Raw genomic sequence first — 110,614 nt, 5'->3', positions numbered from 1 at the left:
AATAAAAATACAACATAGGTAATGTTAATTTGTAGTTTTCTAAGACAATATGTGGCCCACAAGGATTTATTTCTATTTATCACTAGTCCACAGCATGACTTTTCCTATGTGGTTGAAGCAGACTAAGAGCACGAGATTTGGAAGTTGAGCAGACTGAAAAAGTGGGAGATCAGGGTGCTCGCCAGGGAAGATGTTGAGGTAGAAAAGACTATGAACCAGTTATGAACTCATCGAGGAAGGAAGGGTGAAAGAGGCCCACGGGCAACAGCAACAAGGATCTGTACAGAATGGAGGGAATTTTAAAAGAGGTGATATGGTTGGTGAGTGAGAACGAGAGGGAGAGTCTAATAAGAAGGAGTGAGGATTACGACCATTCCTCTTCCTTCTCCGCCTCGAGGCAGCTACGTGGTATGATGGGTAGAATACTGCACATGGAGTCAAGTCCAATTCAAATCCTCAGGCACTTACTGTGTGATTCTTGGACAAGTCACTTAGCCTCTGTCTGTTCCAGTTTCCTCAGCTCTAAAATGGGGATAATAAAGGCACCTACCTTACATGGTGGTTGTAAGGATCAGATGAGATAATATTTGTAAAGCACTTATCTCAGTACCTGGCACTCAATAAATATGTGTCCACCTTCCCTTTCCTCATGGCCCCATGATTCAAGGGGCATGAGAGAAAGAACAACCAGTCTTGGGGTACCAAGAGATGTGGTGTCCTCAGGACAAATCCAGATTTCAGTGAGTACCAGAAAACAAAAGAAATGTGAGGTAATAAGATCATAGTTTTAGAAACAGAAGGGACCTGAGAGGACATTACATCCGGCCATTTTTGCAGATTAGAGGAATGAGGTCCGTAAAGATGAAATCACTGGCCTGAATTAATCCAGATAGAAAGTGGCAGAGCTTAGATTTGAACTCAGATCTTCTGACTTTAACTTTGGGGATATTGACACTGTACCACAGTGGAGCAGGGTTTTAGATGGTACGTGGAAAGGGAAGACAGAGAAAGATGATGACTGGGAACTGTTGGGCATTAGGAGAGGAGGAGCAATGATAGCCACTTAACGCCCCTTTGGATGTTGATTCCCGAGATCAGGAATTCTTAATCTTGGTTAAGATAAATTTCAGGGAGGCCTGAGAACTTGACCAGAAACAAATGACATCTTTTCACTGAAGTTTGGCATCTTCCATAATCCTGTGTATTTTCTGCATTTAAAAAGCATTATTGTGAGCAGGAATCCTTGCCATGATGCAGAATGATTCCTTATGAAGACAAAGTAGTCATTTGGGGTCTGGATCTCTTTGGTGGTTATTGATCATGACATCAGAAACACACAAGCTGTTTGGTCCCTTGGCCTCAGGAAGAGGAAGCCTGGAGTATTTGGTAGCAGTGTGATAAGAGGAAGTGTACCTACCTGACAGTCAGAAGACTTGAATCCTAGTCTCAATTATGTCCTTAATTCTCTGCGTGCACCAGGCATTTTGGCTTTGGTTTCCTTATCTTTAAAGTTCAGACAGAGAACAGACTAGAGTACCTATAAGATTTGTGCCTGAAACATAGTAAGTGCTTAGTAAATGTTAGTTATTGTTGTTATTATTATAAAATTCTGGTCTATTGTATAGGATTGGCAAAATGGTTTGAGACTTTGTTTTTAATACTGAAGTCTAGCAAGTAATAAGAACAGAAATAAAGAGGATAAACAGCTAGGGCAGGTCAGTGGTGCAGTGGATAGAGTGCTGGGCGTGGAACTTGGAAGACCCATCTTGGTGAGTTCAAATCTAGCTTCTGACACTTACTGTGTGACCCTGGGCAAGTCACTTAATTCTATTTGCCTCAGTTTACTTTTCTGCAAAATGAGCTGGAGAAGGAAATGGCAAACTGCTTTAGTATCTTTGCTGAGAAAATCCCAAATGGTGGTCACAAAGAATTGGACACGATTGGAAAAGAATGAATAACAAATAACATAAAGAGTCCCTTACCCAAGTTTCAAAGAGAAGCATATGTAAGCCATCTGATACTTTGAGGAAAAAGCAAATACACAAGCAACATGAGGTTTAGAGAATAAGAATGATTTTTTTATTGCATGCATTTTGCTGATATATTTTGTTACTCGTTCAATTGAATACTTCCTTATTTAATTTCTAATGATTTGTCTGGTCTGTGAGCAGGCGAGATATTGGATGAGGGCTCTAGCTAAGAGTCTATTTCTCTCTCACCCACATACTGCCACCACCCTTGTGAAGGCCCTCCCACCTGGGCTCTTGCAGTAGTCTGATGTTTAATCTGTCTACCACAAGCACCTCCAGTCCATCCTCCACTCAGCCAACAAACTGATTTTCCAAAAATGCAGGTGTGATCAACTCTGTTACCTCCTACTCAATAAATACCAATGGTTCCTTATCACTTCATGGATCAAATATAAAACTATCAATTTATCTTTCTAAACCCTTCACAATCTGGCTCCCCCACCCCCACCTCCAGGCTTTCCAGTTTCTTATACCTTACATCCCTCCACTCCTACCTACTTTTCCACCTAATGGAACTGGCCTTGCTATTCCTGAAACAAAATACTTCCTCTCAGCTCCACAAATTTTCATTGGCTGCCCCTCATTCCTTGAATGATCTCTCTCTCTCTCCCTCCCCCTCCCCACCTCTCTCTCTCTCTCTCTCCCCGTCCCGCTCTTCTCATCTCTGCCTCTTGGCTTCTCCAGATTGCTCCTAGTCCCAGCTAAAATCTCCCCTTCTATAGGAAGCCTTTCCCAACTCCTCTTATTTCTAGGGCCTCCCCTCTGTTGATTATTTCCTATTTATCCTGCCTCTGTCTTGTTTGTGCATAGCTGTTTGCATTTTGTCTTCATTGGGTGTGAGTTCCCTGAGGCGCAAGACCTGTTTTTTGCATTTCTTTATATCCCAGCACTTGGAATAGTGCCTGGTACATACTAGGTAGTTAACATACGCTTATTGACTGACATTGATCTCAAGGGTAATGGATACCAGAATTACATAAATAACATCTGCCATACTTGTAAATGTAGTTCCATTTTGATTAGGTACCTTAACTCATCAAAAGTAGCTGGGTGCTTCCTCACTATTCCTCTATTTATTTTGGATATCGCCTCCCTATTGATCATTATTATTCTGTTATTTCCAGTCCAATGCTCATTCCCTTGGGAGCAAAAACAGAAACAGTTGAGCAATTTTCTTTGTTACTCATTATTCCCTCCAGTTTGAACTGCAGTTCTCTTTGGTTTTTTTTAATTCAATTTTATTTTCAGGTCTGCATTCTCTCTCTCCCATGTTCCCTCCCCATCCCCACTTAGAAAGCAAGAAAAATGAACAGCAGACCTCTTAATGCTTCAAGAGTTTGCACATTCCCTTTGCTTCCCTTTTTTTGAAAATTGGGACATTTGCCCTTCTCTAGTCCTGTGACTGGGCTGGAGAAAAAAAAATGCACCTCTTTTCCCCAATGTAGCTGAAAACCTAATAAACAAAAAACTCACCCCATCTTTTCATTGCCTTTCACATTCTTTTAAAAACTCAAAGCATTTTGAGCTCTTGTTCATTTTTGCAGCATCTTGCCACCATTTGTCCTCCAATACTTGCTTTTGTTTCCATCTTTGGCATATCTTTTTTTTTTTTAAGTTGATGAGCTCCTTCTGTATTGATATCAGCCTCTTTAGAAAACTCTCACTTTTTCTCCTGGTTGGAATTGTTTCTCTTTGTATCATCAGAATTTCATTCTTGAAAACTTCCCATCTCCCCCCTCCCACCCTCCCTGGGCTTAGTTTTATTAAGGATTGTTAAGGGGTCCCCTGCACTTGTCTTTTTGAGCTACCATATTTTCCAGAAACACTGGACTCAGAGTATGTAGGAGACCCGGAATGTGCCAAGGACAAAGCCTCACCATTAATCTGACATAATTTGCTGTTTGCACCCGAAGCTGGGTTCCCTATGTGTCCTTGGGAGGCAAAATATGGGCCAGCTAGTCTGCGCTAGGCTGAGAAAATTCTTCTGCATCTGGGTCCCTTGCAGATAAATGGACTCTTCCATCTTCATAGTCTAGTAAGTTTCATGAAGTCATGATTGCCTGTTGACAGTTTTCTATTTTTTTAGTTCTTGGGGTCTTACCTAGACTCTCTCTAAACCTTATGAAATCTGCTCTCTCAAAACCTAGCATCCACAATGAACTATATCTGACTTTTACTCTCTATCACAAACTGTAAGCTGGAATGGTCATTTTCCTTCTGGATTCTGGTTATTTCCATTACAACAATCATTGTTAATGAGAAACCAATCTAGAATAGTAGTTCCCCTCATTGACTTTTTAGAGTCCTACATAACCTGACTACCTTTCCAGTCTTCTTACACTTATTCCCTTCCATCTTCTTCTTGTTGTTCAGTCATTCAGTAATGTCCAACTCTTCGTGACCCCATAGACCAAAACACGCCAGGCCCTTCTATCCACCACTATCTCTCAAGGTCTATCCAAGTTCATGTTTCCCTGACACTATTCAGCTCATCCTCTGCCATTCCCTTTTCCTTTAGACCCTTCAGGGTCTTTTCCAACAAATTCTGTATTCTCATTATGTGGCCAAAGTCTTTAAGTTTCATCTTCTGTATTTGACCTTACAATGAATAACCTGAATTAATATCTTTAAGTATTGACTGATTTGATCTCCTTGCTGTCCAAGGGACTCTGAAGAGTCTTTTCCAGCACCACAATTCAAAAGCTTTCATTCTGTAGCTCTCAGCTCTTCTTATAGTCCAACTCTCACAGCCACATATTACTACTGGAAAAACCATAGCTTTGACTATATGGATGCTGTTCAGATTTGCCATAGCTTTCTTTCCAAGGAACAAGCATCTTTTAATGGCTGCAGTCACCATCTAGAGTGATCTTTGAGCCTAAGAATATAAAATCTGGTACTGCTTCCATTTCTTCTCCATTTGACAGGAACTGATGGGACCAATGACCAAGATCTTAATTTTTTTTTTTATGTTAAACTTCAAGCTTCTATATTCTCCTCTTTCACCCTCATCACCCTCATCAAGAGGCTTCTTAATTCTTTTTCACTTTCTGCCATCAGAGAGGTATTGTCTGCATTTCTAAAATTGTTGATATTTCTCCCAGCAAACTTAATTCTGGCTTCAGATTCATTTAGCCTGGCATTGCACATGATGCACTCTGCATGTAAATTAAAGTGACACTATACAGCCTTGATGTACTTCTTTTCCAATCTTAAACCAATCCGTTGTTCCATGTTTGGTTCTAACTGTTGCTACTTGACCTATGTACAGGTTCCTCAAGAGACAAATAAGATGATCTGGTACTCCTTGGGAACTTGCCATGTTTTGTTGTGATCCACACAGTCAAAAACTTTAGTGTGGTCAGTGAAGCAGAAGTTGATGTTTTGCAGTATTTATTCATATATACCTGGACTTCTTTACTAGATGTGGAGGCCACACTTTCTGCTGTTAATGTTTCCTCTATTGATTTCTCTGCTTACTGAATTCAACATCTTTTGAGTTTTCTTCTCAAGATCTTTGGTAATCTCAGCTTCGCACCCCCTCCCCCTTTATTTTCCCCTGTTGCTCACTGTCTGACTGCCTCCACTCTCATGGTGGTTTCTGTAAAGGCTGGAATTCAAATGTCTCAGCTTCCTTCCATGGTGGGCAGTTCACTATTCATCAGTCTGGGTCTGCCTCAAATGACTTTTAGGGGAACAGAAGAGGCTGGAGCTCAGGCTTGGTGGAGAGCATGAACTCTCCCTTCCCCCCTTCCAACACACACACACACACACACACACACACACACAATGACTTATTCCAGCATTCTGTTCCACTTCTTCTGTACCTCGGTTCCTTAGCTTGGCATCAGTGATATTACGGTTTTGATTTCTGAAGTTTGGCTCTCTGAAGCTCTGGGAGGAGGGTGGGATATGGTATGCTGTTGATTTCCAGCTCAGACATTGTCTTGCCCCTTTACCTCTGTTCCTGGCTATCCTGCAGAAATCTTTTGCAGCACAGGCTGATGCCTCTTTCCTCACCCCCCTGCCACCCCTCCTCCCTCAGCAAGCTTCTGCCCCAGGGCACTGCTTCAGTTGTGATGCTGGCTGCCTGTTCGGGGCCCATAAGGCTTCTGCCCCTGCAGTGCTGCCATACCGCTGGCAGGCTGTCACACCCTGGGCAAACCCCCACAGCCAGGACCTGGGACCACCAGGGCACTGCAGAGACGGAGAGGGTACTGGACCAGCGATTGGATTTTGTTGTGACCCTGTGGTGGGATCCTTGGGGTGGCTAACTGCAGTTTTGGGGCCAGTGGCTCAGAAAGTGGGGGAGGATGTTGAATGGAGGAGTTCAGTGTAGAAGCCAGCCCATGCATGACCAATGAGAGGCACCTGTGTGGCACAACTGATAAGAGTACCAGGTCTGGAGTCAGAAGACCTGAGTTCAAATCTGCCCTCAAACACTTACTAGCTCTGTGAGCCTGGGCAAGTCATTTAACCTCTATTTACCTTAATTTCCTCATCTGTAAAATGGAGATAATAGCAGGACCTGCCTTTCAGGGTTGCTGGGAGGACTAAATAAGATAATAATTGTAAAGGGCCTAGCAAATGTTTAGCTATTATCATCTCTAGCACATAATTTCTGTTTTGGAGACATCTGAGATGTCAAGGGAATCAGAGAAAAGGTCTAGTCTATCATCTTTGAGCAACAAAGCTGCCAGCTGGCACTTGTGTCTGTAGCCTGCTCAACACGGTGCCCTGGTGTGGGTCTGGGACTTTTTATGGTTTGTTTCAGTCCTGGAGCCCTGGAACAGGAGGGGGACACTCTTAGACCCAGTCCCCAGTATCCACAGGCCTCTGTCTCTCTGTGCTGATTTGGGCTAGAAAAATGAATCACAATGACTTTTTCTTGTATTTAATGTGGTGCATTTTCTACATCAGTTTGGAATTTTTGTTTTTGGTTTTGGGGAAGGGAATTGCTGTATTTCATGCTACATTCTATCTTGGCTCTGCCTCCTCGCACACAATTTTCTATAAGTTTAGTGGATTCTCTTGGGCCCAGAATCACTTGAACTCCTTTTCAACCACAAACTGTTGAATACTGAAAAAATAAAAAAATAAAAGATTATTAAAAATTTTATTGAAAAATTCCATTCCAAAAGATACATGAATTTTTCTTTTAAATCAGATAATACAATATACTTTTCAATAATGAATTAAGTGCAAAATTATTACAATTCTATACATTTGAAAGTCAACTCTCTCTCCTATGCTCAGATTCTCTTTAAGTGGTTTAATTTTTTTCATTAGAACTATAAATCAAAATGCTGATACAAACATGAAGCCTTTCTCTCTTTTAATATCACAAACCTTGAGTCAATATATTTAGCACGTGACATTCAATTGCACAGCATTAAAACAAGTTTGTATTTCTGAATGAAAGTCAACCTTGGCTCATGCTCCCTTTAATGCTACAGAGGGAATCTATTAGATTGCTCAATCATTTTCTATTTTTATTCTAAAATCACAGAGTTGGAAAAGTTTCCAGAGTTAGAAAAGACCTTATAGGTTACCAAGGTCAAGGATGCATAAGCCCTTTTTCCAATGTCCCTCACAAGCTGGTCATCCACATATTTGCTTTGAACACACAGGGACAAAAAATTCCCCAGCTAACACAGTGTATTTTATTTGTTCTCTTTCTACTCTAATTGTCCTTGGTTTGCCTTTCCCCTATTACTTAGTTTCCTCCTAAGAACAAGAAAAAATAACTTCTTGTTACCAGTGCTTAGTAATAAATGCTTACACTATTTTGGTTCAGCAGGGGCAATAAAGAAGGCAGTAAAATCCCAGAGAGAGGGAAAGGGAAGAAACTGCTACATGTAAAATGAAGAGCTACAAGATTTTCCCATATAAGAAATGAATAAATTTCTCAAAATGTATTCCTTTAAATTAGTAACACTGAGATGATTGTTAAAGAATCCCCAAACTACAATTTTATAAGGATCAAGAACATTAGAAAGCTGATTTAGATAATTATCCTTAAAGAATTTACTGATAATTCAACATTTATTAAGCTTCAACTTGTATCATATGCAAGCCACTGTGCTAGGAAATGGGAATACCAAGACAAAAAAAGGACAAAAAATTGGAAGTAGTTCCTACACTGAAGGAGCTTCCATCCAACTGGGGGATACAACATGTGTACAAAAAATACAAAATAATTTGAAGGAAAGAGGAACACCAACAACTGGGGAGAAGAGAGAAAGTCTTTACACAGGAAATGGTGGCACCAGAGCTCAGCTTTGATGGAAGCTATGGTGAGGAAGGAAGGCATTCCAGGCACAGAGGATAGCCTAAAAAAAGACTTGAGGACAAGTGATGGAATGTGGAGCTTAGATCAGCTGGTAGGCCTGTTTTTTCTAGAATCCCAAGTGTGTGAAAGGGATTCTAGAAAATCCTTAAGAGGAAGCTTATGGCAGATATCTCTATTTTCCTAGTAAGGCAAGAGACAAGGAGAGCAGAAAGGGTAATAAGAAGAGATTTAGGAGAGAAAGTTAGGTTTGGAAAAACTACTCTAGAGAGCATGATAATTAATTAGGGAAGAATAAAAAGGTTGCTGTGCAATGGCGATTGCTCAGCTGAGATTAGGTTAACAAATTTGCAGTGGACCCAGTTAGCATAGTTGTATGACTTTCTCCAGTATCATATATAGAGAAATAGAGAAGGTAGATAGTGGGGAATTAGTTCTAAAATATAATTTCAGGATTTCTTTAAGATCATTTCAGTTTTCCCACTTTTAAGGTTTAAGGTAGTGTTTATAAGGGATGAGACATTTATAGGAATGAAAATAACATTACTGAATAATAGAAGTCTACTGAACATCTTTAAAGATAAACATAAGTGCACTTTATTTAAGAATTTGTACAATTAATACTAGGCAGAGAAATATTATTGTATATAAATTCATTTTCCCAACCCTTAAGAGACAGTTAAAATACCATACTGAGATAGCATATATAAATATTAGTTTTCAGTAATGTCAGTCTTGTTGTTACCAGCATCCCTTACATTTAAGATCTCAGCACTACATTAAGATGTTACACATCACACTGTTTTATAAAATTTGGCAACCTTAGGAGAGCTACAATAAAGCCACCCATTTAAGTTTAAAAGCTGCAACATGGTAAGAGAGATTGGCACTTTACTGTGGGATCTTGGTCATGTAATATAATCATTCACATAATATGAACTTCAATAGAGAATGTGTTCTAGCATAGCTAGGTTTTATACATTCTTCTGATGCCCAGAAAGTTCAAGAATGTTTCAAATCGATGTTTATTTCAGTTCTAGCAACATAGAAGCTGGATTTTCCAAGTAGGATTTCCATAAATTAGAGAATCGAGCCACTGTAGCACCATCAATAATTCTATGATCAGCGGACCAGCTCACATTCATTATCTGTGTTTTGATTACTTCATCTTTCTCATTAAACCGAGGCACAGTCTAGAAATAAAAAGGAAAATTTTCGCTCAGATTCCAAACTATGCAATGCAGTTGTGGCTGCAATGGGTTACCTGTATCTCTTCTCTAATAGTGTCAGTGAAGTCTAACAGATGTGATGTGAGCTATATAAACTTATGATGGAAAACAAACTGTTCATATTTACATATATCATTCAAGGAATTTCTATTGTATATAATTCTAACAAGTAAGGTATTTTAGTTAAGAGGGCACCAATATTTCCTGTACTCAGTGGAGCTTTTCTAATTATACCATTTTTCTGGGGATATATGCAATTCTCTAAGAAGGAGTTCTCAGCATTTTTAGTGTTGTGGACCTCTCTGGAAGTTGAGTGAAACCTATAGATCTCTTTTAAAATACTATTTTTAGTTGCATAAAATAAAATACACAGAACTACAAAGGAAACCAATTATACTGAAATATAGTTATAGTCAATCAATCATCAATAAACATTTATTAAGCACCTACTACATGCCATGCCCTGTACCAAATACTGGGAATACAAATATAAAAAAAGGAAAGACAAAGTTATCAAAATGGTAAAGAAACAAGTTTACAAATCCCAGGTTAAGAATCTCTGCTCTAGGGGGATTTGGCATGGATTTCACCTCTGTTTGAAAATTTATTATATGATTATAAACAAAAAAATGAGACAGGAGAATTAGGAAATGTGAAAAGAAAGCTTTTGTTGCCCCCCCCAACCCCTGAGACTCCCCCAAACTGCCCCCCTTCGCTCTCGCTGTTTATTCGTGGCTACTAAATGATAATGATTATGATAATACAGATATTTGTAAAGTGCTTATAAGGCACAATCACTAGCACATAGTAGGTAGTTAATAAATGCTTGCTTCCTTCCTTCCCTATATACAGTAATGAGATGACTTATGCTTGGTGTTTTAAAATAAATATAATATTTATAAGAAAGACATAGCTGATGTTACTCTATGCTAATCTATACTGTCTCAGTTATCCACAAAGTGAGCACCATAACTGCTCCTTATTGCACTGAAATTATAGTCTTCAAAGTTACTAACAGTCTCTTACTTGCCAAATCCAGTGGTCTTTTCTCAATCCTCATTCTCCTTGAGTTCTCTACAGCCTTTGACACTGTTATCATTCTCTCTTCCTTGGTACTCACTCTTTTCTCTTCCAGTTTTGAAACGCCACTCTCTCCTGGTTTTTCTTCTTCCTATCTGACCACTTCTCTGTCTCCTTGGCTAGATCTTCTTCTAGTTCATGCTCTTTAACCAAAGTGTCCCTTAGGGTTCTGTCCTAGGCTCTCTTCTCTTCTCCCTCTATTCTACTTCACTTGGTGATCTCATCAACTTCTATGGATTAAATTACTATTTCTATGGTGATGATTCTCAAATCTACCTATCCTGCCCCAAATTTTTTGCTGATGTGCAATCTTGAATCTCCAACCATCTTTTGGACATCTCGAACTATATGTGCAGTCGTCATCTAAAACTCAACACATGCAAAATGGAAGCTCATTATATTTCCCCTTAAATCCCTCCCCCCCCTTTTTTGTGAGGCAAACAGGGTTAAGTGACTTGCCCAGGGTCACACAGCTGGTAAGTGTCAGAGGTCAGATTTGAACTCAGATCCTCCTGACTCCAAGGCCAGCTCTATCCACTGCACCACCTAGCTGCCCCTATTCTTCCCCCTCTCTTATCTTCCCTATTACTGTAGACAGCAATACCATCTTCCCAGGCCCTCAAGCTCACAACCTTGGAGTCATTCTGGATTCTTCACTACCTCTTAACCCCAACTCCCTTCCATATCCAAGCTGTTGCCAAGGCCAGTTGATTTCACCTTTGCAACATCTCTTGAATACTCCTTCTCTCCTCTGACATTGCTACCACTCTAATACAGGCCCAGGCCTTCATCAACCTCATGACTGGACTATTGTAATAGCCTGCTGGTAGGTCTGCCTGCCTCAAGTCTTTTCCTTGCTCCAATTCATCCTTCACTAAAGCCACCAAGTGATTTTCCTAAAATAAAGGTCTGATCCTAGACCCCCTACTCAATAAATTCCAAGGGCTTCCTATTGCCTCCAAGGGCAGATACAAAATACTCTGTTTGACATCCAAAGTCCTTTATAACCTAGCCTCTCCCTCCCTCTCCAGTCCTCTTATACCATATCTTCGAACCAGTGACACTGGCCTCCTGACAGTTCCACGAACAAGACACTCCATCTCTCAGTTCCAGGCATTTTCTCTGGCTGGCCCTCATATACCTGGAATGCTCTCCCTCTTCTGTTCTGACTACTAACCTCTCTGGCTTCCTCTAAGTCCCAACTAAAATCTCACCTTCTATAGGAAGCCTTCCTCAACTCCTTTTAATTCCTGTACCTTTCCTCTGTTAATTATCTCCTCTTTATCCTATATATAGCTTGTCTTATGTGTATTTGTTTGCATGCTGTCTTCTCCATTAGATTCTAAGCTCCTTGATGGCAGGCATTGTTTTTTGCCTCTTTTTGTATTTCAGCACTTAGCGAAGTACATGGAACACTGTAGGCACTTAATAAATGTTTATTGATTGACTGATAACCTAGAATACCATGTCTATGGCAGGAAGCTAAACTGCTGGCCTAGCATCTAGGCAGATATAAGTAGCTCCTACGGGACTACTTTCAGAAACTCAAATCTACAAAGTGATGACAAACGTCACAAAGGGTCACTTTGCTTCTACCACTGCAAAAGGATTAAATTCAATTAGGGCTGATATTCCTCAATTACTTATCCATCTATACCTTTATGGCTCCAAGAGCTCCAATTGCTACTTCCAGTGGCAATATCAATGGTTTGGCATAGGTACCACCAATCTAAAAAAGAGAAAAATACAAAAATCGGGATTTTAGAAAAAATACTCATGAATTTTAGAGGTTATTTTATACTTATAACTTCATATTTTTAGATATATAGATATGATTCAAAATCTCCATATTAACAAAGGGACTTGAGTTTGAGAGAAGTGATTATTTTTCTATTTTATTAATAATCAATTATTAGTACTGGGTTCCAGGTTTTTTTCTCTTTTTATTTCCTGATTCAGGGACCAGCCCTTGTAGGTCAGTCAATCTCTGAAGAACAGGGCCAATGATGAGATTGGCCTAACCTGCCAGAACATTCACCCCATTCAACTGGGACAGCTTTTTTCTGATTAAAATGTAAAGAGAATTTAATAAATTCTGCCTCTAAAAAACATCAGGCTCATGCCCCACAAGGTTCAGCTTAAGTGGTCTAGGAGGAGATGTATCCCTTTGTCTAGATAATCGGAGGCAGCTGAATCTCAAGCAGTAGGAGGAGCTGAAGGCTTTCAACCCAACTCCCCATTTGAGAGTCTGCCTACCCTACTTCATTGATTGTTCACCAATCTGGACTGATATCCCCCTGTCAGGGGCACCCATTTTTCTAAAGGTATTTAAGCATTTGATGATCTCTATGGTTTGTCTTTTGGTCACCAAGAGGGACAGACCACTGATTATGAATTTATTATTTGCAAACCTAATTAATAAATTGATTATTAATTACCCAGAAACTCTGTCTCTCAGGCTTTTCATTTGTTTCAAGTTCAAGCCATATGAGGACTAGCTGAAGAAATTGGGGATGTTTAGTGTGGAGAAGACTTGGGCAGAAATCACAGCTGAATTCAAGTATTTGAAAAGGTTGTTCATCTTACAGAAGAATGAGAGACATTCTACTTGGCCCAGAGGAGATTACTAGGAGCAACAGATTAAAGTTGGCAAGAAGCAAATTTAGTATTGCTACAAAGAAAAACTTTTCAGGATTTATTCCTGATTCTGTTCAATTCTGAAATTTTGTGACTCAGTTTATAAATATGAATATTTTAATTACTACAGTACTCACTGATCCAATGTTGGACAACGTAAATGTTCCCCCTGTGACATCAGCAGTTCCCAGATGATTTGTAGAACCCAGTTTCTGTAGACGATTTAACTCAATGGCAATCTCAAACACACTACGGAATTGAACATCTTTCACATTGGGGACAATAAGCCCTTGTTCAGTATCCATAGCAATTCCAATATTATGAGAAGCCTATAAATTAAAAATGGCAACAGTAGTTCTTTAACCAAGTTAACAACTGAATAACAAATTAGGGAAAGACTATGTTCTTGCTGTGTTCCCCTAAAAGAAGGCTGCTTTTCCCTCTGTAATCCCTACAATTGTTTATTAAAAAAACTCATTATTTTTCTATCCCCACTCCAAATAATTCAATTTTACAATAAAGTTTTAAATCTATTCTAATTCACAGAGCACTGAAACAAAATCACTTACCCTAGAGATAATTCCAAAATCCAAACCACATACTAGATCTCAAACTATTATAAAGCAGTAATTATCAAAACAATATGCTACTGGCTAAGAAACAGAGAGGTAGATCAGTGGAATAGATTTGGTACACAATATACTATAGTAAATGACTACAGTAATTTAGTGTTTGATAAACCCAAAGATCCAAGCTTTTGGGACAAAAACTCATTATCTGACAAAAAACTGCTGGGAAAATTGGAAAGGAATACGACAAAAACTAGGGGTAGATCAGCATCTCACATTGTACACCAAAATAAGGTTAAACTAGGAACGTGATTTAGATATAAAGGGTGATACCATAAGCAAATTAGGAAAGCATGGAATAGTTTACCTGCCAAATCTATGGATAAGGACCAAACAGGATATGGAGAGCATTACAAAATATAAAATTTTGATTATATAAAATCAAAACATTTTTGCATACATAAAACCAATGCAACCAAAATCAGAAGGAAAGCAGAAAATTTAACAGCAAGTATCTCTGATGAAGTCCTCATTTCTCACACTAGAGAGAGATGAGTCAAATTTATAAGAATGCAAGTCATTCCCCAAATGACAAATGGTCAAAGGACATGAATAGGTAGTTTTCAGATGAAATAATCAAGCGATCTATAGTCACATAAAAATGCTCTAAATCAGTATTGATTAGAGAAATGCAAATTAAAACAACTCTGAGGTACCATTTCACACCAATTGGATTGACTAATATGACAGAAAAGGAAAATGATAAATGTTGGAGGGGATGTGGGAAAACTGGGACACTAATTCATTGTTGTTGGAATGGTGAGCTGATCCAGCCATTCTGGAGAACAATCTGAAACTATGCCCAAAGGGCTATAAAACCATGCACATCCTTGTATCTCAAAGAGATTTTTTAAAAAAGGAAAATGACCTATTTGTACAAAAATACTTATAGCAACTCTTTTTGTGGTGGCAAAAAAACTGGAAATTGAGGGCATGTCCATCAATTGGGGAATGTCTAGACAAGTTCTGATTTATGTTTGTAATGATTTTATTGTGTTATAAGAAATGATGAGCAGGCTGATTTCAGAAAAACCTGAAAAGACTTATATGAACTGATAACAGAGTGAAGAGAGCAGAACCAGGAGAACATGGTACATAGTAACAAGAATGCTGTACCATGAACGGTTGTGAATGACTTTGCTATTTTCAGCAACACAATAATCCAAGACAATCCCAAAAGACTCATGATGAAAAATGCTATTTCCAGAGAAAGAACTGATGGTATCTGAACACAGACCAAAGCATACTATTTTTCACTTTTTTTTTTTGGTCAGTTTTCTTCTACAAAATGACTAACATGGAAATGTCTTGCATGATTGCGAACGTATAACCTATATCTGGTTGCTTACTGTCTCAGGAAGGGGGAAGGAGAGGGAGGAAAAGATAGAATTTGGAACTCAAAAAAACCCCGAACTAACAAATGTTAAAATTGTTTTTACATGTAACTGGGAAAAAATAAAATATTATTTTTAAAAAATAAAAGGGGAGATTTCCTGTGCATTGAGTGTTTTAGAGATGACCCACCCCCTAGCAGAGCAAGTTTAACAGTTCTAGAATTGATCTTTCCTCTTATAGGAAGTGGAGGATTAAATATATGACACTGAAGCTAGAGGAGCAACAAGGGAATAAAGTCACAATACAGAGGAGTATAAGGTCTAGATTGTGCCTTTCACTATTACTATGAGTATTTTAGATGGGACAGTCCAATGGGAAGGGTTTGTCCCTCTAACCTTCTAGGATGGGGGGAGACTGGGCCCTCAGAGGAATATATGAGTCTAGATAAAAGACAGACTCAACACAATATTTGGGGTTTGCCTCCCTACTACACCCAAAATAATTTTCCTTCCAAGGGAGTATAAAACAAAGATGAGTGGTATAAGTCTGGAAGACTGGATTGTCCCCAGAGGTAGAGGAAGGGGAGCAGTTAAAACACACTAGAGAGAAATGGAACCATTCTGACTGTGAGCTAGTGGGATTCCTTTATGCTGTTTTTCTCCCCTTCATTTTCTACAGGGTGAAATAAAAGTTGTCTTATATTTTAAAAAAATCCAAGCCAGATATTTTAACAGCTAGTTTTTTCACAAAAGTAAAAGTTGGTTTTGCCTACAAATTTCTTTGTACAAATCAATGCTTTGGGAATGTTTTAATGAAATATACATACATATACACACACACACATATATATATATATACACACACACATATATATATACACACACATACATATATATATACACACACACACACACATACACACTCTATACATATGTCTGTGTGTGTATAAATTTGATACTGATTTTTTGCACTAGAAGATAATTTTTTCCTTTTTTTTGCTTTTAGGCAATTGGGGTTAAATGACTTGCCCAGGGTCACACAGCTAGTAAGTGTCAAGTGTTTGGTCTGAGGCCAGATTTGAACTCAGATCCTCCTGACTTTAGGGCCGGTGCTCTATCCACTGCACCACCTAGCTGCCCTGAAGGTAATTTTTCTTTTAAAAAGTACTTTCATCACAAATCTAACAAAGCACTACAGTCTACATACAGGAGATGAAATAAAATCAAGTTATTCAATAGAACACAACCTGTATCTTGCCTCTTTAAAGTGGATCTTTTTTGTTTGTTTTTTTGCAAATTCCTGGAAATTGATTTCTGGAGGCTTCTTTTACAAATTAAATCATTTCCCTTCAGTGTCCCTCTCTTTTCCTCAAAGTCTTTATCTGTCTCATGCACTGATAAAAACAAAAGTTCCTTAAAGTAGTAAACCCCTATTTCCAAACAACATGATCAATTTTTTTTCCCATATTCTTTGTTCCCTTTCTTAAAAACATTTATCAAAGGTATGCTGCCAGCATCTTTCAAATACAAACCCATTTAAGCCAGTTGCTATTGCAGGACTTTTAAAAATAGTTCTGAACAAACCTTATATGTTATATTCTGGCAGTTTTCATCCACTGAAGCATTGAGGATAGGAAATTGCAATAATCCCAAAGATGCAGCCTAGTAAACAGAAGAAAAATGCTAACTTTAGTTATTTAAATTGGCCATGAAGAAGGGGAGGGGAAAAAAAACCACAAACCTTTTTTTTTATCTTGGGTCTAATTTCAAGCCAATAACACCAATAGGTGACACTGATCTTAAAAGTAAACTTCTGATCTGAGAGAATGAGATAGCTCTAACCATTCAAGAAACAAAGACAAGGTAGTCAGCTTTTGAATGTCAAAGGGACTTTGAGGATGAGAGATGGAAAAGGACAGACCTCTATAGAACCAAAATTAATTTCTAAAATCTAAGACATGCCTTCATATAAATAAAACATTACAAATTCTATGGACCTAACACTTCTTTGAAAGGAGAGATTCAGGCTATGTGATATTTGAGGCCCCTACTCAGTTTCATGGATTGCAATGACCAAGGAATTGATCTTCCAGTGGCCACCCTCCCAGTGGTAAGCCTCTGTATACTTAGGAAACTTCACAAGAATGCTAATGATAAAAAATGGTAAAAAAAAAAAAACACTTGTGTAAAATGTAATGAAACAGCATCAACAACAGCATCAAAAAAGAGAAGGAATACCTTGGTACAATAAAATAGATAACAAAGAAAAGAATGAAAAGAAATGGAATGTGCAAAGAAACACAAGAGGAAATAAGTGAAGAGCTAGAAATACCTGAGGAAAATAAGGGCATAATATTGAACTTCAACCTGATTTAGAAATTAGCATAGAAAATATGACATTAATGGAAGACATTAAACACAAAATTAGTCAATTGAAGGACAGAAGAATGGAAGAAAATTGTGAAAAATAAACCTATAAATTAATATTATTAGAAAAATACTAGGAATTAATACAGAGGAAAGTGATGAATCTGGAGAAGAGACAAAGATGGGGAGATCTTCAAGACAACTGCAATTCTAGACAATTTTGAAAAAGGTAATGATCTGGTCATTATATTCCAGGAAACTACACAAGAAAACTTCCTAACGTATAGAAGATGTCATCATAATTAAAAAAGAGAATCCACAGAACACTAATAAGGACTCCACATTCAGCTCATCTAAATGCAGCAAATATCAAGCTATGAAGACAAAGGAAAAAATCCTTCTGTCCAAAAATCAAATTATTTACCAAAAAACCTATACATTCAAATCTAGTAAGATTCTTCTACAAGAACAAGAATTGACAGAAGAAAATGAATTATAATACAGGAGAATATAAGGTTCAACCCCAGAATCTATCTTCTTGCAAAACTAAATACTTACTGAAAACAAAAGATCACAGGGCTTATTTAATTCAAGAATAATTTGAGTAATTTCTGGAGAAAAGATTTAGCTTCAGACTAGATAGTTAGGGTAAACAAAAGGTTCCTAAAAAACATTCGTGAAAAAATAGCTTGAAAATAGAAAGGAGAAGAAAAGGGAGGGGAGAATAGAAATGCAATCAAAAACTTTTTGAGAAGACCTAGAGAAAATACCCAGAAGAGTTAGAATACTTTTTAACTCTGCTTACCTAACTGTTAGCTCAGTGCATTCAACAAAGGACTAAAAAACTTAGGTACCGTTTTATTTAAGTGGAATGGGAAGGCAAAAAGAGGAAGGGATAATGGCAAAAAAACATCACAAGGAGCAATACAGATAATATGAAAGCCATTATGATATAGCTTTTTAGACAGCTGGCTTTGGAGCCTCAAGTTCAAGTACTGCTTTTGTCACATATTGGCTGAGTAGCCCTAGGCCAAGTCACAGAACTACTCAGTATTCTCAGAGAACTCTCTAAGCCTATAAGTTGCAGATAACGCACCAATTTGCACTGACAGAAGATGCTCTTCACTGAAAGCCCTTGCCTCAGTGAAACTACAGTTTAAAAAAAATTTAAGAAGAAAGTAAAGGCTAATAATTATAAAATAGGAGGAGACACGGAGATTTTGCAACAAAACTATCTTTAACAAAGGATATTGGGATTTGGTACAGATTAAAGAGTAACATAAAACAAATGAATTTAGTTTTTTGGTTAAGTTCAGCAAGAACTGAAATTATTAAAATAATGAAAAATGAATTCCTTTCTGACAAAAGGAACACAACAAATAATTTAAGAGGTAAGTCAAATTTAACAATTACAATTTTGAAAATAAATGGACTGAATTCTCCTACAAAAAGATACAGTTATAGAGTGCACTGAAAACACAATTCAATAATGTCACCCATAGAAAATATTTCTAATGTCAAAAAGTCAAAAAGCATAAAGAGATGTAAGAAAAAGTAAATTTTGTCATGCTATAGCCAGTTCAAGAAAATTTTGTGCTGCAGCAATGATACTAAGATTAAATTAGAAATCATTAAGATAAACAAGGATACTTAGTGCTTAAAGGTACCACTGAGGAGACTTTAAGAATCTTGAAAAGTACCAAATAATATAGTACTTAAATTGATAAAGAAAAAATTAAGTATTTCCTAAGAATAAATAAATAGAAAGTTAATAGGATGTTTCCATACTCTGCTAATACAATGCAAACAAAAAGATAAAACAAGGTTACAGCTTGAATAGAGTGTTGAAATTGATTTTGACAGAGATGGGAAAAGCTGAATGGAATAAACAGGTGATATATACATTCTTCAAAAACAAATGAAACATTCACAAAGCTAATCAAGACCTAGCTTATGGAAAAGTTACAGTTAAATTCACAGATAGATTTTGTAGATTTAAGTATCATAATAAAATAAAACTGAAAAAAAAATGACAAACACATGATCAAAAGGTACAAGCCTAAATGGAAATTTTTTAAGCATGTATTAAAATGCAGCCTGTATTAAAGAACTATTGAAATAAAAACAGATTACTTCAAAGATAATGACATCATAAACACAAGACACAATTCAGAGATTTTATAGCCCAGAATACCTATATTAACAAGAAAAACAACAAAACTCAAATGAGTTGTTTGCATTTACTGAAATTAGGAAATAAAGTAACATACCAAAAGAAATTATCAATGTTACTTAAATTAATTTAGAAATTTAACATACCTCAAACCACTGGAATATACAAAATAACAAAATTTACATTGAAAAACAAAGACACAAAAACATCAAGGAGAACTATGGAGGAAAAGTGAGGAGTAAGGAGAAGCTGCACAAGTGGTAATTATTTGGTACTAGATGAAAAAGTAAATTAATGAATCAAATAGAAAATTCAGCATTAAAATCAAAGGCATACAATTTATTAGTGGTTAATAAGCTTAAGATTACAAAATCTTGGGTAAGGGATCATTTTCTAACAATTTTCATTTTATAAACCGCATAGAAATATGATGAAAAAAATGGAGATTAGACCCACAATTTCATGTCTTACATTTCAACTACCCATGATGATGTCAGAAAAGGTAATTCTCTTCTCAACTTGCTATAAAGTCTTCAAGAGTTGCTATGGTGAAATAATTCATCACCCTGCAAACCAACCTGGTAATGAGTCTCTTTTAATTTAGCTAACCTCATCATCATATAACAGACATATAGTCAATCTCTGGGTCCCTACTTGAGGCCTGTTCAACTTGTTATGACTTACAAAAGCTTGTGTTCCTCTGGCATAGCCCTGGAAAACCCAAGGTTGCCTCCATCTTATGATAAATCATTGATGCAGGCTCACATCATATAATTTAGTAAAAAGTCTATCAATGATGTAAAAATAGTTATTACATGAACACAAAACATTAATTTTCCTTCTTTTTTATCTCAATTGCAGAGAAAAGGAAAATGCTTACCTACCAAACAAATAGACATTTACTTCAATGACCTATGATTTCACCAAGGACACTACTTTTTTATCAATACAGATCTCCACTGAACAACTCTATACTCATTAGAATGACAAAGATAGTTAAATACTATAAAATTCAACTTAGCTGTCAGTATGGGAAACTGGCATTCTGTTATACTTCTGATGGTGTACCATTTTGGAAAACAATTATCTGGCAATGCATAATATGAGTTATAAACTAATTGTGCCTTTTTGGCCTACTGTTCTTACTTACTAGGATTATACTCTAAGAAAGTTAGTTAAAAGGGGAAAAGAAGACCTTTCTGTTAAAAAAATATTCCTAGTAGCTTTTTTTTCCAATAGTGTAAGACTAGAAACACTCTATGTGTCCAACGACTATGGAATGCCTGAATAAACTGTGATGTATTAATGTCATATAAGAAATGTACAATATGGGGACAGCTAGGTGGTGCAGTGGATAGAGCACCAGCCCTGAAGTCAGGAGGACCTGAGCTCAAACAGACCAAACACCTGACATTTACTAGCTGTGTGACCCTGGGCAAGTCACTTAACCCCAACTGCCAAAAACAAAAAATAAAACAAAACAAGAAATGTACAATATGATGCACCACAATAAATGACAAATATGAAGAATATAAAGAAATATGGAAAGCCTTAGGAAATGATAGAGTAAAGAAGGTAGAACCAGAACATACACACTGCTAACTACATAAAATTATCATGATAATGACAACCAAATAAGTACACAGAATAAAATAATTTGGAAGAGAAGACAAGTAAATAAGATGTTAGTTTTTAAATATTTTATTCACGTTAACATACATATTTTTTCCTTTTAACCATATGTAAATTGTTTGAATTCACATACTGCTACCACCCTCATTTATGTCCTTGTCAAGTCTCAGCTGAACTATTAACAGTTCCGACTGCCTGGGTCTGGTCTCCCCCCTATCTAGTGTAACTTTCACACAATTACTAAAACAATCTTACCTAACGCTGGTTTAAACACATCCTCTCCACCCCCACCTCACCCACTGTCTGGAATGCTCTCCTTTATCCTCTTCCCCTCAAAACGTCCTTAGTTTGTCCCCAGGCAATGCCTTCCACCTAAGCCTTTTCTTGACATCCTTCCATTATTAGTATGCTCTCCCCTCTTGACATGACTTTATATTGCTTTGCTTATACTTTGTCTTTACAAGTGCACATGGTATATCCCCCTAGGAGTATATGAGCTCCTAAAGATAAAACCATTGCAACTATTGGAAATAAAATCCGTTAAGAACATTTTTGTTTGTATTTTATATTCTCTGCAAAATACCTTATATATAGTAGGTGCTTAATTACTGTTTAATGAATTGAATAAATCTAAGATTATATGACCCTGTCAATATAGACTAAATGTCTCACAACAGACAACACTATACTTAGAAAGGATGGTTAGATAAAAGATAGTAAGGAGATACTTAGGTTAAGAACTCTGGGGGAACAAGGGAAAAAGGGTAATTCATGAGAAATTTTAAATAGTATATTTGAATAAAAAGTAATATTTGATTGGAAAATCCACATTCAGTTGATAAACTGAATTTCAATTGCTCTATATTTGATGCCTCTAATATGAATGAATTCTCACCTTTAAGAAAAAAGGCATAAAGGAGAGTTTAATTCCACGGGCTAAAGCTATGGGCTTTAATTCTTTTTGTAGCTTAACCAACTGAGTAAGGTCAACTTCATCACAATAACCCAAATGAGGAATCTTCATGGCCATAGACATGGTCTTGACCATAGTTTTCGCAAAGCCTGGAAAAAATTAAGTAACCATTTATTATTAGAAACTTACTTTAACAAAACATTACATTTTTATAATCTTTAATTTCAAAAATTAAATCCTTTTTTTCTTATGACAACTATATCTGGAAGCTGCTGATTTTGGACGACTAAGGGAAATTTATCCAATGGTATATGGCATTGTTTTAAGTGGTCTTTTTTTTAAGGGTGAAATATTCAATAGCTCAAGATGAGAATTTAAGCAGATAAGTCTCTTTTGACTTAATTGTCAGGTGATGACTGTCATTTACAATATTGCAGATAGTCCCCAGATGTTTTGTATGAGTCTGTAAGTAAACCAGAATATGCTATCTTCTGAACACTTGAATTCAAAAGGAAAAGCTGAAATTTTGCATGTCTTCAAATAAAACCATAAATAATAGAGCTTATATTTTAAGTAAACTTGCTCCAGTATTACTCATTAGACATTATCAAAAATTTACCCGTTTAACTAATACTTAGATGAAACTTGGAGAAAAACAGGAATCAAAATTACTTTGCAGCCTCCTGATGAACTAATCCCCTAACTACCTGGCGGTCTAATAACAGAATAGAAAGTCCTAAAACCTTGTCGAAGAAGAAACAAAATATAACAAACTAGGAAAGGACAGAGAAAAGCGGATAGCCTCATCTACTGTTGTAACAACTACTTGCTTTCCTTATTTAAGAGACTCTGCAGTCTTCTGCAGAGACACTTCTACAGAAAGGACTTCTTTCACAATTGTAAAAGCATTTGGTTACTTCCCCCAGTCTACTGCCCTTGAACGAGGATTGTTTTCTTATAATAAATCCTGCCAGTTGCACACCAAATACTCCCCTCTTCTGATTCAGCTGAGCACCTCTCTTTCTCTATGCCTCCCCTCCCTCCTGTGTAATGCTTTATTTATCTATTCTAAGCTTCTGCAGAATGCTAAACCAGCCTGAAAGGTTATAAAAACCATATCTGTACCCTAGAAAGTTGAAGCTAACTCAGTGAAAGCCATCTTCCTTAGCATACTAATAAATTTCTTACCTTAAGTTTGACCTCCTATCCACGACCCACAGTTATAAGATTTCCACTGGTGGATACACATCTCCCCAAAAGGTTCCATTCCTCTTGGTTGAGAGAATTCCTCAACAAATTCAATTCATCATAAATTTGCCAATGTCATACTTGACCAGACCTTTCGAAGAAACTTCCCCAAAAGTTATTTTACTGATACATTATATTAATGACTTTACCTGTTATGGGCTCTGTTCTATCTTTGCCTGTAAATACTTTAGGTTTTAATACTGGTACAGGAATAGACTGAATTGTTTCAGATTTTAGTAAAGGTGGGATGATTTCAGACTTTGGTGATGGAGGTAAAATAGCTCCTGTCTGCTTTGCCAAATAATTGAGAATATCTTCTTTAAGGATTCTACTGTCTTTTCCTGTTCCAACAACTTCACTCAGTTTTATCTGAAAAGTAATGTATAACAAAAACAAGATTGTCTTCAGTTAATAAATTAATCCATTCTCAACAGGACAAAGCTAAACATTAACATCTTCAATATATCGGAAAAGCTCTAGGATTAAAATTATAGTTCATACTTCAGTATTTCTCACTCAGAAGATAATTGCTTTTTCACTGTTTTAGTTTGTTTATGTGCTAACTAAACTATAATTCAAAATTGCTGAAGGTGAACTCAAATGATTTAAGCTTTCAGCCACTCTTAGAGGCGCATAAAACATTACCGAACTTCTGTTATGGAAAAAAAAGGTTAACAAAAATAAATGAAAACTGACCACTTAAAATTTGAAAATGACATTTGTTTGTTAAATACCAACAAATTTTAACCAATTTGTTGGTTAAATAAAAGTAGAACAATGAAAAGAACGACCATAACAAAGCTCTCAAATACCTTCATTTATTTTTTTGCTAGAAAAGTATATAAATTGGGGCAGCTAGGTGGCACAGTGTATAGAACTCCAGCCTTGGAGCCAGTTCAAATCTGGCCTCAGACACTTGACACTTAACTAGCTAGGTGGCCCTGGGCAAGTCACTTAACCCCGACTGCCTCACCAAAAAGCAAAAAGAGAAAGAGAGAGAGAGAGAGAGAAGAGAGAGAGAGAGAGAGAGAGAGAGAGAGAGAGAGAGAGAGAGAGAGAGAGAGAGAGAGAGAGAGAGAGAGAGAGAGAGAAGTGTATAAATTATCAAAAATAATCATATTAGAGGCACATTTGGCATCTGAATATCTTAAATTCTGGGTTAAGGATTGGTTCATTCAATTGGGGATGTTTAGTCTGGGGAAAGAGAGACAGGTAATGATAATTTCAAAGTTTTCAAGAGCTGTCTTATGGAAGAAGGCTAAGACTTATTCTGCTTGGCTCCAGAAGGAAACTAGGACTAATGAGTAGAAGTCACAGATGCTCTTGCCTTGTTCAGACCACATCATGAATACTGTCGTTAGTTCTGCATACCATATTTTTAGGAAGGAAACTGATGAGTTTCCTTTCCAAGGAACTCCTCAAGAGGAGAGCAACCCACATAGTGAAAACCCTAGGGACTATGACCTAGAAGGACTGGTTGAAGGAAGTAAGGATATTTAGCCTGGAGGAGATAATGCTTAGCGGAACAAGTCATGCAAAACCTATTTCCATATTAGCCATGCTGCAAAAAAGCAAGAAAAATAAAGAAAGAAAAAATGCTTCAATTGGTACTCAGAGGTCATCAGTTCTCTCTCTGGAGGCAAACAGCATTTTTCATCATGAGTCTTTTGGAACTGTCATGGATCATTGTATTGATCAGGGTGGCTAAATCTTTCACAGATTACTGTTATAGTATTTCTGTTACTGTGTACAATGTTCTCTTGATTCTGTGTTCTTTTCATTTGACATGATATAAGTTTTCCTTCTTAAAAATTAAAAATGTCCCAAGGTAGAATGGGTTGCCTCAGGAAGGATCAGGTTCACTGGAGGTCTTTAAGCAGAGATTAGATGATGACTTGTTGAGGATGTTAAAGAAGGGACGCTCAGAGTCAGGTTGGACTTCCAACACTGAGATTCAGTAATATTAAATTACAAGGAGAGAAGTTTTGGCTCAACATAAGAAACTTTCTAACAAGAGCTGTTTGAAAATGTAATGGACAGTAGTCACATGCAGTTTGTAGTTTCATGCAGTATCGAGTTCCTTTTTACTGGATATATTTAAACAGAAGCTGAATGTTAGGATGTTGTACAGGAAACTAATTTATTGGGGGATCACAGGATCATAAATTTAGATCTGAAAAGGGCCTTAAACATCAAGTAGTCCAAGCCCCTGATTTTATAGATCACGCATGAAAAGCCCTGAGAGGTTAAATAACATACCCAAGGTCACATAAGACTCAAACCTAGGTCCTCTGAATTAAAATCCAATGCTCTTGTCGTTATCAAACTGCTTAAAATCTCATCAATGTATATTACTGTAGGCCTAAAGGACCAGGTCTAAGTGAAGTTACTGCTACCAGCCCTGGTGCCAAACCTTAAGAACCCCTGGACTTTTCTATCTTCCATCATTGTATCCTGATGGCCTGGACCACTAGGCCTTTCTTACTCTTCTATAATTGAATTTTTTCATTTGTGCTACCTCATCCAGTTAGAATGTAAACTTGCTGAGAACAGGACAGTCTGGATTTTCTATTTGTAGCCTCAAAGCTTAGCACAAAAAGAATGCTTAATAAACGCTTTTATTCCATCATTTAAGAGGAATGATAGATAACAGTAACACAAATACACTTTTAACTATACTTTAATGCCTTTCAACTCCAGAATTTTACTCAACAGAAGTATATTTTTACAATGTTTACATTTATATTGTTTACTCTTGAGTAAATAAGATATTATAGCTTAATTTGAAAAAAAGATCATTTTAGACTACTTTACTCCCTGCTTCTTTTTGCCTCTTTTTAATTTTTGATGTAGCTGCATGGTATTTCTATTAAACTATAATTCTATTCTGTCTACATTAATGCGGGTAGAGAAATAACTGATTACATTCTTGCAAATATTATGCATCAATTCCTCATTCTTAAGCTCTATTCCATTTATATGTTTTTCTTTCTTTGAATTAAATTTAATATTTTTCTCAATTACATGTAAAAACAATATTAACATTCTTTTCTAAAATTCTGAATTCTAAATTCTCTCCCTCCCCTCCCCTCACATTGAGAAGGCAAGCAATATGACACAGGTTATACATGTGTAGTCATGCAAAACATATTTCAACATTAGTCATGCTGTGAAAGAAAACAGATCAAAAAGAAAGGGAAAAAGTATGTTTTGATCTGCATTCAGATTCCATCAGTTCTTTCTCTACAGATGGATAGAATTTTTTATCATAAGTTCTTAGGAATTGTCTTGGATCATTGTACTGCTGAGAATAAGTCATTATTCACAGCTGATCATCGTACAACATTGCTATAACTGTGTACAACATCCTCCTCATTCAGCTCATTTCACTTTGAGTCAGTTTATAGAAGTCTTTCCAGGTTTTTCTGAGAGCATCTTGCTCATCATTTCTTATAGTACTATAGTATTCCATCACAATCACATACTATAATGTTCAGCCAGCCATTCCCCAATTGATGGGCATCCCCTCAATTTCCAATTCTTTGCTACCACAAAAGAGTTGTTATATTTTTGTACATATAGGTCTTTTTCTTTTTCTTTGATCTCTTTGCAATACAGACTTAGTAGTGGTATTGCTCAGTCAAAATGTATGCACGGTTTTATAACCTTCCAAATTACTCTCCAGATTGGTTGAATCAGTTCATAACTCCACCAACAACGCATTAGTATCTCAATTTTCCCATATCCCCTCCAACATTTGTCATTTTCCTTTTCTGTCATATTAGCCAATCTGATGGGTATAGGATGGTACTTCAGAGTTGTTTTAATCTGTATTTCTCTAATCAAAGTGATTTAGACCATTTTTATATGACTATAGATAGTTTTGGTTACTTTGTCTGAAAACTGCCTGTTCATATCCTTTGACCATTTATCAACTGGGGAACGGCTCTTATTTTTTATTAATTTGATTCAATTTCCTATATATTTGAGAAATAAGGCCTTTATCAGAGAAACTTGCTGTAAATTTTTTTCAAATTACTGTGTATTTTCCTCCATCCTGTTTTCCCCCATTTATCCTACTCTTTCTCCTTTCATCCTTTCCACCCTCAAAAGTGTTTTGCTTCTGATTACTGACTCCACCAATCTGCCCTCCCTTTTATTAGTCCCTCCCCCTCTTGTATTATTTCCTTCCTTTCATACCTTCCTGTAAGGTAAGATATATTTCTATACCTAATTGAGTGTGTATGTTATTCCCTCTTTGAGCCAATACTTGTATGAGAAAGGTTGAAGCAGTTCCCCCACACCACACACACACACACACACACACACACACACACTTTCCCCATCTTTCCTTCCACTTTAAAAGCTCTTTCATACCTCTTTCATGTGAGACAATTTATCCCATTCTACCTCTCCCTTCTCCCAGTGCGTTCCTTTTTCTCACCCCTTAATATTATTTTTTTAGATATCATCCCACTATATTCAACTCATACCTGGTGCCTTCTGTCTGTGTATACTCCTTTTAATTGCCTAATAATGAGAAAGTTCTTAGGAGTTACAAGTATCATCTTCTCATGCAGGAAAGCAAACAATTTAACCTTACTGAATCTTTTATGGTTTCTCTTTCTTGTTTACCTTTTTGTGCTTCCTTTGAGTCTTGTATTGAAAGTCAAATTTTCTATTCAGCTCTGATCATTTCATCAGGAATGCTTGAAAGTCCTCTATTTCACAAATATCCATTTTTCTCCCCTGAAGGATTATACTCAATTTTGATGGGTAAGTGATTTTTGGTTGATACCTTAGCTCCTTTGCCCTCAAGAATATCATATTCCTACCTCCCCGATTCTTTAATGCAGAAGCTGCTAAATCTTTTGTTATTCTTATTGTGGCTCCATGATATCTGAATTATTTCTTCCTGGATGCCTACAAAATTTTTTCCTTGACCTAGGAGCTCTGGAATTCAGCTATTATATTGCTGGGAGTTTCATGCTGGGATGTCTTTCAGGAGGTGATAAGCTTGGTCTTTCCATTTCTATTTTACCCTCTGGTTCTAGAATATCAGGCCAGTTTTCCTTGATAATTTCTTGAAAGTTGATGTTTAGGCCCTTTTTTCTTTTATCATGGCTTTCAGGAAGTCCAGTAATTCTTAAATTATGTCTCTTCAATCTATTCTCTAGATCAGTTGTTTTTCCAATGATATTTCATATTTTCTTCTACCTTTTCATTCTTTTAGTTTTCTTTTATTATTTCTTGGTATCTCATGGATTCACTATCTTCCTTTTGTACAATTTTAATTTTTAAGGAATTATTTTCTTCAGTGAGCTTTGTACCTCCTTTCACATTCTGCCAATTCTACTTTTTAAGTAGTTCTTTTCTTCAGTGGATTTTTGTGCCTCTTTTACCATTTGGCCTATTTTGTTTTTTAAAGTGTTGTTTTCTTCACTATTTTTTGTGTCTCCTTTACCAAGCTGTTGACTCTTTTTTCATGATATTCTTGCAACACCCTCATTTCTTTTCCTAATTCTTCTTCTACCTCTCTTATCTGATTTTTCAAATCCTTTGTGAGCTCTTCTAGGAATTCTTTTTGGGCTTGAGACCAATTCACATTTTTCACTGAGGCTTTAGATGCAGCTGTCTTGACTTTGTTGTCTTTTCAGTTTGTGTTTTGATCTTCTGTGGTAACTTTCTATGGCCCTATTCTTTTTTTTGTTGTTTGCTCATTTTCCCAGCCTATTTCTTGACTTTTAACTTTATGCTGAAGTTGGGCTCTGCTCCTGGAGTGGAGGGGATTCTGTCCCAAGCTTCAGGTTTTTTGTGTAATTGTTTTCAGAACTAGTTCTGGGGTGTCAGTACATTTTAAGCTCTTCCAAGGGGGTATGATCTAAGGAGAGGCATGTTTACTATTCTCCTGGCCTGTGTTCTGATCTGTGAGACACCACAAGCACTCTTTTCCACCCTGGAACTGTAACCAAAGTCCCTGCTCCCCTGCAGCTTCAAACTCTGGTGTGCTATTGCTCCTCCTCATCCTGGGACTACAACCTAGGACTGGGACCTAGATTTGCATATGGGTCACACAAAAGAATCTATACTCACTGCCAGCAAAGGGACCCTTGGAATCTCCTTCTGACCTGTTATCTGACCTTCTTACCATCTGTAGGCTGAAAGCCCTGGAATTCTCTGCTTCTCTGCTGCTGATTCAGTTGCCTCCACAGCCTGCTACTGGTTTGCTGGGGTGTGGCTTGCACTACACTGTGCTCCATTTCATCCTGGTGCAAGAGACCTTTCCTGCTGACCTTCTAAGTTGTCTTGGCCTGGAAAATTGTTTCACCCTGTCCTTTTGTGGTTCTACTGCTCTAGAATTTGTTTTGAGGGATTATTTAAAGTTGTTTGGAAGGAAATTTGGGATAACTCAGGAGAGTCCCTGCCTTTTCTCTGCCATCTTGGCTCTGGCTCCCCTCCCCACCCCATCCCCATACGAAATGTTTTTCAAAGGACTAAGTTATCCTTGAAAGATAAAAACTGTATTCATCCTGTCACAAACTGGATGAATCTATGATTCCATCAATGTGAGTACTACCTCCAACACTGCAGATCACAATCACCCTTTCACCTTATGCAACTTTCATCTATGTTCTCCCATAAATTTTCTACAAAGTGTCCATTTAATATGCTTGGGGCATTTCTTTAAATCTGCTAACACTGCATCAACACTAATGAAGCAAAGAGAGTATCCTTCCATTACACCTCTCATGGCATGGACACCCTACTTCTTCTAGTAACATATCTCTTGGGCCTCACTGCTGGTGATGCACTAAAGCTCACACATAGGCTTCAATAATACTAATAACTGACATTTACATAGCATTTTAAAGTCTGCAAAGCATTTTTACATTTGTTCTTTTGTTTGAGTCTTTGGGTTACCTGCAACTTTAACACTTCAGAAACTATGGTTATTTCATGACTCACAGTCATACAGGATATTTGGATTTATGTAAATTATTTTCTGTGAACTTAAATAATTTTAAAAGCTATGTTTAAATGTTCATGATTTAGCTTTACTTAAAAAAAATCAAATGTCAAGATTTGGAACTATGAGATTACTACTAAGTAGATAATTCCTAATCATTTACTACTTTAACAAACAGTAGATTAGCTGCAGTACTGTCCTACAAGCAATAATTTCTAAATTAAAAAACCCTACTAACTAAATAAACATAAATCAGAAATAATAAGACAACTCTTGTTCATTTGAAGTAAGCAATGAATTCACTGTCTCTAAACCATAATGAATTATATTCATGTGAATAGTTACCATTCCTTATTTCCCACTATTCCTCTCGTAATTTTTTCAGGAAAAAAAATTTATTCTTTTGTTATATCCTTGCCTTCTCCTCACCTATCATTCTATTATGCTGATCTATAGATCTTAATAAATACTATTTCAATATGCCTTATAAGAATATTTTGGTACTTCAATGATCAGTGATCGATACTTTACTTCAGCGATCTTATCCATGTAGGTAGTACCACAATAGTAAGAGACCACAAGCCATTTGTGCTTTCTTATTCTATGCAACTCTTGTACATGTCCTCTCATAAATCCTCTAGAGGTGTTCCACCTTTCATACTCCTGGCCTTCCTTGGACATCAGCAGAGCACATGAGTTATCTCTCCCTCTAACTTCATAAATGCTCAGTACATTTTCTGGTCATATAGCTTTTTGATGATATCTTACATGACTTCTGGAGTTCTAGTCTTTGCTGGCAATATATTTCAGCTTACATATGATTACTGTGCATTCTTCCACTGGCTTTTGGATCACCTGAAATTTTGCTTCTCTGGAGAGTGTGATATTCCATGACACTAAGTGTGCAATATGCTTTATCAATTTATGGACAGGAGATGATATAAGAAAAGAATATAAATTTCTATTACCAAAAACTAGATATTGAAAAGCACTAGAGGAACTAATGAGGAATGGGGAATACCTATTCACATACAGCAGTGCAAAAAGATAATGAAACTGGAGGGGTTCTTGTGCAACTTTCAAGATTTAATGAAATATAAAAGAGAAGTCATTTTGTCCAATGATCCTAATCATTAATATCAAGCTAGGCACAAAATAGGGAGACTTTTGCTCACCAAAGGTATTTACCACTATCATGGAGGATGTCCAGTAAAGTGCTCAAGTGGCAGAAGTATTCCCGATACTTCATGAAATCCCCTATAGGCTCCTCTTTGCAGATGACATTGTGTGGTTTACAACAAGTCCCTGAATATTGTAAAGCCTCCTAAAGAAGCTCATACACTGAATAACAAATTAGAGATCAAAAAAGATCTCAACAGATCAGTACAGGATCTGAATCCGTTAAAAAAAAATTCAACTTCACAAGTACAAGATGAAAGAGATATGGCTAGGCAACAGTTCATCTGAAAAAGATGAAAAAGGGGTTTTAATGGGCTACAAACTCCATGAGTCAACAGTATATAATAGCCAAAACTATTATTATTATCATATAATAAAAATATTGTTATTATTGTTATTACAGGCTGCATTAAGAGGTATAATGGACTACTGTCTAAGAAAGTGAATGGCTTATATTTTACAATGGTCAGACCATATTTGAAGTATTTTGTTCAGTACCACATTTTAGTAAGGATATTAATAAGCTTGGAGGGACCATGAAAGTAGTATTCAAATAGCTGAAGCTGTCATGTAGAAGAGTGAGTAGGAATGCTCCATCTGACCACAGAGGGCAGCAAAGAAGCAATCTCAGAATGGAATAGACTATTTGAGAAAATAAGGGGGGATCCCCTCATTAGAAGTCTTCAAATAAGCCAAGGGCCTTGGAGGCAGCTGTGTCAGTGATGGCGAAAGCTGAAATACCAGAACTCTCAGCCCAGAAACAGTACGGGGATTGGATAGAGATTACAGGAGACTCTTTGTTGGACTGGGTGCAGCTAGTACTGATTGGCAACTCTATTGCCCATACAGAGTTATTGGTTGCAGTTCTAAAGGAAAAAGGAGCACTGCATCCCCACACTGGCTGGATGACCAGACAGTCAGTCCACAAATATTTATTAAACACTTACTGTGTACTAGACACTGTGCTAAGGGCTGAAGATACAAAGAAAAGAAAAAAAAAAACAAAGTTTGCCTTCAAGGAGCTCACATTCTAATGGGAGCAACAACACGCGAACAACTATAGCCACCTATTACATTATAAAGGGGATTCTTTTTCAGTTACAGATTGGATATTAAATGGAGTCTTTTAGGTTCCTTCCAACATTGAAAAAAATTTGACCCAAGAATCCACATAGGAAAAATCGAGTGGATGAAGGATTCCTATTGTCTAAACTATCATATACAGTTGAATCAAAAGCCCAATGACACATTGACAAATAGGTCCATTAACATATAGACCTTAGAGAGATACTACAGATGAACAATTAAATGGGCCCCAAACTGAAGAAGTAGTAAGAATGGTCTGGACTGCTCTTGGAAAATTGCTCAGTGCCTTGTAGGACCTCAAACTTCTCCCTGAAATAAGGAATATAAATACATCATCTTTTTCAAAGAGTGGGAATACATACAGAAAAATTAGTGGGAGAACCTACATTGTTTTCCATGGCAAGGCGACGAACTGCAGGAGTTGCTAGTGTTTTGTGGCCCTTTATCTCCTGATGGGTATGTTCATCATGAAACACTGCAGGTGTTTCAACAACATCTTCTTCTGAATCTGGAAATAAGGCAGAAGATCGTACCAATTAAAAATATTAAATGAACACCAATTTTAGTTTCTGTAAGATCTTAAATACAAATTCATAATTTTTCTATAAAAATAAAAATACATGAATATAAGATTGGGTATGTGACAACAGCAAAACATATTACTACCTATCAGAAATTAAGCATACAGTACCAACAACATTCTAAAAGGAAGTACTTCATAGTACTGGTAGGGGATTCTAATAGTGCCTATTACCAGATAAAGGAAAATTATGTATTTGTGTAAAATTAAAGTAGCAGTTACAAGTCAAAGGAGAAAAATAATTTATCTTCCATAAACTGATAGTGTATGTTGCACATAAAGCATTTTCCAATTTATTTTCTAACTCTAAAACTGAACATAATATGAAATGAGGACAAGGAATGATGTGGCTAAAAAAACAGAGGCAAGACTCTGAAAATGCCCTCTACAACATATCCAGCAAGTGGTCATCCAGGCTCAGTTTGGAGACCTCTAGTGAGGAACATACCTATTATCTACTGAGTAACCCATTCTACTTGTGGTTATTTCTAATTGTTAGAAGTTTTTCCTTACCTCACACCTAAATCTAACTCCAAGCAACTCCAATTTATTGCCCCTAGTTCTGTCTTCTGAGGCCAAGCAGAACAAGTCTGTTACCTGTTACATCCGACAGCCCTTGAAATACTTGAAGGGGGTGTCATATCACCTTGAGAATTCTCTCCTCCAAGCTAACTATCCCCAGCACTCCCAACTAATTTTCATACTGCATGAATTCAAGGTTCCTCATCATTCTGGTTGCCCTCACCTGAATACATTTCAGTTTTTCAATATCCATCCTAAAATACACAAAATAGAACAGATTGTTGTAGATATAGTCTTACCAAGGCAAACACTGCAGAATTATTACCTCTATAGTTTTATGACTCTCAGAAACTGAATTGTTTTTTTGGTCTGCAATAATGGCACATTGATGATTCTTATTGAGCTTGCAGTCTATTAAATGCCCCCAGATCTTCAAGTGTCTTTAACTGATTACAGGCAATTAGGTGCTCACTGACTATCTACTTACTGATCTTAAGTACTAACCTTTATTAACCAGTTTTGTTCTGTCTCTTGTTCTGTCTACTCCTGAGCAGAAAAAAAAGGAAAATGAGAGTTGAGAAGTTCTCCCTTTTTCTGTTTTTACCCAATCTGAGCAGTGGTCCAACCCTTTCTTTTCCTCAATATAATTTAAAAATCCCTTTTTGTCATACTCAATTTTTTTTTTTGCCAACCTCAGTCATTCTGAGTTTTCATAACAGATGCCACATTTTCATAAGGGCTCTTCATTGTCTTCTTGGTGACCTGAAACTTTAACTCGTCAAAGGATATGGTATTCCATAATTTGCAATCATTTGACATCAATGAATGCCACAGGACAGACTTCTATTTCAGAGAAATGGCTACTTATTATCAGTGTGATCTTCAGCAATAACAATAGCTGTTTTATGTAGAGCCTTCAAGGTTTACCAAGGACTTTTAACTGGATACTTAAAACAATCTAGTGAAGTAGGCACTATTCTCCATCTACAGATTAGGAAACTAATGCTGAGAGAAGTGTCTTGGCCACAGTCACACCTCAGCAGTGTTAGACCTGATTCACTTGACATTTTAGGCTAAACCTGGGGTGGGAACCTGCAGCCTCATGGCAAGATGTGGCCCTCTAGGTCCTCAAGTAAGGCCCTCTGACCAAACCCAAACTTCACAGAACAAATCCTAGAATGACAGTATTTGTTCCATAAAACTTGGACTCAGTCAAAAGGCCGCACCCAAGGACCTAGAAGGCCATATGTGAACTCAAAGTTGCAGGTTCCCCACCCCTGGGCTAAACTAACCTGAGTTTCTTCTGATTCCAAACTCAGCACTTTTCCTCCTATACTACATCTTTTCTCTAGTCATTATGCACCTCTATAGTTCAAAGTACTTTGTTGCTACTTATTTTTCAAGACTATCACTTTGACATATTTATTTTCCTACTGTCTTTTGAAACAGCTGAGGATGAAATTAAGAGGTATACTTAGTTGAGTTATAGCAATCAACCAACAAGCATCTTTAAAATGCTTCATATGTGCCAGACACTGGCGAAACAAAGACAAAAGTTATATTTTATTGGGAAAAATAACATGTGTGCATGTAAGTACACAGTATATATATAGATATATATATCTATATATAGATATATATATCTATATATAGATATATATAGATATATATATATAGATATATATAAACAAAGTAATCTGGAAGGACATTACTAGCTGAGGGAAAAGTCTACTCATGTTATATATGCATTTGTAGTTATCAGATATATCACATCTGATATTGGTATAAAGCCTTATGAATTAAGAATTTACACGACATGGAATTTTCTTTCTTATAGGTTGATTTTAAATGTAGAATTCAATATTTTAGAAAGGCTTAAATATTTTTCATAAAGAATGAAAAACTATCAAAGCAGTACTCATACTTCCTGCTAAAGATTTTTTTTAAATTTTTGATATTTTATTTGTTTTAATCAGCTAAGATTCCCCTTCTTACCTTCCTAACCCTCCCCAACCTCAACTGAAAACATAAGAACCAATTACCAATATGTATAGGCAATCAAAATAAATTTTCTCATTGCCCACGTCAAAAAAAATTTTCTCTTTCTGTATTCTTAGTCCTTTATCTCTCCATGAGGAAGGGAGCAGCATATTTCATAATCAGTATTCTGGAATCCTGGTTGTTCATGACCCTGATGTTAACCAAAATAGTATTTATCAAATTTATATACCATTACTTATTCATCCATTTCTCCAATTTATGGGTACCTCTTCAGATTTCCATTCTGACACCTCAAAAGGAGTTGTAAATATTTTTGTACATCTTTAGAGCTTGTTTTGCTTAGGACTAATCCCTCCATTAATTTGTTCTCCTACTAATTCTCCCTCCCTCCCTTTCCTCTTATTTCCCTATTAAATGAAATGTGTTTCTAGATACAACTGTGTGTGTGTGTGTATGTTTATTCTTCCTTCTTTTAACCAGTTCAGATAAGAGTGAGGTTCAAGTGTCAGCTGTTCATGCACCCAGTCCTCCTTTGTATAGATATCTCCTTGTGCACCCTAATTATGTGAGATAATTTTCCCTAACCTTCCTTTCCCTTCTTCCCGAGTATTTCCTATTGCCCTTCCTTTCCATTCCTTTCTTACAATCATTAAGACATGATAACCATTCCTAGGCCTTGTCTAATTGGACTCCTATGAACCCCCATGATAGGGTTGAGGAGGGAAACATGTTGTCTCCCCATATTTGAATGTTTTTCTTTGAGGCATTGCTTGTAGATGTTTTGGAGTATTTCTATTCTTCTATTTGTATCTTGAGCTTCTGTCAGCATAATAAATCATTAATGGTAGGATTATGATAGGGTTCTTTTTTTTGTTTATCTAACCTTCCAGCCTACTTCCTGACTTCAGAATTGGTGTTAGGGCTGGGCTCTGCCACACTTCTAGAGGGAAGATACGGTTCTTTTTGCTGTCTTCTTGGGTTACTAAGTGTTGTGTTATTCCAGGATCTCCAGGACAGGCTGGGGATTTGCAAGTTTTCCCAAAAGTGGTCCCAAAGTGATCCAAGGCAAAGTCTGATTGCTGCCCCAAGTCTGAACTCTGCAAGTTTCTGACCTGGGTTTGGGTCTGTGAAAGAGCAGACTACTACTGGATTGTGTACCTATTAGCCACCTGGAAAGCTCTGGTGGTTAGGAGTGGAAGAATAGGCTCCCCTTTGGTCTACAGGAGGTCTACAGAGTTGCTGTGTTGTATGCCTGTGTAATCTAGTCAGTATACCAGCGCCATGCCAGGAAACTAAGTTGCTTCCATCTGAATTGTCTAAGGAAGATTCTGAAGATCATCTGGCAGAATAAGGTACCAAATGCTGAGGTCCTTTCTCGAGCTAAGGGGCCAAAAGCATTCAAACTCCACTGCAGAGTGCACAACTGCAATGAAATGGCCATGTTGTCTGAATGTAAAACGTATCCTTGCCTAAAAGGCTATTTTATGAAGAACTCACAGAAGACAAGTGCTCACAGGGTGGTCAGAAGAAGCAATACAAGGACCCTCTCTTCAGGTCTCTCTGAAGAACTCTGGAACTGATTGTGTAAGATGGGAGACACTGGCAAAGGACTGCCCAGCATGGTGTACCCCCATTAAAGAAGGTGTTGTGCTCTATGAGCAAAGCAGAATTGAAGTACCTCAAAGAAACTCGAGATGCATACATTTAGAAAATCCACTCCAAATGTTCACATGGACTATTTATGCCCCACCTGTGGTAGAGCATTCCAAGCTCATATTGGTCTGATCAGCCACAGTTGGATACTATAACTTGACTCTAACAAAGTGGTGTCATTTTTTCTATCAAACTTATTTATCTTGATCCAGATTAAAAGCAACAAATTAGAAGAGAAAGGATAAAGCAATTACAGTTGTACATAAGACACCAGTTTAATAAAATGACAGAAGAGAAAGAAAAACTTACCAACTTAAAATAGAACAACACTGTATATACAATGCAATAATTAATGTTCATAATGATAAACATTTATCATCAGGAAGTTAAATTATGTTCCATACCATTTGTTAGTAAGTTACAAAAATATAAAGACATCTATCCAAGAAAGTAAAAATAAATAAGAATTTCACAATAAAAAGGGCATATGCTTCAGTTATTTATTCCCCATCCATGCCAGATAAATGAGATGACACGAAGTTTACAAATTATATAAAGGAGGCTAGGGAAAAAAGTGCTTTATAATATCATTACTGTAGAGAACTAAATAATTTAATGAAAGTTTCTATGAGCCACACTTTGGAACCTGACACCATCACAACTCATTTATACAGCACTATAACGTTTATACAATGTTTTCCTTACAACCCTGTAATGTGGTGATTTGCAAATGAGAAAACTGAAGCTCAGAAAAGTTAAATGAGCAGCTAGATATCAGATCCAAGGCAAGCATTGAGGCAGAATCCAAGTCTCCTGACTCCAAGATCAATACTATACCATTTTGAAAGAGATTTATTATATCTTCCTTATAATTAACATAATATATAATATTATAATTAGATTTCAACTTGTAAAGGTCTGAGAGTTCTTTAAGGCTTGTGCTTGTAGCTTTTAATTACCACAATTACAACTGAATATGTGTATGTCAAATAATTATAAGCCTTTCCACAGCCAGAACACTTCAGACAGGTGGAAAACTTCAGTAATATTTACTAATATTTCCATCAAATTTACAGACTATTTAAAAATTATGACAGGAATGCAATCTGTAATATGGAAAAAAAAGTCAAATCTTTATCTCAAAGGAAGAAAACATGGCAAATTGTTTAAACTAATGTACTGGAAATTAAGATTCTATATATTCTATATGTTTCTATGACTGACATAATGTAAATTTAGATTTTATACCTTAAATGATTCTTTGCCTCAGTGTTTTCCCAGTTGAAAAATGAGAATAATACTCTATCAATAAATTATATACCACAAAGGGGAAAAACATTGTCAGCAATATCCAAATAATCATAGAATTTTAGTGCTTATATGTACAACTCCCTTATCTTACACAAGAAAACTTCAAATTATAATCTTAGTACAACATATTTTTTTTAAAAATCAAACATTTATTAAGCTCCTACTCTGTGCCAGGTACTGTGCTAAGTACTGGGGATATAAAAAGAGACAAAAGACAGTCCTTGCTTTTAAGGAATTATTTTAATGAGTAATAGTAATATCTCTGAGAACTAAAGTAAGACCATATAACTGGCTGAACAAGACCCACAAACCTTACCACGTTTGACCACGTCACTCCCTTACTCAAGAAGTTACAGTGGCTCTCTCTTGCCTGTGACACAAAATACAACCTCTTCTGTTTGGCTTTTAAAGCTATTCACAGTTTAGATCCATTTACCTTTCTAGGATTACCACATATTATTCTTCTTCATACATTCTATGGTCCATCTAAAGGTCCTATTGATGTTGCCCATACAAGACATCCCATTTTCCATCTCTGTGTCTTTCCACAGGCTGCCCAAATACCAGGTAAAAACTCCCTTTTCACATTTACCTAGTAGAAATCCCTACCTTCCTTTAAAGCTTAGCTCAAATGCTATATAGCAGGGATTCTTAACCTGAAATCTGCGAAATTTTAAAAATATTTTCATAATCAATATAACTTATTTCCTTTATAATCATATGTATTTTATTTTATATATTTAAAATATTATTCTGTGAAGTGTTTCATAGACTTTACCAGACTGCCAAAGGTGTCTATGTCACAAAAAAGGTAAATAACATGAAGCCTATCGTAATCCCTACAGTTGTTAGGGGTCTCCCCTGGGAAATTATGTTGCATATACTTTTGTGTTTCCCCACTGCCACCCTAACCCAATAGAATACTCACTTTGAGGGAAGGGAAAGCTATACTCTGAATAAAACTGTAATCTAGACTGCTTGAAATCAAACTCTCTCTATAAAATCCATTTCTAAATAGATGGATGTAATTTTACATGAACATTTAAGGGGCCTTAAAAATGTATACAATTCCCAAATGTATAGTTTGATTAAACCTTACACTGAAATTTATCTTCTTTCTAATAATAAGTTGTTATATTCCTAATGCTAGGAAGCAAGAATTCTTAACTTTTTTTGTGTTGTGATCCCTCTGGTAGTCTGGTAAAGGTTATGAAACCCTTCTTAGAATGCTGTTTTATTTTTTACATTCAAAATTGAAAGAAATACTAAATTTCAACTAGAAGCTGGTGAAAATAGAGATGTAATTGTTTTCCCATCCACGTTCACAGACTTCATAAAGTCTAACCACAGACCCCTTTGGGGCTGGGGACCCCAGGTTAAAAATCCCTGCTCTAAAACTTTCAAAGTGCTTTCTGTACATTAGCTCATATCAGCCTCCTAAAAGTCCTACGAAGCAGGAACTACAGATATTATAACTAACATTTCACAAATGGGGAAACAGACTCAGACATGAGATGACTTGCCTCTGACCACACAGCTAAATGGATTTGCACTCAGGTCTCTTCTGATTTGAAGTCCAGACCTTTTTCTACTCTGCTTCCTTTTTACCTTTCCTGAGTCTTTTGATTAAGATATAACCTTCCAGTGTCATATTCTGGTCACAGGTCTCATTCCACTAATTAGGTGTTCATTTTAATTTAGTGAAGCATTATGATTATTCATTAAAATCTGATAGACTAGGGTTATAACTTCAAGTTTTCTCACATATAAATTGAGGGAACTGCATTGTATGATCACTAAGGTCTCTTCTACTTTTAAAATTCTGAGCCTTTGAACATTAGCTAACAATTCTATACTTACTTAAAAAGATCCAAATAATTTTATAGGAAAAATATGAACCTCAAGATATACAGCAACTTGTAACTATATATTCACCCAATACTCTACATAACTACTTTAAATATATTGTGAATGATCTATTAAACTGCTATTAAGTCAAGCAGTGATTGAGCAAAACAGGAACAATGTTATTGACAAAACCAGGACTAAAACAAAGGTCTCCTGACTCCCACTCTAGTGTTTCATTTGATCAAGCCAAGAAAGTTTTATCTTTAAGACAAAGAAACAGGAATGAGTGTTTTTTCTTAAGAAGGGTATCTTAAAATAAGAAGAAACAAAGATTCCAGAAAAACAGTCATGAGGAATTCACCAAATATTACAGCAACATGTTCTAGTTTTTGATTTGTTATGCAGATTTTCTTAATACTGAACCAAAAGCTGCCCTTCTGTCATTTCTAATCACACAAGCAGAAATCCAACTTTCTATGTTGAAACAGAAAATGAAAAAAGGTCTTTAAACTCGGTGGAGAAAAGAGGGAGGTTTGATGTACATACCACTTTTCCCCTTTGTGTGGGTAGAGCAGACATTTCAATAATTCTATTAGATTTCTGTAGTGGGAAAATATCTGATAAAAGACTCATTGTTACTTGCTGCCTGAACAGAGAATTATAAAAGGCTCAGCTCCTCCTTCCTTTTCTTATTTACAATGCAAACTACACTGAATTAGGTACTTTTGTTACAGTGTTGCTATTAAATGGACTAGGACCAGATAAAACATATTGTACAAGATAATTTGCCAATAATAATTCATTGTAACCAAGTTAACAAAATGCTAGGGACTACACCCCATGAGACACAAAATTCACTTCATGCCTTTCTTTTGTGACAGTACTTATTATAAATGGATTTTATCTGTAATATTGTTATTCCAAAAGGCTTCAAAAATACTTTGTTTTCACAACTACCCTGCAAAAACAGGGGCAGAGCTATTTTTTCACTTTAAAGATGGAGAAATCAACACATATGTTAAATGTTGTATTATCTCAAGATTACAGTTTTATAGCAGAACAAGGACTGAAACTACCTAGACATTTTGCCTTTTAGTTCAGTAATAATCCTGCAAAAACCAAAGTTACCAGTTAAAAGAATCACAGTATCACCAGTTCAAAGTTAAAAGGGAGTTCAACAGCCAGTCTATACTCAAAAGGAGTCTAGGCCAACCTATATCCAAAAGGAATCCCTCCAAAATAACACACCCAAGTAAATATCCAGTTTCTACTTAATACCTTGAAGGAGGGATAACCCAACCACCTCTCAAGGCAGTCTATTCCAATTCTGGACTGCTCTAATTGATAGAAAGTTTTTCCTCTATTACTATACAGGCTTTTAACACAAGGGTATATGTTCTTTTTATAACACCATGGTGAATTCTGTTAAGAGTACAGTTTTCATTAGTTAAGGTCTTGAAAGAAAGTGACTGAACATTGTAGTACATGAAAGTAAGAAATAAGTAAGGAAATCAGAGAAACTTAGCACAACTTATTATGAACTGATACAGAGCAAAATAAGCAGAACTACAGCTTGATGACCTGAATAACGTGAAAGAAAACAATATCAAGACTTCAGAATTCTGACCAATCAGTGTCCAAATGGGACTCCATAACACTGATACTGCCTTCTACATCTCTAGCAGAGAAATTGTGTTACACAGGTACAGAATAAGGCAAGCATTTGTAGGCATGGACAATGTTCCACTATATATGGCTTGACTGTATTTCAGGGTTCTACTGAAAACAGAAATGATTTTTTGAAAAGTATCAATAACACATATAAAGGAGAAAAAAGGTATAAGAACCTGACAGAAAAGTAAAAATCAAATTTTCTCTAATGTGATGTCTAAGTCACTTATTAAGTATACAGAATGGGGCTTAGAAAAATTAGTTGTTGGCCAGCCCTTAACCATTTCCGGGAACTTTAACAGGGACCTTTCCCACCTATATAAGTTAATAGGGAATCCATGGTGATAAGAGTCCTAAAGGGCATAGGGGGTTCCCTGTCAGCTAAAAAGCATTAGTATTTTCACTGCTAGCTACTTCATAAAGCATAGTCATTACTTGCTAAAGTACTTTCTTTGTTCTCTTTAATCACAGCACTGTCCTAAATGAAAGAAATTGTCAATACATTGTTCATAGGATTTTAGAGGTTTAAAGGATATTATTATCTGATCTGAAGCATAAATTGCTTTCTTCGCAATATCCCCAAATAATTAGCCAGACTCCAAATGTTTATCTATCTCCAGTAACAAGAAAGGCAAGATTTTATAAGACAGTTAAGCTGTTTCTATACTGAAATGTATGTCCCTGTAAACTCATTAATTTTAGCTCTGCAAAGCTCAAATAATTTTTATCCTATTGTTTTTTATCTCATTGTGTTTTGCTAATTCTTTAGATTTAGTCTGATGACAACTGAACTAAAATAGGAAAAAAAAGAACCAAACTTGAGCCAGAAGAAACATGAAACAAGTGTAAGAGGCAATGAAGTATTGGGGGGGGGGGAGATGGCATGATAAACGTGAATGAACAATCATAAGAAGCTAAATAAATTGCTTATAGTCTAATATGGGGAAATAATATATGTGTTTTTTCTGAACCCTATCATTATCAGGTCTCACAGAGGGAATCTAATTAGAAAGAAGATCTGGGAGTGGTTCTGTTAAGTCTTAATGATCTTAAAAGAACAACTGAAAGGAAGGGGGAAAGGAATATACTAGGGGAGGAAAAAGAGAAGATTGTTAGGGGAAATTATCTCACATAATCAAGGTGTGCAAGTAGAAAAGACTATTCAAACAAGGAGAAAGCCTTGGGGGAGTAGCTGACACTTGAACATCACTCTCTGCACAGGTTAAAGGAGGAAAGAATACACATACACACACACACACAGTAGAGTAGGGTAGAGAAATACATTTCACTCAACATGGAAATAGTAGGGAAAGCAGAAAAGGAAAAAGAGGATTTGGAAAGAGGGTAGATTAAGGGAGAGATTAATCCTAAATAAAACAAACTAAAGAGATACAAAATATTTACAGCTCTTTTCTGCGGTAGCAAAGTACTGGAAACTGAGGGGGTGCCCATAAATTGAAGAATGGCTATATAAATGTGATAGAATTAATACTGTGCTATAAGAAATGATGAAAGAGATGGTATCAGAGGAATGTGGGAAGATTTATATGAACTGGTACAGAGCGAAGTAAGGAGACCAAAGAGAATGACAACACTGTAAAGACAAAGAACTTTGTTTTTCTCCTTGTTTCTGCAGTCCTTAGCACTTAGTAGCTAGTATACATTAAGTTATATTCTTAATGAATAAACTAATATCCCACTAACCCCTCTTCAAAATTTTCCTATGCTTCTACTTTTCAAGCTTTATACAAATGCCCAATTCCTCTTTTTAAAGTTACATTTTTACTTTCAATTATTAAGCATTTTTTCTCACTCTCAACATTAGCACAATTTTCTTATATCTCTTGCTTTTTTTGCCTTTTATAAGTCTGGAATTCATTATCATAGGTTTCTTTGTACAGTATAGCTAGACGTGTTGTGCAGCCACATTACCAGTATATTAGTTACCACTGAACTATACTACTTGGGATATTTTCAGCTTAACACTCCCTGAAAATATGATGTGCTTGGCCCTCAGGAGTTAACTGAAATGATATGGATCAAACTGCCCTCTCACTCTCAACAGATCTCTGGATGCTGTGCCTACAGTACTGCCCAAGGAGGTCTTTGAAGTCCTACACTGCAGGGCTGCTGTCAGCCCTTCTCACCTCATCCAGGCTGCAGAGCAGTTGTCATTTTCCTCTGTTGTTGTTGTTTTTTTTCTAGTTGTTTAACTCTTCTACAATGTCTGCTGTTTGCCATCTCCATGACTGCTGCTTCTATTTTGGTTTACTGCTCTCTTCCTTCTTTTTTCTTTACTTTTTGCATTCTATCTCTTCTGAAATTACTTTCTGTAGACTTTTATAGACTTGCTTGTATACATGCTATATCTTCCCAGTGCGCTTAATTTTCTTGGGGCAAGGACTGTTTGGTTTTGGTCTTTTTACATCACTGGTACCTACACCATGGTGCCTTAAGCAGAGTAGGGGTTAAATACAGCACTGAACTAGAGCTGAGCAGCCACTGACAACTAGAAATGCCCTCTCTTTCCTATAACTTTCCCCACATTTCTTAGCTTAATTGCAAAAGAAACTATTAAAGTCAGCACCAACTGATGAGATGTTTAAAGGTGCTGGACCATCTGACCTCCAGCTAATATATAGGCACATGCTTTTCTGAGCAGTGGTGACATGGCACACCAAAAACTTAACTGATCAATTTATGAACTATATAACAGAAGTTCCTTTTCTGTTTTTTCTGTTTAAGTGAAACACAACCAAAATTCTAAAAGATACTTGAAAAAACAAACTTGTGCAGCATCTTTAAAAACCATTAAATTAATTGAGGGTCTTATGACAATTGAAAAAGACAGCAGTTATACATTTAGCAAAATGGATAAACACACTTTACAATACCTTTTAAAGTTTCTGTTTCTATGTCTACTAATGGCTTCCCCACAAGGGCAATCTGATCTACACCATAGTAGAGTTTTCTAATGATACCATCATAGCGACTAGTGATGGTAACAGAAGCTTTATCACTTTGTACTTCACAGATGCTATCAAACTGAGACACAGTATCTCCTTCTTTTACATACCTAAAAGGAAAAATATAAAATCACATAAACAATTTAAAATACAAAAACATCCTAATATATATATATGCTATATGAGGTCAGATTGATAAGCTATCCCACTTAGTATGCTGTCTCTCTGAGAGAACAGCTTTTTTGCACAAGACTATGGATGGCATCCATATCAACCCCAGAAATCTACAACTATATCCCAAACATCCCTAATCAACCTCAAAACCAAGTATCCATTAATTAACCTAAGTCTTTTTTTTTTAAGGGAGGCAATTGGGGTTAAGTGACTTGCCCAGAGTCACACAGCTAGGAAGTATTATGTGTCTGAGGCTGGATTTGAACTCAAGCTCCTCCTGATCCCCAAGCTGGTACTCTATCCACTGTGCCACTTAGCTGCTCCTAAGTCTTTCTTAAAACTAGTTTCTAAACTAAAATTATTTTCTATTCTGTATCAGTTTCCTTATCTGTAAAATGAATGGGTTAGAATTGATAACCTCCATGTTGTCTTCAAGTTCCAAATCCTTTGGTTCTAAGATCTCTTAAGAAAATGGCTTCCATAGATACACATGCAAAGTAGCTCTTCTTTTTATCTTACATTTATGTCTATGAACTTTCAAAGGGTGCCCTTTAACTTACACAATTTTGGAATCTATTCAACAAACTCATCTTCCCTATCCATGCCCTTTCCAATTTTGCATACTTCAGTTAGACTCATTTTGAGTTTTTTACCTTTCCAGACTAAAAAAAAATTAGGACAGCAGGGTAATATGGGGGGTGGGAGTGATCTAGTTTCTCAAATTTTTCCTATTTCCATATCTTAGTATCCTCAGCAAATGTGTTAAGTATGAGGAAGTAGGTTTTGTTCTACTTTATATTTTTATTTATTTTTGGAGAGAGAGGGAAAGATGAGTTTTAAGTGGGAATTTTTGCATCTAAATAACTTTCAAGATGATTACAACAAGAATGTTACAACTTTATATAAATAAACTCTGTCAGATATAAGATAAAACAAAAGTAGTTGTCATTTCAGTACAGGCTACACTATAGACTTTAGTAACTTTTTCACTATCAAGTTGATAAACCTCAGGTTTGAGTACAAGTCTTAGGTCTTCATAAATGCTTATTCAAAAATACCTAAATAGCTACATTGTTATTAGATACTGAATTTCTCAGGGATTCATTTCTACCTTCTAGGGATTGAGGGCATGTAAAGAGGAATACATAGAGAAAAAAAGTTTGAGAAAACAAAAAAGGACAGACACAATAGGCAGGTTTTCAAATAACTATGTCAAATTGCCATTTTATGCCACCAAGCATTTTGCTGGATTGGGACAGCTAGGCAGGACAGAAGATAAAGTGCCAGGCCTGGAGTCAAAAAGACTCATCTTTCTGAATTCAAAACTGGCCTCAGACACTTACTACCTACCTGTGTGACCCTGGGCAAGTCACTTAAACCTGTGTACCTCAGTTCCTCACCTGTAAAATGAGCTGGAGAAGGAAGTGGAAAATCACTCTAGTATCTGTCAAGAAAACCCCAAATGGGGTCACAAAAAGTTGGACACTGAAACGACTGAACAACAACGTATTGCTGGAACTAGTTCTATACGTTCAGTTGAAAAGGCTATTTTCTTTATAACAGGTGGCAGCTCAGTGGCACAGATTTGGAGTCAGGAAGTCCCGAGTTCAAATACTTTTTTTTTTGATGAGGCAACTGGGGTTAAGTGACTTGCCCAGGGTCATACAGCTAGTAAGTGTCAAGTATCTGAGGTTGGAGTTGAACTCAGAGCCTCCTGACTTCCAAGGCTGGAGCTCTATCCACTGAGCCACCTAGCTGCCCCTCCGAGTTCAAATTTGACCTCAGACAATTACTAATTGGTATGACACTGAGCAAGTCATATAATCTCTGTTTGCCTCAGTTTCCTCACATGTAGTATGGAGTTAAGAGTAGCACCTAATTCCCAGGGTGGTTGTGCAGATTAAATGAGACGACTATAAAGTGTTTAGCACAGTGCCTGGCACACAGTACACACTATATAAATGTTAGCTATCATAATAATAATAGTTATTAATCAATGTAAAGATAAACCCTGTTTATAATTATTCAAATGATTATCTTCTTTTATAAGTATTGAGTTTTTTGGCTATTGGGGTTAAGTGACTTGCCCATGGTCACACAGCTAGAAAGTTTGGTCTGAGGCCAGATTTGAACTCAGGTCCTCCTGACTTTAGGGCTGGTGCTGTATCCACTGCACCACCTAGCTGCCCCAAGTATTGAGTTTTTTTCAAGAAAAAGGTTTCATCAACTTACCATTCTTTAATTGTCACTTCTGTAATCCCTTCTCCAATGTCTGAGAGTTTAAACTGAAGGATCTGTCCATTTACAGCTTCAAAGAAAAGAAACCATCATAAATGTATACTGCATACACAAATACATTAACACCTTTTTTCCTCAAAGATTTCAGAATGCTTTCAAGTCTAACATCTGATTATATTCTCAAAAGATCCCACAAGGTTGGAAAGGGAGGAAATTACCATTTTTTTACATGTGAAAAGCTTCAAGAGTTTGCTTAAAGACACATAGCAAGTTGCCAAAACAACAATTAGAACCATGTGGCCTGACTGACAGCACGGTATTCTTTCTATGTAAGGCCCATCCAACAAATTAATAGTTTCATGAATCAACGAATAGTCTTCATATAGTCAAAGAAAGGTGATAATGACTTGCTAAGGGAAAACTGTACGAAACGATAGCAAATGCCTAAAGAAGCCTGCTTCTGGCTGCTTTTTTGTGCAAGCTGGATTGGAAGATGTCACTTACTGTAGTTTCTCATTCGATTTCTTGAGGATTATTTGGCCTGGTGCCAACTTCAGGGCTTTGTCAAAGTATCTGTGTGGGAGCTGAGAGGCTGACCTCTCATTCGGGCAGGCAGTCTGGCCAGAAGTGCTTTCTTCCCTTTCCCTTGCATCTCAGCCCTCCCATCTCACACATCAGGAAGCAGTTCTAGTAGTAAAGACCGGTGGTCTTTTCAGGCTCAGGGAGGCCGTTTGGTTCCTCACCACCTGAATATTAAAAAGACCTAGCCAAGGAGGAACTGGCTACAGAGAATACACCTGAGTTCTGACAAGTGAGATAACTCTCCTGAGAGTCTTGGGGGCAGGGATGGGGTGGACAAATAAGAGTAGCATTTTGTATCCTTTTAACTTAGAATTTGATTCTTTTAACGTCTCAATTAGTAAAATGGTTTTTTAAAATTATATGCTCTATGAGTGACTCAGTGCATTTTAACTCCAAAGCCTGAATTACTATACAGGCCTGGGTTAAGTCTTGCTCATAACACTCTGTTATCCAGTATATTAGCTATTCCTCTTACTATACCAATTTGTTCTTTTCTTTTTTTTTAAGGCAGGTGGGGTTAAGTGACTTGCCCAGGGTCAACACAGCTAGTAAGTGTCAAGTGTTTGGTCTGAGGCCGGATTTGAACTCAGGTCCTCCTGACTGCAGGGCTGGTGCTCTATCTACTTTATTATACCAATCTGAAAAGCATGCCGGGGTCTCCAATTCATCATGTTGTGGAAGACCAGGAAACATGGCAGTTCCACCCAGACAATATGTCACTCAAGCCCAGGACCTGATTGCTCAGTATTTGTCCTTAGAATGGAGAAAACTGTACAAAAAAAATACCATCTGCAACGGGTCAAGTTCAAACAAAGTCTTCTTTATATAACAACATCATTATTTAAGGCAGGAACCACTCTTTGGAGAGTCTCCTTGGGAGACAGTTTCCTTAGCTCTAATAGTAGTTTTGATTGGTATGGAGAAAATTCCTGCTAACTGTTGTATTCCCCAGAATCATCACCATGCAGGAAAGGAGCACCATGAAGAGCAGCTGCTGCTAATGGTCACCTTAAGACAGCTAACTTCTATTCAAGTGTATCCTTAAATAAAACCCATGCAAACAAACCAATCGGGAGTGTGCTCCACTTGTCAGATTATTAACTGAGTAGCTATTCCTAAAATACTAAAATGTAGTTCCTAAAAATGAACATAATATGCTAGAGATGGTCTGAACAGGACAGAATATACCAAGACTAACACATTCCTGGTCCTAGAACTAGCTCTCTCTTAACAGCCCCAAAAATGAATTAGACAGCTAGTCAAGTAGCATTTATTAAGCACTTACTATATGCTGCCTTACTATGTACTAAGTGCTAGGATACAAAGAAAAGCAAAAAAAAGAACTTGCCCTCAATGAGCTCACACTGTAATGGAGAAGACAATGTGTGAAAATTGTGTACTATATATAAAAGGTAAACACAGATTAGACTGGAAAGCAAACTGAGAGGGAAAGGCATTGGCACTGGGGGCACCAGGCTTCCTACAGAAGGTGAGACTCGATCTGAATCTTGAAGGAAGACAGGGAAATCATGAGCTGGAAGTAAGGAACCAAAAGGCATGGAGGAGAGACGTTTCAAACGCACAAAAAGAGGAGGTGCAGTGCTCTAGTCAAAACTGCAGCAACCACTGTGGTGAAGGCAGCCTCCAAGATGAGAAGGTGCTGCAAATAGAGGAGAAGGAAGTCTGGAAAGTCAGGAGCAGGGCCCAGAGAATACTATAGATATAATTTATATAGATTTTAGCAAAATATTTGATGAAGTCTCTCATGGCATTCTTATAAAAAAGATGGGAAAGTATTTTATAAATGATAGTACAATTTGGTGAATTTGGAACTAGTTGCATGGCCACACTGAAAGAGCAATGACTAAATAGGCATTTTACTGTCCTTTCGCTGCTACAGATGCAGATTCTCCCTTTGCTACAAACTACATAGTAAATATGAGATAGCCATTTCACAATTCTGTTTGATTCTCAGAGTGAAAGAAGGTCAGAGTATGGAGGGTTCATGTGAAGGCAACTAACCCCCAATATTAGAACAACTGAGAGAAAATGGAACAATTATCTTATTTACTGTTACAAATTCTAGGTTCTTTAAAGCACTCTGAAGTGCTTGGAGGAAAATAAAACACTCAAATATATTATATGTTTCCTGCTAAAGTCCATACTTACTACTAGTTGTTCTCAATAACCGATGTGGATGACTAAACTTGAAAGAAGAATAACCAAAGAGACATGTATATTTTGGCTTCACAACATGAACACTACTGCACATTTGAATATGATGAACACAACTCTAGAGGAACAAAAAGAAAGTTAAATTTTTGTAAAAATTATACCGACAGGTTTTTATCAAATACATACTTTAGTGTTAAGTTTATTTTAAATTAAAAGAGACATTAAAAACTAGTTAGTTACATAAAGAATTGGAATGTGCAGCAACACAGCAATAAAAACCATCCAACCTATGCTGTTTTTTTATCAGCCACTTAGCAATAATAGCTAATTTCATTCATATTTGTATATTTTCATAAGGATTTCTATATAAGCATGTAAGACTGCTCCAACCAACATAATTTTATAATTATTATTACTATGACATAAGCAAACAATACTACAAAAGATCATTTGGTGAATTACCCACTTAAAATGGTGTTCCTAATTTCTCCCTCCCCTATAACACCATTTGACCTAACACTGTATTTTTAATACCTTTATATGAAATCAATAAAAGTAGAAATACTTACCTAGTCCAGTGAAGAGATTTAGGTGGCCTATTTAGTACAGATTCCTCCTTACAATTAGATTTATTCCCTTACTTAATCACAACTCCTTAGGTATATTTTTATTTTGTATATATATATATAATACACATATATATAAAATATATATTTGATATTTTTAAAGTACATTTTTATAATGTTCTGTATAATACAAAATTAGCAAGAAATGTTAAGATTCAATGTAATGAATGAAAAAATGAATGATCAGAAGTTGAACTAGATAATCTCTAAGGTCTCTTTCAGTTCTAAAAACAATAATTATAGTGCCTTACATTTGTACATTGCTTTCAAGCTTGCAAACTACTTTATTTATATTATCTTATTTGATCATCAGAACTCTGTTATGTAAGTACTACAGACATTATTATCCTATTCATAAAAGAGGAAGCTGAGCCCCAAAAAGGTTGACTTGCCTGACTGGGTCCAAGCAGGTGATTACATCATGATGCCTATGACTTGGTTAAAATGTTTTATTGTTATCCTGATAGATTTTCTTGCTGTAATTTAAAGTTATAACAATTACTTAATCATGATATTTGAGTAGAATCACTGAGTTTTAAAGGTGGAAGGGACTTTAGAGATTATCTAGTCTAATGGAGGCTTTTATAATGGATAATAAAATTAGTGAACAAGTATTTATTAAGCAACTACTATTCCAGTCACTACGCTGGACATTCAGGATATAAAGACAAAAACCTCCACAAGGTATTTATTTATATTCCACTTCAGGAAGTAACATGTACACATGAGTAAATGCAAAAATGTATACAAAATTATTAAGCAACTACTATTCCAGTCACTACGCTGGACATTCAGGATATAAAGACAAAAACCTCCACAAGGTATTTATTTATATTCCACTTCAGGAAGTAACATGTACACATGAGTAAATGCAAAAATGTATACAAAGACAAGGAGAGGTAATGAGGTGGGAGGACAGAACAGGAGGTGCCAACAAACAAGAAAGGTTAAATAATTTACCCAGGTCAGGTCATGATAGCTGATTAGTAGCAGAACTAGGACTAGAATCCTGGTCCTTTGAATCTCAGGACAGTGTTCTTTCCATTACACCAAGCTAGCCTGTTTTTGATGTAAGAGGGGTGTGTCCTATATCCCCCACCCACCCACCCACCCATCCACGACATATTTTTATCAGGTGAGAAAGCCTCTTTTGCATTACAAAACCTACAACGTAAAATCTGGAGTTACAAATCAATATATATAAAATTGGTGTGAATAACACAGATACCCTTGAATCAAATCAAAGGGATAAAATAGGTGCAAAAAAGCCCTTAATCAATTTGGAAGGAATGAAATACTTATTATGTGAAATGAGATAATGCTAGACGGGAATGATATTGGGACTGGATGAAGAAAATCACTCACATCCTGTGGGGCTTGTATAAAACAGTAAGCTACTTTCAGAGTACAGCATCCCAAAAGCAGGCCAGCTTTGGATGGCATAATTCCTGCCAAGCTTTTTTTTAAAAAAAATTTATTAATTTATTTTTAGTTTTCAACATTCACTTCTACAATATTTTGAGTTCCAAATTTTCTCTGCATCTTCCCCATCTCCCCCTGACCCCAAGAAAGAATGCATTCTGAATACCCCTTCCCTTGATCTGCCCTCCCTTCTATCACACCCCCTTCTCTTATCCCCTTTCTCTTCTATTTTCCTGCAGGGCAGGATAGATCTCTATACCCATTACCTATATATCTTATTTCCCAGTTGCATATGAAAATAATTTTTAATATTTGCTTTTGGGTTCCAAATTTTCTCCCTTCCTCCCTCCTCACCCACTGTCATTGAGAAGGCAAGCAACTCCATACAGGTTATACATGTGCAGTCATGCAAAACACTTCCATAGTAGTCTTGTTGTGAAAAACTAACTGTATTTCCCTTCATCCTATCCCATTCCCCCCTTTATTCTAGTCTCTCTTTTGACCATGTCCCTCCTCAGAAGTGTTTGCTTCTGATTACCCTCTCCCCTAATCTGGCTTCCTCTCTATCATACACCTGCTCTCTTGTCCCCTTCCCCCCGATTTTCCTGTAGGGTAAGACAAATTTCCATACCCAATTGAGTGTGTATGTTATTTCCTCTCACCTTCCCCCTCTTTCCCTCCACTGTAAAAGTCTTTTCTTGTCTGTTTTGTGTGAGGTAATTTATTCCATTCTACCTCTCCCTTTCTCCTTCTCCCAGTGTAACCCTCTCTCATCCCATAATTTTATTTTTTAGATATCACCCCTTCATCTTCAACTCAGCCTGTGCCTCTATCTATCTATCTATCTATCTATCTATCTATCTATCTATCTATCTATCCTTATAATTTTTTCCCCTCCAACTACCCTAATACTGACAAAAGTCTCATGAGTTACAAATATCATCTTTCCATGTAGGAATGTAAATAGTTCAACTTTAATAAATCCCTTATGATTTCTCTTTCCTGTTTACCTCTTCATTATTCTTGAGTCTTGTATTTGAAAGTCAAATTTTCTATTCAGCTCTGGTCTTTTCATCAAGAATGTTTGAAAGTCCTCTATTTCACTGAATATCCATTTTTTCCCCTGAAGGATTATACTCAGTTTTGCTGGGTAGGTGATTCTTGTTTGTAATCTTATCTCTTTTGCCCTCCAGAATACCATATTCCAAGTTGTCTCATCCTTTAATGTAGAAGCTGCTAAATCTTGTGTTATCCTGTGTTTCCATGATACTTGAATTGTTTGTTTCTGGCTGCTTGCAGTATTTTCTCCTTGACCTGGGAACTCTGGAATTTGGCTGCAATTCCTAGGAGTTTTCCTTTGGGGATCTCTTTCAAGAGGTGATCAGCAGATTCTTTCAATTTCTATTTTGCCCTCTGGTTCTAAAATATCAGGGCAGTTTTCCTCAATAATCTCCTGAAAGATGGTATCTAGGCTCTTTTTTTGATCATGGCTTTCAGATACTCTAATAATTTTTAAATTATCTCTCCTGGATCTATTTTCCAGGTTGGTTGTTTTTCCAATGAGCTATTTCATACTGTCTCCTATTTTTTCATTCTTTTGGTTTTCTTTTATAGTTTCTTGATTTCTCATTAAGTCATTAGCTTCCATTTGCTCTACTCTAATTTTTAAGGAAGTATTTTCTTCAGTGAGCTTTTGGACCTTCTTTTCCACCATTTGGCCAATTCTGCTTTTTAAGGCATTCTTCTCCTTATTGGCTTTTTGCACCTCTTTTGCCAGTAGGGTTAGTGTGTATTTTTAAGCTGTTATTTTCTTCAGTATATTTGGGGTCTCCTTTCTTACACCACTCTCACTTCTCTTCCCAGTTTTTCCTCTACTTCTCTTACTTGTTTTTCAAAATCCTTTCTGAGCTCTTCTATGGTCTGGGACTGATTCATATTTTTCTTGGAGGCTTTGGATGTAGTAGATTTGACTTTGTTGTCTTCTTCTGGTTGTATGTTTTGATCTTCTTTGTCACCAAAGAAAGATTCTATGGTCTGACTTATAGCCCCAGGGCTGCGCCTGGACTGGGGTCAGAGCTCTTCTCTCACCAAGGTCTCAGACCCTTCTTACTGACCTTCTAAGTTGTCTTTGGTGTTTGTGGGTTGAGAAGTCTGGAAACTGCCACAGCTCCCGTTGATTCAATTCCCTGAGGCCTGCTCCAGATTCAATGAGGCCTGGTCTTTGCCTGCTGGGCCTACACTGAACTGCACTCCTCTCCCAGCACGGTGCAATAGACCTTTCCAATCAACCATCCAGATTGTCTTGGGCTGGAAATTTGTTTCACTCTATCTTTTTGTAGGTTCTGCTGCTCTAGAATTTGTTTAGAACCATTTTTTACAGGTATTTGGAGGGGTTTGGGGGAAAGCTCAAGCAAATCAATGCTTTTACTCTGCCATCTTGGCTCCGCCCCCTTGCCAAGCTCTTGAAAGGGAATTGTTGAGGAGGGTAGAGAGGGAGTTTCTGTCTCCTTCCCTTCCCTCCTTTACCAGAGGATGACCTTGTGAAGTTCAACAGGTCAGAAGATTTGAGCTTCCCATTGGCAGGCATTCTTAGCATTGCCCTGGAACAGTAGTGGCCAACAGTAAGCATTTGCACTGGGAGCCTAGGACAAATCAGACACACTTAGGGAAGGCAACCTCAGGGCTCTACATCTAGTGGGAGAATGTGACAAAGAATCTGTCACCCTTAATTAAAAAAGCTAAGTAACTTTAGCCAGTTAATTGATATCAACTGAATAATCAATGGTGGAATAGAGAGGCACACTGTTGGGAGCTCGTACTTAACAAAACACCATCCCTAATTCCCTGAGGGAAAGAGTAGTCAGCCACCCTCTGGGGATCTAGCCTGACAATGTTGTGGAAGTTGGAAGGGTGAACCCAAAGAGGATGTCATTTTTTAAATGCAATTTTTCTTTATGAATAATCCTGAAGGTTTTTTCATTATATTATAGAATGCAAAATTCACTACAATACTTATAAAATTACATATACTTATGTTTCATTATCAAGACACTGGGAAGTCTATAAACATAAAAGTATTAATTAAAACAACAGTGGCAAATATATACTAATTAAAACAATGACAGATACATAGACAAAAACATGGTCAAAACTCTTGGGTCTCTCATACCACCTGTTGGACGAGGAAGTGAGCTATTTTATGATGCGTACTCTGACTTCTCTGGAAAAGAGAAACCACAGTGCTGCGCACATAGTAGACATGTATAATAAATGCTTGTTAACGTGAAAAATTCCTATTTTTTGGTACGGTCAACAAAATTAAGCTAAATATAAGAAAACAGGAATTATGAATTCTTAAGTGCTATAATTTGTCTTTTAATACTTTCCCATTGATCTCTCTTCTCATGGTTCATAGGGTTCTCTTTACTTCAACACTCATTTTCCTCACTCTCTTGTACTGTCTCCATTCCCAAAAAAGCTGGACTATTTTCTCTCATGGATTTGAAGGATTCACCATGCCAGAAGAAATAATGATATGTAAACTTTAAGGAAATAAGTAAGCCCAGATAATAATAGCTAGCATTTTTTGTTGTTTAATTGTATCTGACCTCAATCATATGTGACTCCATTTGGGGTTTTCTTGGCAAAGACATGGGAGTGGTTCGTCATTTCTTTTTCCAGCTCATTTTACAGATGAGGAAGGAAACTGAGGCAAATAAGGCTAAATGACTTACTCAGGGTTACACAGCTGGTAAGTAATAGGTATCTAACGCCAGATTTGAACTTAAGAAGATGAATCTTCTTGACCACAGGTCCAGCACTCTTATCTACTGCGCCACCTAGTTGACACTAGCATTTACATAGCCCCTAAAGGTTTGCAACACCCCCTGAATCACTGCCTTTTTGTGGCGAGGGGCTTGCACAGCTCAATGAAACTATGAGCTATGCCATGCAAGGTTATCCAAGATGGACAAGTCATAGGGGAGAGTTCTGGCAAAAAGTGACTCACTGGAAAAGGAAATGGCAAACTACTCTAGTATCTTTACGAAGAAGATCCCATAGACAGTATTAAAATGATAAAAGAGATGATATTGGAAGATAAACCCCTCAGGTCATAAAGTATACAAAATACTACTGGGGAAGAGCAGAGGACAATCACAAGTAGCTCCAGTACTAAAAAAAAAATGGTTGGGTCAAAGTCAAAAGGAAACAGCTGCAAATAGATCTGGTAACCTAAGGAAAGTTTAATTCTGTAAAGATCAATATTGCATAAGAACCTGGAATATAAGGTTTACATTAAACTCGTGACAAGCAATATTACCTTAGTAGGAACCCAGTGCTGTCACAAAGGCTGGATTCGAATCACACCTCTGACGACTATGTAGTTGGAAAGATCACTTAACCTTTGTTAGCCTCTGTTTTCTCATCTTTAAAACGGTAGTACCTACTCTCATATGTTTATTGTGAGGTTCAAATGATAGAACGTAGGCTAAAGCATTTTGCAAACTTTTCAGCGCTCTACATATCAGTTCAGCATTGCCTTCTCAATATGCCTGACAAAACATGGTACAGAACAGATGCTAAAAAATGGAAAAATAAGAGTAAATATAAATACCACACCTACACACACCACGGGTACAAATAAGTGAGATAGCTTTTGCTTTCAAAAAGCTGACATTCTGTTGGGGGATATAACATGTTCAGAAATAGAAACTGAACACACACAAAATGGACACAGAGTGAGTGGGATGTGGGGCACTAATAACTGTGTCAATTAAAAAGGCCTATCAAAGGTAGTGAAATTTGTGCTAAGCTTCAAATATGCACATTACTGCAAAAAACAGTTTTTCCCTTTGAGAAAGCCATTAAAATTCCCTAAGAGGCAGGTTAGTGTGGTTAGTTAGCTTGCAGAAGTTCAAGACACCTCCATTCTTCTAGTTCTGGTTCTGCCATTCACTAACAGAGATTTGGATATCAGTTTCCTCCAATGGAGGTTGGACTATGTAATTTTTAAAGCCTCTTCTGGCTTAAATTAAGATTCTATAATCCTAAACATTTGGGGGGGAAGCTTTCAAACCCAAGGGCAACAACTACTTGGGTAAGGCTTCCCTATTCAACAAAACACTAACCAAAATGAGATCAAGGTAAATAATCTCCACATTAAAACTCCAATTCTCAAACTCACACTGGTCAAATATACAATTTTTCTTAGCAGATTCACAGAAATGTAATTTTGATTTGGGGTATACTAATGAGTTTCAATACCTGTGACCATTCTATTTTTGGTTTTTTGTTAACAGAAACAATTCAAAATGGCCTGGATATGACTAAATATGAATTCTCAGGATATGAATTCTGTCCTAGTATGCTAATGTTAACAGAAAAAAAGTTTAAATTCTAGTCTACTTAGAGTTCTTTTAGTTTTGCTAAGTGCAGCAATAATATACTGCAGTGAGAGACAAAAACAGGGATTGGAAATCATCAAAATAAGTAATTCCAGGATGAAGAAACACCTTCTACCAATGCATATTGGCACCTTCTCTACAATTTATAGTCGTAAAGACCTATAGATGGAAATATAGTAGTTTAAAAAAACCCGCTAGTAATGCTTGCAAGAGGGACAAAGGTAGGGGAAACAGGTAAGTATAGGAAGATAAACAAGCATTTATTAAGCCCCCTTTAAGTGCCAGGCACTGGAGATAAAAAATTATAAATTAAACAGCTCTCATCTATGTCAAGATTGAAGCCCAACCAACTTTAAAAAAATAAAGAGGACAGTGATATATATGTATACACTGGGCCTACATGCTCATTTTAAGACCATATTATAATAAGGTAATATGAGATAAGGTAAAAAGGTAATTAAAGCTCTCAGCACAGTGTCTGGCACGTAGTAAATGCTATATGAATGTTAGCTATCATTATTATTATGCCTTATTATCTGTCCTATGTATGGAATACATCATTTCATAGAGTTTAGACCAGGAATATCTTAGATGTCATCTAGGCCTAAGGATTTTTAACCTGGGATCTGAGAACTTGTTTTTAAAATATGTATTTTTTATGACAGCATTTCAATACAATTGGTTTCCTTTGTAACTCTTTGTATATTATTTTATGCATTTACATACATTCTGAAAAGTTTCATCAATCAGACTGTCAAAAGTTTCAACACAAAAAAAGGTTAAGATCCCCTTCTCTAGATAAAACTCTCTCATTTTATGGAAGAAGAAACCAAGGTCTAGACAGCTGAAATGACTGTACTCACAGTTTATAAGGAGAAATAACATGTACACACATGTTATAAGGAATAGGAATAGGGACTGGACCTGTGGTTAAACTGATATAAAGAATTACCAGATGAAGAAACTCCCTCCATCAATTCAGTTGGAAATCTCTACAATTTACCAGCCCTGAGGTTTACAACCTTTTTTGTGTCATGGACCCCACTCTGGTAGTCTAGCAAAGCCTCTGGACTCAGAAAAATGTTTTTAGATGCATAAAAGACATAAGATTACAATGGAAGCCAGTTATACTGATATATGGTTAACAATTTTTTTAAGTTTACAAGTTGGGTTTTTTGGTTTGTTTTCAAAAGTTCTTAAAAAAAAACAACTCCTGTTTTGCAGAGTTGCCTGGAACACAGAGAGGTCCCAAGGTCCCAGATACAGTACATGTCAGAAGTGGGAACTGAAACGATTTATTCCAAGAACACACACAAGCACAAGATGTCTCCAAAGCTTAAAACCGCACTAAGACTTCTGGGGTACATTGTGTATATATATATATAATATGTGAAAAATAAATAAATTCAAGGTGATGTGGGGGAGAAGTGATGATGTCAGGAAAATAATAACGTCACAGACACCAGACTGGGATAGCCGCTCTCTCTTGCGCACTTTTCACACTCAGTTCTGCACATCTCTCCTCACCGCGGGGCAAAGACAAGGAAGCACTGGCGCCCGAGTCTCGCCATCCTCTCTCCCGCTTCTGGAATGTGGGATGGTAGAGAAGTATCCCGGACCGGCCCGACGAAGGAAACGACACAGGCAGGAGAACGGGTCGGGGAGGCAGCCGAGGCTACGGCAAAGGGAAGAGCTAGCGCTGCCCCGCCGGCGGAGCAGGGCTCCGGGCCGGTGAGATGGAGCCATCGATCCCGCCACCGCAGCTGACAGACAGGGGATGCCCGTGCGGGAGGACGCAGGTCGCCGAGGAGTGAGTGACAGGACCCGCGGGGGTGGAGATCCTCTCACAAAGGAGGACGAGGGCGTGCGGACCAGCGGTGCGGGAGCGCAGGGCGCTGGGGTCCAGGCCGAGAGCGCTGCTCGCCCCCTCCCCGCGGCTCCCTGTCCCCCATCCCCAGTGGGAGGTTTCTCCCTCTCTCCTCAATCACCCTCCTTCCCAAGACCCGCATCGACCCCCCCACCCACCCAATTCGCGAGAGGATAAACCCAAGCTCTGGGCCCGGCACACGAGGCAGCCGGCTCCGCGCGCGTCCGTCGGTCCCTCCAGCCTTACCAGGTGCCGGGCGCTCCAACTACAGCTCCTCAGAGCCCTCGCTGCCGCCATCTTAGTCCGGAAACAGCAGCTCCTGCTCCACGTCGGGGGCCTCCTCCAAGTGGCATCTTAGGAAGGGGTGAGGAAGCGAGCCTCCCCCTGGACAGCCAATCAGGAGAGGGAGCGGAAGCCTCCCCTGGAGCGACCAATAGGAAGGCCAGGGTGGGGCCTGAGGTAAATACTGGGGAGCGTGGGGGGTGGGGAATGAGGGATGGACCAGGCCGGGGGGCTGTCTAGGTGAGGAACGGTTCAACAACCGGTCAACATTCAACACGCATTCCTTGTCCCCTTCTAAAGTGTGTGTGTGCGTGTGTGTGTGTGTGCGTGCGCGCACGCCAAGGCAGTCAGTTATTCCATAAAAATTTATTTTAAGCGCCTTTTAAGTGCTGGGCACTATGCTATGCAATGGGGATACAAAAAGAGGCAAAAAGCAGCCCCTGCCCTCAAGGAGCTTACAATCTAATGGGGGACCACATGCAAACAAGTACATTCAAAGCAAACTATATACAGGATAAATAAGTAATAATTGACAGAGGGAAGGTACTAGAATGAAGAAGGGTTGGGGAAGGCTTCCAGTTGAAGATGAGATCTTAGTTGAGTGGGAAAGGCACAGGAAAGAGCAGTTCAGCAACTAGAGTCAGTAGTCAAAGCAGAGGAGGGAAGGGTTCCAGGAAAGAGAAAGTCAGAGAAAATGCCAGGAGTCTACAGATGGAGAGTTTTGCTCCTGAAACAACCAGGCCAATGGCATTGAATAAAGAGTACAAAGAGAGGAAGGTGGGGTTATGAAGAGCTTTAAATGCCAGAGAATTTTATATTTGTTCTTGATGGCTATAGGAAGCATCTGGATTTTTTGAATGGGGGAGAGGGAGGCATTCTGTCAGACACACACTTTAGGAAAATGACTTTGGTGTCTGAATGGAGAAGGGATTGGAGTGGGGAGAGACTTGAGACAGGCAGACCTATCAGCCGGCTGTTGCAGTTGTGTAAGTGTGAGGTGATAAGGGCCTGCACCAGAGTGATGGCTGTGCTAGAGGAAAGAAAGGGGTATATTGGAGGGATGTTGCAAAGGGTAAGTGGACAGATCTTGGCAATTAGATTGTATGCGTGAGTGAGTGAGGAGTCGAGAATGACACCTAGGTTGTGAGCCTGGGGGATTGGGAGGATGGTGGTGCCCTCTGCAGTAATGTGTGCGTAGAAAGGTGACAAAGTTTATCCTTTTATACTAAAATGCTGAGAGGGATTTGAGTTGTTAAGCCAGTGTCTCACTTCTGACACTGCTTGGGCCAGTCACTTAACCTCTCAGTAGCCCAAGCACTAAGACTGTAAATTTCAAAATAGCTGCTGATATGCATTGGTAGAGGCAGTTTCCTCACTGGGAGTCCTCTATACCGATGAAATTGTAGGTCTGAAAAGGGGAGGGGGAGGGATTAAAGCAATAAATCTTATAATAACCAATTCAGTTCAATTCAGCAAGCATTTAACACTAGAAGGACCAAGAGTGTCCATTGACACCAAAAAAAATTTATTATGGTTTTACTTTGGGATAAAAATTTTCATCCTATTTCATTTTTTCCTTGATAAAAAAAATAAGTGTGCATGTCAAGTGACTCAGCTTAAGAGCCATTTTTATATACTAGATGAGGATACAAATACAAAATCCAATTCCTTGCCCTAAATAGGGCTTATATTCTACTGGTGGAAGTAAAATATATACACAGAGAAGTTAATATGGAGTATAGGCAAAGTAAATACAAAGCAAAATTCATAAGTCATATGGATCCACAAGCACATTTGTTTTATTTTCTCCTTAGAAGCTGAGTGGCATAATACAAGGTATCCCAAAAGACCTTTGAAGCTATGCTTTAAAACTGCATTGACTATTGGGACACCTTGTACCTCAAGTACAAGTCTTGAAATCAGAAAGACCTGGGTTCAGATCACCCTTTTGACATGTTAACATTAGAACATATCTAAGAAGTCACATGCCCACAGGCCAATTGGTGGAGGGAATTCCCCAGCCTAATAAATCACAAAGCCTTCCTATATTTCTTTCTTATGTTGTAATCTCTTTGTGAGCAGAGACTGTATTATTGTATGCCCTGTTTTTTACATTTTCACATTCTATAATGCCTACCTGGCATTTTTTGCTGATGTTTACTAACATGACCAGCTCAGCAGCCAGTCCAGCCTTTTTATTTCTTCCTTCTATGTACAGTCTCATCCCCATAATTAACTTTTTATTTTCTAATCCAGAAAAAGCATGAGTGTCTGCATCCTATAAGGCAACATAAGAGTCTACCCTACCTCCTTTGAACATTTCTTTGAGAATGTCTGACGATGCTGAGCTGTTTGAGACAGCTAGGTATTTCAGTGGATATAGAGTCAGAGAGCCATGAGTTCAAATTTATCTCAGATACTTACTAGCTGTGTGACCCTGGATAAGTCACTTTACTTCTATGCTTCAGTTTCCTCAACTGTAAAATGAGGATCATCATAGCACCTAATTCCTACAGTTGTTATGAAGATCAAATGAGATAATATTTGTAAAGTGTTAGCATGGTGCCTGGCATGTAGTAGATGCTTAATTAATGCTGGTTCCCTTTGCTGTTGAAGAGATAATAGAATTACACATGCCATCCCTAACATAATCATAACTGATTCTCCCTTTGGACAAAGAGGCCAGGTTAAGTTTGTGGAATGGGAAAGGCACAGGAAATATTTGGAGCAGTTCAATAACTAGAGTCAGTGCCAAAGACCACCACAGCTGAGTGTAACCTTAGTTGAATTTGGTAATGAGACCTGTTTGGTCCAGCCCAGCTGTAAATTGATGCATTAGCCATGTCAGCCCCTCAAGCTGATCATGGGAGCAATGTTATCTGAGAAGTAAACATGGTGGGGACTCTCCTAAGAGAGAAAAGGATTACCCAGGCCAGGAGGTACACCTTGGCCACATATGTTTTCTAAATGGATGCTTCTCTACCTTTATTCTTTAAGTTTGATCTCACTTTCCCTAGTGTCTTCAGAGGTGAGAGTGCACCCTCAGTTTGAGGAACATTTTTGTAACTTTTGTCCTTGTTATACTTTCTCAGGAAATGTCTCTTTGTAAAAGTTAATTAATATCAACTGGCTCATTGGTGTTATGGAACAAATCAGGGGGCTCATGAGCAGCAATATTAGAAACTCCAACCCTTCAGAGTTACCACTCGTGTCTGAGGGGTAGTCAGTCACTCTCTGAAGGCTCAATCTAGTAATGCTAGTGGAACTTGGAGGAAATAGCTCCAGAGAGAATGCTACATAATATGGAAGAGAATAACATGGTATGTGATTAGAAAGACAGTATGGCATCAGATTGTGAGGAGCCTAAATGCCATACTAAGGAGGCTGAACTTTATTCAGTACTGCAATAAGCACCTTTGCATTGAGCACAGGAGTAACTTGGCCAGATGAATACAAAAGGAGAAAAGAATCAGAAAGATGAATTAGGAAGCTAGTAGGACATGATCAAGTCAAGTTATTCTTTTGCATAAAAATCTTCTTTTGTTGCTGAGTCATTTCAGTCCTAACTCTTTGTGATCCCATTTGGAGTTTTCTTAGCAAAGATATTAGAGTAGTTTACCACTGCCTTCTCCATTTCACTTTACAAATGAGGAAACTGAGGTAAACAGGGTTAAATGACTTGCTCAGGGTCACACAGATAGTAAGTGTCTGAGGTCAGATTTGAAACCAGAAAGATGAGTTTTCCTATCTCCAAGCCTGGCACTTTATCTACTGTGCCATCTAGCTGCCCTATAAAAAAAAATCTTACTAGCTTCCTATTGACCATTAAGTTAAAGTCAAATTCCTTTAGAAATACCTAGGACATACTAGGGAGCTTAATATAGGTACATAATTTGTTTTTTTTCTTTAAAGGTCAGGGTAATTTATTATATGGGTTCACAGTGTCCTGTTACCCTGCTATTTTGGAGAGTTTAATTATGCCAATGATTAATTAATGGAAATCAATAAACTCAGAGCCCCCAGATTAGGAAACTTTTTCTTTCCCTCATCACTAAGCAAAGAATGGTCCCTCGGTTCTATATAATACACTTTGGAAAATTCCCCTCTAATCTCTGTGTTGCGACTTTTTACCCACACCTTCTATGGTAAATACTCATTGTCCTTATCTGAAGATAAAACCCATCATAAAAATACAAACAGATTCTGGGTCACAGGACTAACACGATGAGGGACTAGACATTTTTTCCTATCCTCATGACTTCAAAAACCTCTTCAAAATAAGAATTATGTGACAGAGATAAAGCAATTTCTGCTTACTCCATGTTGTAGAAACTAAGAACCCAAAGAAGGCAAAAACTCCATGAACTAATAGCAGAGAAGTTCAATAATCCATAACCCCTAAATTGTATTCATTTAATACCTTCCCCCTACTACCCACTATTCTCTGAGAAACAGGTTGCAAAAGCAAACCTATGGGCTTTCAAGAGAACTCAATTCTATACTATAACCCCCACATCTACCACCATCCAGTGTTATGGATAGCCAAACTCCAAATGGCAGAAATTAGCTTAAGCTTGCAATGCTGTATGCCACAGAGTCAGTCAAAGAGTAGAGAAATAGAGGGAATGGAAGCAGATCATTTGTTCATGCGCTACCAGACACCTGCCCATCCTATCCCCAACTCTTCTCAGGGTCCTGGAAACCCAGACTCCAAACAGCAGAAATTTGCTCAGTATCTGATCGTGTGATAGCACTCTGGGCCATGGAGATAGAGAACTGAGGACAGAGGGAAAGGGGGCAACATATTTGTGGCATTCCACTGAGTCTGAGGGAAACAGCCCAGCATCTAGCTGGAGCAAGTTCTGTCCCACTTGGGCCAGTAATGGTGAACTGTGAATTTCCCTGAAAAGACAATTAGAAAGTTGGAAGGAGGCTAAGATTCTTTGAGACGCAGCTCCAAAGGAAATCACCATTTAAAAAAGGAGTCAGAAAGTAAGCAACAAGAATAAATAAGGAAAAAAGCTTGAAATTACCAAAGATCTCATGAGGCAGAAAATTCTAAGACAATGAGTATAAGTGGACAAACCAACAGGGAAGATATTAATAAAAGAAGGGATTGTGACCTCCAGATTAGGTAAAAGAGTTCAAACATTTATAAATAAATATTGTAAGACAAAATAAAATAAATCAGTATCTGAGGGAACCCTGTGTATTCCCCAAGAAAGCATGGAATTCTAACAGGATGTTCCTGAATGGTTTAAAAGAGAAATAAGAATTGTAAGAGCAAAATTTATGGCCTGCACAGCAGAAATAATTGCAGAATTGAATTCATGGTGGCCAGTTTCACTAAAATAATCAAAAGGGAAACTAGGAAGCAAATACACAAAAATGAAAGACAAGCTGGAAAAAGAGAGGTAAAAAGCAATACCTTAAAAGAAAATACAAGAAACTCCATACAAGCAAAACATATTGATCTTAAAGACAGGATGCAAAGAGAAAACTTAAGGATTATAGGGCTCCCAGAAGAACATGACAAGTCAAAAACCCTCAGAACCTTAATGCAAGAAATAAGACAAGAAAACTGCCCAGAATTTCTGAACACAGCATACAAAGTGCCAGTTAAAAGAATCCATGGATTTATTCTAGAAAAACAAACAAACAACAATAACAACAACAAAAACCCAAAAACCTATACAGCAAACTCCAAGAACCTAGTGATTACACTTAACAATTCCTCTGATAAGCAACAAATTCCGCAAGTGATCAGGAGAAAGCTCTTGAAATAAAAAGGACAGGAAATTCAGATAACAGAAAACTGTTCAGAATAAAAATGAAGAGGGGGAAATTTTATTTTGTATCATTTTTCAGTCACATCTGACTCTTTGTGACTTCATCTGAGGTTTTCTTGGCAAAGAACTGGAGTGGTTTGCCATTGCCTTCTCTAGCTCATTTTATAGATGAGGAAATTGAGGCAAACAGGGTTAAGTGACTTGCCCAGAGTCACATAACACAGTAAGTGTTTGAGGTCAGATTTGAACTCACAAAAATGAAACTTACTAACTCAAGGCTTGGTGCTATAATCCACTGTACCACCTAGCTGCCCCATATCTAAACCTAGGTTGTCTCTCTCTCAAATCCTCAATATGCCTTCCTGTTTGTCTCTCCCCTTTGTCTGTTGACACAGATTTGCTATTCTTTGACAAGCTTGTCAAAAGAACCTTTCTGGATACCAGCTACTGGGTGTTAAAGGCATCTGGAAGAAGTCCTACTGTTTCCCAAGGAGATTCCTGAATCATTTGGGCAAAAGAAACCACACACCAGGGAAAAGGCCTTGTGGGTGTGAGGCAGTGTAGGAGACTTGACTAGTCCTTGTATAAATAGCCCATTTAATTCCTGTCATCATTTACTAGGGGCAACATCAGTCTCATAGGAATCCTTGGGGCTTAGCTTACCCCAGCATGGTTACTGCCAAAGTTAAAACAACATTATGTCCATTAGCATACACAATATGCTACAGCCTGAAACTTTCTAGAATTTCATTAATTCCTTGGAGAGCTATGCCACCTTTTTCTAAAGCTATTAAAAAAAGTTACATAGGCACAATCCATGAAAAAACAGACTTGCCTCTAATTCATATCATTTCCATAACTGATGATATCAAAGTGATTTAAGTGTCCCTTTGGCTGGGAGTAAAAAAAAAATTATAATATCATAAAGTGTTAGAACTGGTTTGGATAGGGATAGGGACTGGACTTCTGATTTCAACTGCATTGATATAAGGAACTTCCAGGTGAGGAAATTCAGCACCTTCTCAAGAATTCAGTGTCTAGGAGAATTGCCTAGAGCAAAGGTGTCAATCCTGAAGCCCACAACAGTCCCAAGTGGGGCTCAAATCAGATTAATATATTAGGGAAATATTTCACAAAATAAATAAGAATACAATTATATATTTATGTATGCATGTACGCACTTATAAAATTACATTTTAAAACTAGGCAAGAAATTGCCTGCAGAGATCTTTATATATGGATTAGTGGCCCCCATTTCTATTTGAGTTTGACACTACAAGCCTACAGCACTGAGTTAAATGATTTATCCAGGACCACACAGTGTCAGAGGGGGGACTTGAACCCAAGTTTCCCTGGATTTGAGGCCAGCTCTCTATCTAGGTTCTTAATATTATTTTGTATTTGTATTAATCTAATTTTATATCAAATAGATCCACAAAAGCAGATATTGCGATCATGCTATCAGACAAAGCAAAAACAAACATTCAAAACACTAAAAGGTATAAACAAGGAAATTACATTTTGTTGAAAGAAACTATAGACAACAAACCAATATCAATATTAAACTTACACGCTTCAAGTTCTTTAGCGTCTACATTAATAAAGGAAATAGTAACTGAGGTACAAAAAGACATAGACAATATCACAGGAGTGACAATAAACTGGAACACCTTTCTCTCAGTTTGGAAGTCTAACAAAAAAAATAAAAAAGGAAAATATAGAAATGAACAAATTGCTAGAGAGACTTGAGTTACAAATTTATGGTGCCTTGTAAATGGAACTGCTAAAGAATATACTTATATAATATAACAATTTTTGTAATAGCAAAGAATTAGAAACAAAGTAGATTCCCATTGATTGAGGAATGGCTAACCATTTGTGGTATATAAATGTAATACTACTGTGCTGTAAGAAATAATTAATGTAATGAATAAAGAAAAACATGAACAGATCTATGTGAATCGATGTAGAGTGAAGCAAGCAGAGCCAAGAAAACAAAGTACATTATGACTATAACAATATAAATAGAAAGAACAACCACATATAAAAATACAAACAGTAAAAAAGCCTTAAAAGATCACAAAATTCCAAAAGGTAATGATGTTTTGGCATGCCCTGATAAGTGGGGAAGAGGAGAACAAAGAAAGAGATTGAGGTAAATAAGTGGGAATGGAGAGTGGAAAATTCATTGGGTTCTAAAAGAGCAAGGCTTGTCAAACTATGGATCGAGTCAAATCCAGCCCACTATTTTTGTATGTCCACAGAGCTAAGAATGGTTTTTACATTTTTAAATATAATAAAACTTTATTTAAAAATGTAAATCCATTCTTAGCTCGGGCATACAGAACCAGCAGTGAGCTGGATTTTGTAGCTGCCAACCCCTGCAATAGATCCATAATAGGTACAGTTGGCCAAACAGCAAATTCTATTCTAGCAGATCACTCCCTAAACATATCAGTGAGCAAGGAAGGGTTCTAGGTGTTCATGATAATAGTCATTACTTCAAAGGAGCATCATTCAGTTGTGATTTGCTTCTGATTTTCTCCACCATAAATCCTCCTGGGTACTTCTCCATTTTTTCAGCTGTCACTACTGTGAAACAACACAAGACAAACCACAGTCATATTGCTCCTACTGTTAGCACTGTGTAAGTCAGCCCCACTGCTTCTCCTCATCAGGGCAAGTATAATCCCACCATGTTGTCAGCAGAGAAAACTTTGTGGGCTCTTTAAATCTTTCCTGTTTCAAAACCCACAGGATGGCGAGTTGGAGTTGAGACTGTTTTGCTCTGTGAAGTCACTCTCCTTAGTAGACCCTGCCTACACTTTATCCGGCAAAGTTTTTCACAATCTGGTGTCATTGTTTCTTTATGTAATATTGATCCCTATTACACACTCTATGACTTCAGCCAAACTAGATTGCTTTAGTTCACAGTATTCCCTTTTGAAATCCTAATGGTTCTTTAAAATCCAACTCAAATGCTATTTCAGGGAGCATCTAAAAGTGCTTTCAGTAGGGACCATACAGGACGAACACATTTTGGTAAAACTTCCAGTTATTTTTTCACATTAATGGATGCAGTTTCTGGACTTCCGGTTGGCTTCTTTAGGGAGTCTTGGGACTTCTGGGAAGATGGTAAAGGGAGAATTCAGGAGGGTACCCAAGACCTCAGGCAGCAGTGTGGTACAAGCCAAATCTACAGCATATAGGGATGTATAAGGTATTCAGGGAGGACTAGCACCTCTAGTGTGAGGGCTTGCCAAGCCTTTTTCATGGCTGCTCATCTATTTCTGGTGTCCACCGGTGACTCAGTTCTCACCTGTGTTCCCAAGAAGTTGTAGCATACATAGCAACCACACTCCAGTCTAACTATCTTGGCAGACAGACTTAATCAGGTTTAGGGTAACTGACAGGCCTCAAACTCCTCAGTGGGTTAGGGTGATGTCTGTCCTCAGGATGTATGAAGATTTCCTCTGGTAGAATGGGTAGATGAGAACAGTTTGTTCCAACTGCCATGAGGCTGTGGAATGCTTAGAGCTTGGTCAGACATTGAAGACAGCAGGGTCATCCACTGCCTCCTGGTCTACTGCCGGTCATCTTGACTTTTGTCTTGTCACTAGACTTTAATGACTAGAAGAGAGTGAGGTTGATGGTTTTGTGCCACTCTGCCTCACTTAAATCCAGTTCACACAGGAGTCAAGACATTACCCTGTGATGTCATTTGTCCTTTTCGAAAATGAAGGATGGGGGCAGCTAGGTGGCACAGTGGATAGAGCTCCAGCCTTAGAGTCAGGAGGACCTGAGTTCAAATGTAACCTCAGACATTTGACATTTACCAGCCATGTGACACTGGGCAAGTCACTTAACTCCATTGCCTAAGAAAGGAAAAAAAAAAAGAAAATGAAAGATAAACAATGACAACAACAGGCTATAGATAATACAGGGGAGCACAAACTTAAATTTGCAGAGGAAGCCAAACCACACTTCCTATGACTTTCAGGGAGCTTTGTCATGACAAGGAATCTTTCCCTCTTTCTTGCCTTCCTTCTAACAGAGAAACTTTTACTATATAAAATACAATTAGACATTTTACACAAACAGAATCAATGCAATTAAATTAGAGGGAAAATGGTTAGCTTGCGAAAAATCTTTTCTGCAAGTTTCTCCGCTAAAGATCTCATTTCCAAAATGTATAATGAACCGCAGTCTCACAGTATAACTTTAAGTGGTGCCTATTGCAGAGGGCCATTAACTTCAGCTGCTGCATTGCTGCTTTCCAGGAATGTGGGTCCTAAAGGTTTGTTGTTGTTCAGTCATTTCAGTTGTATCTAGTTCTTTGTGACCCCATTTGGGATTTTCTTGGCCAAATACTAGAATGGTTTGGCATTTCCTTCTTCAGCTCATTTTACAAATGAGGAAACTAAGGCAAACAGGGTTAAGTGACTTGCCTAGGGTCAAATCTGAAGCCAGATTTGAACTCAGTAAGATGAGTCTTCTTGACCTCAGGCCTGGTATTCTATCCACTTATCTGTCCTAAAAGTTAAGCCTGCTAAATATTCCCTGCCTTCCTTATTGTGGTAACACTATGAAATGAAGAGTATCATGAAGAGATTAGGGGAAGTAGGGTGATGCCAGGGTGTGAAAAGCCTTAAGAAGGAAACTGTCTACTAGTAGGCAGTTTGCCCCAAATTTTTGAGGACGAGGAAAACATGGGCATGTTTGTAGGCAACAGGGAAGCAGTCAGTAGACAGGGAAAGACTGAATATAAGTGAAAGAGTTGAAATGATAGAGGGGGTGATTAATAAACGTTTGGTGCTTAACTAATAGTCTAGTGCCACACTGTGAAGGGCTTTAAATGCCAAATGGAGGAGTTTATAGTCTATCCTTGAGGCAAGAGGGAGTGGCATGGTCAGACTTGTACTTTAGGAAAAGAGAGTGAAAAACTGAAATATAAAAGATTTAAAACTTTTTTTCTAACACGTATCAGGGTTCTTTGGTGTATCTATTGTGATTTACACATAGTAAGCTCCTAGTAAATGTTGAAGAGTCACTGACATACGGGTTATGTTTTGGTGCCTCGACTGGTACCACTGCTTGAAACATATAAATCTTTTGCATTGTCAGTGGCCAACCTTGGTGAGTACTATGGAAACGGTAAGGCAGACTTTAGGTCTCATAGGCAGGGGCTGGTATGCACGGCTCTATATTGCGTACCTCACTATTTTTCTAGCAGTTTCATAAGTGGTTGCTAAGGATAGCTGTTTATCAGACTTGTGACTTGGGATGAGTTTAAACAAAGCAAAATGTAGTTGATTTTAGAAATACCCTTGACCTGTGATGTGACTCAAGGGACTCTATATGTTGCTTTGGAGTCTCTGGGTAAGAAAATCAGGGCGGAGGATAATGTAAAAAATATAGCATAATAGAAAGCCATGGATTTAGAGAGAGAGGACCTGGTCAAGTCCAACCCCTGTCATTTAACCTCTTGAGCCTCAGTTTCCTATCTATAAGATAAGGGAATAGGACTAGATGATCTTCAAGGACTCTTCCAGTTCTAAATCAATACTACTTTGATGTTATAAAATATTGCCCTATGTGAGTTTTCTGAAACAGTACTATCTTCCAGATTTTCTAGGGAGGTACCTGAAAGTAAAGGGGCAAATGCACATGGAACATAATCTTAGTGCTCCCTACTACAAATATTGTGTTTTGAAGTGACTTCCTAGGGAAGAAAAGCAGAATTTTAACTATTTGTGCAGAAGAGTATTTCTCTAGCACTGAGTATGGCCCATCACCAGAAGTCCTTGATAGGCTCTGGGACAGGTATTATGATGGTATCTTGAGTAGGTCTAATAAATTGTCATCATTCTTAACAGATGCTGTCACCTAATCCCAAAGGACTCATGATGAAAAATGTTATCTACCTCCAGAAAAAGAACTGATGGAGTCTGAATACAAACTGAAACATATTTTTCTTTCTTTCTTTCTTCCTTTCTTTGTTTTTCTCTCTTTCTTTCTTTTCCTTCCTTCCTGTCTTTTTTTCTTGTTTTCTTCCACAAAATAACTAATATGGAAATAGGTTTTACATGATTGCACATGTATAACCTATATCAGATTGCTTACCTTGTCAGAGAGAGGAAAGGGGAGGGAGGGAGAGAATTTGGAACTCAAAAATGTTTAAAAAGGAATGTTAAAAATTGTTTTAGATGTAATTGGGGAAAATAAAATATTATTTTAAAAAAAGATACTGTCACCTAGAAGGAAAAGAAAAATTTGAGTCTCGGTTAGTATATGTTAACAAGATGCAACTAGAGGGGAGAGATGTCAGAGATATAACAGTGGAGAAGATTGCTAGAGAGATTGATTTAATATATTGTGTATGTTAAAAATAGAAACCCACATGTTACAGAGCATAAATACTTAAGGATGCTGAATACCCATTCTGAGTATATAGAGAATGTTGAGGGCCTTCATATAAGTTCTTAACAACACTCTCCTCCAGGAGGATAGTGGAAAAAGTTTCTAGATACAGAAAAGGGTTAGAAAAGTTGCTACTGAAGGTGATTACATGGGTATTGAATTGGAGGGTATAATGACCTTAGTGTGTCTGAATCACATTGGGCTTTTTCAAATACTCAAGAGGACCTTAAAGGATCAATTATTGTTATGGCAAGTTTATCCGTCTAAGAAGCAGGATTAGTCAGACAATAGCTAACAATTGATAAAAAGAAATGATCAAGGAAGAAGAAAGACAATCCAGGAAAGAGAGTTGTTAGGAGGGAAAATGATACATTGGTCTCATTTTGCCAAACTTCAGTGGGTTATATGAGGTAAAATTTGCCTCCTTACTTTACAATCTTGCTTCTTGTTCATACTTTATGTACTTGTGTATATACAACCCAGGCCATGGGTTTTATTACTAACTCCTTGGATTTTGTCGTACTGCTAATGTTTCTACAGTGTAGCTGCTCACTAGAGTATCTAGCTTAATACATAGGTATTTTCCCCCCTGTTTCTTCCTTTCCATTTAAAAACCCTTTTGATTAGATTTGCAAGATTCCAAGCAAAAAAGGACCTTCTAAATGGTATGGGGCAGATAGGTGGTACAGTGAATAAAGTGCTAGACCTGGAGTCAGGAAGATTCATCTTGAATCCTGTTTGCCTCAGTTCCTCATGTATAAAATGAGCTAGAAAAGGAAATGGCAAACCACTGCAGTATCTTTGCCAAGAAGACCTCAAATGGGGCCAGGAAGAGTTGGACATTATGAACAATAATGAAAGCCTTTGTAGTTCATCCTTGGCCAATATCTTCTCATTCCTCTTTTAAAGTTGTGGTTCAGGTATACAAATCCTACTGTCAAACACTATTCTCTTAACCAGCTGTTCACTTCCCAAATTTTCTTTCCTCTTTTGAAGCCCTTCTGAAGTTGCCTTGTATGAGCAGCAGTGATGAAAACACTCCAATTTCTCGTCCAGGGCTTCCTGATGCTTACTTCCTTCATCCATGTGAATCATCATTAGCAGATAGTAGTCGTCAGTTTTGACAAATTTTGGAATATTCTCTGCCATGTCTTAAATACATGCCCTGGGGAAAGAGCAGCTCTCTCTCTTTTAAAAAAAAATCATTTTGACAAATAATTTCCTTAGTTCCCCTCGCTGAGAACCACCAACTACCAGGAGGCATCAGTGTAGTAGAAAAATCACAGTCCCTGAAGTTTGGGTACCTGGATTCAAGTCCCAGCTCCCTCCTTTTCACCTCTTACTATTTGTCTGAGTAATGACCACTTAACTGCTCTGGCCCTTAGTTTCCTCATCTAGAAAATGAGTGTTGGCCTAGATAATTTCTAAGGTCCTTTCTGGCTCTAAATCTATGATCTTATATTCATTACTCTCTTCTTCCTCTAAATTTTACTGGATGACTTTACTTGACAGTATACATGGATTATATCATCAGTCAGTTGGCATGGTGAAGGGACCACATGGCCTGGAGTCAGGAAAACCTGAGTTTGAATCCTGTCTTATTAGCTGTGTAACCCTGAGCAAGTAACTTAACCTCTTTGCCTCAGTTTCCTCAACTGTAAAATGGGGATAATAATAGTGCCCCTTACAGGGTTATTGTGAAGATCAAAAGGAATAACATTTGTAAAGTGATTGGCAAACATAAAAGTGTGATGTAAATGTGAGATATTGTTATTGCTATTCCTCGGAGGACTGGTAACTCCTTCAAAGGATTCAAGCTCCCTTTACATGATCAGTCTTCAATTTATTTCTTCTCTCCAAGTATTCAATGATCTTTCTTTCTCTCTTTCTTCTCAGTATGACATTCTTCAATCCTCTAACATCCTATCAAGTACAAAATTTGAGTTAACAGCCTGAGATCAATATCTGCCATAGCCAATTATGATTGCAAGCTTCAAAACTGACAAGGAAAAAAAAGCAAAGTGGATGGTGATGTCTTACAGCTTCGTGCACTTTGATCACTTTTGAGAGAAGGGGGGAAATCTGTGACTCAAAGATGGAAGGTCTCTAGCACTGTGAAGTACAGGAGAGGGTATGGGGCTTCCTCTGAAAAGGATATACCATCAACATAAGTAAATCGTATAGCCCTGAGCCAGTCTTCCAATCAATCAATAAGAATTCCTTTGTGGTTGTTGAATCATTTCAGTCATGTCTAACTCTCCATGACTCCATTTGGAGCCTCCTTGGCAAAGATAATGTAATGGTTTGCCATGCCTTTTCTAGCTCATTTTTCAGGTGAGAAAACTGAAGCAAATGGGGTTAAGTGCCTTGCCCAGGGTCATATAACTAGTAAATGAGGGCAGATTTGAACTGGGGAAGATGAGTCTTCCTAATTTCAGGTGCAGAACTCTATCTGCTTGGCCATATTAAGCACTAAGTTTTAGGCTGTCTATAAACTTTAACTTCACTTTGATTCCCCAAATGTAAAATACTTATCTAATGGCACAAGTCCATTCAACTGTGAGATCCTGGAGAGCAAGAACTGACTTTCTTTTTATCTACAGCACTTAGCATGGTGACTGGCACATAGTAGGTGCATAGTAAATGCTTTTTGACCGTTGGCTGAAATAACCCAAGAGTGAATATACTACTAGAGAAGATGAATCCTATCAATCTTGACCTTCTTGATTTAAATGAAATCAGAAGAAAGAAGGAAGTTACAGTTAAAAAGAAGGATGTCTCACCTACTTTCCTTTAGTGGTGAATAAAGCCTTTGGTGGAGTTAGTTTTATCATACACTCAACGGCAACAAGAAATATTTTTTTTCAGACACTTAGTCATCTCTTTTTGCAGCACTCATGACAAGTATTTGCAAAAACATCAACATAAAAAAATCAACAACAAAAAAGCTTATGTATCAACATCTGTTGCAGAAGATGAAGAAATTTTTTTTTACAAAGAACAATCTATAATAATTTCATGCAAAAGTTAACTGATATAAATCATCATAATAAGAAGCCCAAGAGTCCATAAAGTACTATATAGTAGAAAGATTAAATATTATGAGCAGTATTCCCTCATAACATGATGAGAATCAATGGAGCATAAAACCAGCTTGAAGAAAGGTTGGCAAGAGACCCTACTAAGCAAAGTCATTCTGAGGACATTTAAGGATACAAGCAGAAAGAAGACAAAAAGAAGAAAGATAGAAAATATCTGAAAAGGATTTTTATGACAAAATTTTTTTCACCATCAAGTATAATGAAGTCATGATATTTTGACTGTAAAACATCATAGTACCAGATATGGTTACAGAGGAGGTAAAAATGGAATTGAAGAGAAAAAAAATCAAGTATTATACAGAAGAGATTTGTGTTGGAGAGATCACAATAGTGAAGGCACTGACAAATCAATTCACAAAGGAGTTAAAGGAGAAGATACTAAAATCACATTAAAAAAACCCCCTCACATTAATACTGAAAAAGACTGAGAGAACATCATCAACTACTGACCTTTATGCCTACTCTTCCATGTAACTGATAAAAATTAAGGTAGACTGAGGCACAAAGTTCTGAGCATGAGCAATTTATTATTAAGGTGTAAATTTACCAATAAATAGGATCCCAGCTTCCCCAGCAAAGTTAAGACCCCAAATAAAGGGGACAGCTCTTTTATAGTTTTGGGGAGTACAGAAAATAGGAAAGCTAGCATCATAGATAGAAGAAAATATGATTGGATGGAAACCCCTTTCTTCTCTCTTGGGACTAAATGTTCATTTTTTGAGTCCAGATGAATCTGCAAGGACAGAGATAACAAACCAGACTTCTTTGGTTAACAAACCAGAAACTTTGAAGGATAGCTTGGTGGTATAAAGATAATAGACAAAACTCCATGGTGTCTAACTGTATACATCAAAGGCAACAGACTTCCTTGACACAAAAATAGACCAGTGCTTAACAGGAGAACTGGATTTCTAAACTTAACTCATTACAGACCAGCTAAATTTCTGAATTAAGTTCAGAGACAAAGAATCATGACTTGGTTACAGGACAAAATCAATAAATTATAAATAGGATCAATTAAAAAAAGATAGAACAAATCTATTTCATCCATCTATATAAAAAGGTTATTGGAATCATTTACACACAGATCAAGAGTATTTGATAAGAGAACTTTGAGGCTTTTACAAATAGCATTGCACAGTATACCATATGACTGAAATATGTAGAAAATATATAATTCCTATTGTGCTTCTTGCTTACTGATTATAAAACAGCAATTGATTTCGTAGAGCAAATCACCTTAAAGCCTCCCTTCCAACACAGTGTTTACCATCTATATAACAAAATAATTCTCAACTCCTTGAAAAATATAATGGTGACAACTTGTTTGATTCTTTCATTATCAATATCAAGCAAGCATAAAATAGAGAGATGTATATTCACCAAAGGTGTTTACTACTATTATGGAGAAGAACCAGTTCAGAGTCCAAACTGAGGAATTCTCTATGGATGGCAAGGTCCTCCAGATGCTCTTATTTGTAGATGACATTGTCCTGGTTGAGTTAAGCCCAGAAATTGTAGAATTTCTTGGATGAGATTCATGACTACTCAAAGGAAATTGGCCTTACTATCTACACAGGAAAAAAAGCAAGTGGATAAATAAAGAATTACTATCATCTAAACTATGACACAGAATTAGACAGACAACCCATACAGCTTGTCCATTAATATACATATTTAAGATAGTATAAATGGATAAGTTAAGTCCAGAAACAAGCAGGAAAAAGTGAGAGCAGCCTGGATTGTCTTTAGAAAATTGCAAAGTTCTTTTCATGATCCCAAACTTCTAGAAACAACAACCCAGTGATATTCATTTCTAATTCTGCGGAGTATTGTGTTCCATGTTTCACAGCCTTACAATAATATTAGAAGAATACTGGTATTACTGGGCCTTTGGATGGCAATGAAGAATACATGGGGATGTGAATAGGATATAGCAATAATCAATGAAAACATGTGCCAATGAGGAATTTCAAAGGAATGTAGCACATGTTCTTGGGCTACTATCTCAAAACTCATTTGCACAGGCCAGCTGAGTCCCCAGGAGCAGCTACTACTTAGATGTCTAATTCTATGACTCAGATGCCCCCACTAGTGAAGTTATTCCTATGATCATTCCCACCAGTATATACAAAGTCCAAAGGAAAAGTGAGTTAGGGAGGACATTTGGCAAAGGAGAAAGCCACAATTCCTGCTTGCTGAAAATCCTTTTCTTCTCTTTGAGGGGTACTTGTGAAGTCCCCCTTTGGCATTTGTAGCTTTCTTCTAACTTCCTTATAGAGTCTTGAAGCTGCCTTTCCTAGTATGTCTAGCTTGTCCTCTGTTGTCAACGCAGGCACTGGTGTCAGTCACTGCTCTCTCAGGGATGGACACTTAGGATGCTGATAAGTCTATAAACTCTCTGACCTTCCAAAATTAAAAGATCCCTCTCTGATCAAAAGAAGGAGGATGAGTTAGAAGCTTGTCTTCTCTCCACCCCATGATTCTTCCTCAGGGCCTTGGCTGGAACAGCTTTCTCATCTTTGCTGCCAGACACTTGGATCCTTGGATTCTGAACTAAATTATTACTTTATGAAGACCCATGGGGTATGATCAAGTTCTCTTAAATAATGCCAACACTCCCTGTGGAGCATTCCTCCATTTCTTCCAATGACTTTCAAGGAATTCTCATGCCTCATCATTGCCATTGATTGATGAAATAGTTCTTACCTGGTTAAGCAAGTTACTTTTAGTGGGTAAGGTAATTGACTCAATGAATCCCTGGCCTTACAAATGAACAAATATTTCATGGGAAAATGTATGACAGGAAGAGAAGATGGGTAGGGCAAGAAACAAGGATGAAAGATCAAAGACGTACAGCCTAAGTGCTCTACCTCTGATATCAGGAGAAATTGAGGAAGGCCTCCAACATGTTTGGCGGACCCCCTATATCAAATTTATGAAAGGACATGAACAAAAGTCGAACAAGATGAGCAAGCATGGTTGCATTGAAAGCTTCGATCCCTGGAGGGAATAAAACCAATAAAATCACAAATCCATTGGCGTATCTGAATATTATTCCCTCTCTAAGTGATTGTTAAAAAAATTTGTCTGAGGATGCACAGTGGTAGAGCTACAACTAGAGCCGAGGTCTTCTTGATTCTTAGTTCTCACGTGATTAGTCAGACTTCAGTGCCGAAGTGGCCAGACTGCAGAGTTAGAAGGAACTGCACAAGCCATCGAACACAGAAACTTCCATAGAAATCCTCTCTACAACATCTTGACCAAGTAGCCATCTAGCCTCTGTTTGAAAATCTCCTTACCAGAGAGCCTCCACTGAAGAGGTCTCACGTTGGAACGACTCTCTTCTTTTTATTATACTGAGGCAAAATCTGCCTCTCTGCTACTTCCACTACTGTGCCTAGTTCTTGCCCCTGGGCCCAAGAAGAACTGATATGCTTTTATATATATATAATATATACACACACATATATAAAAATCATATATAATATAGTAATATTTATATCAATATAGTAATATTTTATATCATAACATATAATATTAATATAATATATAATAAAATAAGTGTGATCTGTCCTCTACATGGTAGCCTTTCAAATATTTGAAAACAATAATTACATACCCCTAATGCTTTTGTTATCCAGGCCAAAATACTCCACTTCCTTCAATGGACTTTCATATGACACAATCTCTTTGCTCCTTATCATTCCCATCTGTCTCCTCTTTATCCTCCTGATAAATAAGACACACTCTTATTCATCAATGTCTTTTCTAAACTGTGATGCCAACATATGAAAATGCTACTCTAAATATGGTCTTCTATGCATAATGATATGATTTAGAGCTATAAGTGCTATATTTCTTCTTTAAAACATAAATGAATCAATATGTAAAGTACTTTGCAAACCTTAAAATGCCTTGTATCATCTTGTACCAGTATCATCACCATCAGCACTATTATCATCAAAATTACTTGATACAGAATATACATATAACAAGTAAGTGGGATGCCTGAGGATTATTAAGCTCTTGGTGGGGATCCATCATTTGTCTGGCTGTCGCCCCAGACTGCCCCAGTGTAAGTAACCCAGTATGATCATTACACTTCTCTTATGTAATTATACTGGAGCTCCTGGCCTCTTTCTTTGGTATCAAATTTGCCCCATTGTTTGGGGGAGGTACAGAGTTCCCTAGGTGGGGGGAGTTCTGGTCCTACAGAAGGCAGGCCTTTTGTTTCAGAGAAGGCAACCACTCATAAGAGGAGGAGCCCAAGTTCCTGGCCTAGTCTGCCATAAGAAATAGACTTTGAGGTAGACAGTGCAGAACAGAGGTGAAATGTAAAATGTCTACTTTGTTAGTCCTGCAAACTGCTTCAATATTTAGATAAAGTTTAAGTATCAGCCTCCCAGAAGATTTTAACAATAGTTTTAAGTTGTTTCTGAATCCTGTGTTGTCGTTCTGTTAACACATACTGCATGTCCTTTGGCATTTCTTTTATGTGTAGGAAATGAAGGAAAATGTAGGACATTTCTTCCCTATATCTGATTCATATTATACACTGAGTACCTTTCTACTCCATTCCCATTCCCTCTTTGATAAGAGTCAAAATCTAAGGTTACATAATTTATCTTTGGGGCACTGGGATGGGGAAGGAAAGCCTGAGTTCAAGTCTGTGATCTTTACCATATTGCTTTAGGCAGCTCTCTAATAGAAGTTGCAAATACAGTGTCTATTAGACACTACACTATTAGAGGAGTTGCCTGTATTGATGAAACCCCAAGTCCAGTCCTTATTCCTTTTGAACTTAGGAACTTCAGGAACCTCAAAGAAAAATGATGGAAAGCATTTCGGGGAGGGGCAGCAGAGGCAGGTTAACAAATGGCAGAAGCATGTAGGTGGCTCATTTGGATGGAGTGCAAGAATCAAGAACTAGAGCCTAGTTTAAATCCAGCCTGGGGCCAAGTCACCTAACCTCTATCTGCCTTAATTTCCTTATGTGTACAATAGGTATAATAATTGCACTTACTTCCCAGGGTTGTTTGGAGGAGAAAATGAGATAATATATTTGTTTAGTCTGCATTATTAACATTTTCTGAATCGCTTTAAGTATGGACAACAAACCAAACAAGGCCTGAATGGTAGCGTTTTCGGATTCCAAGATGTAAATGTTCACAAAGGAAATTTAACAACCAGCTCTCGCGAGCCAGTGGGGGATGACTGCAGCACAGCCCTGCACTCTATAAAGGCTAGTTGTTACCTATGTCATTTTGGATTGACATCTCTAGTGATGCTCCACAGCAACATGGAACAAGTAGAAAGACACTGGTGGGGTGCGTCGTAGTGGTAATTCTCTTTGGGGCGTAAGTCGGACGGGATGGCCACTGAGGAACCTTCCGACTCTGAAACTCTGTGATTCTGTCATTTTGATGACTCTAAGCTGGACTTCCCCCCGAGTTCGGGCAGCTGTCCCTTTAAACCCGGCCCCAGTAGCTTGAGCGGAGGCGGGGGTGGGGTTGGGGGGGGGAAGCAGGTTCCGGGAGCACGCATGCTCAGTGACCTCTGCCTCGGCTGCGGCGTGGCCTGGGCCAGCGACCTGCACTTCTTGGGCTCCGGCGCTGCGGCCGCCTCCCCCACGCGAGCTGTGGCTCCGCACCGCCCTGGTCTTCAGGCTCAGGCCACGCCAGGCCAGGGGAGGCCGGGCGGCCTGGCCCCTGAATCGCCACCTCTCCCGCCTCTTCCTTGCTCTGCCTAGGGCCGAGGCTTTGTTGCCAGGGGCAACCCCGATGGCGGGGCACCGGGTAGAGATCGATGGCGGCATCATGGAGGGGGTGAGCGAGCGCGCGCGGCCCGGGTCCCCGGGGCCTGCCCGTGCCCTTTGCTCGCCTCCGCCCCTTCGCTTTCCCCATTCCTTCTCACCCGCCCTTCCCCTTCCTCCCCCTCTCCCTTCTCGCCTTGACTCTGAGCCGGTCTCCCTCTTCTCTCTGTCAGGGCGGCCAGATCCTGCGCGTGTCCACGGCCCTGAGCTGCCTGCTGGGCCTCCCTCTGCGGGTGCAGAAGATCCGGGCAGGCCGCAGCACTCCGGGCCTCAGGTACAGCCGAGCGCTCCCCGGGCAGCTGCGGGGCGGGGCGGGGCGGCCTTCCTCTGGACTGTTTTCCCAGGCATCCCCGACAGACGCGTGGGTCAGGGTCCAGCAGTGCTGGAGGATCTTGGAGCAGGGCCCTCAACTTGCTAATCCCAGGGAGCAGTTCTCCTTTGACAGCCTAACCTGTTCAGTTCCTCATCTGTAAAATGGGCTAGAGAAGGAGATGGCAAACCACTCCAGTATCTTTGCTGAGAAAACCCCAAATGGGGTCACTGAGAATCCAACACGACTGAACAATAAAAGGCCTGTCTGAGCGTTTGTACCCCGTTGGACAGCCAGCGTAGGTCTCAGCCATCTCGTCGTGTCGTAGATTTAAAGCTGGAAGGGACCCTTAGAAGCAACCTCATCCAGTCCCTTCATTTTACTGTGAGGAAACGGAGGTCCAGGGAGGTAGTAAGGGAAAAGGCAAGTTTTGAGATCATGTCCTCTGGCGTTCAACCACCACCCCAGCTCAGGTAAAGTAGAGCCCTCCCCAGGGTGCAGCAGGTCAGGACCACAGGCTGAGCAAAGCTCTGGAATGCCTCGGCAGCTGCCCCCGGCCCCCTTCCTGCCTCTTATGGAAAGGGGCTTTTGCTGACACAAGGATCATTACTTCATTAGGCGTTCCATGCTGCTCAGATTGACTCATTTTAAAACTTTAGTATGGTTAGGTCAGTATAGAGTTTTCTTGCCTTAGGGAAAACACAGCAAAGGCAGTCTCTTACCCATTTCACTAGCTGCTATTGTTCATTTTAAACACGTGGAGCTGGGTAGAACCTTTATAGATTATCTCCATCCTACAGCTCTCCTGAAAAAAATCGGTTTTTTCTTCATTTAGAACTTGAAGGCAACTGTTCTTTGCTGTCTAATATCTCTGAAGGAAGTTTGGAAAAACCAAAATAATTTCCATTTACTACATTACTTTTGGTTATTCTCAGTCTCTTACCTTTGAGTGTCCTCAGGTTCTGCCCTGGTCCCTCTTCATTTTTCTCTCTGCATGCTCTCTGGGTGATCTCTTCACCTCCCATGGGTTCAGTTATTTCTTTGTAGAGCTATATAGCCTTAGCCTAACTCCCAAGCTCCAGTCCTGCATCCTGAACTGCAATTGAACATTTCCAATTCTCTGTTACATACAGGCCTCAAGAGCAACAAATCTCCTCCACCCCTCCCCAACCACTCCTCTAAACTTTTGTAGGTGGGACTACCATTCTGCCAGGTTTTGCAGCCATAGAGTCATACTTGACTCTTCCTTCCATCTCATCATTCAATCAGTTGATGAGTCAGCATCCATCTCCTTCTGTCCACTTTCAGTCACTACCCACGTTCAAATCCTCTTTAGTTCTCGGTTGCTGCATCACATTAGCCTCCTAATAGGGATTCTCTGTTTTCAGTCTCTTCCCTTTCCAAAATAATCTTGCTAAAGCACAAGTCTGATCATGTCACTTCATGGTTCAAGATCCCTTGATGGCTTCCGTCGTATTGGTTCTAAGAAAAAAAGATAACCTCTTCACATTCTGACACCATTCTACCCTTCCTGGTTTGTTGTGTATTCCTTCTCTAATATATACACTGCCTTTTAGCTAAATTAACCTCCTGTTACCTGAGCTCAGCCTTCTGCCTCCTGCTTTGTGCTTTGGCAGAGTGTGGCCCCTCATATCTAGAATGGATTCCTTCCTCACCTGTGCCTCTTCCCTAGTATTCTTGAGGAGTGTTATCTCCTACAGGATAGAACTCCACTGCCTTTCCTATAGATGCCTTGCAAATGCTTGTTGTATTGGACTAGATAGTAAACCAAGGTTTACTGTGACTGAAAATGGTGTTGAATCAATTAATTTTCTTCTTTGGTTGTTTATGATTCAGAAGAAAGAAATAAGCACATTAGTCTCTTGACATATCTGCTATTCTGGTTTTCTTGCTGCCTATCAGAAGTCACTTGAGTAAATACTCATAAAATTGAGCTGCCCCAAGAGGTAATAGAGCCTTCAGCAGATAATCATGGGATTGTCCAGACATTTTAATGGCTTGTATCTGTACATCTCAGATGTTATGATGAGATATTTTAACACTGCCCTCTTAATATATCAACAAGCATTTGTTAAGCTCATAGTATGTGCCATGCACTGTGCTGAGAGCTGGGGATTCAAAGAAAGCCCTTGATGAGGTCATATTCTAATGGAGGAGACAATATGGAGAAAAAATTGTATACTCGATATATATACATATATATACATATATCATACTAAATATATTGTATATTTACTGGTATACTATACTAGTATGGTATATGTACTATATATTATAGTAAATGGAAGATAAACTCAGAGGGAAGACATTAACAATAGTAATACCTTTGATTCTCTTTACCCTATTAACCTGCCATGGTTACTACAGCTATTGCCTAACCCTGGATTATTTCTGCCATCTGATATTTTATTTCTTTTTCTTCTCCAAGACTGTAGTATATTATTAGAGAAAAGCATAGAACCGTGCAAACTTTACCCACTCCGCATTTGTGTTCTGTAACTTCTTTTGCATATATGTCCAGAATATCATGACTACCCTCTTTGCTGGGCTAATGTGCTCCATCCTGAGGACCATATCTTTTTTTTTTAAATTAATTTGATTTATCAACAATCACTTCTATATGCTTTTGCGTTTAAAATTTTTCTCTCCCTTCCTCCCCACCACCCTCCCCAAGACAGCACTCAATCTGATATAGGCTATACATATACATTCCTGTTAAATATATTTTCACATTAGTGATGTTGTAAGTAGAATTACACCCAATAGGAGGAACCACCAGAAAGAGGAAACGAAACTCAACAGAAGAAAAAAAATAGCAAATAGTATGCTTTGATCTGCATTCAAACTCCACGGTTTTTTCTTTGAATGTGTATAGCATTTTCCATCACAAGGCCTTTGGAGATGTCTTAGATCCTTGTATTGCTGGGAAGAGTTAAGTTTATCAGTATTAAACATGGCACAACATGGTTCTCCTGGTTCTGCTCACTTCACTCAGCATCAGACCATACAACTCTTTCCAGGTTGTTCATCATTTCTGGATAGTATAATAGTATTCCATTGCATTCATATACCACAACTTGTTCAGCCATTCCCCAATTGATGGGCATCCTCTCAATTTCCAATTCTTTGCCACCACAAAAAGAGCTGCTATAAATATTTTTGTACATGTGGGTCCTTTTCCCATTTGTATGATCTCCTTGGGATATAGCCCTAGAGGTGCTATTGCTGGGTCAAAGGGTATGCACATTTTTATAGCCCTTTGGGCATAGTTCCAAATTGCTCTCCAAAATGGTTGGATCATTTCACAACTCCACCAACAATGCATTACTGTTTCAATTTTCCCACATCTTCTCCAACATTTATCATTTTCTTGTTTCATCATCTTGGCCAATCTGATAGGTATGATGTGGTACCTCAGAGTTGTTTTGATTTGCATTTCTCTAATCAGTAATGATTTAGAGCATTTTTCATATTATAGATTTTTCTTCATCTGAGAATCTGTTCATATCCTTTGACCATTTATCAATTGGAATGATGCTTATAATTTCTTAATTCTCTATATATTTTAGAAATGAGGCCCTTATCAGAGACACTGGTTGTAAAAATTCTTTCCCAGTTTTCTACCTTCCTTCTAATCTTAGTTGCATTGGCTTTGTTTGTGCAAAAACTTTTCAATTTAATGTAATCAGAGTTATCCATTTTGCTTTTCGTAATGTTCTCTATCTCCTGTTTGGTCATGAATTCTTCTGTTCTCCATAAATCTGATAGGTAAACTATTCCTTGCTCTCCCTGTTTGCATATATCAGCCTTATATCTAAGTCATGAACCATTTTGACTTTATTTTGGAATATGTGGAGATTTTGATCATGCCTAGTTTCGCCTACTCTTTTCCAGTTTTCCTAGCAGTTTTTTTCAAAGAATGGGTTCTTATCCCAGAAGCTGGGGTCTTTGGGTTTAGCAAATAATAGATTACTATAGTCATTGACTACTGTGCCTTGCATATTTAACCTATTCCACTGATCCACCTCCCTATTTCTTAGCCAGTACCAAGCAGTTTTGATGATTGCTGCTTTATAATACAATTTAAGATCTGGAATTGCTAGGCCACCTTCCCCTGCATTTCTTTTCATTAGTTCCTTTGACATTCTGGACCTTTTGTTTTTCCAAATGAATCTTGTTATTATTTTTTCTAACTCTATAAAAAAAGAGAGGTTAAGTGATTTGCCCAGCTAGTAATTGTCAGAGGCAAGGTCTGAACTCAGGTTTTTCTGACTCCAAGTACATCACTCTGTCCACTATTTCACCAGCTTTCATTGGAATAATGAAATAGGTGACTTGTGAGGTCCCTTCTGATTCCCAGAGTCTAAAAAGAGCTCTTGTTGAGGGTCAGCAAGAGGTGAATAACAAGTATGTCAAGTACCACTGGGTGACTCAGAATTTTGAAAGGGATGTTAGAAGTCAACTAAGGGGACCTTCTGCTGCATGTCAGAATCCCTTAATTAGCTAACCTTTGCTTAAATACCTGTTGTCATCAGAACTCACTGCCTCATGAGGTAGCCTGTTAAATTTTTGAAGGAGCTTGTTCTTAGAAAGTTCTTCCTTTAGATTGAGTAGAAATTTGCTTAGCTGTGCCTTCAGTTAACTGGCTCTAATTTTGTTCTTTGAAGCTACATGTAGAGTAATTATCCTTCCTCTTCTAAATGATAGACCTTTAAAATTAGAAGATAAGAAGCATATTTTTTAAATTGTCTCTTCTTTCAGTTGTCAAACCCTATGGCCTTCTCAGGCCTTCTGCTCCTTGATCACCCTAGAACATTTGACCACCTCCCTTCTTAAACCTTTCTTCTCTCTTGACATAGGGGACATGATGTACTTCTCTTATTCTACTTCATCTTTCCCTCCTTTATCTTCAGTTTTGGATGTATTTCAGGTTTCAGTTCTTAGCTTTTTTTTTTTTAAATTGCCATTTAAGGATAGAAATGTTGATGTCATCTTAAACATTTCTCTCCCTGTCTTTCTACACATCAGATAGTCACTAAATTGGTAGTCACTCAAATCTTTCATTTACTTTCCATTCCCACGGTTGCCACCCTAATTTAAGCCTGTATTACCCCTCACCTGGATTGTTATAGTAGATTCCTAATCTTTTCTCAGCTTGATCCCACATATTGCTGCCACGTTAATCTTTCTAAAGCACAATTCTGATCAGCTAAGTCCCTCGCTCAAAACTTTTTAATTATTCTTAACTGCTTATCAGGTAACATTTTGCTTCTACTTCTTCCATAACAATTATCATTGTTCACTTCTGTCTTATATTTATTTGTGTATACATCTTGTGTTCTTTATTAGACCAAAGCCCTTTGACAAAAGGAGTCATGTCCCATTTGTTTTCCTATTCACTGACTACCCCGAATTATGCTTTGAACAAAGTTGAATTGATCATCTGTCATTCAAAATTCTACACATTCTTCAAGGCCAAGCTCAAATGTCTTTTTCATGAAACCTCCTCAGCCAGAAATGATCACTCTTTCCTTGAATAGTATCCTGCATCTTTTGTTTATATCTTCTTCAGGCACTTATGCTACATTGTATTATAGTTATTTTCATGCATGTTTATGTCCAGTAAATTATAAGCTGCTTGAAGGTAGCTGCTTCTTGGTCATATCAGATTGAATATATCAAGGACAAGGACCTTGCCTTTTATTTCTTCAGGACACTTGCTATATAGTAAGCACTTACATATTTGTTAAATAAGTGAACACAAGTGGAATTTAAGTATATCTTTGTATATGTGAGGGGCAGCTAGGTAGTGCAGTGGATAGAGTGCCAAGCCTAGAAAACTCATCTGGCCTCAGACACTTAATATCTATCTGTGTGACGTTGGGCAAGTGACTTAACCTTGTTTGCCCCAGTTTCCTCATCTATAAAATGAGCTGGAGAAGGAAATAGCAAACCACTCCATTTTCTTTACCAAGAAAATCCCAAAGGGGGTCACAAAGAGTTGGACATGACTGAAACTACCAAATAGCAACAATTGTATATGTGTGTGAATTCAAAACTAAATTACCCATTTGAGGACAAAGGACAGATACTTAAAGTTTTTGATTTGGTATTCTTTCAGTTTTTCTTTTTTTAATGGGTTCCCTCACAGTGTTAAGAGAAAATTTTTTAAAATGACTGTTATTTTGAATGAACCCTATCACAGACTTATGAGATGACAGGGGCATAAGTAGCACAAGACAGGCAGGTACTGTTCTACAATCTGCATCATTGGAAGGAATGTTCATATTCAGATTACAAATTCATTTGAGTATTTGAATATAATCTCAGCATATTCAGTAGAATTAGTTGTTTTTTATTATTGAATTGTTTTTAGCTTACATTTGAACAATTTTTATCTTTCCTATGCCTCCAGTAAAATAGTTTTTGAATTACCATATCAAGTATAAATACTATATCTGAGAAACAAAAATGGGCATATAGCTCTTACCTAACCTTTCTTTGGAAAAACCGTATTAAAAAAGTATGCCTTACCTTGTGTCCAGAAAGGCAACTCAGAAGTTTCAAAGCTAGGGTAAACAGAATTTTGATGTTCCCTATGTTATTTAAAGCTGGAAGGAGCCTCAGCTGTCCTCTAGTTCATTAGATCTGAGGAATTGTCACATGGGGAGTAAGTAATAGAACCAGAATTCAAATAGAAGTCCTCTGTCTCTAAATCTACTGTTCCTTCCACTATACCACACTGCTATTTCTAGGGGAGTTTCTTAATGTTAGATTTCTATAGCTCCTAGCTAAATGGTCTAAAGTTCCTTAATATTAACCTCCTAGCTGATTATCCTGTGATAGTTACTTCTTGTACTTTCATGCCCTTGTTTCATGTTAAATCTTTTAGAACCTATGTTCTTCATGTTTGTCTGTACCATGCTATTCTCTTGCTACTGAAGTATGAAGAAATAGTACGTATACACTGAAATGCCTCTTATTCTAGTAGCAAAGTGTATCTGTAAGAAAAGCCATATTATTTTTATGCTTTGTTACATATACCAACTAGAAAAGGGATAGAGTAGAAGCCTGGTATAATACACTGGAGAGCTCAGCACAACTGATTTACTCCTAAAGGATTTATCATGTCCAAGCTACTTTTTAATGAGCCTACTGAAGAGTTAATGGTTGTAAGGCAGGATTTAAAAATTTTTAATTGTCTAATCCATTTAAAATTCTTAAAAGATGTTTGTGTGTGGTTGAATCTAATTCACCTTGCATGTGGACAAGAGGTATTTCTAATTGATTAAGACTGGTGTCAGTGCACATGGATAATTCACTGAATTGGAAAGGAATCTAATTGGACTTTAACATTCTTGGTAGCTTGATTTATAAAATGTTGGGATTTCTTTGGCCTGTATTTGCATTCTTGCCACTTAGAGCAACACTGGTGGGGTTTTTTAAGTGTTAATTTTAAAACAACTTCAGTTAAAGCAGTCTTCCCAGTTATATACTACTATTACTTAAAAAAGGTTTCATCTGACTGGATAAATGAAGACAGAAGGTAAGACTTCTAAAGCATAATGAGTTATAAGTGTAAGGAATTTCTGCAATTAAGTTGAGTATTATCATTTCACTATCATTAAAGTTTCATAAATGTTTGAAATAATATGGGTATATAGGCAGTCTGAATGCACACATTTTGATGCAGTATTATGACCTGAAGGCCTCAACACCTCTCTGGATTGGAAATGATTCGAGATTTATGTGATGGGCAACTAGAAGGGGCAGAAATCGGCTCAACGGAAATAATATTTACACCAGAGAAGATCAAAGGTGGAACCCACACAGCAGATACCAAGACAGCTGGGTATGTCTTTGCACCTATTTGAGATCTGAGAAGTAATGTCAAATGTAAGGTCATTGGTTCCACTAAATTGTTTTCTTATTTAACTTTGATATCTTTTTTCTTTCTTTAGTAAGGGTAACTTAAGATTTGAAGATGTATTATAACTGTATACACATGAGTAAAATGATTTCATTCACTTATATAAGACAGGACAGTGTTTGAAATTCAGTAGTTATTCTGAACACCAGTGCTCTTGGGCAAAAGCTCCCCAATACCCAGTATATAGAGTTCTAGAGCTGTCAGTCACTTTATCAGTTATCCAGGTCAGCCTTTCTACCTTATAAATGATAAAACCAAAGTCAGAGTAATAAACTGACTTGCCCAGAGTCACATAGCTGGTTTGTGGCAGACCTAGGACTAGACCCCAGGTCCCTTGACTCCTACATCAGTATTTGCATACCACATGTTCTGCCCCATTATTCACTGCTATATGCTCTGCATAGTTCATCTGTCCTCACATGCCCCCAGATCTTTGCCTCCACCTTATAGTAGAAAAAAGTATTCAATTAGTACTTAACCTGGGTTCAAAATCTTGGCTCTGCTACTTACTAATTATACCACCATAGTCAAGTTAGGTTACGTCTCTGAATATTAGTTTTCTGAGGATGATAATATTTGGACAGTATATCTTACAAGATTGTTGTGAGAAAACATGTTTTCAATTGAAAAACTTAAATTGAGTGGTTATGATGAAATGTGTTATCTAGCATATTTAATATTTGGAAACTAAATGTCTCAACCACATTTTATGTTTCCATGCAAGGTATTTGTTATATAAACTCCTGATGCTTTTTGGTATTTTAATTCTTGCTTCGGGCATATTTTCATTTTAAGCCTGTTTCTTTATTGTGTAGTTATGTCCACCTTATTTGGATTAGCTATTTGGCCTTTTCGTGGTTGCTAATGGTTCTCATTTAAGTTTGGGCTTCAAGAGTCGTCAGGAAAGCACTGAAGTGGTAAGTGCATAGATCCTTTAGACAGCACCTGGTCTTGCCCTCCAAGGGATCTGAATTTTTACACATTAGAACAGGTAACAGAGGCAGCATAGCTTATTGCATAGAAAGTCAGCCTCAAAGCAAGATATAACTGGGATCAGTTAAGTCACATAACCTCTCAGTGCCTCAGGCAACTTTCTAATACGGTAAATGGAGGAGGATGAAGAAAGAGGAGGAACCAGCATTTATTAAGCTCCTACTATGTGCTGGGCACTTTGCTAAGCGCTCTACAAATAATATATCATTTTTTGCTCACAGTAACTTTGGGAGGTAGGTTCTATTATTAACCCCACTTTACAGTTGAGGAAACTAAGATAGAGGTTAAATGACTTTTCCAGTGTCACATAGTTAGTGAGGCTTGAGGCCAGATTTAAAATTAGGCCTTTCTGACTCCAGGCCAAGTGCTATATACACTGTGCAGCCTTGTTGCAAAGCAGGTGCCAGAATGCATTGGAAAAGTGAGCTACCTCTGCCACTAATGATGTGTTCATTTAAGAGAATGTCAGATGATGTAAGATAGGACTCCTTATTTGTTTTTGTTTGTTTTTTCCAAAAATTTTTATTCTGATTGATTATGAATCTTACATGTGTAGGGGTTTTGCAGTTTTCATATGGGGCTTTAAAATTGGTACTCCAGGTATTTTTCACATGGGAGCTTTTTTTGATTTGAGAATTTTATGCAGCTAGACAGTATTTAAATTTTTTTCCTGTTTATTAATATGAACTTGGCAAACATAACAAAAGTGAACTTTTTTTATACAAAGAGTAACATAAAAAAGAGTACTACAGATGAAACCATGAATCTTCCCTGCTGTTTTTTTAATATTTCAAGTTTTATATGGTGGTTCCAATACTGTCTTGCTTGTCTGTGTCCTCTTCTAAACTTCCTTCTGTCCTCTGTTTATTTTTTTTTATGAGAACTAGGCTTTTTCTATTAAAAATTTTTTTAGAAAAATCTTGATTTTTCAGCTGTTAAGAAAAGAACTAAAAAAAAAATAAATCTCATTTTACTCATGAGGAAATTTAGGCTCAGGGATGTTAAATGAACTGCCCAGGATTCTCAGCCAGTTGGGATTAGAATCTGGGTTTTGCACTGAATGGAGCCTATAGAAGGGAGAGGTTTGACATTGATGCTTTAGAAAACTGAAGCAGAGTAGCAAAATATGCCTTCCTTGGTTGGTAGTCAGACCTCTAATGTGTACTCTTCACTGGTTAACTGTCTTATGGCTTTAAGCACCAGTTGGTCTCAGTGATAGACTTCTTATATGTATCATTGTCTAATAGGAAACCCAGGTAGAAGTCCAACGTATTGATGAATAAAGTGGCATGTCAATCTATTGAAACTGAATCAAAAATCTGATTGTTAGCGAAAATATAGAAAAGAGGGACATACATCATTTGTACTACCTGAACTTATGTCTGCTTTTCATCCCTTACTGCTTTCTCTATCTTGTGCTTTTCTAAGTGCACTTATTTAAAACTGTAGTCAAGCAATTCAGTTCTCAGAAATATTCAAACATTGAATTCCATGAAAAATGTTGTGTTAAACATTAAATCTTCCAAAAATGTATCCTTTTTTTTTAAATAGAATGTGATGTCTTATTATAGTGTTATCTCTTTGCTGCCTCCCACATAGGAGCGTGTGCCTATTGCTGCAGGTCTCAATGCCCTGTGTTCTCTTTGCTGCTTCTCCATCCGAGCTCCATTTGAAAGGCGGCACTAATGCTGAAATGGCCCCACAGATAGATTATACATTGATGGTGAGTGCCTTTCTCTCCTTGTCAGAGCCATCAGATGGTTGTACAGAGTCTTCTGTTTAAAATTGGGTTTTCATTTCAGGTTGGGCCTGGTGACCTAAACTTCTGGGCTTAGCTTAGCTTCAAGCTAAGGCTCCAGTAGTACTTATACTGGATCACAATCAACTTTTAAAGTAGAAGACTTTAACTTCAAATGTCATAATTTTGAGGTAGAAGAAAAGCAGAATAGCCATCTTTGAGACTTCAAAGAATCCATTAGTCTTGGCCTTAGATTGGTATTTTCTGATTGGTGTGCCTGTGCTCTCCATGAAGCCTCTGGCTCCAGTTCACACATTGCTTTTCTGGGCTGCCAGTCCTCTTCCCTCTGTGTTCTTCAGCTTCATTCCCTTCCTTCTTCAGGGCATGCCTCTGCTGCCATCATCTTTACCTCTCCCTCTTCATTTTCATAGGCATTTTCATTTAGCTTTTGTCTGCTCTCTCTTCTTGCAACCCCTTAGAGGAAACCCCCTTTCTTCTGGCCTTGAGAAGTTTGTAGATTTACAAGTACAAGGGATAGGGGAGCTCCTATAAAGCTGTGTAGAGAGAAAGCTTTTCTAATAACAACACCTTACTTTGTTGGAATTTACCTCTGAGTCTTTTTTCTTAAGATTCTGTGATCCTAAGAAAATGTTAAACCTTTTAACTTTGGTAGTATGTCTTTCATTTTATTTAAAATACTGAATTCCCTAAGTATTGTGGCATATGACATTTCCTTAAACACTATGGGCTTGTGGGTACTTAATAAATGTTTGGTGACTAAAATAACAAAACGTACTAATTTTTCAGGTGTTTAAACCAATTGTTGAAAAGTTTGGTTTCAAGTTTGACTGTGATGTTAAAATGAGGTAGGTTGTATATTTAATATTTTCCTTTCTAATTTTGATCTCTTATTTACATTGGTCTTAGTGGCATGGTAAATGAAATACTTATTTGCTAAGCAGTTACACTGGTCAGGCATACTCTAAAGCATCTGTGATCATGCTAGAGTACTATCATTTTGTGACTAACTACAAGTTAGCACAGTGGCTAGAGCTCCAGGCCTAGAATCAAGGAGACCTAAGTTCAAATCCAGCCTTAGATACTTACTAGCTGTATGACCCTGGACAAGTCATTTAACCTCTTTCTGTCTCAGGTTCTTCAACTGTAAAATGGGAATAATAGTAGCCCTTACTTTACAGGGTTTTTGTGAGGATTAAATGAGATAATATTTGTAAAGTGCTTGGCACAGTGCCTGGTATGTAGTAGGTGCTTAATAAATGCTTGTTCCCTTCCCTAAATAATTAGAGATTACATTTCTTACAGGGTTCATTAATACTCAGAAAGGTAAGCCACAAAGGCATGTGGAATAAATGTGGAAGTTGTAGTGATGGTTGCAGTTGTATACGGTATCCATTTGTGTATCACAGGGTATAGACACTTAAATCAGGAAACTTCTGCTTTGTGTCTATTAGCCACACAAAATAGTATCTTTGTCTTATTATTTAGTAACATTTAAATCCCATTATGTGCAAAATATTAGACCAGGCCTAGGGAACCTGCAGCCTCAAGGCCATTTGTGGCCCCCTAAGTCCTCAAGTGGGGCCCTTTGACTGAATTCAAACTTCTCACCCTTTAAGAAAAGAATTTGTTCTATAAAACTTGGATTCAGTCAAAAGGCCACACCCAAGGACCTAGAAGGCCACAGGTTCTCCATCCCTGCATTAGACATCAGCAAGTATTATTAGGTGTTTACTATATGCCAGACATTGGGGATAAAAATAAAAAGAATGAGACAGTCTCTGGCCTGAAGGACTTTATATTTCTACTAGAGAGATAAAAATGTATTCTCACATAAATAGATACTGGAAACATGCAAAATAAATACATAATGATGGAGTATATACCATATACAACAGTCCACTGTAGGAAGAAATCCCAGTCTTTATAATTAGGGAATTTAGAAATAAGTCATTTTTTCCTTCATGTTCTTGTTACAGGCATTGAAATAAAAGAGGACAAAGTGGAAGGCAACTTTAGAGAAAGACTTTTTTCCTTTTGTCATGATATAATTGGGAGTAATTTCACAGAATGATCAAAAGACTTAGACGTTATTTTGAGATTGCCTTCCATTATCCCTAAGCTTGGTGGTAGTGATAAAGAATGAATTTTTGACTCTGCTTAAAATTATTTTAGTTTCATTGTTAGAGGCAGCATGATGTAATGGACAAAAAGATGGGCTTGGAGTAGGAACACCTGGATTCAAATCCTACCTTGAACACTACCTTGACCCTAGGCAACTCACTTAATGCTTCAGCCAACTCCATAGGATCTACCTACTTAGTCAGAGTGGTTGCCTTGTGCTTTAGTGGAGGTAATTCCCACACCAGGAATTCCATTTCGTCTCCCTTCCCTCCACTCCCCGAGATGCACACTTTGGAAATCACAGGCTCTTTGCATTTTTTTATTGCATGACCAATGTAGCTGATCTACCACAAGGATATAATGCTTCACTATTTTGTCATCATTGCTGTTTTAGCAGTTTTAGAACTGTTCATTAACTATGTTCAGAGACCATTTGTCTTTTATTCAGCTGTCACTGACTTTTTTGGTCCTGAAATATGGTTATATGTGATCACATGTACTTTTTATAGGGGCTACTACCCTAAAGGGGGTGGTGAAGTAATTGTCCGAATGTCACCAGTTAAACAGCTGAACCCAATAAATTTAACTGATCGTGGCACAGTGACCAAGATATATGGAAGAACATTTGTTGCTGGTGTTTTGCCATTTAAAGTAAGTATTTCAGATGTTACAAGCATGTGTATTTTTTGGTAAATGGCATGTTACCTATTCTTTGAAATTATTGGAATAGCTGTTTATTTCTGATAAATCTTTTCATGATATAATAGCTAATTTTTAAAGGAAAATTAGCTTTTACACTTGAACATTGATTCTGAATAATGCATATAAAAGTTGTTAATTACTTTAATTATCCTTGATGGCTTGAAAAGAATTGTCAAACTAACCAGTGATTTATTTCAGTTTTACTGTAACTGTTGCCTTTCTGTCTTACCAAATTAGATAGCAAAAGATATGGCAGCAGCAGCAGTGAGATGCATCAGAAAGGAAATCAGGGATCTGTACGTTAACATCCAGCCTGTTCAGGAACCTAAAGAACAAGCCTTTGGCAATGGAAATGGAATAATGTGAGACAAGACACTAATCTTTTCCTGTGTCATTAGTTTAGAATTATGAAGTAATTTTCCTATTTAAAAAAAATGAGAGTAGAGTTTTTGAAAAGACTTGTTAAAAGTATTCTAGCCTAAGACAAAAAATATATGTAAGATTTGACAAGAGAAGTTCATTCCAAGAATTTTGCAGTTTCTAAAACTTGAGATTCCTGTGAGAACTTTGCTAATGTTATAATGAAAGGTTTCTGATTTGTTTAGAGAATTTCATTTTTAATGGATCTTATTAGCAGTTGGTCTTTAAAAAGAATCCTGAAAGAAACTTTTCCAAATGCATTTATGTAACTTGGTTGAAAAGTCATTTTGTAAATACCTAAGGTGACAAAGACTTTTTTCAGGCCAGAGAATGGCTGTCTAATAAAAAGGGGACTGGTTCAAGGTTTCAAGTTTCTTAAGCTGATATATTTGAAGAGTGAGCATTTACATTTAGTACCTACACTGTGGTCTTCTTAGGTTACTCTAGTTAAGGCTTTTTAAAGTAAATACTCTATGATGCTATCCATAAACTGAAAAAAGAAACCCCACAAATTTCTGTATAAAAGGCCTTTTAATTTGATATAATCTTAGTCTGCTTTATAATGCCTTTTACGTATAAAATATCATTCCATTCTGATATACATGGTAACTTTGTGTTTTATTTTTTGTTCTCATTAAGAAGTCAGTTATCCTGAAGGAGAAGATGCTCCTTATGTAGATACTGAATAAAATCTGGCCAGTTTCCCCTGCTTAAAAAAAAAATCCCCAGGAATACTTATACTGGTGGTCAGGGCCACTTTTCTCTTAGTTGCATTATAGGATACCTGTATACATAAATCTAGGGTACCTCATCATTTTCTGATAAGGATTCAGATTTAAGTTTGATTTATTTGGTTTAAGTCTGATTCTATATATTTAGTGATAACAGCACACTATGTTATATTTGCCAATAATTTTAAAGGATATTTATAATGTAATGGAATTGACGGTTTATAATTTCTATGCAGCATTGTTGCTGAGACGTCAACAGGCTGCTTGTTTGCTGGATCATCACTTGGTAAAAGAGGTACAGATAAATGAGAGAGTCACAGTTTTAAATGTTGCAATGAAACAAAAATAGTTTTGAAGAAAGAAGTGTGGAATTCAGTAGAATGGAGGTGGATGTGATGGTTTAATGTTTTTTAGAATTATGTTGCTCTTAAAAATCAATCATACTTTAAAACGTTTTACTTTTTTTGAAAGGGAAATTATTTTCTTGGCATAAGAATTGAAATGTTATAGAAAATGGGGGGGGTGTAAAGTCTTTAGTTTGGACTTCATAAAATTTGTTTTTTAAGCTTTAGGTCTATAGGATCATGGATTTAGCCCTGGAAAAAACCCCAACATTTTCTCATCCAGCTCTCTGATTTTACAGTTGAGAAGACTGAAGCCTAGGAAAGTTTAAATGGTTACGCCAGGAAAGTGACAGGGCCACAGTTTGAACCCAGCACCTCTGACCACCAGTCCACTCTTTTGATATGCTTGTTAACTTTGTGACCCTGGGTAAGACACTTAGCCCCTCTGAGCCTCAGTTTTCTCATATGGAAAATGAGCAGATTGGATTAGATTACGTCTAAGGTCCTCTCTGTTCCTGTTTACTGTCAACTGATGATTTTTTTGCTCTAAAATAACTTAAAAAGACATATTAGTTAGCCTGACAAGGAGAGACCTCAAACTGAACGTTACAATGTATAAAAATGTAAGAATCTTTTTGTCATAACCCTGTCTAAGATGGAGGATGTTTTGTAGTAGCTCTAATATATTGAGCTGGCAGCCAAACCCATTTTACTCAGTAGGTAGAAAATACAGTGGGCATTACTTCTAATTGACCTAGCTTAAAATCTCATTTAGGCAACAAATATTTGTTGAGCAGCCACTGAATTTGTGTGACTCTGTGCCAGTTACTAAGGCACATTTTCTGCCATCAAGGATCTTGTAATCTAATTGGAAAGGCAAGTAGAACACATATGCAGAATTGACTAACAATGCAGTATAAATAAGTTCCAAATTAATAGTGCAGTGCCATAAGAATTCAGAGAGATAGCTCATTTGGGGCTTACAGTGATTAGGGGAGGCTTTATACAAGAAATTCTATGTGGACTGAATGATTGTAAATGGATGAGGTTTGAAACAGCAGGGGAGAATGGAGCTGGGTATTTTGGGCAAGGGTTACGACACTTGAAGAGAGATATATTCAAGGTGAGAATGAATAAAGCATTTTTTGAGGGATTGTATGAGTACTAGGTTAATTGGAACTACAGGTTTGTGTTAGGCAATCATGAGAAATAAGTTTGGAGAGATGGATTGGGACCAGATCATGAAGGACCTCGACTGCCTAAACTAAGAAGCTGAGATTTAATTTGCTAGGCAGTAGGGAGCCATTGACAGTTTTTGAGGAGCTAAATAAAATATTACAAGAATCACCACGGTGCCTGGAACGTATTAGACACTTGTTAGAAGGTTGTTGGTAGATGAGCCAAATAAATGTCTAGTTAATTTCTATGAAATGTTAATAGATGAGGATAGGTTATGGCAAAGGGAGGTTGCTTCTCAGAAAGTCTTGTCATTTTAGTGGTGGTCATAATTTTTCCAATAACTAGCTGAATAGTGCTGGGCATTTAACCTATCTGGGCTCCAGTTTTTTCATTTGTAAAAGGAGAGGTTGGATTGGGTGATCAAGAATCAAGTCTTAGATCTTAAATGCAAATTTTCAGTGGTGTCTAAGATCTAAGCCTTTCCTGATAGGCTAGAAAGTTAGACTGAATCTATAAAGATGAAATTGAATAAGGGTAGTAAAGTTTTATGCTTAGGTTCAGAAAATCAACTTTATAACTACAAAATTGGGGAATTGTGGATAGATAGATAGGGGTATGAGTAGAATGCAAACTTAGCATGAATCAATTGTGATAAGGCATTCAGGAAAACTAATGCAGGTTTCATTTAAAGAAGCATAGTATCTGTGACTAGGAGAGTAATCCCCTCACTGTTCTCTGCCCTGGCCAAACCACATCTAGAGTATTCTTTTCAGTTCTGGGCACCACATTTTTAGGAAGGACATTGATAAGTTGGAGAGCATCAAGAGGAGGGCAACCAAGATGGTTAATGGCTTCATGTTCTTGTCATTGAGGATTTGAGGGGTGGGGGCGGTGTTTAACCAAAAGAAGACCTCAGTGTGCATAATAGCTGCCTTTAAGGGTGTCGTGTGGAAGAGAGATTAGACCTGTTCTCCTGGGCCCCACTGAGTGATGGGACTAGAGGCCACTGGTAGAAGTTGCGAAGTTTTTCATTTGTTTTCTGCACTTACTTATCTGTGGGTCTCTTGTGTTCCCCCAGTAGAATGTGAACTCCTTGAGTTGGGACAAGGACTGTTTTACTTTTGTCTTTGTATCCCCAGCACTAGTACAGGACTGTGCACATAGTAGGTGCTTAATAAACTATCATTGAGCTGAATAATGTGGATCCTTGTTCAGGTACATTCTGGTGGATGGTTTCTTAAGGTCCTTCCAGATTTGAGATTCTTTGTGTGATCTTTTCCAATTTTAACACTGTATACTTCTAGTGGAGAAGAAACATATAGTAGTTTTTAGCTCCTTTTGAATTTTTGTATATTCTTCAACTCTTACATCCTCAGTCAAGGCCAAATTTATTGCCAAAAACCAATCAGCTAAAACTAAAGCTTATACCACCAGTAAATGAAGTCATCATTCCTCATTTCCCTCTCTTCTAGTGTATTTGGCCAGCGCTACTTAAATTCATTGTACGTTTATCCTGAGGCCTTCCTTGAATCCTGGAAACTGTTTCTTAATGTTTATTTTCAATGAACTGGAAGTTACAGTAAAACTTGCTTTAGGCTGTACTTAATTGAATTCTTCGTTATTGGCACTTTAAATGGCATGGTTAGTATTTAAAAACACATAGAACTTTCAAAGATTCAGTGTTAATTTGAAAAGAACAAGATTTCAGAAGTTATAACTGTTATTATTGTATTGTTTAGTCATTTTGCAGGGGTTTTCTTGGCAAAGATAATGAAGTAGTTTGCCATTGCCTTCTGCAGTTCATTTTATAGATGAGGAAACTGAGGCAAAGAGGGTTAAGTGACTTACCCAGTATCGCACAACTAGTAAGTGTCTGAGGCCATATTTGAACTCAGGAAGATGAATCTTCCAGACCCCAGGCCTGGTACTCTATCCACTATGCCACCTACCTGTCCATATTATTTTTGTGATCCTTTAGCTTATTTGGTTAAGAATATAATTCTAATGAAATCTTGTTCAAGAATTCAGTGTACTCTCTTCCACAACCATTTTGTAAATATATACTTATTAGTCATAACATAAATAGCTTTCATGTGAATAAGACTTGACACTAAACAAAATACTTTGCTCACAACAACCTTCTAAAGTAGGTTGTGCAAATGTTGTTCCCATCTTAAAGATAAGAAAGGCCCAAGGAGGTTAAATGATTTGGCCATGGTAACATTCCCATGACTAAAACCCCAGTCTTCTGGTTTCCAACAGTGTTCTGTCCATTTCACCACACAGGGCTGAGCAGGGAAAGTGCACTAGTACTATCTATTGCCACATGTTGCCTTATTCTTAACAGTCTTCTTTGAAGAACTAGTCATATCTTAGCAAGATTTCAAAACCCAGCTAGAGTCTTTCCTTCAGGACCCTTTCTCTGACTACTCCAACCCCTCTTGCTATTAGCCTTCATTACACTTAGGTTGAATTTATAATCATTTTATAACTTATACAAATTTATAATCATCAGTTTGACATTGCATTTTTTTTCCTTTAATTTATTCATTTGTGTTTGTTTTTTTCCACTGCATGGAAACTCCTTTTAGGCAGGGATCATGCCTTCTGCTTCTTTCACATTCTCTATAATACTTAAAACATTGTTGAGCTTGTGCTCAGGAGATGATGGTATGAAGGCCAGTGTGCAAAGAACAATAGCTCTAGGGTGTGGTGAACATTCTTGTATGGGAATTGCCTCTTACTTGAATAGATGTTTCATATTTTTCTCATGAGGTGGTTGCATAAACTTAAAGCTAAGGGGGGCAATTTATTTCAAAATTCCATGTCTTATGGGAACACTTGTGGGCCCTGATGTAATCAAGGGAATTTCTTAATATTGTTATTAATGAAACAAAACACTTTGCTCACAACAACCTTCTAAAGTAGGTTGTGCAAATGTTGTTCCCATCTTAAAGATAAGAAAGGCCCAAGGAGGTTAAATGATTTGGCCATGGTAACATTCCCATGACTAAAACCTTCGGCCAAGTCACTTGATATCAGTGTCTTCATCTCGAAAATGAAGGGTAGGTGTTGGTCTTGATGAAATCTGAAGTTCCTTTCAGTTCCAGCCTTCTGGGAGTCCAAGTTTGGTGGCTTAGATTCTTATCCAGTTCTGCCACTTAAACAGAAAAGTAATTTGAGGAAGTTAGCCAACAAACATTTACATACAACTCTCTTGTGCCAGACCTAGTTCTAAACACTGGAGATACACAGAGAGGCAAAAATGTGGCCCTGATCTCAAGGAACTTACAGTCTAACAGGGAAGACAACATACAGATAACTCTATATGTACAAGATATATTCATTGTCAATGGAAAGCAGTCTCAAGAGGGAAGGTACTAGTGGGGGAAGGCCTTTTGCAGAAGGTGGAATTTGAACTGAGTCTGAGGGGAACCAGGAGGCTGAGGCGTAGAAAGAGAGCATTCTAGGTACAAGGGGCAGCCAGTGAGAAGGTACAGAGTCAGGAGATAGGAGTGTCTTGAGTGAGAAATAGCAGAGGGGCCAGGGTAGCTGGATTGTAGAGTGGGGGTAGTAGAGGGGTTGTAAGCATAAGAAGATGGTGAAACTAGGAAGGGGCCAGATTGCGAAGGGCTTTAAAAGCCAAACAGAATTTTGTATTTGATCCTGGAAAGAATAGGGAACCACTGTAGCTTACTGAATTGGGTGTGGGTAGGGGGAAATAATATGATCACACCTGTGCTTTAGGAAAATTATTTTAGTGTCTCAGTGGAGAATGGATTAGAGTGGGGAGAAATGACTTAGAAAGACCAGTTAGAAGGCTTTTGTAAGAGTCTAGGCCCAAGGTATTCAGATGGTGGCTATGTGAGTAGAGAGAAGAGGAAGTATATCAGAGACATAGGGCAGAAGGAAGTGACAAGCTTTGACAACACATGGGATATACAGGCTGAAGCAGGTGAGGAATTGAGAATGACACCAAGGTTATGAGCCTGGTTGGCTAGGAGGATGGTGGTATCCTTGATAATAGTAGCGAAGTTGGGAAGAAGAGAGTGTTTAAGGTAAAATAAAAGAGTTTTGGACATATTGAGTTTGAGATGCCTATGGGACATAGTTCAAGATGTCGAAAAGGCAGTTTGTATTGTTGGATTGGCTCTTCCTTGCAGGTCTGAAGCCTGTGGCCCAGCATATCTTAATATAAATTATACGCTTCCCACTTTGAAAAACCTTAGGGAAGATTCAGCATACACTTGAGCTAAGAGAATTTTCACCTGTTGGAGTTTAGATAATACTTGGAACGGACTATTTTCCCTCACTATGGCATGTAAGCTCCTGAGGGCAGGTACTTTTTCATTGTATATTGTCAATGTCACTAACACAAATGACTGACACATAATAAAGTTTTGTTGAAGAAATTATGCTGTTTTACATCTTAGTATCTGATCAGGCTAAGTCAGCAACATGATACGATAGCAATTGAAATGGAGTCAAAATCATAATGGGCCAGACTTTGTAATCAGGAGCCATAAATTATGATTATTTGGATAGCTCCAGAGGAATTCTCTCCTGTGCATGTCAGGATTGAAATATAGGGTGAAACTTAGTGCAGTTTTAAGCTTTAAATTTGTATATAGGTAAACATATGTATTATATTATGTTAACTTGTATGTAAGTTTAAAGCTTAAAACTGCACTAAGACTTCTGGGATGCCCTGTATCTATATGTGCATGCCAGTTTACCATAAAAGAATAGATGAAAATTAAGTCTCCAGGTACTGACTGAATCAGCCCCCAAAGATCACAGGCATACTGACTTCTCGACTACTGATTTTTTGCTAATTAATTCACCTGCACTCTCCCTGTCTTAGGCACATCTGCTGACAAGGTTGGAATAGAAGCTGCAGAGATGCTCCTGGGAAATCTGAGACATGGGGGAGCTGTGGATGAGTATCTGCAGGACCAGGTAATTTCACATCCAACAGTACAGTAGAGTGGAAAGAACATTGGATGTGGGGTTAAAAGGCATGGGTTAGCATCTGTGTAACCTTGGGGAAAATCACTTGATCTCTGAAGATCCTCTAGATGATAATATTATATTAACTAACTTACAGGGTTATCATGAAGCTCAAATAAGGTAATGATATGAAACACTCTAAGCAACCACAGGAAGATTAGCTACTATTATTTCTGCTGTTGTTATTATGTAAAAGTAAGTCATTAGTATTCCTACCTAGTGTATTGAGATTTTCACATAATTTTTGAAAGCTAGGCTTGACTTAAATCATTCACCAAGAAAATTTGAAATGATTGATTTTTTTTCTCTTACAAATATACATTTATTTTCATCCACTTTCTGGTAGCATTTTTTTTAATGGAGAAAGGGTAGAATTGCATCTTAAGTATTACTAGTTTTGTGAAGTTTTCTTCTTTGTTGTTGGTTTATACAGCTGATCATTTTCATGGCCTTAGCCAGTGGGGTCTCCAGAGTGAAAACAGGACCAATTACACTCCATACACAAACTGCCATACATTTTGCTGAACAACTAACAAAGGTGAGTGTATGTTGATGAAGACTACTTGGTTTTATGATAGCTGTTATTTGAACTGATTTTGAATAATGGGATAATATACTTTTAAGGATCTGTGATTTCATTCATGAGGGCACTCCATCCACTGATACAGATTACATATTCCCAGCAATTCAGAACCCAGCAAACAACTAGTCCTGTCCTCAGTCTCTTAAGTGGAGCATAGAACACATACATATTGGGTTCCAGAATAACAGAATACTTTAATTAATGTGTTCTGATGATAACTTTCTAGAAGTGGAAATCTGACTATAGCCAGTGGTTGGTTTTAGAATGCTCAGAGTGCTTTAATCTGATATATGTTTTCTTTCCCCCCCATACCTCATGCTTATATTTCTTAGTGATATATGTGATATTTTTAGAAATGGTTATGGCATTGTATAGTCTACCTGAAATTTGTCTCAGCTTTACATTCCAAAACATTAAAAGAGGCAGCATGGTGTAGAAGATAGAAAGCCAGCACAGGAACCAGAAATAACCGGGTTTAAGTTCTGCCTGTTTCATCTACTGGCTAAGGGGCCTTTGGGCAAGCCACTTAACCTCTTGGTACCCTAGACCAGAGGTGTCAAATTCTTGAACCAGATTGAAATGTCATTGGGAAATGTTTAACAAAATAAATGAAAATACAATACAACATAGATAATGTTAATTTGTGGTTATCTAAACCAATATGCAGCCTTCAGGATGTTTCTATCTAAGACTAAGTTGCAGAAAAGGTGCTGGCCTGCATTGGTAGAGTTTCCTCTCATGGAAGTTGAAATCATTAGTCTAGTCCCTTTCCCTATCCTAGCCTCTCCAGACTACACCTCTCTTAGTCAGTAAACATTTATTGATTACCTACTATGTGCCATATACTGTGCTGAGTGCTGAGCATACAGATACAAAAAGAAAGATAGCCCTTGCCCTCAAGGAGCTTACAGTCTAATGGGGGAAAATAATACACAAAAGGAAGCTGAAAAGGAGGGGGGAGGTGAGAGTCCAAAGAAGTGCAAAGGAGGTCAGGTCAAACTGGTGGAAGATCAAAGGACAGTTGCCCAGGCCCCTTCTTAAATGGAGGTTTTGGGAAATCATGGCTTCACCTCCAGTCAGAGGGGAAGAGGGTACTGAGGAGGTATGAGTACCAAGGCTGTGAATCTGTAAATGTGATGAAAGAACCTTATGTAGGCTAGTTGATAAGCAGAGTACTCAAGCTTCATTTATTCATTGAACACTCAGCCCTTCTAAATTAGAAGCAGTTATGGCAAATTATCCCATAGGTACTCCCATTTGAATGCTTATGAATAAGCACTTCTTAACTAGCTGTCTTATGCCAAAATCACAGAATTTGAGAGCAGGTCTAACCGATACACAGAAGCATCTGCTCTCATATACTCCACAACTGGTTGACCAGCCTCTGCATGAAGACCACCAGGGAAGATCCCACCACTTCTCCATGCAAGCTATTCCACTTTTGGATAGCTCTAAGTGTTAAGACTTTTTTCCCTGATACCAGTTTGTTGTCTTTACAATTTCTCATTACTCCTGGCTGTGCCCTCAGAGTTGAAAAGTGAGAGGAGAATAGAGCCCAGGAGTATTTGCAGGCAGCTTTTTTTCTATGAGTTTGGCCACGAAAGGGAGGAGAGATCAGAGCAGGCAGGATTTCATTTGTCTTTTTATCCCCAACTGCCTAGCAAAGTGTCTTGCCCATAAGTGCTAATTAATGTAAAACTTGAAGGAAGCAAATGTCAGTTAATCCCAATCTTTTCTTTATTTAATCAACAAACATTTATTAAGCACTCACTATGTGGTAGGCATTGTGGTAGGCAGTTGGGCATAAAAAGAAAGGCAAACACACAGTCCTTTCTCTTAAGGACCTCATGTTCTAATGGGATAACAAAATACAAACAACTGTCTACATACAAAATAGATACCGTGTAAGTAGGAGATAATGTCAGCAGGAACAGCTGGGGACAGGGAAGAGGAGGAGGAATCAAGAGGGCCTCTTTCCGAAGGGGTAATTATGTGGTATCTCATTTTGATATGTGGCTTGTTGTCAGGGTCAGTTTTGTTCAGGTAATTGAAAAAGGGTAATAGGAATTAAAGTGTAATCAATACTTGATGTCAGAAAGAAATGTAAACAGTTCAGCCTAATCTGCCAGTATAGGCAAATGTTTTTCTTATGCAGAATTTCAGCTTGGGAGTAGGTTGGTCCTCAGTGAGAGTGCCCCAGGGAACCTGAACTTTAACCCTGTGCTGTTTAACCTTTTTATCAGTTAAGCATAGATGGCCTGTTCAGCAGCTTTGCAAATGACACAAAACTGAGAGGTATAGCTAACATACGAGATGATGGGATTCAAAATCTTTGACAGGCTTGAGCAGTGGATTCAAAGCCAGTAAGATGAAATACAGTAGGGATACATGTAAAATCTTACACTTGGGCTTAGAAAATTAGCTTTGCCAGTACAGAATGAGAGTAGTGGTGGTGATGAGGGGAACATGGTTAGCGTTTCTTTGAAAATGACATAAGGGTTTTAACTATACTACAGTGTCAGTGTGATTCATTAATATCCTGTAATATCACAACTAAAAAAGCTAATGCCTTCCTGGGCTATGTTGAGAAACCTAGTATTTGGGACTGACTGTGCAGTTATATTTTGCTTTATTTTGCTCTGGTCAGATGACATCTGGAGTGTTTTATTTAGATCTTTATGCCCCATTTTGGGGTAGACATTGTTAAGCTGGAGAATGTCCAAAGGAGGACCGTCTCAAATTCACTTGGCAGAGAGAAGCCTTAGGCTGGCCTGATAGCTTTTTTCAGGTATTTGAAGCTCTGTCAACCTGGAAGAGGCACTACTCTACCAGGAACAGTGGGTAGAAGTTGCAAAGAGATAGAGAGGCTTGATGTCAGGGAAAATTTTACAGCAATTAGAGCTGTCCTAAAGTGCATTAAGTAGGTTTCTTCTTTATTGGAGGTCTTCCAGTAGAGAGTGGCTGAACACTTGTTAGGCGTGGTGGGGATTCCTTTCCATATGGTATGGCTTGGACTCAGCCACTTAGGTTTCTTCCAACTCTGGAATCTTTTTTTTTTTTTTAGTGAGGAAATTGGGGTTGATTTGCCCAGAGTCACACAGCTAGTGAGGTTTTTTTTTAATGTGTCTGAGGCTGGATTTGAACTCAGGTCCTACTACTGACTCTAGAGCCAATGTTCTATCCACTGTGTCACCTAGCTACCCCTCTACTCTGGAATTTTTTTCTTTTTTTGGCTAGGCAGTGGGGTTAAGTGACTTGCCCAGGGTCACACAGCTAGTGTTATGTGTCTGAGGCCGGATTTGAACTCAGCTCCTCCTGAATCCAGGGTTGGTGCTCTATCCACTGCGCCACCTAGCTGCCCCCTCTGGAATCTTTTAAAAGGTATTTTACCTCATGATGTGTAACACCTGATAAATCACTTGATCTTTGTAGCTTCGTCAAAAAAAAAAAAGAGTGATATTAGTACCTGTTTACTTTGTAAGACATTATAGGATTGTCCCTCTGACTCTCCTAATATAAATTATGTACTAAATTTGTTTTTCTTGTTTTAGGCCAGATTTACTGTGAAAAAGTCAGAAGATGAAGATGATTCATCTAAAGAAACTTACATTATTGAGTGCCAAGGAATTGGGATGACAAATCTACATTTGTAGAATGTTTGCCTTTTTTATGATACCTCAGTGATGGATTGCACTAACTTTCAGTTGATAAATAGAACTGGATTGTGAATGGGGAGTAATTTATCAGATGAATGAGTTTAACTTTAGAGATGAGGTGCAGAGTGTTTTGGTTTGTTTAGAAAAAGCTTTACCTGATAAATCTTTCCATGAATGTTTACTGAGATGTGTATAATGAACTGTTAAAATTCAAAGACGAATGCTTGAGACTGGAAAACTAATTTCTGTATGAACATCTTGAAATGAAGCCTGTGTTTCACCAAAAAGATGCGTCCTTTGAAATGGTTCCTTTCTATGCTATAACTCCTAGACATGGGAATGTCTCTTTAATTAACTTGTATCTAATCTCTGTATCCATTTTACTGAAATCTCATCTAAAGAATACTAATAAAGCAATTCTAGGCAAATGAACTAGCTATTTGTTCTTATTGGTAAACTTTAAAACAGCATTGCTTCATTCTAGTTGCAGGTGGCTATTTAAAGGTAAATAATAAGTACTCAAAGCAAATTTCATAATAGATAGATAATACTATGCCACCTTATGTAATAAAGCACTTGGGTTCATCTTGGACTCCATCCAAGGACGTTTCATTAGCAAAATTACTAGAAAGATAACATAAAAGGACCTAAGGCTTAGATCCATGAGGATCATACAGCTTCATTGTAAGAAAATTATTAAATAAGACTGTCACAGTGTTGGTGGAAAGATCATCAGATGGTCTGTGTTAGTGATCTTATGTGTACAGTTGACATTTCCTCATATGTGAAGTAGGATGTAGGTGGCCTAATATCTCATAAGGAAAAATGAGATATGAATGTGGACATTTTAAAATTCCTTAGGCAAAAGATGCTGTATTAACATTCAGCGAACATGTAGAGCACTGTTAAGTGTAGAAAGGTGAGGTAGAAAGATAAGAATTACATAAGCAAAAAACATTGCAATTCTTAATTAGAGGAAGTAGGTGACATCACAGAATCTCAGAGTTGGGGATTCAGCAGCCATTTAGTTCAATATATACCTCAATAACAATTCACAATACAACATACACATTAAGTAGTCACCCAGCCTTTGCTTGAAGACCAAATTTTTATTTTTGTCACTTTGAATTTTAAGAATTAGTGATTTGTTATGAGTATTCATGCAGATCACAATCAGTCAATAACTTAATTGATAATTTGAGAATTGGCAGACCAAGAAATCCATCACCTAGCAGCCAAATTGCCAATAAACCTTTCTCCCAACTTAGTTATGCCAATCTTTGGATAGCAACTATGCAGTCCATCACTGGACCTATGTTTGAAGCCTTTCCATCTTCAGAATCTGCCAGAGCTGGGGTGGCCTCCATGCAATGACAATATATGGGAGGAGGAGCTCCGTGAAGATTTTCTTCACAATCATAAATAATCTGCCTATGTAGACTCATGCATGACACTGATATTTATGGCCAAAAACCTACTCCATGATAAGCCAAAGAATGTGTATGTGCATTTATGTTAGTACCTTGGCTTGGAGTTAAAACTTATGAACATGCTAGAACTAAAGAGACTGTAAAGAAACTATGCCCCAGATTTTTGGGGAAATTATTCCACTCATCTTTGGCACTACCACCCTTGAGCTGGAATGGCTTGAAAAGTGAGGTAGTGCCTAACTTGCTATGCCTAGCCAGCACCAGACCAGACCATACAGCCATCTTGTCACTAGCCCTGCTGCTGCATCCACACACTCAATGAATCTCCTATGTGCTGTAGGGCCAGGACTTAACACCTATAAACTAAGGCAAATCGTGATCCGCTGGAGCTGGGCTAACACCTCTGGAGAGAAATTGGGGAAAGTACCAAGGATATCATCAAAGAATCTCAAACAAGATGATCTTTAGCCCTGTACAAGAAGTAGGAGTTGGATGGTGTCTAAGCAGAGGCTGTTACTTGGACTTGGGGCATAGTTATTATTAATTCTTCCTGGGGACTCCTGGATCCCTGGAGCTTCTGGGTAGCTCAGGTGTCTTGGAGGGGTGCGGTCCTGGGCCTGATTGGTTTCTCATTCCTGAGGTCAGAAATACCGATGAACTAGGAAATGAAGTTTCTAGACTAGTTATTGCTTCCACATTGTGATTTTCCCCATTATGGTTTTGATAAATCACAAGTTAGCATAAGAAATTAAATGGGAATTTTTAGGAGTTTTGCAGAAGCTGCAGATGACATGCAGAGGCCAGCAGATAACACAGAAAAAGTTTAGAAACTCAGAAATGCATAAAATATTTGTACAATATAGTCTGTTGTTTTGGTTTCATGATGTGTTGTGAGTTCTCCAAGAATTCAAAGTCAGACCAACTCTAATCCAAGCATAAGCATTTATTGAGATTGATGCCTCTTATGAAGCAGGCTAAGTTCTGAGAGGAACCAGCAACTTTAGTGAAAGCATGATGGATTTTTATAGGGTAAAGATGCAATTATGTAACAGAAATTATAAATATTAAAAAGGCAGGAAGGGTTTGTTAAGGGATTAGGTAATAGGGGAGGGGTCCCAACCTTAGTGGAACTGTGCATGCAATTAACCCCAATGCATACAGAAAAACCATGAAAGGGTAGTATGTATGTATGATAATGAAATTATAATAAGTTGCTCTATGTCATAAGTTCACCTAAAGGACAGCTTTTGCATTACTGTGCAGGTGCCAACTTAGGGAAAGTTCCTTCTATTGTTTTGGGGTCTACATTCTGCTTAGGCATCCTGGTGGTTCCACTTTCTGATCGGCTGGCTATTGTGGTCTTGTCTGAGATTAGATGGATGTGGTTGTGGTTGAGTGCGTGGACACACCTGCTGTTTCTGTGGGAAATATGAGGAATGGGTCTCGGGGCAGTGGCTACCTGGAGGCAGTGACTGGGATCCCCATCCCAGCACGCCTGCTGTCTCTGAGAAATAGGAGTTCATGAACACACCTGTTGTGCTAGTGATCAGTGAGGCATACGTTAAGAAGTTAGGATATTGAGTGGCGGTGGTAGGGGACAGTGGCAAGGTAGGGGAAGTGGCTATATTGAGTCTGAGGGCCTGTGGTGTGGTTGAAGTCAGGCTGTGTGGTTAAATCAGGACGTGCCTGCTGTTCAGTGGGGCTCATAAGGAAGTTAGAATGCCCTGTGATGTAGAAGGCATAACTGTAGAAGGTTCCAGATATGGGGGGGTGGGAGTGGGTTCCAGACAAAAAGGAGGACTACCAGGTAAGAGGACCCCTAGGTGGTGCAATGGATAGAGTGCTGGGCCTAGAGTCAAGAAGACTCATTTTCATGAGTTCAAATCCTTAATAGTGACCCTGGGCAAGGTTACTTAACCTCCTTTGCTTCAGTTCCTCGTCCGTAAAATGAGCTGGAGAAGAAATGGCAAACCACTTCAGTATCTTTGCCAAGAAAACCCCAAATGGGGTCATGAAGAGTTGGACAGGACTGAAAGAACCAAACAACAAATGAGGTAAGGAGAAGAGGACACGACTAGGGTATATACAGCACTAGTGGACAGGGGAAGACCAGGCCAGAAAAACCCGAAGTGATCAGTGAAGCAATCAGGAACTAGCTAAATCAATACCTATATTAAATTTAAA

General features: G+C 37.8%; 2 protein-coding genes across 9 annotated transcripts; one reads left to right on the top strand and one right to left on the bottom strand.

Annotated features, from left to right (window-relative positions):
* Positions 1-6,908: 6,908 nt before the first annotated feature.
* DBT (dihydrolipoamide branched chain transacylase E2) lies at positions 6,909-60,169 on the bottom strand. 6 transcript variants are annotated; one of them, XM_020999847.2, is made up of 13 exons: positions 60,081-60,165; positions 50,509-50,632; positions 47,752-47,827; positions 45,274-45,455; positions 34,400-34,441; positions 33,180-33,301; positions 23,711-23,930; positions 22,296-22,462; positions 16,813-16,890; positions 13,403-13,594; positions 12,286-12,357; positions 9,459-9,512; positions 6,909-7,110 (listed from the first exon to the last, which is right to left on the bottom strand). In XM_020999847.2, exons 1-13 carry the CDS (start codon positions 60,129-60,131, stop codon positions 7,090-7,092), a joined length of 1,401 nt encoding a protein of 466 aa, XP_020855506.1. In that variant the 5' UTR covers positions 60,132-60,165; the 3' UTR covers positions 6,909-7,089. The 6 variants fall into 6 exon arrangements, with proteins under 6 accessions (XP_020855506.1, XP_020855510.1, XP_020855505.1 ...); XM_020999846.2 differs by lacking the exon at positions 6,909-7,110 and adding an exon at positions 51,533-51,616 and having other exon boundaries at positions 7,133-9,512; positions 60,081-60,169; XM_020999851.2 differs by lacking the exon at positions 9,459-9,512.
* Positions 60,170-60,208: 39 nt separating this feature from the next.
* RTCA (RNA 3'-terminal phosphate cyclase) lies at positions 60,209-107,432 on the top strand. Of its 3 annotated transcripts, none has more exons than XM_020999902.2 (11): positions 60,209-60,293; positions 81,415-81,515; positions 89,281-89,424; positions 92,095-92,218; positions 93,041-93,099; positions 94,885-95,026; positions 95,315-95,439; positions 96,465-96,523; positions 102,616-102,710; positions 103,195-103,299; positions 106,896-107,432. In XM_020999902.2, exons 3-11 carry the CDS (start codon positions 89,306-89,308, stop codon positions 106,995-106,997), a joined length of 930 nt encoding a protein of 309 aa, XP_020855561.1. In that variant the 5' UTR covers positions 60,209-60,293; positions 81,415-81,515; positions 89,281-89,305; the 3' UTR covers positions 106,998-107,432. The 3 variants fall into 3 exon arrangements, with proteins under 3 accessions (XP_020855561.1, XP_020855554.1, XP_020855542.1); XM_020999895.2 differs by lacking the exon at positions 60,209-60,293 and adding an exon at positions 81,103-81,254; XM_020999883.2 differs by lacking the exon at positions 60,209-60,293 and having other exon boundaries at positions 81,425-81,515; positions 89,266-89,424.
* The last annotated feature ends 3,182 nt before the right edge of the window (positions 107,433-110,614 follow it).

The sequence above is a fragment of the Phascolarctos cinereus genome, unplaced genomic scaffold (genome assembly GCF_003287225.1).
Source record: "Phascolarctos cinereus isolate Bilbo 61053 unplaced genomic scaffold, phaCin_HiC Scaffold_5;HRSCAF=322, whole genome shotgun sequence".
NCBI lineage: Eukaryota > Metazoa > Chordata > Mammalia > Diprotodontia > Phascolarctidae > Phascolarctos > Phascolarctos cinereus.
Note: the sequence above shows the minus strand (reverse complement) of the source record. Positions and strands in the feature narration are given on the sequence as shown.

Bases quoted from the DNA above. Each gene is read 5' to 3' on its own strand.
- RTCA (XM_020999895.2), top strand. From the start codon at position 81,210: ATGGCGGGGCACCGGGTAGAGATCGATGGCGGCATCATGGAGGGG. The intron at 93,100-94,884 runs GTAGGTTGTATA...TACTTTTTATAG, and splicing joins GACTGTGATGTTAAAATGAG to GGGCTACTACCCTAAAGGGG. The intron at 96,524-102,615 runs GTACAGATAAAT...TCCCTGTCTTAG, and splicing joins ATCATCACTTGGTAAAAGAG to GCACATCTGCTGACAAGGTT.
- DBT (XM_020999844.2), bottom strand. From the start codon at position 60,131: ATGGCGGCAGCGAGGGCTCTGAGGAGCTGTAGTTGGAGCGCCCGGCAC. The intron at 23,931-33,179 runs GTAGGTTCTCCC...ATTACTTTTCAG, and splicing joins GCCTTGCCATGGAAAACAAT to ATAAAACTGAGTGAAGTTGT. The intron at 16,891-22,295 runs GTGAGAATTCAT...TCTGTTTACTAG, and splicing joins TTATGCCTTTTTTCTTAAAG to GCTGCATCTTTGGGATTATT.